The following is a 101,704-nucleotide window of genomic DNA, read 5'->3' as shown; positions in this document are numbered from 1 at the left end:
CAGATGGGTTATCCCTCTGTAGAGTCTAGGCCAGCCCTGATGTCAGGGCTGGGACAAGTTTACAGACAGAGAAATAGAGACTCAGGTGTAAAGAGCTTTTGCCTTGGGTCACACCAGACAGGGACCCTACACACACTGCCTCCTGCCAGCGGCCTGGACCTCTCATCCCCGAAGTGGACTCAAGAAGCCATGGTCCTTATGGCCTGGATTCTGGGTCCCTAGGGCCCCACATCCAGCCTGCAGTCCTAGGAGACAGTCGGCCAGCCTCTTCACAGAGGGCCAGCTGATCTGGTCATGAACTTCCCTCTAGTGACGAGATCAGGGGTACACAATAGTCCATTGTACCCAGGGCACACCTGAGCCAGGAGCATGAATCCAGGCAGGTGCAGGGAGGGAGGCCGATGCTAGATGAAGAGGAGGCGGGCATTACCCTGGAATCCCTCCGTGCTGTGAAAGCAGAGGAAAGTGGGAGCCTAGGTGCGTGACACACAGAGTCTGGGGGACGCCAGGCTCTCAGCTCTCGCAGGACACCGGGGTGGGAGTCATTCCCTTCACCTTCTGAGGCCATGAGGTAGTCTCTGAGACAGGACAGGGAGCTCGGGAGGGAAGGGCATCCCTCCACCCCTTTCAAACATCCCTTCTATCTCACCTCCCCTATCCCCTCCCTCTGCATCCAAGGCAAATCTTTTCTTCTGGCTGGACCCCCAGGTCCACCCAGGGGCGGGGTAATGGCCTCCTAGGATCAGGGTCAGGGAGGAGCTCATCACTGCCGGCGCACTGATGCGGAGTAGCTTGAGCTGACTCAAAGCGGACCAAAGTAGGGACACCCCCTACCTCTCACCCCCAACGCCCGCCTACCGGCAACCACCCCACCCCGCAGCCCACTCAGACCCTTCGGCCCTGACCACCCAGTAGGGCCGCGCCCACAGGAGAGTCAAGCCCAAATGCAAACTAAGCCCTCCTGCCCCTCCCAACCCAACAAAGTCTCTCATTTATTTTCCGAGCCTCAGTTTCTCCGTCTGTAAAAGGGGGTCGGTGTCCGGCCGTCTCGACCTGGGACCCTCTCCTCATCAGGCACAACACAGGTTGCGCGGTCCCCACCCAAGAAGCTCTTGTGAGATGCACGCCTGCGGGGGTCATCCCCCAGGTATAAGCGCCTGAGGCGCCGCAGGCTCCGGCGGGCCGGGGGCGGCGCACACGTGTGTGCGGAGCCCGAGTCCGCTCCGCGCGCGCGTACATCTACGCGGCCCCGGGAACGGGGGCGCAGGTGCAGCCGCAGCGGGGCGCGCGGAGCTGGGGGCACAGCGGGAGCGGCGCGGGGCGGGCTCACCTGAGCGTAGTAGAGCAGCCACAGCTCGTACAACCGCTCCGAGGCGGCCATGTCCCGGCCCGGCTCCGGCCCTGCTGCGCGCCACCTGCCGCCGCCGCCTCCTCCGCGCCGCCCGCCGGTTGCCCTCGGCCAGGCCCATGGGCGGAGGGCGTCACTCCGGGGCGGAGCGGCGCGGTACTACTCGGGGAAGTAGTACTGGCCCCCGCCGCGCTGAGCCACCCAAGTCCGCACGCTCCTCCTCCTCGCGGCCGGCCGCCGCCCGGCTTCCTGCACTTAGCTGCGGCTACCACCGCCCCGCCTCTCCCGGGACCGTGCAAAGGGCGGGGAGCCCGGAGGGAGGAGGAGCTTGAGGTCAGGGCGGTCTGGGAGGGCGCCCAGCAGTCCCGCCTTCAGCAGTGCGCACCCCCCACTGCGCCTCGGGAAGGGCCGGTCTGAGCCTCCTGGGTGTGGGTCGCGGTCAGGTATTCCAAACTTGCCCCCCTCACAGTGCGCAGGGCTGGAATTGCCTCCCTTCGTGCGAGAATGGGGTGTTCGTCTCCCCGGGCGGGGGTGGGGTGGGGTGGGTGGGCAGGGGCTGCGGACCGCGTTCAGATGGCCAGAGTCCTTCAACAAATGGTAACAACAACCAGCGGCCACTTGTAGAGTTTACCACGTGCCTGGTGCTGTTCTAAGCGCTTTAAGGGGGAGACCGACATGCCACGTTTTTGCTCCTACTGTTTGTGGAGCAGGATGGGGACATCAGAGAGCAGTGCCCTTCATCTGTCCTGCAGATCCCTGGGAAATTTAAGCAATCCTCACGGGTTCCCTCTTCCAAGAAGCCTCCTAGATGCTCCCGTAAAAGCATCCTCCACTCTAGGGCCCAGCACTGATCTTCACATCTTTTGTTTTCATTAACCTCAAGAGGTTAAAGGCAAGAGGATGTCTCATGAGTCTGTTTTACAGATGGAGAAACTGAAGCCCAGATGGGCCAAATGAGAATTACTTGGGTAGCTGGGGACAGTGTGGACAGGATGGGCAGGGATGGAGGCCTGACTGACTCTTTGCTGGCCCACTGTCATCATCACCCCCGGAACCTCTCCCTGCCCCCTCCCCTGGCCAGCCTGCCAGGGAGGTGAGGGGCCACCTGGTGTTGGGCAGGGGTCAGGCCCTATGTTGGAGTCAGGGAGAAGTTTGTGGAGCCCAGAAAGGTACTCTCAGGTAAAGGAACTGCAGTCTGGAGTCTCCCAGACCTTGAGTGGCCAAGAGAAAGACTCTTTCCCAGTCCCCATCCTTTTCTGTCCTCCTGACTTCTTGGGCAGCCGCTCCACTCTGGCCTTTTTTCCTGCCCTGTGCATCCTACCTCTGAGCTGACATTTCCTGAGCACCTGCTACCTGGTACTCCCTGGGACCCTGGTACAGGTTCTGACGATTTGCCCCTCTGGATGTGGGGGAACAGGGCACCAAAAGGCCCTGGCTAGTGAGGTTGAGGGTCATTTTGGAGGGGCTGGACAGACGTCTTGTGGCACAGGGGCCTCTGAAAGGAAGTGGGAGGAGTGGGCATCCACCTGCTACCAGCCTGGGAATGGAGACCCTAAGCAGGAGACAGCTTTGCTGGGAGACAAGTCATGGTATGTGTTGGGGGGAGGGAGGCATGGCCTCTAGGTGGCTTTGGGGAACTTGGCATCCTGTAGGAAGATCTTAACTTAAGCCAAAGTGGTCTCCGGGTTGTCAGGACATGCTGGTTAATGCAGGAAAGAAGACCCTGCCAGCTCCTGCTGGCGAGCAGTGTAACTCTTGCCTACCTGTTGCAATCAAGGCCAAATCAACTCTCAGTAGTTCTCAGGAACTAAGCTCGGGAGGTTCCTGGAGGCCCACTGGGCCCACTTTGGGAGTTTGTTCTTCTCCAAGTTAGGTAGTCTGACTCTGAGTACGTTGCTGCTCCGGGGGGGCTTGGAGGTGGGAGGGCATCACCCATGAGCCTGGAGGAAACGGCCATGCAGCCAAGCCCTGCACTGCACAGGCTTTATCTGAGCTGAGAGCGGATACAGAAGGGCCTAGGGGCCCATGAACAAGTGCATTCAGGAAGTCACTGACACCTGTAGAGGAAGGAAGGCGCAGATCTTTTATTAAACTGAGATCGGAGTGGAGGGTAGACTTCTTGAAGGCATTCGGGTCTTGAAGAATCTGGACAAGAGGACAGGGTTGGGTCAGTGCATTCCATGCAGCGGGTATGGAGTGAGGGGCGTGGTTGGCGTTTGCTTAGGCAAAAGCGGAGCAATCGACGCGCTCTATCCTCCTTCACTCAGGTCTGATTCCACTTGCCGCTTTCTCATTGATGGGCATTGGACGAATCGAGCCTTACGGCCTTTCTCTTTACAGTGCCCTCCCCCAGCAGGCGAGGCTAGTCGCGGGGAATAGTGGGGCGGGCCCTGCTATGGCAACTCAGTATTGATTGGCTTTCAGGACTTCCTGATCTCCCGTTCTCGTCACTGGATTGGCCGCCAGAGGTTCGTCTACTCCCCGGGCCTGCGCGATGCAGGACGAGAGAAGAGGAGGGTGGGCAACATGGCGGCTACTGCGGCTGGTGTGGGCCGGCTAGAGGAAGAGGCGTTGCGGCGAAAGGAACGGCTGAAAGCCCTAAGGGAAAAAACCGGGCGCAAGGTGAGGAATGTAGAGTGAGGACCGTGGCTGAGGTAGCCAGTATTCGGGTCCAGAACAGGGACGAGAGGGCAGGGGACTACTAGGAAAAGGCAGCTGCGGGTGACGCGCATGCCCGCGCGGGTGGTGCTTGCGCGGAGTCGGAGCCCGCCTACCAGGTGTAGTGGTTAGCTGCCTGGGACTCTTTTGGCGCTGGTTCCCCGTCGCCGCGCATGTGCGAGCGGGGCGGGGGGGCGGGGGCGCAGGTTCTTTCTGGTGTTTGTCTTTTGCGTCTCCAGGGCAGTTTCTAAGTTTTGGGTGCTCGTTGTATTAGGCGTAATTTTTTCGCTTTTGAGCGCCCTGAATTATCCCCTTTACCCCACGACCCAGGCGGCCTTCCAGCCTGGTGCAATTCGGTGAATGTGGCAGACCCTCCCTGTCCGGCACCGCACCTTGGGCCCGACAGTACGGGACGGTACTCTCGGGGCCCAGCTGTAATTTGAGTGCAGAAGTGCAAAAACAAAGACCCATTTCTAGGTCACGGTGCACCTCAGGGAAAGAGGAGGGCACTTCGTTGTTCCTACGCTACTTCTCTGGGGATGGACCTCCTAATCCTATTAGTTATCAAACTTGGAAGCATCTTTCTTGCTTTTGTTTGACACCAAAATGGTCCCATTCCATTTCCACCTCCTTGCTCTCTCCGAGTAATCAAGAGGAAGGAGAGCTCTGAAGTTCATTGCCTGTGTGCAAACCCTGGTCTTGTCACTTGGGGCTGTGGGACTTGGGACAAATTGCTTCATATCCATGAGCCTGTTTCTTCATGTCCGCAGTGGAGGATAAGAAGTCCTCTATATTAATTCTCGTTGGGTTATTTTGAGATCTGACAGGGTCCTCTGTATGAAAGAGCACTAGAGCCCACAGAGGGTGGAGCCTGTCCGTTCCGCTGTTGTTGGATGAGCAAAAACTGTTAATTCTGCAAAATATAAAGGCTAATAAATATCTAGGCCTTGGATGGATGAGGGAAAACGGACTCAGCTTTCTAACTTTAGAGAGTCAGGCTGGTCAGTGAGGCCCCTGTTTCCTTTCTGCATGGCCACCCTGTGGGAAAGTGAAAGGGGAAGTAATAGAGAGTGAAAGCTAGCCGGATTGGCCTTTTTTTTTTTTTTTTTTTTTTTAGATTTTATTTATTTATTTGACAGACAGAGATCACAAGTAGGCAGAAAGGCAGGCAGATAGGGAGAGGGGAGGGGTAAGCAGGCTCCGCCGAGCAGAGAGCCCAATGTGGGGTTCAATCCCCGGACCCTGGAATCATGACCTGAGCTGAAGGCAGAGGCATGAACCCACTGAGCCATCCAGGCGCCCCAAGTGAGCCACCCAGGCGCCCCCGGATTGGCTTCTGCTTTTGTTGGCATGTTGTTGGCCCTGTCAGAGGGTTCTGCCCCAAAACTGCCTGGCGGAGGGAGATTCATGCCTCAGCTTTTCAGTGGCTAGCCAGCCTGTGCTGTTGGCTGGGATTTGGGGCCCAGATTACTGTGACTAGGCTTGAGGTCAGAATACAACGGATAACATAGCATTCTTAGGGCCTGTTCTATGGGAAGGATGCCCAGGCCATCAGGAGAACTGGCCTTTAAAGCTGGATTCTCTCAAAGAGCTGAAAATATGGCCCGATGGTTATTTTTTCCCTTTTTTTAATTGTGGCAGAATGTATGTAACATAAAGTTTACCATTTGAAATATGTTCATAATGTTATAAAACCGTACCACTATGTCCAGAGCTTTATCACCATCCCAAATGTACACTCTGTACCCATTAATCAGTAACTCCCCACCCTAGCCCGGACAACCACCATTCTATTTGACTACTTTAGGTATCTTATATAAGTAGAATCATACAGTATTTGACTTTCTTTGACTGGCTTATTTCAACAAGCATAACTTTTTTTTTTTTTTTAAAGATTTTATTTATTTACTTGTCAGAGAAAGAGAGAGAGAGCACAAGCAGGGGGAGCAGCAGGTGCAGGCACAGGGAGAAGCAGCCTCCCTGATGAGCAAGGAGACTGATGTGGGGCTTAGTCCCAGGACCCTGGGATCAAGTCAGACGCTTAACTGACTAAGCCACCCAGGCGTCCCCAGCATAACATTTTTAAGGTTTATCCATGTTGTAGCATATGTGAAATTTCATTCCTTTTTAAAGCTGGATCATACTCCTTTGTACTATACCGTATTTTATCTGTTTGAGGTTGCTTCTAACTTTTGGCTGTTGTGAGCCGTGAATGTATAAATAAATATCTGTTTGAGTCTCTGTTTTCAGTTCTTTTGGGTGTGAACCCAGAAGTGGAAATTTTGGGTTATAGAGCAGTTCTGTGTTTAACCTTTGAAGGAACTGCCATGTTGTTTTCCACAGCAGCCATGGACATGGATTCCCGTTTTTCTGCATCCTTGGCAACACTTGGTATTTTCTGTTTTGTTGATTATAGCCATCCTATTGGGTGTGAAATGGTATCACATTGTAGTTTTGATGTGCATTTCCGTAGTGATCAGTGAATCATGTTAAGCATCTTCTCATGTGCCTATGGCCATTTGTATATCTTCTTTGGAGAAATGTCTGTTCATGTCCTTCCGCTGCTGCCGTTTTTCTTTTAAAGATATATTTATTTGGGAGAGAGAGAGTTTGTGCACACGAGTGGGAGGAGGGTCAGAGGGAGAGAATCTTCAAGCAAACTCTACGCAGAGTATGTGGGGCTAATCTGAGCTGAAACCAACCAAAAGTCCAATGCTTTACTGACTGAACCACCCAGGCACCCCTTCGCCCATTTTTTAATTGACTTTAGTTGTTGTTGAGTTGTAGGAGCTCTTAATATATTCTGACTATTAATCCCCTATCAAATATGGGATTTGCAGATGTTTTCTCCCAATTCCATGGTTGTCTTTTCACTTTCCCAGTAATGTCCTTTGATGCATAAAGTTCTTAATTTTGATAAAACACAATTTATTTTTTCTTTTGGTGCGTCTGCTTTTGGTGTCATGTTTGAGGAACCTTTATCAAACCTTGGATCCTGAAGCTTTTCCCCATGTTTTACCCTAAGAGTTTTATAGTTTTAGCTCTTATATTTAGGTATTTGATCCATTCTGAGTTAATTTTTATGTAGGTATAATGTAAATGTCTTATACAGTGTCTGGCATGTGAATATCCAGCTTTCCCAGTACCATTTGTTGAAATAACTGTCCTTTCCCTATTGAGTGGTCTTCCCTATTGAATGTCCTTTCCCTGTTGAATGGTCCTTTCCCTACTGAATTGTTGAAAATCATTTCACCATATCTATGAGAGTTTATTTCAGGACTCTGTATTTTTCTCTTGGTTTATATGTCTGTCATTATGCCACTGCCATACTGTTTTGATTACTATAGCTTGTTGTCAGTTCTGAAATCAGAAAGTTCTTAGTTCTCTTTCAAGATTGTTTTGGCTTTTGGGGATCCCCGAGATTCCATATGAATTTTAGAATGGATTTTTCTGTTTGTGCAAAGAACGCTTTTGAGATTTTGATATGGATTGTACTGAGTCTGTAAAAATTTGGGGGAGTATTGCCGTCCTAACAATATTAAGTTTTCTAGTCCATGAGCATGGGATGTCTTTCCATTTAAGTTGTTAATTCTTTTTTAAATTTATTTATTTGACAAGAGAGTGAGAAAAGGAGAGCACAGGTGGGGTAAGGGGCAGAGGGAGAAGCAGACTCCCCACTGAGCAGGGACCCTGATGCAGGGCTTGATCCCAGGACTCCAGGATCATGACCTGAGCCAAAGGCAGATGCTCAACCAACTGACCCACCCAGGTACCCCTTAAGTTGTTAATTTTCATTTAAGTATTTAAATTTTTTTAGCAGTGTTCTCTAGTTTTCAATGTACAAACCTTCAGCTCCTTGGTTAAAAATATTCCTAAGTATTTTATTCTTTTTGGTGCTGTTCTAAAGGAGATTGTTTTCTTAATTACCTGTTCAGATTGTACATTGCTAATACATACAGAATATTTGTATGATATTTGTACAAATATTTGTACAAATTGATATTTGTCTGTTGATTTACAAAATTGACATCCTGGAACTTTGCTGAATTTGTTAATTACTCTAACAGTTTTTTCATGGATATTTCTACATATAAGATCATATCATCTGTGAACAGATACAATTTTACTTCTCTTCCAATTTGGAAGTCTTTTATTTCCTTTTCTTGCCTGATTGCTCTGGCTAGAACTTTTGAGTATCATGTTGGCTAGAAGTTGTGAACGTAGTCATCCTTGTTATGTTCCTTATCATGGAAGAGCTTTCAGTGTTTCACCATTGAGTGTGACATTCACTGTGGGTTTTTTGAATATGACCTTTATCATGTTGAGGAAGTTTCCTTCTATTCCTAGCTTGTTGACTGTTTATATCGGATCACTCTCATAACAAAGAGAGTTGATTTTTGTCAAATGCTTTTTCTTCATCAATTGAGATGATCATGTGATTTACCCCCCCATCCTATTATTATATTGCATTAGTTGGTTTTTGTATGTTGAACCATTTTGCATTGGAGAGTAAATTCCCCTGGTCTTTGGTCCTTGATGGATTCAATTTGTTAGTATTAGAATTCACCAGTAAAGCTGTCTGGCCCAGGGCTTTTTTCTTTATTAGGAGGGTTTTGGGTTTTTTTTTTTTTTTAAGATTTTATTTATTTATTTGACAGACAGAGATCACAAATAGGCAGAGAGGCAGGCAGAGAGAGAGGAGGAAGCAGGCTCCCCGCTGAGCAGAGAGCCCGATGTGGGGCTCGATCCCAGGACCCTGGGATCATGACCTGAGCTGAAGGCAGAGGCTTTAACCCACTGAGCCACCCAGGTGCCCCATTAGAAGGGTTTTGATTACTTACTCAGTTTCCTTATTAGTTACAGATAAATTTAAATCTTCTATTTCTTCATGAGTCAGTTTAGGTACATTATGTGTTTCTAGGATTTTGCCCATTTCATTTAGATTTTCTAATTTGTTGGTGTATTGATTGCTACTTTAATTGGCTTTAATCTTCCCATTTCTGGCTTCAGAAAGCTCTTGGCCATGAACTCATTTCTAAAAAAATGTGCAACCGGAAATCACGTGGCTTCTATGTTGGAATTGAGAGTTCACTGGCCTTTGGAGTTTCCTTTCATTTTTTTTAAGGAAGAGTTATTGTGAAGCCACATTCTTGCTCCATTAAAAGCCTTCTCCTTTCCTGTTGCATCTTTCCTATTCAGGAGCTCCTGATTTTTCTACTTTCTCTAGTCCTTTTCTTACAAAGGGGAAGTTAGAATTTTTTGTTGACTTTTCAGTTTCCAGGCTGTGGTTATCAGTGGGTGGATCAGTGGCAGGTGATGAAGTGTTGTTTGGCTTGGTTGTAAGTGGGTTGTTGGAGCTGGTAATTCCTTCCTTCTGCGGACGTGTACCGGGTACGGCCTGGGCACCAGTCGTGAGGCACTAGAGGTATAGTGCTGAACAGAGCAGACAGAAGTCTCTGCCCTGAGCAGCTTGCAGTCAGCTGGGGAGACCGAGGGTCAGGCAACATAGGTAGTGTTAGATAGAGAAGGTGCAAGGAAAGGGAGGTGGGGAGTACCTAGTGCTCCTGATTTTCTCTGTAGCTCCTAACAATTTAATTTTCTTTATTAACAGTGTTTTCACATTTGACATAGAAATGATGCCAGCTGCCGGCTTTATCTTGTCTAGGTCTTGATGACAAACCTGAGAAGAAGGCAAGAGGAGGGTTAATTTAGGGGCGCCTGGGTGGCTCAGTCAGTTAAGCAGCTGCCTTCAGCTCAGGTCCTGATCCCAGGGTCCTGGGATCGAGCCCCACATTGGGCTCCCCAGGGAGCCTTCTTCTCCGTTTCCCACTGCCTGCTGCTCTGCCTACTTGTGCACGCGTGCGCTCTCTCTCTCTCTCTGTCAAATAAATAAATAAAATCTTCAAACAAAAAAGGAGGAGGGTTAGTTTATAGATGGAAGCACTGAGGCTAATAAATGTGAGGCGGTTTGCCTGAGGTCACATAGCTAGGAGGCACCCAAGTGCGTGTTAGCTTAGGAGAGGCCATGAGAACAGGTGGTGACTCTCTTTGTGTACTGACTTGGACTGGCTGCCCAGATGCAAGGTAGGGGAGAAACTGGAGGAACCAGTTGTATACTTTCTAATACTCTTTGGTTTTGTGAGTTACACGCTCAAGAACATAACAAAACATGAAACAACAGTGGTAAAAGAGGATAGGCCCCAAGTCCAGTCTGCCCTGATGTGCATGTCTTAATCCCCTGTGGATCCTGATCTGGTCCTCCTTTCCCCTGATGGGAATTTGATTTGCCACAATTTTGATTTGTTTTGTATCTTTCTTTTTTTTTTTTTTTTAAGATTTTATTTATCTATTTGACAGAGAGAGATCACAAGTAGACAGAGAGGCAGGCAGAGAGAGAGAGGGAAGCAGGCTCCCCGCTGAGCCGAGAGCCTGATGCGGGACTCTATCCCAGGACCCTGAGATCATGACCTGAGCCGAAGGCAGCGGCTTAACCCACTGAGCCACCCAGGCGCCCCTGTTTTGTATCTTTCAATGGTGAAATACACATAACATAAAATTTTCCATTTAAGCATTTGTCATTAGGATATTTACAGCGTTGCGCAACCATCACCAAGATTACCAAAACTGTTTCATCACACCAAACAGAAACTCTACCCCCACCAAGCGGCGGTTCCCTGTTAGCCTCACCCCAACCCCTTGCAACCACTAATCTGCTTTCTGTCTCTGTGAGTTTGCCCATTCCAAGTACCTCGTGTAAGTGGAGTCTTAACAATATTTGTCCTTTTGTGTTTGGCTTACTTCGCTTAGCAGCAGCATCCGTTTTCAGGGTTCATCCACATTCTAGCATGCAAGAGCCTTTTGTTCCTTTTTAAGGCTGAATAATATTCCATTGTAGGTATACACCATACGCAGTGGATTTTCATTCCTCTGTTAATGGACACCTTTTGGCTCTTGTCACTAATGCTGTCATTGGCATATTGGTATACTTGTCGACTTCACAAGTATTATTTGAGTCCCTGTTTTCAGTTCTTTTCAATATATACAGAAGGAATGGGATTGCTGGGTCAGATAGCCATTCTGTGTTTAATTTTTAGAGAAACCACCAAACTGTTTGCCACAGTGGGCGTACATTTTCCACTACCACCAGCAGTGCACGAGCGTTCCAGTTCCCTTACATCCTTGCCCCACAATTACTTTCCTTAAAAAAAAAAAAAAGAAAGAAAGAAAAATGATAAGATGGGTGTGCCTGGGTGGCCCAGTCGGTTAAGCGTCCAGCTCTTGATCTCCTTGCAGGTCTTGACCTCAGGGTGGTGAACGCAAACCCTGCATTGGAGCCCAGCATGGAGCCTACTTAGAAAAAAAAATTATAGGCTGTGAGGGCAATCTGGCTGTAGAATCTGTCACCTCATTGATCGCCAGGGTTGATTCGGCTGATCTGCGTGGCTAGGCGGGTGTCCCCTTCCTCCCTCACTGCTCCACCTGTGTCCTTAGACTCCAGATGCGTCCAAATGAGGCGCTAGATGGGGCGGTCTGCCTTTCTTTTAAAACAAAGTAAATCATAGCTGTCCTAGTAGGAGTGAAGTGGTCGCTCATTGGGGTTTTGATTTGTATTTCCCTGATGATAAGTACTTTTAAGCATCCAATCATGTGCTCATTTGCCATTTATATATGTTCTTTGGAGAAATATTTATTCATATTCTTTGCCCATTTTTCCATTGAGTCATTTATCTCTCTGTTCTTGAGTTGTGCTTGAATTCTTTATATATTCTGGATATTAAACAGCTACTAAGTAGGGGACTTCTGGGTATTTTTCCCCCATTCTGTGGGCTGTCTTCATTCTCTTGGTAGTGTCTTTTTGATGCACAAAGATTTTTAAATTTTGGTAAAGCCCAGGTTCTCTTTTTTCTTTTAAGAGTGCTTTTCGTGTCATATTTAATCTCTGCAATTCCTGAGGGATGTTTCTGTGAGGATCAGTGCCTGAGAGAAAGACAGTCAAAGGTCTTAAGTTTGAGTTACTTTTCCAGCCCAGTCATTTCTTGGGAGACCGAGGAGTGGTGAGGCTGGCAAGGAAGTAAAGCCGGCCTGCTGCGGGCAGACAGGGAGCAAAGAGGCCCCTCCCTCGGGTGGAAGGGGCCCCCTGCTTTTAGTTCCGTCATCTGATGTGAAGATGTGACCCCTGTAGGAGGGACTCCAGGGCCCAGCACTTTCTCAGCCCGCTCCTGCCGTGGGAGAGTCCCTGTCTGCCCCAAGGGGATGGCTCCTTGCCAGTCCCCTGGCACTCAGCGACATGTCCCTCACTGATACCTGCCACGCACATGGTTTTGCTGGAGGCATGGAAGAGCTCGTGCCTGGCATTGGCATCCATCCTGGGGCTAGCTTCCGCTCCTCCCCGCACCGCACTATGAGCTCAAAGTTGTGATCGTCTGGAGGAGCCCATCCTGACGTTGTGACAAACAGAGATGAGATCCGGGCCATGAGGCTTCCGCACATTATTCCTCAGTCAAGTTCGGTTGTAGCTGTGTGGCGGGCAGTCTTACAGAGCACTTCCTCGTCAGCGCACCTGACTGATACTGAGGGCGCAAGCCACGACATTCCGAGGGGCTGGGATGCCCAAGGTCGAGGAGTGTAAGTGACGTCGGGATTCCAGCACACATGACCCCTGGAGGAGGGGGATTCTCTGCAGGGTGCAGCAGGCCTGTGGGTCAGCCAGTCCTGGTGACAGGTGGGAAGAGCATGTAGACTATCAGACTGTGCTGCTGGCAGTCATTTCCTGGGAAAGCTAGGCTGGTCCTGGGGATGCTTCACGAGAAGGCAGAGCAGGCTTTGGGCTGACCTGTGGAGGATGGGACCGGGAAGCACATATTGAGGTAGCTGGAAAGGAGTGTTCCAGGGGTGCAGCTCAGAGGTGGGAATGTTCGGTGGGCCCAGAGGGGATGGTCAGATGCTCCAGTGGGTTTGACGGCAAGCAGTTGGCAGCGATTGGGGTAGGGATAAGGTCTGAAGGGGCTGCTGATTGCTCCGGTGGCCGAGTTCTGCAGGAGCCCGGCCTTGCTGCAGTGAGGGCAGCCACCTACACTTCTGTGTTGTTTCGGAACCTCATTTCTTGGTGCTCCTCCCCAAGTTCCAAGCTGGGTGAGTTGGGGAACCGTCCCAGGCTCTGTAGACAAAGCTCCGGGGCCTCTGTCTTCAGCGCCACCCAACAGGGCGGTGTGAGGCCATTTCGTCCTGCTCCGACCTCTTTCTCAGCAGCCAGATGGAGGCTCCTGAAGGTTGTTAACTTGGCCCAAACACTTGCCCTTGGCTGTCGGCTTTCGCCAGCATCTAGCCTGAATTGGGCTGCCTCCTGTCCCAGGGAGGGTGGTCATCCCCAGCCCCTCCGGGGCTGCACCGGGGCCCCGGAGCCGGCTCTGGCTGTCAGCTTGCAGGCTGTGCTGCAGTTCCTGCTTCCCACCTGGCTCTCAGGACAGGACAGTGCTGTGCAGTTCTCTGTGGAACCTGTGCTGCCCGGTACCACAGCCAGGAGCCACATGTGGCCCTTTAACCCTTGAAATGTGATGGACGTGATGTTTCATTTTATTCCGTTTTATTTAATTTGTATTTAAACAGCCACACTTGGCTGAAGGTTGCCTCATTGGACAGTGTAGTCTCTGGAGACCTCGCTCCCTCTCACCCAGTTCATACAACACTGTGTCTCTACCTGAGTTCTCATTTATCGAGAGCTGTGAAGGAGAGGGTAGGCGGAAACCCAGGTGACCCTGACCTCAGGCTTGGGGAGCCTAGGGCTTCGAAGCTAGAGCAGAGGGCTTCAAAGTAGTCAGTCTTTCTGGCTAGCATCTCCAGCAGATGCTTATTTCTGGCTTTCCATGTGTATATCCAGTAGGAGTTAAATGCTGACAGTTGTGATCCATACACTTGAGAAATGGACAGTCTGAAGAGTGGGGTCAGTGCCAAGGTGGAGCGCAGCTCATTGATAATCTTGGACTTGGGTGTACCGGGGAGGGTCTTGGCCAGTGCAGGCTGAGGGTGGAAGGGAAGCTGGAGGGAAGGGCTGGCCACTGTTGGGGGGACAAAGAGGAAGGGGCAGCGTGGTGTGGGGTGGTGGGGGTGGAGAAGAGCCCAGTGTTCTGGGGGAGGAGTCGAACTTGTCTGTGTCCTGCTTATCCCTGAGGACATTGCCTCTGGCCTGGCTGCGTGTGGCTCTGTCCCCAGGCCCAGCGGCCTGACGCCTAAGTCAGTGGAGGAGTCCCTGCCACCATGTCAACAGCCTCTTACAGATCGGCTTTCATAACATTTACATGGCACTTTGTGATGGGATCTCCTGATTTGCTCAATCCAGAAGCAGCCCTTCGAGGTAGGTTTAAAACAGTTTATACTCCGGCCCCAGGCACCTGGGTGGCTCAATGGGTTAAAGCCTCTGCCTTTGGCACAGGTCAGGGTCCTGGGGTCCTGGGATCGAGCCCCGCATCGGGCTCTCTGCTCAGTGGGGAGGCTGCTTCCCCACCCCTCCGCCTGCCTCTCTGCCTACTTATGATCTTTGTCAAGTAAATAAATAAAGTCTTTAAAAAAAATAAAACAGTTTATCCTTATTTAATAGGCCAGGAGGCCTGGGCTGAGGGACTGCTCGTGGCTGTGCTTGGGGATGTTCCCGACCCTAGATGGTTCCCTGAGCCCTGGGCCCTGTATCCCTCTCCACTTGTCACCCCCAGGTGCTTGGGGGAGAAGTAGCCCCCAGGACAGGGTCTTCTTCCCATCCACACACAAACTGCCATCAGGCTGCCTGAGCTGGGTGGCATAGTGGAGAGCTGCGCTTTGGAGTCCGATGGATCTGATTGAAATCTCAGCTCCATGCATCCCATCAGTGGGACCCAGGGTGGGTCTTTAAAACTCTTTAGCCTTGTCAAAAGGCTAAACTCCCTAGCCTTGTCTCTAAAATCAAGACTTGGCTTCCGACCTTATCAGTAGCTGGAAGAACAGAGAAAGATGTCTGTGAAGTGGCTAGTTCAAGGTCTTGCCCGTGGGCCTCTTATAAATACAGGTGTATGTCTTTTCTCACCCACCCTGTTGAAGCGAGGAAGTCTAGGTGGTCCTCCAGCCCTTCCCACTGGGTGACAGTGGGTGTAGCTGACGCTGTTTCCAAGGCAAGCAAAGAGAACATCTTGCGGGTCCCCTGGCTTTCCTCAGCCTAGGCGTGCTTCCTTGAAGGTGGAATTCACTTGGCGTACAAAGTGTTACATCAACAAAGAAGTGGATTTGCAGAGCCACATCCACGGTGGGGTGTGTGTTCCCCCTTTCTCCCCAAGACTGACCTTCTGTTCCTGAGCTCTGCTCAGACCCCTAGGTCTGGGAGCCAGTGAGAGGGAGAACCTTGTGGGTGGGAAGGTGGGGACTCCCAACGCAGACAGACACCTGTTGACGAACCAGTGTTGCAGCTTCTCTCTGAGTCATCCCTTCGGAGGCCTTGACTTGTTCATGTGTGAAATGAAGCTGTTGGATCAATCTGAGGTTCTCAGACCTACCTGTGCGTCAGGATCACCTGGGGCGACCTACGCATTCTTTTCTCTGGCTCCACCCCAGATCTCCTGTAGGGAGGAGGTAGGGAGCCTGGAAATGACGCAATTTTGGAAAGATTCGCAGATGATTCAGTTTCCTGCACGTCTCTGATCACTTCCCTGACATTCTCCCGTGACAGAAGGAAGTAGAACACCTCCTTTCCCTGGAGCATGAGGTGCTCATCCTCACTGCAGGACCTCCGCCACCACTCATCAAAGAAGTATTTATTGAGCACCAGCATGGTGTGCGGGGCCTGGGGATCCGGGCCTGGGGATCCGGATTGTGAATCAGACGGCCCCTCTGCTTCGAGAGGCTTCCATGGGAGGGGTGGGTAAAGAGTGTATACTAGTGAGCAGGGAAGAGAGTGTTGGGAACTTGGGAGTGCTGGGGTGTGTGTGTCTTTTGAAGGAGGGCTGGTGCAGCTGGCCTATGACAGGAAGGCTGCTCTGAGGGGGAGGCGGGAGATGGTGGCGGTTGCAGGGGAGGGTTGGGATGCCAGGTCTCGGGAAGAGCATTCTAAGCTGCGCAGAGCACTAGCTTGGCGTGTTTGAGGGGGAGAAGGAGTCCTTGCATGACAGGTGTCAGGTGAAGGTTCGGGAGTGGGGAGGGAATGGGAGTAGAGAGGCCCTGGCCGGCTGTGGCCACAGGGACAGGCTCTTGCTCTAGGGGAGCTGGGGAGCCACTGGAGGCCTGAGTGCTGGGTCTTGCCCTGAGTGTGTGTGGAGGCGGGAGGCTGCCACATTCGCTCAGTTGTGAGGCTGCGGCATTCAGGGTTATGGGACATCCCGGCAGGTGGACTGTGGGGGCAGGTGGGCTGGGGGGTGTGGCAGGGCCTGTTCCCAAATGAGAGGTGCAGGAGGAGTGGTTTTGAAGGGGAGCCAGGAGTCTGGTGAGGGCCGTGTTGGGCCTGGCTGTTGGCCATGTGAGTAGAGAGAGCCTGGCAGGCGGGCGTTGGGACTGCAAGGAGAGGCTTGTATGGGTAGAAGCTGAAGCCCTGGGGCCAGATGAGGTCCCCTGGGGCCAGGATTTAGACAGCAGAGAAGGAGGATGGGGGACATACAGTGCCCAGAGGTTCGCCCTACAGCATGCAGGAGGAAGGGGCACAGGAATCTGCGGGGAGGGAGACGGGGACTGAGAGAAGCTGGGTGAGGACTGGAGTGAGTTTGGGCCATGAGCTTGGTCCAGCTGTTTGCAGGCAGCGCGTGGGGAGGGAAAGGTGCTGGTGGGGTCCCAGCCACAGCCACCCTGTGACGTGGCCTTCGCACCACGTGGAGGCGTCACCAGCCCTCGCTTGTGAGACCCACTGATGTCAGGAGAGGCAGCCCGGCTGAGGCTGTGCTCTTGAGGCTTTGTTCTGTGGGGTGGGCAGCGTGGTGGAGCCGGTAGCCTGCTGCTCCCTTTCTGTTGGGTGTTCCGCCCCAGCCGCTTCCCTGCAGGTGGGCTGCTCCCGTCTGAGCTGGACGCCGCCCCGCATCAGGCAGCTTCACTCCGGGTTCCCTGCCCCGGGGCCTGTTGCAGAAGCGGCTTTGGCCACCCCGGCTCCATGGGCTCCAGGACCAGTAGGTAGATGAGCGTCTTCTTGCTCCTGGGCCTTAGGAGACATGGCCAGAAGTGACCCCGGTAACCCCTGCCTCCCAGGACGAAGATGAAGGGAGACGGTGTGTGTGGACGTGGAGAATGGGAAGTGGGGATGTGCAGTTATTTTTCCTGCTGTTCTCTGTTCTTTCTTCTTACCCCTGGGAAGGGGCCCCTTTATTTTACAGATGTGACAGTAGAGACCTAGACAGTGGCATCCAGGGCCTACCCCCTGGCCCGTGGACCTGGGTCCCCTCCCTGGAGCTGAGCTCTGGGGAGCCCCCACCTTCTGGGTCCCATGTGGCACTGGCTTCCCCTCGGAGCGGTGCCGGGAGGGCCTGGCAGTGGGCCGCCGTACGGAGAAGTGGACCTTTCCTTCAGCTGGTCTCAGATCCTGGGGAGAACCTACTGGGTGGCCAGGGGCGGGGGGGGCTCCTTCTGAGTTTTCCTCAGAGAGCAGGGCTTCTGGAGGCAGATACGTGCTGTTCTGGATCTCTCACCGTTTGGCTAGCCTGTGGTGGCCGAGGCAGCTGCGTGAAGCACGTCTGGACAGGAGGCCGCGAGACAGGGTCCTTCCTTCTTGCTCCGCTCCCTGCTCCCTGTTGAGGCCTCCTGTTCCCCTTTGAGTGACTGCCGTGACGTGACAAGATGTCACCAGGTGTTTGCAGGGCCGCATCGATTGGACACGGGATTGTAAAGTGAAGGAATCTTGACATTCAAGCTGGTTTTTAATCTACTAGCTTTTGAAACAGAAAAATTTTTGTGACCTTGATGGCGAATCCCTGGAGCCCGGAGGGCGGGAGGGCCTGTGCTTCCCTCCCGCAGCTGTCTTCTGGGTGTGCTTGGGGGTCCTGAGGTCATCCTCTCTTTGAGGACTGACTTCTTGCTGTCCTCGAGACAGAATTCGTCCTCTCTTTAGATTTTAGTAATGTATTTTTGGTTTCTACATGGGGTTAAATTCTGTTTTTAACAACTCTGTTGTGGCATTAAGAAAACTTCCCTTTTTATTTATTTTATTTTATTTTATTTTTTTTTAAGTGTTTTTTTTTTTTTTAAGATTTTATTTATTTGTCAGAGAGAGGGAGAGAGAGCGAGCACAGGCAGACAGAGTGGCAGGCAGAGGCAGAGGGAGAAGCAGGCTCCCTGCTGAGCAAGGAGCCTGATGTGGGACTCCATCCCAAGACGCTGGGATCATGACCTGAGCCGAAGGCAGCTGCTTAACCAACTGAGCCACCCAGGCGTCCCGAAAACTTCCCTTTTTAATATGTAGAGAAAAGTGGACAGGTCAGCCCAGTGACTTTTACTAAGCGAACACATGATGTCATCAGTCATTCAGATCAGGAAACTGTGACAGCATCCAGGCTCCCTGCCCAGGTGCTCGTGCTGCAGGAGTGATCACTTGGGACTTGTGACTCTGGAGGTCGGCTTCTTTCGACCTTTAGATAAGTGGGATCATATACTACATACTCTTCTGGGATCTGGGTTCTTCCATTCCTTATCATGTCTGTGAGCCATTGGGTGTGGCCATCAGTTCATTCTTCCTACTGCCCAGCACTGATTGTGTCAATATACAACATTGGGTCCGTCCCACTATAGAATTTCAGGCTGGAGCCATAATCCGCTATTTCCGGTCTCGTCCATGTGTTGGTGAACATGTGCTGGATATATCCCTAGGAGTAGAATCGGTAGGTCATAGGAGAGACGCTACCATACAGCCCTCCCAGTGGCTAGTAAACCAGTCCACACTCGCACCGGCTGTGAAGTTCCTCTTCCACGCTCCTGCCTTGGTTAGTCTTTTTCAAGTTGGCACTGCTGGTGGAGGGGTAGTGTATCCCTTTGTGGTGTAAATTTGCATTCCCTTCCTAACTGAGGCAGTTGAGTCTCTTGTCAGGTGTTTATATGAAGAACCTGCTCAGGCCTTTCTGCCTCCTGTCCATTTTTCTGGGTCGCCTGACACTTTTTCCTGTTCCTTTCTAGGTGTTCTTTGACACCTGGGTAAGTCCTCTCTTCAGTATACATATTGTATTTTTCTCTCCCTCTGGGCCTTGACTCTTCATGCTTTTTATGTAATCCAATTCATCAGGGATCCCCCCCCCCCCCCGAATATCTTCTGTGGCCTGCCTAGGGAAATAGTTGTGTGCTCCTAGGTCATGATGACATTCTCTTATATTATATTCTAGGGTTTTTTAAAACATTTTTTATTTAAATTTGATTAATTAACATATAATATATTATTGGTTTCAGAGGTACAGGCCTGTGATTCATCAGTCTTCTATTATACCCCGTGCTAATTATATAACGTGCCCTCCTTAATGTCCATCACCCAGTTACCCCATCCCACCACCCGCCTTCCCTCCAGCAACCCTCACTTCGTTCCCTGTGATTAAGAGCCTCTTAACAAGTTTCTCTCCCACTCTGGTTTTGTCTTATTTTATTTTTTCTAGTCTATAAGTTTTATTATCTTACCTTTCACCATTAGATTTCCAGTCCATCCAGAATTTTTTTTTAAATTTTTTTTTTTTTAAGATTTTATTTATTTATTTGACAGACAGAGATCACAAGCAGGCAGAGAGGCAGGCAGAGAGAGAGGAGGAAGCAGGGTCTCTGCTGAGCAGAGAGCCCGATGCGGGGCTCGATCCTGGGGCTCGATCCCAGGACCCTGGGACCATGACCTGAGCCGAAGGCAGAGGCTTTAACCCACTGAGCCACCCAGGCGCCCCCAGAATTTTTTTTTAAGATTTTATTTATTTATTTGAGAGAGGAAGAGAGAGAGCACAAGCATGGGGAGTGGCAGAGGGAGAGGGAGAGGAAGAAGCAGGCTCCCCGCTGAGCAGGGAGCCCAACTGGGGGCTCCATCCCAGGACCCTGGGATCATGACCTGAGCCCAAAGCAGATGCTTAACTGACTGTGCCACCCAGGCGCCCCCAGTCCATCCAGAATTTATTTTCGCATGGTGTGAGGTAGGCATCAAGATTCCTACCCCCCCACCCGCTGTGTGGATATCAGTGACTTTGCACTGTTCGTTATTTGGCACTTGTGTTTTAGAAAGAAGACTGTTTTCGCGTGAATGGTTGGCAGGCAGCCTCCTTGATAGTATTGCTGACCTCCCACGACATCTCCATGATCATTGGAATTATTATAAAAGTAGTAGTGGTAGTGGCTTTTTTTTACTTTCCTTTTTTTGGGATGTAACTCAGCCCCAGTACCGGCCAGCTCCTCCGTGGACAGGCAGCTCCTTACAGGCAGGGACAACTCTTACACTTACCTAACAGAGCATTCAGACATCTCCGAGTTCCCGTGGCAGTGGCCCTGTGCTGGGTGTTCTGTGTCCCAGCACCCTGAGCCCCCAGGCTTGCGTACCCCCTGGAGGACTTCCCTTGGGCTCATGGGGAAGGCGGGGACCTTCCACTCCGGCTCCTCCAGAGCCACTGGGCCCTGCCTGCCATCCAGGCCCCGGACCAACTGACCAGGGGTGTTCTGACCAGAAGTGCAAGGTGCCTCAAACAGTTGCTTCTAAGTCGCTTGTTTCAGCCTTGAGCCATATGTGGTGAACGGACCCCCGCAGACGTCTGGGCCAAGTTCAGGCTGATCTGTAGCACCAAGTGTTGTCATGCAGGTTCCGAATGCAGTTCATGTTTTTGTCTCAGGGGAAGATGTGACCCGTGTTTCACCTCAGGGTTGCGAGGACCGCTTCCCCAACCCACACCCACACACTTCCCCACATGTCCCTGACAGGGTCCCCGCCTGCCCTCAAGCCACCACCAGCGTGCGTGTAGGTACACACATGGCAGTGTCCCTGCTCACTTCGGTCCCCACACGCCACACGGCCACTCCTGCTACATGCACAGCCCCCAGTGCCCCCCCCCACTCACCCCTACACATGCCCGGGCCTCCCCAAAACACACGCACATAAGGCCCCGTACTCACAACCCTCCCATACCCTCCATACCCCCCACACCCACAGCAGTTGGGAGGGGCTGTCATTCTTAAGCCACTGCAGAGGTCCAGGAGACCCCACTGGAGAGCTCCATGTGGCTCAGTCCTGCTTCCTCTGGGCCCTTCCCTTAATCCCTGGCTCCCTGGCTTTCTCCGGGGTTGTTTTGGAGGGAAGCACCAGCTTGTTCTCTTGAAAGAATTCCAAGAGGAAAAACGGTCACTGTGGTAACGATGCCCTGTGGGGAGTAAAATCCACACTCCAGAGCTGTTTTGATTCAGGCTTCTAAAGAGCAGCTCTGTCTGCAGAAAATGTGAGTGGCTGGAGCCGAAGACGTTTGTCCTTTCAAGGACAGCCCCTCCCACCCACCTCCACACTGTGTTCTGGGCCAGGGACCACTAGATTTCTTGCAGGGTCATTGAATCCTGAAGAAAGTGCACCTGCGTTTTGCTACCCGGGCGAGGAAGCCATCAGATGAGACCAGAACTTTCCGGCCCTGAGTTTAGGAGCCCAGGACTGATCAGGAGTGGGAGAGCGTGCTGGGTTCTCGGGGCCAAGGAGCAGATGACCGAGCCTTTTGATCCCTTCTTGTGCACCGGCCAGCGTTACTCTTCTGTTGAGTGCCTGCTCTGTGCCAGGACCTGCAAAGGGCTTAGGGACTGAGGTCAGCAAGGGCGGACCGGGGCCCACTGGGGAGACTGGACCCGCGTTCCACCAGCTGTAATTGCAGCACAGTGCACTGCTGTACGCTGGGCGGCAGGGGGGTAGGGAGCCCAGAACGGCGAGCGTCCTGAGAGAGGGCCGGGGGTGCGTTTGCACACTGTAGTTCATGGTGCGCTGCATGGACAAGGAGGCTTCTGAACCTGCCGTGAATGCACTGACCCCACTTTATCTCCTTGGTTAGCTTCTGGCTCATGTCCCCACTCTGGCTCTGTGCCCAGACTGCACAGCTCTCAGGGCGGAGCCCAACTGGTCTGGGGTTCTGAACCTGATGGGCCTGGAGGAGGGACTGAGTGTAGGACATGGAAGGTGATGGTTCTTTGGAGGCGTGGGAGAAGAGGAGGGGCAGGGGCTAAGCACGCGGGGGGGGGGGGGGAGCCCCCTGCTCGCCCAGGCCACACCCTGTGGCTAGGCTTTTCTGACTTGGACTCACATTCTCTCTGTGCATATAGGGTCCACCTGAGGGCAGGAGCTGGCCTGTCCCCTGTGGGACGCTGGTGGCCCCTTGGGGTGACCGCAGGGAAGGGAAGAGGTGTGCTCGCGGGGATCTGCTCTGTGACCCTTTTTGGCCGTGGGGTGGGGGGAGTGAGCATGGCTTGGGGGGGTGGGATGTCATGGGCCTCACGCTGAGGCCACAGACCTCACACTGGGCTCCTCTCCCATCACCATCTTCACCGTGGTTGGTGCCTACCTGCCTGTTGAGGACCTACTTTGTGCCGGCCACAGCACAGGGCTCCTCACGCCGCTCCCACACTGGCTTGTCAGCTCCCTGTGGCTGATGAGAGGGAGACCCCGTGAAGCTCACTATGGCCCAGGTCTGCCTCACCACACAGCCCAGCATGCTGGTCGCCCAGGTCCACTGCAGGACGGGGGGCTGCTTCCTTGTGCACTTCTTCTCAGCCCTTCAGCCTGGCTCGGGGTTTAAAAAAGTGCACGTGGCTTCTCGAGGAGATATGTGTAGGTGAGGATTAAAAGACCTTGTTTAAGCAGTATTTCCTCCCACAAATAAATGTGCCAGTTCTGGCTTGTAGTTTAAATTTGGTTTCAATTAGGATTTTATCACTTGTAGATCACACCAGAGAGGAGACAGCTGTCTTACCTTTACTTGTCCCCAGACTGTGACACTCTGAGAAGCAGCTGATCGGAGGTTAAAATAGCTTCTCTTCTCCTTTTCTGCTCTGTGATCCTCGGGCTTGCCTGGGATTGATGCCCCAAACATTTGCTTTTCCAGCCTGGGTGCCGGTGTTGGGATTCTGTACGTGGCATGCTTGACCCCACTTTGGGGTGGAGGGATGGGGAGACGGACCCCAGGGCGCATGAGCGGTTGGCCTTTGTGGTGGACCTGGCGGGGATGCCAGGGCCAAGTACACAGAACAGTTGACACCCTGTGCCCGGCTTCTCTGTTTGCAAAGTGGGCATCAGAACCTTTGCTCTGCTTGCGTCCCAGGGTCTCCCTGTGAATCCCATGAGCTGTGGGACCTAAGACGGCTTTGAGCTCTGAACACACCCACATACTCTGCTGTTAGGTTACTGCTCTAAAAGGTCAGTTGTAGCCCGGGTACTTAGTTGCAAGCAACAGAAATCTATTTTGGCTGGTTGGTTTGTTGCTTGGTTGGTTGGTTAGTTTGTCTGTTTAAAAAAAGGAGAACCGTGGTGCCTGGGTGGCTGAGTGATTAGCATCCAACTCTTGAGTTCGGCTTGTGTCATGATCTCAGGGTCATGAGATCGAACCCCATGCCGGGCTCTGCACTAAGCATGGAGCCTGCTTCAGATTCTCTTCTGTCCATCCCTCTCCTCCCCCTCTCTAAAAATAAGAGAGAGCGAGCGAGCGCCAGCCTTGGAGGTATGCACAGAAAGAAGCCCCACATTTCTCAGAAGTGGTTCAGTGAGGAGGCCTTACTGCCTCCAGGCCTGACACTCTGCAGTCTGCAGCGTGCTCCTGGATTCTGGCCCCCCACGTGCATCCCCCCCCCCCCCCCGCCCCCAGCCTGCTGGCCTCCCTGCCACACCCCGCAGGGAAAGCCAGTGTGGGGTACTTCAGCTGGCTCTTCCTTCCCCAAGCCTCAGTCAGAGCGTCCTAAGTAAGGGTGGGGTGCAGGCCCCCCGTGGCCCACAGAGTGCTGGGCCCTCAGGACCGACGAGCTTGAAGTCAGGAGACCTAAGGTCTGGCACTAGCTCTTCCCCTTCTCTCCCTGCACACTTTCCCTGGACCTCCTGCTGCCCTCAGGACGTTTCCCTTATGTGAGCACTTTCCCTGTGTTTCTTCCCGTCCTCTGCCTGCGCTGTGTCCAGAGCCCTCCCTGGTCACCACAGGAGCCCTCAGGCAGCTTGGCGTGGCCTCATCCAGGTCCCTTCCTCCCCTGGGTCAGCCTCGGTAAGGGGAGGGATGTGGTCTGACTCAGCCTCAGTTGGACCGTGTGGTGGAAGCGTGACCCCGGGGCAGGCAGGCTCTGAGAACATTCAGGCTTCCAGGTCTTGGCCTGCAAGATTCTGATTTGGTAACTTCTATTTATACCATGTTCCGTGGGCCACTGGATCTAGTTCATCTCGTCCCAGATGTTATCGGAGGCCTTTGCAGCCCTGACAATTTGTGGTTTTCTTTCTTTTCTCATTTGGTAAGAATGGACGAGGTGGCGCTTCTCTGGCTCTTGTACAGAACACACACCCAAACCTTCTTTGAAAGAGTTTTGGAAGCATGATGCAATCAGAAAACCTCTCAGTGCTGACCTATCTCTTATCAGCTGTGGGCCATTGAGAATGTCCCTTAGTGGTTCAGAACGTCATTGTGCTGCTGGGACAAAAATACCAGGCTCCCCCCCACCGCATGAGGCTGGGGGTGGGGAGGGGCCCTGTGGGCGTGAGAGGGAAGGGTGCCGGCTGCTTTCCGTGAGCACCTCCTTCCGTGAGCACCACGGGCGGGCGGGGAGTGGGGGGTGGTGGAGGGGCGGGGTGCGGGGAGTTGTCCCTCTACGCAGACTCAAAACAGCTGCCATCTGCCGTCCCGGGACTGAGAAAGTGACCCATATCCCACTCGTTTCTCCCTGGCTTCCACCGGTGACCCTTGCCCTTCCCATCCTGGCCCTTTCCTCATGCTCTTTACAAATAACACTCTAGTCCCCTTGTTGCCCGCTCCCTGTCTCTCCTCCGGGTTTTGCCAGCTTCTCAGAGGTGTGGGTGAAGTCGGTGGCACCTGGGGCAAACCTTCCCATGCGGGCTCCGCCTTCCCTCTCTGCGGGACACAGGGCTCAGGCTCCCTCCACCTGCTCCTCCCCGTGACTCTAGCCCCACTACCCTGCCCCCTCTGCCCTCCCTGGACAGGCCACACTTTTTCCAGGTGAGTAAGGTTTTATCTCGTCAGCCTTTAGTCACCGGCCATTCCCATAGCACCCAGGAAGCCACGGTGCTTCCTTGGGGTGTGGTGACTGTCAGTTCACCTGTCTTCTTCCCCTCTCATCTGCCCTGAGCCCTGAGGGCCACGGTCATGGCTTCATCACTGTTCTGTCCTCCTGGTGACGATATTTGAATGAAGAATGAAGCAACTGGACAGACACATGTGGATTTGAGAGTTGCTGGGCTGAGATTTTTCTCAGGGAGCAGCCGACTTGCCTTTCCTTAAAAGTCTGTAGTCTGCAGCCAGACCCAGCGAGATGAACTTGACTGGGTGTGCAATCTATCGAGACCGTGAAGTCTCCGAAATCAGTTGTTCGGGTACGAACTAGCGGCGCTTTGACACCTGCCCACATGGCAAAGGGCTGCACACCTTGTCGATCACAAGCTTGGAGGAAGCCAGCGGCATCATGTGGATAACGGGAGCCCTGATGTGGTCCTGTTGGCGGCTGTCAGGGAACGTACTGTGGACCCAGCACAGGTGTGAACCGGCACTTGGGCCTGGTGTGAACGGGCGTGTGGGCCTGGTGTGGGGGAGGACAGGGGTGTGATTTTCAGGGGCACTCCCTGGGGTATTCAGGCCCTTGCTTGCTGTTTCCCATGGATGCAGGCATGGTGAACACACTATAGATAGGTTCCCTCTTCCCTCCTGGGCTCAGGCTGAGAATCCTGTCCACCATCCAGGGTTCACGTGCAGAGGATGGATCTGGTGAGGGTCATGACACCAGCCGCGTGTCCTCAGGACCAGAGACTCTGGGTGGCTGTTCCATTCCCCAGAACCGGCCAGCTGGGCCCCCGTGTGGTGCTTCCTGACTCCAGCTGTCCGCATTGAGGCCATGGGAGAGGGGTTCCGGGCCAGCCCCCCCAGCGCCACACGGGGCTGTCTCCTACCAGGGCAGGGAGTTTCTGAGCTTCCTGGGCCTTACTGTTGGCCTTTGTGACTCGCTTGCTCTTGCTCCAGCTGTGAGCCTTACCATGGTGAGGAAGCCCTGGTGGTTGCGAGTTCTGCTTTGTGGCAGAGAGGCGCTTTCCCCCTCAAAAAAACGGGAAATGGTGGGGCAGGGTAAGAGAGTGGGGAGGTAACCTCATTGTTCACCATCAGTTCGTTTCCTAACTGAAATTTCTGTCCCAAACAGGGGAGCCGTCTGGCCTGCTTGGAGGGCATTTGGCCTCCAGTGCCGCTGCTGGTTTGGCTGCTGGGCCGAGTCCCGCGCTGCAGAGAGGGGCACGTGCAGGCCTGTCTCTCCTCCCACCGCCCCACAGCTTGCTGGTCCTTTCGGTTTTGAGTGTTTTTAAGCTCGAGAAAGGTCACTAAACATTGCCTGGGCTGTGTCAGGCCACGAGGACTAGCCGTGGCTTCCTGCTTTCTCGTGGAGCCAGGTGAAGGTCAGGAGAGGCTGTTTAGGGCGTGAGTAGTCAAGATAGTGAGCCACAGGCAGCTGGGTTCCTCTGCCTGCTTTTGTTCTTAGATCATTTTGTTATTAAATCATTTTGACAGCAGAATGAAAGGAAATGGAAGAAATACTACCCACAGTCATGTGTGAGCCCGTGAAGGCTTGGGCCACGTATGTGTCATGTTGCCACCATTCAGCTCATGGCTGTGTGCGTGGGCTCCGCGCCTCTCATGGTCCTTAGTGTCCTGTGTCGTGGTGTCGTTTCCGTGACCGCACAGGCCAGGTGCACAAGTGGGTCGGACTCACCTCGAAGTTCCAGTTCTCCCTGTTAGGAGAAGCACAGCTGTGAACACCTCTCCATGCATCGTTCTGTTTCTCCTTGTGTTTGTGTGGGTTTGCAGTTCCTGCCCCGGGAATGGTCATATCAGGCTCCTGATGGTTTGGTCATGTCTCTCTGAAATGGCACCAGAAGAGATGTGAGGGGGTGTGATGCTGACGCTGACGGGCCGTTAGACACCAGTGAGATGCCCTGTGTGTTTGAGGTGGGCGTGGGAGTGTGGCTGGAGCAGAGGGCTGGCTTCTACAGCGAGCAGCCTGGGCTTGACGCCCACCCTGCCCTTTGGACTCTGGCAGCCCAAGCTGTGTGACTGGGTGGGCTACTTTCTTGCTCTAGACTTCCGTTTTTCTAACGTGTGAAAGAAGGAAAGCAGTGCTGACCTTATTCGATTTTTAAAAAACTTTATTTGATTTGAAAGAGAATGTGAGCATGAGCGAGGAGGAACAGAGGGAGAGGGGGAAACAGAGTCCCCGCTGAGCAGGGAGCCCGATGCGAGACACGGGGCTCCAGGACTCTGGGATCACGATCTGAGCCAAAGGCAGACGCTTGACCGACTGGGCCACCCTGGTGCCCCTAGATTTTTATGATCGCTAGTTAAGTAATGATTACTTCAATTAATTGGATAAGCAATTGCCTGGCCTACTATTACGGGGGCTGTTATTATAAGAAATACAGCAGAGCTGGGATGAACAACAGTGGGGGCTGGCCCTCCCCAGGGCTCCCCTTCTACTGGGAAGTCTTCTGAGTTGACGGCACTACCACGCCCCTGAGAAGTGGGCATGGTTGAGATTTTTGCCCTCAGTCTACAGGAGAGAAACAGGTGCAGGTGCTTGCCGGGGAATGGTGGGTGGCACGGAATAGATAACTCAGTGGGGAACATGCAGATGATGTGGTAGAAAGAACTGTGTGTGTGGCTGCAGGGAACTGGACGGGCTTCTGTCTGCTGGGTCCTCAAACCGGTGGGAAGGCTAGGGCTCTGACATGCACAGACCTGAGTTAGGTGTCCCTGAGCCTCAGTCCTTGTGTCCAGGAGGCAGGCCTCATGATGCCTGATGGATGCTGTCATTGGGAGGAGAGTCTTGTCTGTCAGGGGAAGAAGTAGACGTGTGTCCTGCCTCCCCTGGGTTACCCCTTCTCTCCTTTGCTGGTAATGTAGCTGCTGTTGGCTGCCAGGTGCTGGGGGACCGATGGACAGGCCTCTCAGAGCCTCCAGTCGAGGAGGACAGACAGATGACAACAGAATCTCACGTGGGCATGTCCAGGTGAAATTGAACGCCTGGGACAGTTCTTGATGGAGAGGCTGCCCGGGAAGAAAGCCCTTCTGCGGAACATGGGGGTGACCTTCCGGCCAGAGGGCCGGCCGCCTCCGTGTGGGGTAGTGGTGTGTGCAGAATGAAAGCTTCAGTGGGGAAGCCTTGCACACACGGTCCCCATGCTTCCAAGCTGGGACCCTTGTCCCTTCCCCTCCCAGGGAATCGACAGGTCACTCTTAATTTTGAATTTCAGTTTTAAAAATTGCATGTTTGTCATCTACAGAAACTTAGCAAAGATAAAGAAGCACTGTTGGAAACGGATGATGCCTTCCGTTCCCAGGCTGCTACCTTGTACAGTGTGAGGCAGGGAGCATTTTCTCTGCGGGCCGGACTGACCGTAGTCTGTCCTTTGCTTCCCAGCCTGGATCTGGGCCCTGGGCCCTGGGTCCTGGGTCCCTGTTAGGTCTGTTTTGGTTCCTGGAACTCAACTGGCTGTCCACTTTGTTTGTTTGTTTGTTTGTTTGTGGGGGTTCAAGGCAGAGCAGGGGGTCGGGAGCTGAAAACAGACCAGCTTGTTCCCCAGGGTTGTGTGGCGAGGGGCGGGGTTCAGGTCAGGCCCCCAGGATGCCAGCAGGCTGTCTCCCATCCTGGGTGTCACACAGGGCCCTGCACCTGAAGGTTGGACCCAGGTTCTCTACCCTCAGTGTCCCCATGGAAGTAGCACTACCTGCTCCCCAGGGGAGGGAACAGAGAGGTCCTGTGGTTTGCCCTGGGCGCCAGCTCTGGTAAGCTGCAGTCTGCGCCAGGTCTGTGCCGGCTGGGCCTGCTCCTGGCTGTGCTCGGCCCACAGCATCCTCTACAGGGAGGGTCCTGTGGAGCTTGGAGCCTTGCTGGCAGCCCAGAAGAACCGGTCCAGGCCGGCTGTGTGTGAGGGAAAGCGGGGGCACTGGTCCCTGCCCTGAGCTCCGCATGACCTTTCAGGGGCTTCTTTTCCTGCTGGAGATTGGGGTTTGGGGGACGACCACAGGGGCCCTCCCCAGCCTCTGTACTTCCCGGGGCTGCTTGTTCCATCTGCTGCCCTCCCCTTCCCCCCTACTCCTAAAGGTGCAGGACAGGTGGCACTCCCCAGATAACCTCCCGAGCCGCCCAAAGAACACCCCCCCACCACCCTTATGCCACCGCCATGCTGCTGAGCCCTTCCCTTTCCTCCTCCGGGATGCTACCCTTTGAGGATCTGAAGCTCTGTGGATTCGTACTCCAGGAAAATGAGCCTTTCACACCTGGCCTGTGTGTGTGTGTGTGTGTGTGTGTGTGTGTGTGTGACTGTTGACCTCTGGGAGCCCATCCATGGACCCAGGCTAAAAGTACCCCCCACCCCAGGTGTGTGAACACTAAATGCCCTCTCGTTCTGTTCTTTTTCCTGCTCAGGACCTGATACAGGGTCCCTAGCAGGGAGCCAGTCAATATTGGTTAACCAGTAATCTGCTGGCGGGCTTGTCTGCCGCGGGCTTTGAACACAGCCCAGGTCCCAGTTGTGCTTGTGGCAAGAATAGCACAGACTTGGCTTAGGGCCAGCCCCTGCAACTCCTCTGCCCCATCCTGGGGCCAGGCCGGGTAATGGGGCCTTGGTGGTGGGGCTGGCCCCACTTCGGAGGAGCGGGCCCTCTTCTCTGCTGCTGGGGACACCTGGCTGGACCCCGGCCTGTGTCTGCCCCGGCCTCCACCAGAGCCTGGTCCGCCCAATAGCTGTTGCGCCCTTGCTCTCTGTCACCTTTGTGGCCACAGGCACCTTCTTCTTCCTGTGAGTCCCTGTAAGAACCTGGGGGTAGTTGTCGGACTCCTCCCTGTCCCCCAGAGCCCTCAGGCACCCCCTCGTTCTGTCGCAGCACCACCGGCCGGGTTCCGGCCCTTATCTGCAGGCCTTATCTCCAGCGTGGGCCCACAGGAGAGCAGTGACTCTCTGCTCTCAGATGTCGGTCCCCACCCTCCCTGCTGGACTCTCCGAATCGGGTTCTGGGTGCCGTGCTGACTGCAGAGTCAGAAGATCTGTCCCCCAGCACAGAGGGTCAGACCCGTTGTCTGACGTCTCTGTGAAGCAAATGTTGCTGCCCAGCTTGTCTGCTCTCAGGACTCATGAAAGTGAAAGCTTCTCCTGACCTGTCAGATGCAGGCAGTCTGGGCCTGCAGCCCCGCGGTTTCTCCACAGCCCTGCCCTTCCTGCCCTGGCCCCACTCCCCCTGCCCTTCAGGGGCTGCGGCCTTGTCCACTCGGGCTGCAGGCTCTTCTTCCCCCCTGGCCAGTCCACCCTTGTGGCAGTGTGGAGATACAAGTGTGACAGTAGAAGAGGAAACCAAGGCCAGACAGGTTAAGTAACTTGCCCAGGGTCACACGGCAGGCGGAAATGGAGCTGGGCTTTGTCAGGCAGGGTCCGGCCCAGAGCCTGTGAGCTCCACCACTGCACCAGCTGTAGGTGGGGTCCGACTTGTGGGTACAGGCAGGTAAGGCAGGGACCTGCCCTTGAGGGACTCCCCACCTGCTGAGCAGAGCGGACATACAGGCCAGGTAGTCCCTGCGGCAAACCAAGTTCTGGGGACCCCGAGTCAGGGGGCCCTGCAGGGATTCTTGCTTGCCCAGAGACTCAGAGCCTCCCTCCCACCCTTTCCACTGTCTCAGGGCAGTGGAGGACTGGGCAGTGGCATTCAGCCCCGGGCTTATCACCGCTTCTTCAGGGTGAGTCAGACTCTGGGTGCCTGCCCTGCCCCTGAGTGCCCTCGGAGCACAGCACCTGTCGTCACCGCACTGACAGGAAGTCCCTCCACCCGACGGAGGGCTGCTCTGGCTCTGAGGACGGGCGCAGGGTGAGATTGTGCAACCTGCCAGGTTGGCCCTCAGCGGCATCAGTCCCTTCCTGTCCCCCTCGCCCCCTTCCTGTGCCTATCTCGCCCTGACTTTTCCCCACCCTGGGCCCAAATCAACCGGAAAGGCTCTAGCTGGGGCTGGTTTCCCCTCTTAAGGGACTAGGTTTGGGGCCTTACTCTTGCTTAGACTGTTGAGCAGAAGGGCCTCACCATGAACAGCTCCCCAGGCATCCCCAGAGCTAATGAGGCCTGTTGGCCTGGCCATCGGAAAGGGTTTCTGTACCTGCGAGTACTGTCGGGTCTCCAGCTTCTTCAGTTACGGGCTCATGATAGGGGGATCTAGATCACAGATTGGAGTGTCTCTCTATGAACCCTTTCCTGCTTCCTTCTTTCTCTTCTGGAAAGAAGAACCCTAGGCAGCACCTCCTCTTGGGATGAGGGAGGGGCTCGTTCCTTGTCCCCTCAGCTCGAGAGCTCCTCCTTCAGCGCTGCTGCTGCTGGCAGTTCCCAGCCCTCATTTACTCTGAACCAGCAGCTGCTGGGACAGGTGCAGCCCAGGAGTGGACCGTCTCACCTGGCTTCTGGTCTCCCCATCGTCTCCCATGACTCCCCTTCCAGGCTGCCACAGAGCCCTTTGAGAGTGTTGGCCTTGGCCCAGCTAAGTCCACCCACAGCCCTGGAGGAAGGCCTTGTCAGCCCCCTCCAGCCTTGACCTCCCCCAGTTCTGGCTGAGCCAGCCATGTAGGATGGCCCTGCAGGTCTGGACAGTGCCCTTACTCTGCCCTCATGGCTTTCCCAGGCAGTTACCATTCTTCAGCTGCTTGGTAACCTCCCATTGGACATGCAGAGCTGAGTTTTAGGGTTACCTCCTTCTCTGACAACACCTATCCCTTGCCAGTTCCCTAGGTATACAAACATGGAATAAAGTCTTCCTTACCAGGCAGAGTTATGGTTTCTGAGTCTGTTCCTTTGAGTAGAATTGAGACCCTTGAGAATAGCATTCTTGTTTCCTTTATTTTTGTGCCCAGGGCTGCTGACCCAGCACACAAAGGGGAGCAGTTACAAGGAAAGAGGGACTCCAGTCTTTGCCTGGATGGGGATGACAGAAGGGGGAGAGACAGCAACTTCCCTTCTCCCCCCACTTTTCTGCATTTCTGGTGGTTGACTGAGTTTCTGTTGGGGTTCAGGCAGCAAATGTGGATTGAGGTGCTCCTCCCATTCCCTGCAGCGGTACTCAGTTCATGACAGCTTCTTCTGGGAAGGGACTTGGGAAGCAGACACATTGTTAAAACACCAAGTCTAGAAGGTCCCAGAATTGATGAACCTCCAACTGTTATTTTTTTAAGTAAGCTCTGCACCCAAAGTGGGACTTGAACTCATGACCCTGAGATTAGGAGTTGCGTGCTCTGCTGACTGAGCCAGCCAGGTGCTCCTCCAGCTGGTCTAAGAGAGAAAGAAAAAAGGCAGAGAGGTTGTCAGCATCAATGGATAGCATTACAGATCCTACAGACATTGAAGAGAATAAATAAGAGAGTATTATAAGCCGTTTTATGCCAATCCATTCAGTAACTTGGGTGAAATGGACACTCCTTGAAACATGCAAATTAATGAGACTGACACGGGAAGAAATAGAAAATCTATAGAGCCCCATACCTAAACTCTCACGAAGAAAACTTTGGGCCAAGATGGCTTCACTGAAGTCTTATCAGAGATTTAAGGAAGAAGTAATACCGATCTTGCACAACCCTTATTTTATTTGCAGAAATATGGTTTCTGGCAGAAGGATTTCAAACAGTATGAAACAGCTCCGTTGGTCTCTGTTTGGGGCAGGTCTGTTCTGAGGCCCCTTAAGTCTTGCATCAGAGACCCCTTCCCCCTGCAGGCTGTGGGAGGCATTTCCAGGAACAGGCAAGAGGACCCTAGTCCAGGATGTGGCTTTCCTGCTCTCTGCTACCACTGTTTCCAAGAGTTTGGCTCTTCTGGAGTTGGTAGAAAGAGTAGTTAAATTAGCAGACGGTTGATGACGGTTGTCTAGTCCAGCCCAGCAGGAGCTCCAGGAGATGCCCCCATAACTGAGGAAGATATGAAGGACTTGAGGGAGGCCTGGATAGGAACAGGAATGACTACCTGACCGGTCCCAGAGGAGTGACTCGCATATTGTCGGGGAACCTCAGGAGGCTGCCTGGAGGAGGTGGCTTTTGAGCTGACCTCCAGAATTGGTCAGAGGGTGGGTTCTCTTAGGGATTATGAGAGTGGGCATGTCAGGATTTGAGAAACAGTGGCTGTAGGGGCAGGGTAGTCTGGACAGGGGCGAGTGTGAGTGGGCTATAGGGCTAGTGTTGGGGCCTTATGAGGCTGCTCCTGGAGGAAAATGGCTGTTGTCCTGAGAGCCTGGGGAGCCAGCGAGAACTTGGAGCAGAGGAGTGGTGTGATACGACCCGCATCTGGGACACAAATGGGAAAGTGGAGACAGACTTCGGGGAGGTGGAAGAGGAAAAGCAGGGAAGTGCCCCAGGAAGCTGTGTTCAACGGCGGCGTAGTGGGGCAGCAGACTGGCAGCCTGGCATGGTTGGGAGGCAAGGGGAGAGACAGCTGTGGGCTGGGTTGCACGGGTGCCTCTGGCGGCAGCTTGGGAGAAGGCAAGGACCAGAGAACAGAGACTGGGAAGGAGGGAGAAAGGTGGGAGATTTGGGGAAGGGTGTGTGTGGGGGGGAGGGGTTCAGCAGTGAGTCAGATTTCATTTTCTTGGGGTGGATGGGGTGTCTCCAGATATTGGGGGGATGCTGTGTCCCTCAGGCCCCGCCTGCCCTCAGAGGGTGTGCGCCACGGCCTGAACCTGGACTTGGGCTGGCTGCAGCCAGTCAGAGTCAGGGCTGAACCAGAGCTGAACCTGACCGGCTGGGGAGCAGGGGAGAGGTGGCTGGGGTCAGATATTTTTAGAAACTGAGTGCCGCTCTTCCACTATCTCTCATTTGTCTCGGTGGTGAGAACACAGGGCCAGGGTCAGAAAGACTTTGATCCAGACCTGCAGCCGCCAGGGACAGGCTCTGTGTCCTCAGGCCAGTCTTTTCCCTTTCCCTGATGGCCATGCACCAGGCTCCCCGTGTGTTGAACTGAAGACTTGGGAGACAGCCCTGGGGGCCCTTTGAGTCTCTCAGCGCTGGGGTGGCCCGTGAGGGTGGTCTCCACCTCCTGCCACTATCCCAGGTAGTAAATGCCCTGCCTGGGGACGGAGGCCAGGATCACCCAGAAGCTGTTTCCCTGCTCACGAACGCTCTCTGTCCCGAGTTGCTGTGGAGCGTGAAGACGGGAGTGCGCCTCGAGCTCGCATTTCTGCGGCCTTTTGCAGGTTACCCTGCTCCTGCCCCACACGCGCCTCTGTTCTTCCTCTAGCAGCCCAGGCCAGGGTCGTCCTTAACCTCACGCTGCGGGCAGTTAATGGTGCAGCCCACCCACTGGACAGCTGGGCATTTTTAAAAAATGTCACAGAGATGGGTGCATGTTTTCTCATTCATTAATGAATAACCAGCCTGCGCCAGGGCACTCGAGTATCTCTGGGACTCCAGGACTGTGGTGGCCGCGGTGGCTGCCGAGAAGGGGGCACAGTGTTTGCCGAGGACTGGTTCCCGGAGGCCGGTCCTGTTGTCCCCACCCTCCTCTGCCAGCTGGTCCAGGTTAACAGAGCCCCATGGAAAGACGCCTTCCATTGGGTTTGCCCACCAGCCCACGCGGGGGAAAGCTGAGCCTTTTCTCTCTGCCCTTCTGTCTCTGTCCTTACTCACCAGGGGGAGGCAGGCGGTTGGGGAGTCTGCTCATGGGCAGTTGGAAAGGAACTTTTTTTTTTTTGACTGTTCAGGCTTACGGCTTGCTTAATCTGCTGGCATTTCATAATGGAGAGGGGTGCGTGCACCCGTTGGAAGGTCCCGCCCAGGCCCCCTCAGCACTGGAGGCCACACAGAGAACCCTAGCTTGTTTCTCATTGAAGAATTTGTACTCTGGGGGCACCTGGGTGGCTCAGTCAGTTAAGCGTCTGCTTTTTACTCAGGTCATGATCCCAGGGTCCTGGGATCGAGCCCCACATCAGGCTCCCTGCCAGTGGGAAGCCTGCTTCTCCCTCTCTCTCTGCCCGCCTCTCTTCCTACTTGTGCGCGCTCGCTTTCCCTCTGTCAAATAAATAAATAAAATCTTAAAAAATGAAAATTTGTACTCTGTCCTCCCTTCCCTGTTCGGCCATCGCCATCCGAGAGCCTCTCTGTCCGGGGCTTGCTTGTCCAGCAAAGTGGCCAGGCTCTTAGGAAAGGTCCTTCTGCCAACAGCTCCCCCAGCCTTTCCTCTGGCTCCTAGTGCCTTACTTAGGACACTGGCCAGAGCCCTCTGTGACCGGCCCCACCTGCGTCGCCAGCCTGACCAGCATTCACCTTCACCAAGGCCTGCTTCTCCGGCCACCTGGGTGTTCTGCACAGCACACCCTCCTGTGCTGCGGCTGCACCCCTGTCCAGGAAGCCTGTCCTACTCCAGTCACCCCCACATTCTGTCCATCCCTCCCCACCCCACCCTGCAGAACCACGTGGACCTCTCATGTGGTCACTCGTTCCTGCTTCTTCGTCCCTGAGACTAGGCTGCTAGACTAGGTTGAAAGAGCTTTTGCTTATCTTGATCCATGCACATCATAAAAGCATTTCTCTGGGCCAAAAGCCTCCAGGCTGGTTTCCGGGCTCTCCTTCCCTGTAAGCGTGAGGCCTAGGAACGGTGGGGTCTGGTTGTTCTCAGGTCTCCATGGCGATCACTGTTGGGAAGGGATTCATGGAGCAGATGCCGCTGTCAGGGAGGCAGCTGTCCGTGGCACGAGCAAAGTTCAGGGAGAGTTAGCACAGCACACGTAGATGTTTCACTTAAAATTTATATGTCTGTTCTAGCTCTTTCCTTTTCTAAATTTTTATTTAAGTTCCATTTAGGTAACATATATTGTATTATTAGTTGCAGGGGTAGAATTTAGTGATTCATCAGTTGCCTAAAACACCCAGTGCACATTACATCCCATGCCATCCTTAATGCCCCTCACCCAGATACCCCGTCCCCACCCAACCTCCCCTCCAGCAGCCTTCAGTTCGTTTCCTAGAGCTAAGAGTGTCTCATGGTGGGGTGCCTGGGTGGTTCAGTTGGTTAAGCAACTGCCTTCAGTTCAGGTCATGATCCTGGGGTCCTGGGATCGAGCCCCACATCAGGCTCCCTCCTCCTTCGGGGAGCCTGCTTCTCCCTGTCCCTCTGCCAGCTGCTCCCCTTGCTTGTGCTCTCTGTCAAATAAATAAATATTGTTTTTTGGGGGGGCGCCTGGGTGGCTCAGTGGTTTGAGGCCTCTGCCTTTGGCTAGGGTCATGATCCCAGGGTCCTGGGATCGAGCCCCGCGTTGGACTCTCTGCTCAGCGGGGAACCTGCTTACTCCTCTCTCCCTGCCTGCCTCTCTGCCTATTTGTGATCTCTGCCTGTCAAATAAAAAATAAATACAATATTTTTAAAAATATATATTCTTTTTTTTAAAGTTTCTTATGGTGTGTCTCCCTCTCTGATTTTATCTTATTTTATTTCTTCTTTCCTGTCTACTATGTTCATCTATTTTGTTTCTTAAATTCCACATAGGAGTGAAATCATGGTATTTGTCTTTTTCTATTGGGCTTATTTTTCTTAGCATAATACTCTCTAGTTCCATCTAGTTCCATTTAGCAAATGGTAAAAATTTTTTTTAGTTCCTTTCTCCCCCTCCTTTTTTTGGTAACCTCTGCACCCAACATGAAGTCTATACCCCAAGATCAGGAGTTGTGTGCTCCTCCAGCTGAGCCTCCCAGGCACCCCTCTAGCTCTTGCTTACATCAAAGCGGCCTCTTTATGGCAGTGCCTTACTGATGTCTCAGAACACTGTTCCAGAGGGATGGGCAAAGGCACGCTGCTGCCAGTAATGAAGTACACGGTGACACCACCCTCCCCAACTGGAGGGCCAGTCCTGGCAGGCACGGGGACCCCGGAGTGCCCCAGCACGTGCACTGAGAACACGGTCATGCATTCGAGCACAGACATGGGTGCACACCCTGCATGTCCGTTTGTGCCCAGGGCCAGTCTCATCTTATGGAGTCAGGGAGAAAGCCCAGGGAGTCACTTGTTTCTGTAGCTGGAGCTGCATGGTGCTGTCCTCTGTTGTGGCCCCTGGTGTTCCCAGAGAATGAGTACACTATGTCAGGTTTGAGACTTACCAAGAGACGGGGCGGGGCGGGGGGAGGGGCAAGAGGAAGGCAAAAAAAAAAAAAAAAGCCAAAACAACAACAAAAAAAGAAGATATTTTCCCCATAAAACCTTGAAACTAGTTCTCCTTCCCTCCATCCCCTGAATACACGGCAGGAGTCTTATTCTAAGCCTGGTTCTAGTTGGAGTTAGTTACCCCTTAAGGTAAGGAAATAGTTGTTCCTGGAGGAACACCAGTCTGCTGGCCTGGAAGGGAGCCCTGGAGGCCCTGGAGGCCCTGGAGGCCCAAGCTCTTGCCCCACCCTGGTCACTGGTGACTGCCTTTCTCAGCTCGGCGGGCAGCTCCATCCAGACCCACGGGCGGGGCGGGGCGGGGGGGATTGCCAACCACCTGCATTTCTCACCACTCAAACCTAGCTCCTCCTGCATGTGTTCTGTGGGGGTCACCATGTGCCCAGTCCAGGCTGGGGTCACCGGTTGCTAAGTTTTGTGGGTGGTGGGTAGGGGCAGGGGAGGAGTTGAAGGCTGGGCAGTGAGGCTCCGGTGCTGTGTGCCACTCGGGAGCGGTCGGGGGCTGCGACATCAAGCTGCTCCTTGCCAGGGTCAGAGGCTGCCGAGCCTCTCCGGAGCACAGGGCAGAGCTCCCAGTCCCATTCTTCCCCAGCTCCCTGGGCGTCAAGGACAGGGGAAGAGCGCCCATCTGAGCAAGTGGTTTTCTCCCTTCTTTTGCAGGACAAGGATGACGGGGAGCCCAAAACCAAGCAGCTCAGAGAAGGGGAGGAGGAAGGCGAGAAGCACAGGTGAGGCCCGTGTGCAGCTCATGTCATCCACCTCGTTGCTGACAGTCTCTACCCCCGTGCCCTGTGCCCCCCACTCCCAACCCCCCACCCCCGCCGCCCCTCGGCTGCCTTGTGCAGGTCTGAAAAGCTCGCCCTTCCCCCCCCAGGTCGGAGGCTTTGCTCCCTTTCCCCCACTGGCCAGCTGGCTTTTACGTGGCCACCCGCAGATTCTTCCCAACCCTTGTTAAGGTTTATCCTGGCGTGTTCCCCAGCACCTGCAGAATCAGGTCCAAACCGTGCCTGGCGTGTTCGCTTTGCCGGGGCTACCCGGCCTCATCCAGCCCCTTCCCGTTCCCTGTGACCCCTCCGGCCCTTCGGCGTCTCCTGAAGGTGCCCTCTGCGTGTGCTGTTCTCCTAGCCTGGGTTCCTTGTCCTCCCCTTCCTCTTCCCTCCACCTTCCACGGGTCATTTTTCCCGTGGAGTTCAGCTCGGGGGCTGCTTTGCCTCAGAAGTACCTGTGAAACATTGGCAAACCCGCGGTGTGGGGCGGGCAGGAGCTGGTTGGTCTTCATGAGCTGGGGAGAGCCTTCCTGCCCGCCCAGCACTTCCATGCCGGAGTTCCAGGCTCTCGCGCCCTCCCTCCCACGCCCAGCCTTGAACTCAGGCCACAAGGCCGGCGGGGGAGCTGTGCTTGGGATCAGACTTGGTCTCTGAATGGACAGGTCACCTTGGTGTCCTCTGTCCTGAGCAGTTTCCTCAAGGCCCAGGGCTTGAAGGCGTCTGCTTGTGTCGGGTAGTGGATATTGATGTCTGAAGAAAACTTCCCCGGGCAGGCTGTGCTTTGAGGGGGGATAGCTGGAGAGGGGGGACCCTCCCCGGAGGAGGGAGCAGGACTTCCTGATGCCACGGCCTTATGTTGACCTTACCAGTGTGAGGGGAATCTCCCTGGGGGCGGGCCCCTCATCTGGAGCTGATCTCAAACCAGACGGGGCGTCTTCATCCTCCAGGGTGCGTGTGTGTGTGCTTGTGCGTGTGTGTGTGCGTGTGTGTGCACCTGTGTGACTTGCACATTTACAGAGGGGGTTCACACCGCCCTCACAGGCAGCCCCAGGGGGTCCTTGCCCCCTCGCTTGTTCATCAGAGATGGGAACGGCTCTGTGCCGAGAGGTGGGTGGTGCTGGGACCCCGCCACCTTAGGTGCTGGACTCAGTGCTTCCCTGTTGGGTCTGACCCCTCCACCAGCACCTCAGGGGGCCCTCACTGGTGCCCAAGATGATGGCTGCGTCCTTGCTCTTTTGCCAGGTGACCTCACATGTGTGGTTTGGGGGTGCATACCTGAACGGTTTCCCCTGTTCTGTGGGACCTGCTGGGGGAACCTCTGGTTTTCTGCTGGTTTGTTCTTACTTAGGTTCTCAGTCGATCGCTGGCTAGAGCCTAGAGTCCTGATTTCTGGGCTGTCTTTGCTTTGCTGGGACGTCAGTGCTCTCATCCCCTCCTCCTAGAGGAGAAAGAGAAGGGTCAGTGGTGAGCAGGGTCATACGGTAGAACAGGTGATTGTTGAGTCGTGGGATTGAATCTCGAACATGGTGTCGATGGAGAGAAGAGCAGGCTTTGGCATTGAGAACAGACAGGGCAGGAGCATTCGTATGAAATTCAGAAACCCACACGATAATAGAGGTGTTACTCGTTCCACAAGTCCTGACTTGATTGCTTCCCTGATTTGGCCTGGGAGGTGGCTGTGGACAAAACAACGCCCCTGCCCTCATGGGGCACATGTTCTCTGGAGAGGGATAGACTGGGAAGAGGGCAGTGGAGTGGAAGCCACGGGAATGGGGCCATGCCCGTGGACGTGCACCTGCTCCCACCTTCAGGTTAGCTGCTGGGAAGCTGGGAGGAAACCGGATTAGGGAAAGGCTTTCACCAGCCACAATACACCATTCCTTTAACAAAAAGGCAGGCAGGGGGCGGGGGCAGGAACAAACCTGTCTCAAAAAACGGCAGTGTTGCTTTTGTTGAGGAAGAGAGCACAAGTGTGGTGTTATTCTCTATTTCTGTGTGCCTGAGAGATTTCATCACAAAAACAGTGTGAAAAGAGAGAGCCGCAGGGCCCCAGGTTCCTGTGCGAAAGCTCTGGGTAAGAGAGCCCTGGTTCACCTTCTAGGCCTTAGTGAGTCATTTGTGGCAAAGCCTGAGACCCCTCTGAAATCCTTTCTTGAGCCTGCAGGGGCTGGGCAGGTGAGGGCCGGTAGGGGAGGCAGGAAGACCCGCTCAGAGCTGCCCACAGACCAGACCTGTGGGACACTGAATTGAGTTCTACTTCCATCCTGTTCTCCCACTTTTCTGACGCCGCCGTCTATAAGGCAGGGTGTGTGGGGGACAGGTCTGGCCCGGGCATCAGGAGCATGGCTTCTGTGTTGGTCCCTCTGCTGCTCAGTCACTGCCTTGTCAGGAAGCCCCGCCTGAGCCAGGCGTGGAGCTGTGCCTGAATTTGTAGCCCCCCAGGAAAAGGGGACTCTCTTGACTTGAACAGGCTTAGAGCAAAGGGGCCACCCAGGTTATTCGGGAGGGCAGGGCAGGGGAGAGCTTTAGTAGTCCCTGTACCAAATGGCCAGACCCCTGTGGGTTTAAGCCCAGACTGCAGGGTCTGGGGTGTAGCCTTGGGCTTTCCAGGAAGAGCCTGAGGCGGTAGAATCTGGGTCTGTCCTAGGCAAGAGGGGACCTTTCTCCTCATCGGTACCCAAAATCTGGAAAGGGACTCCCAGCAGGATGCTTATGGCTTGGGAGCACACTCCACAGAGCCCCTAAGCCCCAGCCCCTGCCATGGCCCTCTCTGCCAGTGGGGAGAAGGGGCCGCCTTCCAGCTCCACCGAGGACGGGGGTGGGGGGAGGGATGATCTCAGAGGCCAGTTAGCAGTGAGCATCTTTGCTTCCTTGGCTCCTGGGAAGTAAGAACAGTCTGTTTTGGTCCAGGTCGGCCCTCTCTGAGCCCAGGTGCCAGATGGGCACCTCTGTGGGCACCAGCCCTTCTGAAGTGTCCTGAGAGGAACGCAGGGCCCACTGTGGGCTGCCTTCAGCCAGGGGCAGCAGGACAAGGCCTTACGGAGAACATTCCTCTTGCATTGGGTCTGGAGTCTTAGTGGGTAGGACTTGGGCAGAGAAGGCTCAGAGGCATGAGCTGCAGGGTGGAAGGGTGAGTGGGGTAACCTCTTACTGGGGAGGCAGGACAGACACCCTCTGACCCATGGCTTGGAAAGCCCAGCGCAGGCTTCGTACAGGTCCCTAGAGCAGGGAGGGAGGGTTAACCTGGTGGCCCTGTAGGTGCTGCACAGGCTTATGGGGGCTGCCCATGTCTCTGGCTGGTGATGAACTTCCAGATGGACTTCCCGGACGTTCGTCATGTGCTTCTGGTTACTCAGACACGACTGAGCAAAGTAAGAAAAGTTGAGACCGTTCTCAGCAGCGGGGCCCCAAAACTGTAGAAACCAGGCAGATGGAGGGAGCTTGGGGCTTGGGAGCAGCTCCGGGTGGGAGGCCCGGCCCGCCAGGTACTAGCCTTGTGGCCCTGGCCAGTCCCGTTGCTTTAATGAGCCTCACCCGAGTATCTCCGGCAGAAAGAGGGGGAGCACAATAGCACTCGCTTCTCTGATGAGCGCAACAAATACCATCACTTTCTGTCTGGCTTATGCTGGGCTCTGGGCAGAAAGAAGTCACTTTGAGGCTCTCCTGAGAGAACTGAGGGACTCCAGACGCGTGGAGAAGACAGAACTTTCACACAGGCTGTGGTCATTTGGCAAATGCGGCAGTGGTTGGGGAGACAGCAAGGGGGGTGGATGAGAGAAGAAGTAAGGCTGAGAAATGAATCGTTCAGGTCCTGCATGGGACACCCCCTCCAGCCCCCAATACAGGTGAGCTTCAGCGAAGCCGTGTGTGCCATCATTTAGCAGGTGCGGTGTGGGGCTGGGGCAGGAGGCCAAGGAAACCGGAGCACCCAGCAGGATTGGAGGCGGGCACCCCAGGGACCTCACTCCTTGCCTGCCAGACTAGAGAATCACCCCTCTTCCTCTCTGCCTGGGCTCCTGCCTGTTTGCCTAAGGACACTTCTCAGAATCTTAGGCTCTTCCGGTTCCTTTGCCTTTCCTTATAAACTAGAATTGGCTCGATATTATCTATTTTTTAAAAAGCTTGCTAGGATTTTGATTGGAATTGCATGGAATCTCTAGATCCATTATGTCTTCTTAAAATCTGTATGACTCTCTCCAGGATAAATCCTGCCCTGTCCCCATACAAGCAAATCCCCACTGGGGTGGGGAGTCAGTCCCTTGAAGGTAGACCAGCCCAAGCCAGGCCCTGTGGGAAGGGAAACCGTGTTTGCCTTCCCAGAAGGCCTCTGCTTGTTGTCTGGGCTGGAACCGCTCTCTTCCAGCCACCGTCCCTGTAGCTGACTCTGAGGGGTGTCCCAGACTCCTCTCTCTCTCTTTTTTTAAAAAATATTTTATTTATTTATTTGACAGATCACAAGCAGGCAGAGAGAGGGGAGGAAGCAGGCTCCCTGCTGAGCAGAGCCTGATGCGGGGCTCGATTCCAGGACCCTGGGATCATGACCTGAGCTGAAGGCAGAGGCTTAACCCGCTGAGCCACCCAGGCGCCCCTGAGACTCCTGTCTTAACACAGCCCCTTGCTTATGGCCTTGGTAAGACAGGACCTGGCAGCCCTGGAAAACTGGCCCACCGAGAGGGGCTTTTCTGTTTTTTTTAAAGCCTTGGTCACTTCCTCCTGAGGGCAAGTCAGCTGATCCGTGTGCCACAGTTGGGTGTCTGGGGGGAGGGTTTTAGCGGAGAGTCACAGCCACACTGGCATCGGGGAGGAGGGAGAGGTGCTGCACACCCTAGCGGGCCCGGGGCAGGAGAGCGGGTCTTGTTGCATGCCTGAACAAGCAAGCCTCAAACCCTCAGCCCCCCGCCACCAGCTCCTCCCTCCTCCTCCGGATCAAGGTGTGCCCCCAGCTGGAACAGTCCCCACACAGGGACAGTTGCTCACTCCGGACTGGCTCACAGGCTGCTACCACAGAAACTGGGCCCCAAGCCCTCATTCTTCAGGATGGAAAACCAGTTCTGCAGCTCCGTGTGGAGAGAGGTCCCACCCCGGCTGAGGCCCGGCCCGGGCCTGGCCCAGTGCCCGAGCCCTGCAGGCTGGCAAGTGTCAGGCCTTCTCGTCTGCGAGCTGGGTCTCTGGGACAGTGTCTTGTGCTTGCACAGCCATGATGTCACCTTTATCCCACTCTCGTGGTGATCTCGGGGAGGCTGTCACCCACTCCTCCTGAGTCACCTCCATGTGCTCTGGGCCCGGTCCGTTGCAGTGGGATGGACTCTGGCTCCGTGGGTCACCCTGCTTCTCCTGGCCCTGCCACTCCGGAGTAGGCCCTGGGTCGAGGGACAGTGAATCAGGAAGAGGACTGGTGTAAGAAGGAGGTGTTCACCATTCGAGCAGGCCAGTCGCTTCCCTTCCATGCAGCGGAACCCGGGAGGGTGGCTGGGTCCTTTCTGCCTGGGAAGAAGCCCTGATCTTGTCGGTCGTGATCATCAGGGCTTCCCAAGCCCTTCCCATGAAATCCCCCTCCCTCCTCCAGGAGCAGGTGTGTTCCGACTGCGAGGTGAAGAAACCTCACTTCATGCAGGTGAAGCGACTTGCCCACGATCTCCCAGCTGAGCGGAAGGGGTCCAGCACTGGAAGTCATCCCCAGCCCCTCTGCCTGCAAGCTCCCAGGGCCCTGCCTGTTCTGTTCTGCCACCTTCACCCTCCTCGCCTCTCCCAGATACGGAGGCACCGGGGGCCTTTGGCCCGTGTGCGCTCGTGGCTCGTGGCTGGGGCCAGTGGGGTGGGCATTAGGGAGGCTGGGCAGCGGTGTGGTGAGAAGAGGTTTCAATCGGGGCTTACAGCTCGGGGCAGCCCCATGGGGTTGAGCACCATCTACCTCCCCAGCGTGGCCTGTGGGACAGGTGGGGCCCAGGAGGGTGGGAGGCGGTGGGCTGTGCAGGCTCCCGGCCCCCCCGGCCCCCACCGCCATCTGTCCCCAGACAGCCGGTGTGGCCAGTTCAGGACTCATCCTGTGTGCCCTTTGGGATTTGGCTTGGCTGCCCAGACCTTTGCTGTCTCCTCTCTTAAGATCTGAATTGATACTTAAAGTACTGAAATTACAGGTTCCTGCTGTTTGTTACCTTTTTCCACACACTGTGTTCTGATCATCTTTTGATAAATACACTTCTTCAAACTCAGTGGCTGCTTATGATTTTTGGAGGGAGTACTGCTCCTCGTTTCTTCTTCAGTCCTTGCTTTTCAGTACATCATCTGTTTCTAGTACTTCAGATGCCCGTCAGCGGTGCGTTTTCAGGTGGGGTGGGTACGGAGCCCAGTCTGGAAGTCTAGGGAACGTGGCCTGGGCCCTGCAGAGTCTTGGGTGGCAGTGGGTCTGGACCACACGAGCCAGATTTGGCAGCTCAAACTGGGCAGAGGGGCCTGAATTAACTTGTACTTGGCCCTGAGCATGGCCTTGGCCAGCTGCTGGCTGTTCTGAACCATCAGGGACTGGACACCTGGTACCCTTGGTGGGCCTGAGGGCTGACACAGTGGGGTGAACTTGAGTGGGGCTTCTCACCCCTGCCCAGCCCTGGTGCTTTTGGCTGCCCTGTTTTTAAGACCAGGCCCGACTGCCTTTCTGTTCTAGATTTCTAAAGCCCCTTTTTCTAACGCCTGTGACCCACTGTAATGTCAGGGGCTGAGGGAGGGTCCTGGAGGCTGGGATCTGGGGAGGGAGGAGGGGTTTCAAGAATGGTGCTGTGGGCCACGCTCCAGAGAGGGAGAAGATGCGGGAATGGCCAGCATGATTTTTTTCCCTTCACGAACACAGAGGGCCCGGAGCGCAGGCTGACCCAGCTGCCGACCTGGGCAGCACTCCTGGGCCTGCTGTCAGCTGGCCTTTCCTCTTCCACGTAACTGCAGGTCCCTAAGGAACTTGGTGAGGGAGGCTGGGGTCTGCCTTGAGGCCAGACACCTGGGCTGGGATTCTGGCTCTGGCTTCTCCCGCCCTCTGTGGCTCTTGGGCACATCCATGAGTCTCTCTGTGGACTGTTTTCCACATCTGGGAAGTATCGGTAACCACCTGACGTTGAAGGGCACTCCTGAGAGGCAGCACTGGAGGGTGTTCCTGTGGAGAAGGAAGCATCGTCCCATCCATCTTGCCCTGCGCTTTGGGGTGGGGGCTGGACATCAAGGGCAGGTGGATACGGGAGCTCCCACCCCTTTCCCTGAAGCCCTCGGACGAATCTTTGGCCAGGGGTCACATGAGAGGCTTTGTCCGTGGGATGTGGCCTTGTCCGGCACATGGTCTGTTCTTGTGCCACACTTTCTCTGTCAGTAGGACGGGAGGCCTGGGGCAGGTTGGCTGGCGGCGGGGGGGGGGGGGGGGGGGGGGTGGCCTTTGACTGCCCTCTGTCTGTACCTGTCCCCATAGTGTGGCCAGCTTTGCCCTTTGGGAGGACAGCTGGAGTACAGTGTCTTCTGCCCATGAGTGGGGAAGCCGCTGGGCTCTTTAAAAGTTTCATTTGCTATCAGGCCAACCATCAAGTTTCCCGAATTAAACTGCTGAGCAACCACCAAACAAGAAATCGCTACAGTCCATCTGTTTCCAGTGTCCGTGTTCCATACCCACCTTGTACTTTACTTCTAGGGACGTTTCCGGATGTTCTGATGACACTGTCCTGATCTGGACCACTCCCCCCGCCCCCTGCTCCCATTGTGGCCACTGTCTGGATGGGGTGCTTGCATTGTCCTCTGGGGGACTCCGCCAGAAGAGAGCCCAGAAGTGTCGGCCTGGGGTTGTTACAGATGATGCTACCAGAAGCATTTCTGTGTGGAACATTCGGTTTTGTTTGATCCTGTTTTGGTCCTATTTCTATGGTATAATTTCCCCAGAGCAGGCTTATCAGGTCATGGGGTTTGAACACTCTAATCTGTCTGGAAGGAAGTGACCACCAGCCTCCGGAGCACTTGTGAACCGTTTGGGACAGTTGCTTGTCACCTTGTTTTCATGGGCCTCAGGGGTCTGGACTCTGGTAGCCACAAACCAGGCCTTGTCTACATTAGACATGGGGGTGAGCGTGCTTGTGCAGAGCCCAAAGCACACAGAAGGTTGTTGGGTGTGTGTGTGTGTGTGTGTGTGTCCATCCGTCCCTGGAAGAGGCCCATGGCTCCGGACCCCGGATGTGCAAGCTGAAAGCCGTTTGTGGTCAGAGCTACTGTCTTCAGCCAGGGCTGGCCTCCAGGACCTCCCAGGCCTGTCTTGGGCTTGATCTGCCCTGTGTTCAGCTACTGGGAGGAGAGCTTTAAGACCCTCCCCACCTTTCTCTGGTTCTGGAGGAGCCTGTGTTGTCATGAGAGACCTAGATAGCTGGGTGGGGTGGGCTGTGTTCTGAGGGCCCAGGGCAGGGGCTGAGGGCAAAGGGGTGAGACAAGGGTCTGGTGTCCCCGAGTGTAAGGCTGGGAGCACGGATAAGGGCAAAGTAGGCGAGGGCTAAGAACCCTCCATGAGCAGTAGGCTTTCTCTGAGACCTGCTTGCCAGTGAAAGGGTTGGACCTTCCAGATCATCTGGAAACCTCCTTTAACGTGGACATTCTAGAACTCTCCTCCTGGGCAGAGTTTCATATTTTACAGAGAATACCAACTTTCTCCTCCCCCTTCTCTTGAGGGACATGTGTGGGAGGCGATTTCCCCAGAATCTCCCTGGCCAGCCCACACCCGGGGTCCCCGCAGCTGGCCTTGAGGGAGACCTCACAATGGTCACTGATCCTGCTCAGGCTCTTGCTAGGTCTCCTCAGATACCCAGGGAGGGAGTGGAGGAGAGAAGATGGAAACAGGTATTTCCCCTGTTTAAGGAGACTTCGTAGGATGTGAACGTGGGTATCACGTTTGTTTGCTTTGCTTACAAACACAGCAGAAGGCCCTGAGGAGTTGGCTGCTCTGGCCTGGCCACATTCCTGCCCTTTGTGAATCTCCTGGGCACAAATTCTCTGCTTCACAAGCACTATAAGGCCCAGAGAGCCCCCAGGCCACCAACCACGTGCCCTCCCTGAATTCCTCTGTGGAGTGGAGATAAATGTGAGTTGTCAGTGGAGCGCTGGAGCTGACTTTCTGGGAGCTTGTAGGACAGGGTGTGTGGGACAGCCGTGAAAGGGCCATGTGCATGGGGTGTGCGGGCTGCTGCAGAGAGGGGAGGGCCTTGGAGGGCCAAGGGGAAGCACAGGAGAGGAGTCGTCTGCTGTGTCTTGGGGTGGATGGCCATCTTTGGGCTGCTCAGTATGCCATCTGATTGAGTTAGGTCTTGAAGCCCAGGGGCAGGAAAGTGTAGCAGACCGGGCTGGCAGTGATCCAGGAGACATTTGATTGGAAAGTAGGCTGTGGGGCCAATGGGGAATGAGGTCAGGACTGTGTGAAGAGGCTGAGCCTTGTTTAGGGGACACAGGGGGCACTGGATCAGAGAGGGTGAAAATGGGGGTACCCAGATGGCTTCTGTGTCTGTGCCCGCTCTGTAGAAGAGAGAGGTTCAGCTCAGACGATGGCTGCCCACATGGAGGGACCTGGGGGTGGCCCAGGGCATTTGCACCAGGCTGTCTCAGTCAGTAGAGTGTCTGACTCTTGATCTCAGGGTCATGAGTTCAAGTCCCACGTTGGATATGGAGCCTAATTTAAAAAAAAAAAAGTCCATACCATTTCTCATGCAGCCAGTCGTCCCCAATGCTGCATTTTTGATCCCAGGAGTCATTATGAGTATTTTGTGCAGTGTCAGTATTCTTTTAGATTTCCCTGCATATTTACTCTGTCTCATGCATTTCATTTCTTCTGCAATTCCTTCTACATTCCTTCTGCAGCTGACTGAAGGAAATGGTTTTACTTCAGTTAAAAGCATTCCCCTTAGTATTTCTTGACAGATTCCCTGACGGCCAATTTTGCTAGTTTTTCTTTGAAGGCTTTTTTTTTTTTTTTTTTTAAGATTTATTGTTTATCTGAGAGAGAGCACGCAAGCACCGAGGAGGGTAGAGGGAGAGGGTAAGAGAATCCCAAGCAGATTTCCCACTGAATGTAGAGCCTGATGGCAGGCTCGATCCCACCACCCTGAGATCATGACCTGAGCCAAAGTCAGGAGTCAGATACTTACCTGACTGAGCCACCCAGGTGCCCCTTTTTGAAGGCTGGTTTATCTCGATTTATCACTCTGGTGCAACATTCTCATGACTCCTGGCCTTGGCCATGTATCACTCCATTGTTTTACGGTTTCCATTGTTTCTGTCGAGAAGTCAGCTGTTCGTCTTAAGTTTTCCTTTGAAGGCCACGTGTCTACCTAATTTAAGAATTTATCTTTGGCATTGAGTAGTTTGATAATGATTTGCCTGACTGTGCTCTTTTTGGAGTTCCCAGTGTTTCTTTCATCTGTGTGTGGCTCGGCTCAATGTTTTCCACTTGTTTTGTGAAATTTTCAGTTATTATCTCTTTAAATATTGCTCCTGGGATTCTCGTTACATGTTATGTTAGCTCTTTCTGCCACATCATATGAATCTGTCCTGTTCTTTTTCATATTTCCCAACGTTTTTTCCTATATGCCTTGGTCTGGATATTTTCTGACTTACCTTGTGGTTCCCTAATCCCCCCTTTCGTTGTTCTAAGCTCTAGTGGAACCCATTTATTGAGCTCTTTTAGCTTTGGTTAGATTTCCAGTTGTAGAATTCCCATTTGATTAATTTTTACAATTTCACATTCTCTGCTGCAGTTCTCCATTGTGTGAGAGGCCTTCCCAATCTTTCATTAATTTGTTTTGTATTTCATTTCTAGTGAAATGAATGAAATGAATCTCCTTTGGGTGTATTTCTGGCATCTTTATTTATTTTTTTTTTCCCATGACTTTGGTGGAATCCTGGATGTTGTATATGAAAAGTCCTGGGGATAATTTGGGGGTTCTGAATCATTTATTTTCTTCCAGAGAAAATGTATTCCAGCTTCTGGCAGGTGATTTGGTTATGGATGCCCTCACTCACCCTCTCAGGACTTAGGAAGAGGCTTCCTTCCTCACACTGATGCAAACTTCTGTCTCTTCAGCCCATGGGTTGGCGGGAAGCTCTGCTTGGGGTCTCCGCTTTTTAGCCTCTGCATGTAAGTAGGTGCTTTAAGGGAGAAGAGGTGCCCAGGGTCAGCCTCACCTGTTGCACTGCCCCTCCACCCTGTGATCGCAGCCCTTCCAATCCTGGTTGCCCAGATACTTGTCCAAGGCTAACAAATGGAATTTTTTTTTTAAGATTTTATATATTTATTTGACACAGAGAGATCATAAATCGGCAGAGAGAGAAGGGGAAGTAGTCACCCTGCTGAGCAGCAAGCCCAATGTGGGGCTTGATCCCAGGACTGTGAGATCATGACCTGAGCTGAAGGCAGAATCTTAACCCACCCAGGCCACCCAGGCGCCCCTGTTGTTGCTGCTTAAAGATTTTATTTATTTATTTGAGAGGGAGAGCATGAGCAGGGGGAGGGGCAAAGGGAGAGCAGGCTCCCCACTGAGCAAGGATCCCGATATGGGACTCGATCCCAGGACTCTGGGATCATGACCTGAGCTGAAGGCAGACGCTTAACGGACCAAGCTACTCAGGCGCCCTTGTTGTCAGGTTTTTCAAGTTGTTTGCAGAGGCAGACGGTTAAACCTTGGTCCCATGTTGGAAAGACCAGGCCCTGAGCAGAACCCATTGCCCCCATGACCTGCCCCAGAGGCTCTTGTCCCATGTCAGTGATAGGCATAGGGGAGGGCTAGTTAACTGGGGATTAGTGAGAGGCAGTCTCTTCATTAGGTCTTACAGAGTCAAGCAAGGAGGGCTCGGACCTAGCTTGAACAGCTGTGCAGTATCAAGTTTACTGTTTACTGATGTGGAAACTGAGGCCCAGATGGGACAGTCCCACAGTGACCCATGTGTCCGTGACTCCTGGACCCGTACTCAGCTCCAGGGGTGCGGGGGCAGCAGGCAGCGGGGCTGCTGCGGGACATGGGGGTGCTGGGTGGCCAGCCCCCTGGCCGTGCTGCTCTTTCCTGTTGTTCTGCCTCTCCCTGTCCCCCTGCCATGTCCTCCCCGTTCCAGTGTCTTCCAAAGCCTGAGCAGCGAGGGGGCCAGGGTGTGGGCACTCGCTTTTGCCGTGAGCCCGGGCACAGTTCCCAGTGGCCTCCCCTCTTGCCTGCTGATTTCTCACACGGCCCTGGAGCTGGTTTCTGAGAGTGATAGGGGTTTTCTTTCTCACTAACCCCTGCAGTCATCTGCCCACACCCAGTTTCTCTTCCGCTTCTCTCCCCACCCTGTTGTGAACGAAAGTACCTGCACCAAATCACTCATGGCTTTCTCTCCTGGTGCCTCCGTGGCATTTGCCAGTGGGCCCAAGGGAGCCATTGGTGGGTAGAGGACAGGGTGGGTTTCCCCGCTCCATAGAGGAGGCGGCCTGTGGGAGTGGGTGGCAGGATTTCTGCATGCAGGCCGTGCCGGCGCTGCCTCTTGGGGCCCTGGCAGAGAAGGGCACCGGGGGGGGGCGCTGGTGAATTAGGGGGTGATTGGCATCAGAGAGCTCCCCAACTCAGACCACTGCCGCTTGCTCAGTGTATGGCCACAGACACCTGCTGCCTTGGCTCTAGAAAAGCTTGCTGCCCAGGGACGTGAGTGGCGTTTTTGCCCGGTATAGGCAGTGTTCCGTAGGTGATGGACAGTGGGAGCTCTCCTGCTGGAGAAATAGGCCCTATCCTGGAGGTCTAGGACTTCAGAGGGGCCAGCAGTCCTTGAGGGGCTCAGAAGAGGTAGTGAAGAAGGAGGAGCCCCAGCCCAGGCTTCTCTGGCTGGTGTGTCAGGGTCACTTCTGCTTCCTCAGGGCTGAAATGGTCTGGCCAACAGTCTTTGGTTTTTATTAAGCAGCAGCCCCCAGGAACTGCTCTGCCACCCTGTGGGCTTGGCCAGGGCCACTTCTGCTGCAGGCAAGCTTCTGGGAGGGGGCGTGGGGTGGACGAGCTGCTGAGCCAGGGCGGCCCCAGCAAGTCCGTGGTGTGGCCCACCCTGCCCGAGGGGACTGGCCAGGCAGGCCCACTTTGTGATCCTGGCCCTCTTCCCCCCTGTGGCTCCTCTGCTGTCACAGAGCTCTTGGGGTCTTTCCAGGAGCACTTTAAGGAGCTCTTGCGGCCTTGGGGCTGGGCTGTTCTCCTGGCTGTCCTGGTGGGCCTGGCTCTTCAGCCTCACACACCGTTGTTCCTGTCCTCCGCCCTGGCTGCCTGCCCCGAGCACAGGTGCACCCTTGCCACCAAGACCTGAGTTCTGCTCCAGCGGCTCCCGACCTCAGAGGCTCTGAGGAGGAGGCTGGGTTTGGAGAACCCGGTGACCACCGGGCTTTGTCCCTTAGGAGAAACTCAGTCCAGGAGCTCCGGCCCTGACTCCAAGTCACGCTGCAGCCACTGCCGTGGGACCTCATGATAGTAGTGCAGCCTCTTGGACCTGCAGGTCCCCTAACTGTCAAATGGAGCTCCTCCGGGACAGGTGGCCTGTGAATGCTCTCCAAGGCTCCTCAGCCCCAGCTCTGGGCGAGGGCAGAGTGGCCCGCCCAGCTGCTACCTGGCAGGGGATGGGACTGAGTTTCAGAGACGGGGGCCTGTCCCCATGAGTCTTCTGTTCCTGTGCTTTCCCTCTTCACCAGGCTTTCTCCCGAGAGACTCCAGCATGTGTGGCTTCCTCACGGTTTGATTCCTGTGAGGAATCTGATTCCTCAGGGTCTGATTCACAGCCTTGGAGGTGACCGAGGTGGCCACGCCCTCCGCTGCATCGCCTGTTGTCTGCTCTCATAGGGAACTCAGGCTGCGGAACTATGTCCCTGAGGATGAGGACCTGAAGAGGAGGCGGGTGCCCCCGGCCAAGCCAGTCGCAGGTAGGTGGGCTGCGTCACTCCACCTCTGCTCTGAGACGCCCCTGGATGCCTCCGCCTCGGCAGATGTCGTGCTCCCTTGGGAAATAACCAGCAGCGCCAGGGCTGAAGTCGGGCTTCTAGGAGCCTCCGGCCCCATCTCACGGCTATGGGGCATAACCCATGATGAACGACAGCAGAGGCACTCAGGGCACCCGAGGGCCTTCCGGGGACCTGCGAGGGAAGAGGCCACGTCCCCTGGGAGGACCTCTCTGGGCTGAGGGATGGAAGTGGCCCTGGGGCCCTGGGGGGGAGGGTCCTGTGGGCGCCTGGGGGTTCGAGTGAGACCCCGAAGAAGAGCAGCGTGTTCAGGCGCTCAGAGGGCTGTGGGCAGACACCCGCCGGGCGCAGAGAAGGGGAGAGGCGTTCATGCTGGCAGGCGAGGGTCCGGCCCCGAGGCGGCCCGTCTCCCGCGGTGTAGGGAGCGGCTCAGTAGCAGGAGCTTGTGGGAAGGCTGCACACTGGAGATGCTGGGCACCTCCTACCCAGGGGGTCCCTGGCCCTATGTTTAGCCTTTGTGTTACCAGTTTTGAATTCTCCAAGTTATAAATGAGTAATGGTTTATCTTGAAAATAGTGAAGTGTTGCCCCTTCAGTCACAGCCCAGTCTGGTTCCCCATGTTGTTTGCCCCGAGATTCACATGCTTTCCGGGTGATTTGCTTCATGGTATGGGCCGCACCGTGATGGGGACAGTAAGGCCGGACAAGGGAGGGGGCGGGGAGTGGTCCCATGCCACTGGGTCAGCACCTGTGTCTGGGGGGATGTAAGGTAGGGCTGAGGGGCCAGGAGGCAGCACATGGCCACAGTGATGGGGGTCAGAGGAAGCTCCTGGAGCCCAGACTTGTCGTTAGCGCTCCTGGTCTCTGTCCCCACGGAGGTAAGGCCCTCCTGGTCTCATCACCCATAGGCCCTGTGCGTGGTCAGCCACGGGGCGTAGCTGGGAGGTGTGTGAGGACAGCTGTTCCCCAGGTCACACACATCCAAGTGGGATGGAAAGAAAAGACACCTGGATCCCGGCCAGTCCAGGGCCCAGAGGACACCCTCAGAACCCAGGAGCCCCTTTAGACTATGGGAAAGCTGGTCTCCTGGTTCTTCACAAAACCGTCTGTGGAAATACGCAGGCAGTGCTCGCATTTCCCAGCAGGGGAGAGTACCAGCCTTGCGTCCTGGCTGGAGGTCTGCCCCGGCTGGAGGTCTGCGCGCTGTCTCTTCTGGCGGTCCAGTCCCGTGGCCCCTCCTTCACCCCAGGATTGCTTTCATCCTGGGAACCCCAAGCCCTTCCTCCGGGGCTGCCTTTGCAGTCTTAGTCTCTGGAGGTTGGGAGCCCCGTGAGAGGGCCAAGAAAGCCCAGGGTCTCCACGGGTGGGTCCCTGTCCCCCCGGGCTGCAGGGTGCGCCCCATCGAATGGCGGCACCTTTCCGACCGGCCTGTGTGGTTGTCTTGCACCCTCTAGTGGAAGAGAAGGTGAAGGAGCAGCTGGAGGCCGCCAAGCCCGAGCCCATCATTGAGGAAGTGGTGAGCGTCCTGAGTCCTCCGGGAGCCCGCTGGGGGGCCTTCACTGCTCCCTCTCGCTGCCCCATGCTCCTCTCTTCTGCTTTGTCTCTGCTGTCTTTCCACTTCGGCGTTCCCTTTCCGCCCCACTCTCCCTGACCCTCTCCTCCCTCCCGCCCTTGTTTCCCGCTTTCTACCCCTGTGCCCTGGGGCTGGGCCCCTCCAGTCCTGACATGCGTCTGCTTCCTCCCCAGGACCTGGCCAACCTCGCGCCCCGAAAGCCTGACTGGTGAGCGCTGCCACGTAGGACTAGCGTGGACTGACTGGCCACTTGTGCCGGGCACGGCCCTCCGGCTGGGCCTCTCCCGCCCTCAAAGCAGGGAGATGGACAGGGTGGACACGCAGCTACATGAGCTAACAACTGCCGCAGAACCTCCTGGCAGGACATAAAGGGAGCGTGGGAGAGAGGCCTGTGGGGCGACACCTGGAGGGCAGGAAGGGGCCCGGGGAGAGGGAGCAGCAGCCGTCCCCTCCAGAAGTCCCTTCTGCAAGGGCGAGGATCCAGCCCACCTCAGACAGTTGCATTTGAGCAAGGCCAGCCGTGGCCCTCACGGAGCCACATGATGGAGGCAAAGTGATGGGAAGGGCAGACGTCAATTTCTGTCCCAGTTTGCCACCGCCTGTCCCGTTCTGCTAGGGCCTCAGTTTCCTCTCCTGTGAAAGGGGACTGTGTGTCCTTCCCCAGTGCCCCTGTGACCAGGCTGATACAGAGGGTGAGAGAGGGCTGTGTGGCCTGGGCTTGTTTTGCTTGGCCTTGGGCCGCATCCCTGGCATCCGCAATCCTGTGACAGACACGGCCCCACTGAAGGTGTTCTCATTTGTTGAAACAAAAGCATGGGGCGTGCATCCTAGGAATCCCAGAGTGGGGAAAATAGGCTGTGTGCGCACTTCTGGAAGCCCCTGCTGGCGAGAGTGAGCATGTGGCTGGAGGAGGAGCAGGACCCACAGTGAGACCAAACCCTGAGCAACCATCCACCCTTGCACACCTTGACTCGGGCCCATGGTCGGTGGGTCTGCAACACCAGCTGCTGCCTCAGTGGGCCAGGGCCTGTTGGCCGATGCCGGGTTTGGAGAGTGCAGAGAGGGAGAGGGTTAGGTCCTGGCTGCCTTGCCAGGGTGGTCTCCTCAGGCAGCTGAGTGTGATTCCTACCACCACAGGGGCTTTGGGAGGGGAGGGTCCCAAGGCCACACCAAGCCAGCTCTCACCTTCCGGCCTCCTCGCACCTGCCTGCTACAGGGACCTCAAGAGAGACGTAGCTAAAAAGCTGGAGAAGCTAGAAAAGCGGACGCAGAGGGCCATTGCCGAGCTGATCCGTAAGTACAGGGCCTAGCAAGGTGGGATCCCTGCCCTCTGGGTGGTGGCCCAAGCACAGGGCCCCTCCCCACTGCTTCTGTCTATCACCCATCCAGGTGAGAGGCTAAAAGGCCAGGAGGACAGCCTCGCCTCTGCAGTGGACGCTACGACGGAGCAAGAGGCCTGCGACTCCGACTGAGGCACGCCTTATGCCCCCACCCCCACCATCATGCCTGTCCTGTGGGCGGGTGGCCTTGGGCAAGGGTGGGGGCTGGGCTTGCTGTTACCTCCCATTTGGCTCCAGAACTACACTGCCCCACCAGCCAGAAACCCTTGCTTGGGGTGAGGTCAGCTCCTTGTCTCCTGAGTGGCCCTCACCATGCCTAGAGGGACAGAGCCAACAGCAACCCCATGGGCTTGCTGTGTCTGTACATATTTGTGTAATTAGAAATTTCTTTTATCCCTAGAAATAGAAGCATGCAGACCCATGTGTGTGGCAGAAACCTATTATATAATTTTGGGGTCCCTGGGGTACTGTGGGTTTGGGCCCCAAGACAGGGCGGCTGTGAGCTGAAGCTTCACACGAGGAAGTCCTGTGTCGGACCAGGCATGTCGAGGCTGGAGGAGCGCAGAAGGCCCAGACCCCACCTTTTGAGTCTGGGTCCTGGTCCAGTCAGGAGGTCATGTCAAAACCTGTGGTGACAGGGAGAGTCTGAGAGGCTTCTCTAAGCCCTCCCACAGGCCTGGGCCTTGCTGGAGTGTGTGGCCAGCCTGGAGAGGCTCCCACTCTGTGTCGGTCCTCTGTGGCTCCCCTCACAGTGTGAGAGAGAAGGGAGAGGCTGGGCATGTGGAGGGGGTATGCTGGGTCCTGGCAAGCCTCCCTCCCAGGTGGAGCCAGATTCAAGGCTCCTGGCACTGTTGTGTCTCACTCTGACAACCCCCAGCGGTTCCTGTTCCTGTGTCACCGTCAGAGCTAGACTGTGGCTTCCTTGGGACGGGGCCCCTGCACCGGGGGGTGGGGGGTGGCTCCTAGAGACTAGGGTATTAGAGCCTGGTTTTGGGGGTGGTCTTGGGCCCTAGGTCCCCAGGGTCCTGGCATTGGGACCATGAGCCTCGTCTGTGGACCTGACTATCCGGAGTGACTGGCCACAGTGCTGAGTCCAGGTCCCCATGGCCAACTAGAGTTTCATCTCCAAAGTGATAACACGCTTGAGCTGCCTGCAGGGTTTCCCCTCGTTTGTCCCACCCCCAGTCAATGTCCTCCCAGTGCATCCTGCCCTCTGCTGAGTTGGAGGAACATTGGCCTGACTCTGGTGGACAGTGCCAAAGACCCAGGTCACAGAACTGAAGTGAGTGCATGTGCCCCGACACCAGCACGTTCATACAATGAAGCAGATTCTTTCATCTAAAAACTACTCTGAGGAGGTAACCTGTACAGGAAGGGAGCAGGTCTGATGGAGGGCCAAAGCAGTAGGTGGCTCGGTGAGCAGCGGACAGGCCCAGGACTCTGGTTCCCAAGCAAGCCGGGGTCACACCTGCCCATGGGCGGCATGGCTGGAGCCAGACTCCCTCTGCCTCATGGCATCTGGGACCGGCCTTCCCTTCCTGGGAATAAAGGACGAGAAGGTGCCTCCAGGCCTAGGACTGTTGTACAAGCAGGGTGCTGGTCTGTGGCAGCGTATGCCTCAGACTCCCAGCGAGGCTCCCACTCTCTTGATGGTGCTGGGACTAGCATGTGGCCGGCCCCACAGAGTGGGAACCCTGAGAGCTGAGGAAAGGTTTGCTTCTGCATTTACAGCTCTGTATGACTACAGAAAATCGGCATGCACGGAGAGGGCAAAACCAACACCATCACGCATGACGGGTGCATGAACAAAAGTTACAGAATATGTGAGGAGACCGGTGCCTTGAAGAAGGGGTACCACCCCACCAGGTGGAAGAGTTGATCCCCAAGGAACTGATACCATGACCTCCTTACAGACTTTAAAATGAATGTTGGTTTTCTCGCCGGAGATAAAAGAGGCACCCAGCTTCCCTAACTCAGGAACTTAGGTAGGAGGAAGATCTGGGTGGTAATCTTGGAAACAAAGAAAGTCTATTAAAATAAATGACACACACAGACACACACGCATACGTACGCGCGCACACACACACACACACACCATAAGCAACTCACTGGAGGAGCTAAGTAATAACAATCGGAGGAGGGATTAATCAGTTTAAAGTTAGGCGGAAGCCCTAGAAGGCGGCAGTGAGAGCAGGTAGCTTGGCAAGTGGACATAACTGCCAGGTGTCTGTGAGCGGATGGGAGATCGGGAAAAGAAAACCAGAGAAAGAAGGAATGGCTGACCGCTTCTGTCTCTGGCATCCTGGGACTGCAGTGGCCCGAACTGATCCTCCCTTTGCAAACAGCTAAAAATACTAGGTAAATAAATAGTTACAACAAATACTTTTAAAGGCCTCAGTGACCAGACAAGAAAGTAGAAAACACTCAAGCAAGAGGGTAGGAGAAGCAGCAGAATGCTTAAGTCTGACCTCTGACTTGAAGGTATGTGACAAGCGAGGTGAAACAGCATTGGTTTTTGGGGTGCTCGGTGCCTGGGGCCAAGACAACTCACTACCTGTGCATAATGAGGGGCCTGGTACGAGAACCCTCCAGAAGGCTGGGGCTGCAAAGGGCAGAGCCCTCTGTGAACTAATAATAGATCCGCTCCCTTGGCATCCCAGAGGAAAACTGATTCTTGGCACTGACTGGAATGAAGAAAGGTCTCCTTTGAGAACTGAGCCGGCCCCCACATGGGTTTGCATGTGAGAAACCTCAAGCCAAGAAACAGATCGATAACCTAAAATGAGAAGCTAAGAGATACGGAGGATAGAGTGAGAAGAGCTACATAACATGTGATTAGAGTTCCAGGAGAGAAAAAAGGCAAAAAGGAGGCGGATGTTATATATATATACACACCTATATGTGTATATATATATATATTTATATTTATTTTAATGGCTGGAAACAACTCTTCAAAATCACCAATCCAAGGAGGTCAGCATATCTCAAGCAAGGCAACAAAAGGAAATCAACACTCGAGAGAAGTCATATCTCGGTATGGATGGTGATTAATTAGGTATAGTCACTTTTTGACTACTCATGACCCAAACACATTTGTGCATTTTTTGTATGTTTATTACACCTTAGTAAGCAAGTTCACATAAAACTTTTTCATATCTTAATCATCAATTCCTGCTTCGAATTCCATACAAAACTCAGTGGCCTAAAACAGACCTTTAGTATTGGACCGTTTCTGCGGGTCAGGAATGCAGGAGTGGCTTACCTGGGCAGTTGTAGTTTGGGGTCTCTGAGATCGTGGTCAAGATGTTCCCAGGCTGCAGTCATCTGAAAGCTTGGCCAGGGCTGGAGGCTGTGCTTCCAGGATGCTGTCCACTGCCAGGAAGGCTCATAGAAGCCCGGTGTACACGGAGCCCTTGCCACATGGCTCTCTCCATAAGGCTTTTGTGAGTGTTTGTGTGTGTGTGTGTGCGTGTGTGCGCACACACGCTGTGGCAGCCGGCTTTCCCCAGAATGATCAAGCCAAGACAGAAAGTAGGGGGAAAGTAGGGCCTTTTATGACCTGGGCTTGGAAATGATACTCTGCCACGCTATATTGTTAGAAGCAAGTCACTACATCCAATGACTTGGGAAATTAAGTCCAGCCTACACTCAAAGGAGAATTCGGTTCTACATCGGGAAGGGAGGTCTAAGAATTTGTGGGCGTATTTCAAAACCACTGCATACCTAGAGAGTTAAGTGCAATAAGTTGGTAAAACAAAAAGGGCAAGAAAAGATGTTAAAATTAGAAAAGATAACATTACCCTTTAAGGAGCAAGACAGCAGATGTCTCAGCCGCAGCCGGTGGTAACTAGAGGGATACCTGCCTGTATTAGCGTTAACTAGACGAAAGAAAGTTGTCAACCTACAGTTCTATACCCAGAGAAAATACCTTACAAGGTATTTTTAGACAAACCCAGAGATTTTGTCACCAGCAGACTCACATGGAAAGAAAGTCTGTTTTGGGGGTAATGAAAATACTGCACAATGGATTGCAGTGGGTGGTTTCACAAATCAATGGATATGCTAAAAGCTGTTGAATTTGTACACTTTGAGTGGGCAAAGTGTAGGCGATGTATATTCTCACTAAAGCTGTTCTTAAAAAATGAAATAAATAAGCATTCTCCTTTTTTAATTTTAATTTTTATTCTTTTTTAATTTATTTATTTGACAGATTACGAGCAGGCAGAGAGAGAGGGGAAAGCAGGCTCCCCACTGAGCAGAGAGCCCGATGTGGGGCTCGATCCCAGGACCCTGAGACCACAACCCGAGCCGAAGGCAGAGGCTCAACCCACTGAGCCACCCAGGCGCCCCAGCATTCTCCTTAAAAAAAAAAAAAAATTCTATAGGATGTCTTGAGATTGGAGTGAGACACGATCCCAGATGGAAAATCTGTTATAAGTAGGAATGAAGAGAAATAAAGTGGAAATCTAAATAGGTGTCAACCTTAGGAAATGAGAATGTTCTATGGGGTGAAAGAAAGACCAGGCCTACTAGAGTATGTGACAGTAGTGGTATTTACACACTCCTGCCCGAGGTGAGATGTGGTAGGGATTATAACCCTCCACGGAGCTCAGCTCACTCGGGAAGAGAGAAAAGACTCCATCTAGACCCTAGACCCTGCTCTACAGGCAGGCGGACATTTCTAGGATCGCCCTAATAGAATAGAAATGGTGTACCACTTCCAAAGCAGTTAAGGGGGGAAAAAAGAAAAAAATAATTACCCAAAAGAAGTTCAAGAGCGAAAAAGAAAAACGTAGGACAAGTATATGAATCCAAGTACATCATTAATTATAGTCAATGTTTCAAACCACCTTTTTTTAAAAGTCTGATGCTATTTTTATTTATTTATTTGTAAAAGTTTTATTCGACAGAGACAGTGAGAGGGAACACAAGTGGGAGGGTGGGGGAGCGAGAAGCAGACTCCGCACAGAGCGGGGAGCTCGATTCCAGAACCCCAGGATCATGACCTGAGCCAAAGGCAGACACTTAATGACTGAGCCACCCAGGCGCCCCTCACCCACATACTTTTTAATTTTTTAAAATTTTAACTTATGTGACAGAGATCACAAGTAGGCAGAGGCTACTGTGGTGGGGGGTGGGGGTAGGGATCTGGTAAGCAGGATCCCTGCTGAGCAGAGAGCCCCATGTGGGCTCAGTCCCAGGACCCTGAGATGATGACCCGAGCCGAGCACAGGCTTAACCCACTGAGCCACCCAGGCGCCCCCATACACTTACATCTTTAAGGAGAGAAATCTCCAGCATTCACAACCTGTATTACTTGTGAAGTGTCAAGTGGGATTTTTTTTTAAATGGCCCTATCTGCTGTTTCACTACAGGGGTCCGGGTTAGCGCATTGAGGGTAAAGAGAAAAACCATCCAAGCTACATGGGAAAAAATCCCAACAGCCTACGAATGAATAAGTTCCATTTTCATCAGTAGTGGATTCTACAAGACATTTTCCCCAAATGCCGAGGAAACAGAAATGTCAGTCAATCATCAGGTCCAGACGTTTTCTTTCGGGCTTCTGATACCCAGTATTGGCTATGCACAGATCTTTGCCAGAGGAACTAGCAGGGAAAGTTCCGGAGCAAGAGGAGCCGTGGTGGGAGCCCGGAGAGGGGTGGAAGAATCCGGGCTGCATTTGGCACAAACAGTATCTCAGAAAAGGAGGGCTTTATTGTTCCTCGTGTCATATCCATGGCGATACAGTGGCTCCAGGGACACAGGTCCCTTTTGTCTCCCCAGCTGCTGTCCTTAGCACCCTGAGGAGCCTATGCACCCCCAGGTGGGAGGTATCGGCAGGAGGGGGAAGGGCAAGGGGCAAGCCAGCTGGGGGAACCGTGGCTTCAAGCCCAGTCAGTCCCCCAGGCTTGCCTTCACATCTGATCAGCCATGACTGGGTCACATCCCGCCCTCTCTGCAGACATGTGGGGAGTAAGGGTACGAGAAAGGGAGAAGGGTAGAAAGTCCTGGGAAGGCAACCAGTGGTGCCTGCCACAGGATGCAGGAAGAAGTGGTGAGCAGAGAAACTGGTAAACATTGCAAAAATCAATAATTGACTAACCTCTAGCAAGACTGACAAGGACAAAGTTACGAATATTAGGAATGCAATAAGGCTGCACCACAGACCTCAGAAAGACAGAAAGGGGAGACAGTAGATATCCACATCAATTTGAAAAGTTGATGAAATGGACCAATTCCTTGAAAAACATGAACTACCACAATTCACAGAAGATGAAATAGATAATCTGCATAGCTGTAATTACTAAGGATATTGGATTCGTGATTTTAAAAGTTTATTAATGTCCTCTCCACACCCAACCTGGGGCCGGAAGGCATGACCCCAAGATGAAGAGTCCCATGCTGTACCGACTGAGTCAGCCAGGCGCCCCCTGAAATCATGATTCTCAACCCCCTGCCATCAAGGTGGAGATGCTGGGGGAGGACAGATACATAGATCAATGGGAAAGAGTAAGGAACTCAAGTTGCCCCAAATAAGAACAGAAGACTTCCTTCCTTCCTTCCTCTTTCTTTCTTTCTTTCTTTCTTTCTTTCTTTCTTTCTTTCTTTCTTTCTTTCTTTCTTTCTTTCTTTCTTTCTTTCAAGAGTGAGAACGTGAGAGTGGCGGAAGGAGAAACACTCCCCGCTGAGCTGGGAGCCCAATATAGGGCTTGATCCTGGACTCCCGTCATGACCTGAACCAAAGGCAGACACTTGATCGACTGAGCCACCCAGGCGCCCCATGCAAACTCATTTTTTTTTTTAGATCATTTATTCATTTATTTGTCAGAGAGAGAGTGTGTGTGCACAAGTAGGCAGAGTGGCAGGCAGAGGCGGAGAGAGAAGCAGGCTCCCCGCCCAGTAAGGAGCCCAGTGCAGGACTTGATCCCAGGACCCTGTGATCACAACCTGAGCCAAAGGCAGCGGCCCAACCGACTGAGCCACCCAAGTGTCCTATGGCAACTTATTTTTGACAAAGATGCAGAACGAGCTCATGGGAGGCAAGATAGGCTTCAGCAGATGATGCTGGAATGATTGGATCTCCCAAGGCCAAAAAGAGAAGCCCAGCCTAAAGCCCAGCCAGACAATATACAAAAATTAAAGTGGATCATAGGTTTACATGTAAAGTGTAAACTTACAAGAACCTTATTTAAGAGAAAATCTTCAGGATCTAGGAGAACTTGGTGAAGAGTTCTTAGACATGAGACACAGAAACACATCGCCAAAGAAAGAAAGAAAGAAATTTGACTTAACCAAAATGAAAACTCTGTTAATAGAGAATGAAAAGCTACAGACGACATTGTAAACCCTATATCTGATAAAGGACTCAAATCTAGACTATAAAGAACTTTCACAACAGGAGGGAGGGAAGGAAACGAGAGAGGAAGGGAAGAAGGACTCAATTAGAAAATGGGCAAGACAGACATTTCGCTGAACAGGGTATATAAGTGGCAAACCCTTGAGAGATGTTTAGCATCACTGGCCATTATGGAAATGCAAGTAAAGACCATGATAAGACATCATTATACACCAGTTAGGACACTGTAAATAAAAAATAATGATAATACCAAATGCTGGCAAGGATGTAGAGAAGCTACCCAGCAACCACAAGAAAGACTACACAAATGTTCATAACTGCATTCTTTATGATCGCTAAAAAGTAGAAAAAAAGCAATGTCACGTGTGTTATCGCTTATCAAATACTAGATCATTTGAATTCGCTGTCCAGGATACATCAGTTAAAACAAATGAGCCCCGGATCTCTAGTTTAATGGAGGTTTCCAAGTCATCCTCATAAGATCATGGTCTTCATAAAATTTCCCATCCTTCATTTTGGAATTAAAATATTACACAAAAGGGGGCACCTGGATGGCTCAGTGGGTTAAAGCCTCTGCCTTCGGTTCAGGTCATGATCCCAGGGTCCTGGGATCGAGCCCCGCATCGGGCTCACTGCTCAGTGGGGAGCCTGCTTCCCCCCCCCCTGCCTACTTGTGATCTTTGCCAAATAAATAAATAAAATCTTTTAAAAAATATATTACACATAAAGGGGCACCTGGGTGGCTCAGTTGTTTAAGTGTCTGCCTTTGACTCAAGTCACGATCCTAGTGTCCTGGGATCGAGCCCTGCGTTGGGCTCCCTGATCAGCAAGGAGCCTGCTTTTCCCACTTCCCCTGCTTGTGCTCTTGCTTGCTCGTTTGCTCTCAAATAAATAATAATAATAATAATAATAAAAACTTTAAAAAACGTTCCACAAAAACAGGTGAAGTAAGTATGGTAATAAATTTTTGATATATGGGAAACAGTGTACGAGACCATTCCTTCTCTTGGCCCTGTACTTTGGAGAGTAATGGACTGGAAAATTAAGTTCCTTGAGGACATCTGGCCTCCGGGTCATCTCTGGAGAGGTGTCAAGCCTGGGTTGATCAGCAACAGCCCTTCCCTAGCAGAGGAAAGGACAGAGCCTACTAGCCCAGAGACCCAGGCTTGGCGCCTGTGGGTAAAAGGGGCAGCAAGAGGGCGGGGAGGAGGTTGTACCTGGGATTGCAGGGCTAGGCCCCCAGGGGCTGAGACAAGGTCTATATCACAGTAAGGACCTGGGGATTTGGGGTCAGATGCACAGCCCCTAAAGTTACAAGGGGAAATTCTGTCTAGCCCAGCAGGCTGCAGTCAGGAGTGTGAAGGCACCCAGTTTGAGCAAGTCTAGTCCTCTGGAGTTGGCCTGTCCTCCGGGCCACGTCCCTGTTGGGGTCCATGCTGCTGCTCACCACCTTTGGGGCTCTAGTGCGAGATGCCTGCTCACCTTCATTCAGGTGGCACCTCCACAGGGGTCAGAGCCATGTCCAGGGTCAGGTGCAAGCCTGCCCACCCCTAGAGGAGCTGGGGATTCGGATCTGCTCCGTGAGTACCTGCTCATGCTGGGCATTGTTCTAGGGGCTGATGATGCGGCTGGGAATCTGATGATCTCTTGGCCTCCCAGAGCTGACCTCCTGGGGGCGCGAGGTGAGCCCCTCCCTCAGACCAGCCCGAAAGCCCTTGCTTCCCCGAGAGCCATCGGGCTGGGCATTACACTGGGGCGTGGTGAGTGGTGGGACCTGGGGCTGCATGGACTAGGCTAGGGCGCCTTATTTCCCCAATTCTTCCCATGGCCGCTGGGGGGCAGCAGAAGACTCCGACCAGGGCCCTGGAAGGGATTGTGGGTCCGTGCAGCCTGTTTGCTTGCTGCTCCAGTGGGTCTTCTGTAATGCTCATCACCCCACCCGACAAATCCAGTCTGTTCTTCCCCATGGGGCCTATCTGACATCAGAGCTGCTTGCAAGAGTGGTGCTCCGTCTGCATGAAACCCAGAACAGTGGGGATGGTGTCCTAGGAGAGCCGCAGCTCTTCTCCCTTCTCTGCTGGCCTGCCGGGTTCCAGGCAGCAGTGGTTCCAGAGTGCGTGGGCCCACAGCTCTGAAGGGGGCAGCCCCAGCCCCATCAGGTCACAGGCAGCTCATCCCTCGTGCGGGAGGGTCCGCACCTGTGTGAGGCATCTGTGGACAGTATACCCAGGGTTGCGGACCCTCTGTAATCTGCTTGGGAAAGGGACTCTCCTGGAAGATCAGGGCCCCTTGGCCCCTCAGCCAGACCTCACATGGCACCCTCGAAGCTTGTCCTGAGCATCTCTCGTTTGGAGCCAAGCTCCCAAGATGCCGGTTGTCCCAGGGGCCATCCAGGTGGCATAGGGGTCTCGCCCACCTGCCGGGCCTGGATGGGCATTCGTGAGCATTCCACAGAGCGGGAGTGAGTGTGCATGCCGGGTCCTTCCCTCCCTGGCTGCTTCCCTCCCTGGCTCAGGCCTGGCCTTGGCCTCTGGCAGCTGTGGGCTGGGAAGGGGTGTCCAGGCAGAGCTTCCCGGCCAGCCTGCCCCTTCTCTATGTATTTACTGGTTTTCTCTAAATGTTCCCATTACTCAGGCCTCTGGTCGGCACTGAGACAGAAATAAATCCCACAAGGCAGCCCAGCCAGAAGCCGGGAATCCAATTCCCCATCAAAGGCCGGAAGAGGCCCCTGTGCAGAACACGCCAGACCACAGGGGCCCACACACTCCACATGGCCATGGATAAGGCCACGCACACCCCCCACGCACACACACGTGTGCACCCACGCGCGCTCCCACATACGTCCACAGGCACTGGGCCTTACACCCACCCCTGCATGAGCAGGCCGCCCCACGTCCCACACACACTCAGACTGGCCTCCTGCACACATACGCCATCCCAAGTACACAGCCCCTGGTGTGGACTCCGTCTGTGCACACGTTCCCTGACAGCTTGGCTTACACGCCGTTGTGACCACACACTCTGGGGTCACAAACTCAGTCGTCCCTAAGGTGCTGGTCGGCGAGAGGAGCGGTGAGGGGGTGGGAGGATGGGCAGCCCCCGTGAGCTCTGGAGGAGAGTAGCCTCATGGGAACGCGGCCCAGGGCTGCCAGGGCTTCTGAATTTTTAAGAGAAACTGGAAAGCTGAATTTTTATGTGAAATATCCTGATTTTTAAATGTTGGCTCAAGATGTTGAAAATACTGTAAGGGCCAAGCCAAACACGTCCCTGGGCCAAATTCCACCCACAGGCGGCGTTTTCAGACCACAGGTCCACACAGACACACACATGCACACACACAAATAGACACACACATATACACAGCCATACAAACAAATACCAACAGGCACACTGATACACAATACAGTCGCACACATAGACACGCAAACGGACATCCACATCTGTACACACACACACACAGACACAGGTATTTACACGGGTAGAACCACCAATGACAGTGCAGCGGACACAACACACACGTATTTGAAAAGACACACACAGAAATATACATGCATAAATACAAATAAATACACAGACACAAATATGCATACATAATACAAATAAACAGACACACCTAGCGGCTCCACAACATCCCTCTGTCTCACTGAGATGGGCGAGCTTGGTGGGGGCACGAGGCCTGCCACCTGCTGGGGAGAGGGTCCCCAGGAGAGGGTCTCTGGGCGTGGGCTGCTGGGAGAGCAGAGCCGAGGGGAGTGGGAGGAGCAGAGAAGGGGAAGAGTTTGCAGCCACAGGTCCTGGAGCTCTGGGAAGAGAGGTTGGGGTGACCACAAGCCCGCCCTCCCCTGCCCTGAACCCCATCTTCTCAGCCCGGCCTGGCCCCCTCCTCCTCCCCACAGGGAAGCAAAGCCAGCAGGAGCCCATGGGGGCTGCTCATCTGCCCCCTCACCACCTGCGCCCAGTGGATCCTTCTGAGACTGTGACCTGAAGCCTTTAGGACGGTAGGATGATTGAAAAACCTCTTTATCCCCACTGCTGGGGCGGCAGGGGGCCTAAACAGAAGGTGCATAATTAATGTAGCTGTCTTCCCTCCCCTCACCCACAGATTTGGAAAGCTGAGGCCAACATGAAAGGTGGGAACCTGGTCTTCTGCCTCCTCTGTTTCCCAGACCTGGGCTCCTCTCCTCAGCGCTTGGACAGGGAATCGCTGCCCAGAATCCATGCCCGCCACCTCTCAGCCCCCACAGCCTGCATGACTGTGATACTGAAGAAGGAGGGAACCTGTCACTGAGCATGTCCTGGCCTTGTGTCCCAGGGGTCCACTGAGGAGCAGGATGGGATACTGAGCCCACAGAGGCCAGGAGACCGGGGCAGGGGCCTGACATCAGAAGAGAAGCTGAGGCTCAGAGAGGGAAGGCAGCTAGCCCAGTGTCACACAGCACACCCCGGGAGCCAGCCACGGTCCAGGCTCCTGCTTGGCTCCAGAGTCCCCTCTTCTGGCCCAGCCAAGGCTTGTTGCCGTTGGCCATGGGAGCCTCAGGCTGGAATCATTCTCCTGAAATTGGCTAAGGAAGCATGAGGGACAAGCCGCTGGACCCAGCCCAGCCTGTGTGCCGGAGTCTCGCAGCAAGGCCCACAGATCCTGCCCCTCTGATGGAACCCCCAGCCGGCCAGACCTCTTCTAACAGCCAAGGCAGAACCTGGACCCTCTCAGGCCCCTGGGCAGGGTCATGACCCCTCACACACCACCAGAGGAGGGCTGTGTCTCCCTTAAGGTCCCCTAGGGCAGGGTCATGTCCCTTCTGAACTTCCAGATCACTCAGTCCCCTTTCCCCCGTGTCTGTGCTGCTCCCTCCCACCTCGCCAGCATTAGGGCAGGAGGCTGTGGGGCCGTCACAGCCTGCCCACTCTGGGTGGGTGTGTGGGGCCCGGCTCCGTCTTTGTTCTCGGCTTGCAGGTTGATGGTGGCCAGGGCCATCTCTCTGATGCCGCTGGACGCCCGGAGGCCCTGTTCTGAGCTGAGAACTAGGCTCTTATCCAGCCTGGGGGCCTGGCCTCGGGTTCCAGGCACCACCAGCAGAGTATGTTCCTTCCAAGGGTCTTCAGAAGTCCCTCTCCCGGTCTGGGTGTGGGCAAGACCGGCCAGAGAGGGCAGAGCCTGTTCACATGCCCAAGGCAGGTGGGAGCTGAGGCCCGCCTTACTGACCCCACTTGGGATTCAGGGCAGCCCATGAGGTTCCAGACACCCTGGCCAAGGAGGCTGAGGAGCTGGGGTCTCTCGGTGCCCTCCGCCCTGCCTGCCTGCGCCCAGCTCGGCTGGTGTTTACGTGTTCCCTGTGGCTTGGCTGGGCTGGGAGGCCTTGAAGGGAGAAGTGACCACCTGGTTTTAGCCTCTGCTCAAGGCAAACAGGGTCCTGACTCCCTGCCAGGCCCCCTGAGGGCTCCCACTTCCTCTGCCAACACCTGGATGGCGCAGGTGCTGCTCGGAGCCTCTCGGAGTGGGCAGGCCGGCCCTGGCCTGGGGGCTCCAGGTCGAAGGCCAGAGGGCCCTGGCATAGGGCCTTGGACTGGTGTAAGGTCCAGTCCTGCCTGGACATCCTAGAAAGGGGGAGGCCTGGCCCTGTCCTAGGGGGTATTAGTCTGAGGGGTGAGCACAGCCCTATCCTGGGATGGAGGTCCCTGGTCTGTGGGATGAGGCTCAACCCTGCCCTGAGGGAACCCAGTTTGAGAGGAGACACTCGACTCTGTCCTGGGGCCTCATAGACTGAGGGAAAAGACATAGCCCTGTCCTAGGGGTACCCAGTCTGGGTGTTTCAAGGTGAGCTGGCCTCATGGACTCTCCTTCAGAAGCCTCCTGAGAAGGAGTCTGGGTGAGAAAATGGGGCCCTGGGGCTTAGCCAGCTAGAGGCCTCGAGGACTGCCCTTGGGGTGGGTGGGATGAGTTTTCCAGAGGTCCCGTAGATTTGAGGCCTGAAAAGGGGCATCACACAGACACCCCCGGGATGGGGATGGGGGATGTCTTTTCTGCCTGGGTCTCCTTCTCCCAGCCAGTGCTTCATGCAAGGTCCTTCCTTCCTGCTACCTGCTTCCCACAAGGCTGCCTCTCCCCTGAGGCCTGAGTAACCACCTTCCGCCTCTCCAATGACATGGGGACTCTTCTAAATGTGGCTCAAATGCAGCTCTCCTGTACGGTTTCCAGTAGCTTCCAGCATTCACGGGAGTCCTCGGTGCTCAAACTGGCTCAGTGGCCCTGCGGGTCCTGGCCCACATCTCTCCCAGCGTTCCAAGCACATCAGGCCCCGTGGACCCCCCACGCGTGCACCAGGCCTTTGGGCCATCTTTGCCCTACCTGCCATCTGGAAGGGCCGGCAGGGCTGGGCCCGAGGCTGCTCCGAGTCTGTCTACACCACCCACCGCCTGAGTTTGCGGTCCCGGCCTGACGACCCCTCGCCCAGTCCCCAGTCGGGTGGGGGTGCTGTTCGAGGTGGGGGGCACTTTCCAGATGCCGAGTCCACAGAGAACAAAATGGTTAGCGCTGGAGATGAGGGAAGGAAGGGCCAGGCAGGGTCACTAGCTGGTACGGGCCCAGGGGCAAGGCTGGCCTCAGGCTTGAGAAGGAAGCTTGTTCTGGTCAGAGCGTGGGGTGGTTCCCAGCACCGTCGGGCCGGTTCCCAGCATCAGGTGAGGAGAGCCTGTGTTGCCCTAGGGCCCAAGACTGGGGTGGGAGGGGGCAAGGAATGCAGCGGGCGGGTGTTGGAGAGGGGCGCTTAGTGGCGATCTCGGACCCCGCCCCGTGAGCAGGTGTGCTGAGTCCTGCAGGCTCCAAAGCCCAGCTTCGCCACAGTTCCTGGCCCGAGCACAGACCTCAGCCCATGTCTCACTTGATGGCCTCAGCACGCCCCCTGCCCTCTCAGTCTGGTGGCCAGAGGCCTATCAGATCCAAGGTGGGGGCTGGGGATCCTATGTGGAGGTGGTCCCTGAGTGCCCCAGCCCGAAGGGACACAGCATGGCCACCAGACAGGAAGGAAGGGGCCTGGAACAGGGCCAGGGATCCAGGGACTTGCTGTTCGTCCTTGGCGAACAGTGAGGGGGTAACAGGTGAAGAGTCAGCCGAGGAGCCAGGGCTCCCCCCGCCCCACCACTGCTGCCCCGGGGCCTCGGCAGGAGCATCAGAGGCGGCAGCTGGAGCTGGTGGCAGGGAGAGGCTGCGGCCCAGCTCCCGCATGGCTCTGCGGGGCGCCTGTGTGACCCCAGCAAATGGGGGCCACTCTTGGGCTCTCCCAGGTCTTTCCTGCTGGACTGTGCCCGGGTCCAGGGACTGGTCTGTGGCCCCTGGAGCACCTCCAGAGGTAAAACCCAAGAACGTCTCCATGGCTCCCGCCCCCCCCCCCCCAAGCCCCAGCTCAGACCACAGGAAGCTGCACACGGCTTCCTTTTCCCTTTTCTTTCTTTTTCTTTTTTCTTTTTTTGTTTTCTTTTTTTCCTCTTTTGTCTTCCCAGCCCTAGCCCTGAGCAGGCAACCGTCCAACCAGCCATCTCTTGGTCCGTCTGTCAGCCCTTATGCCCACGGGTCCAACCCTGGCTCGGTCCCCGATCACATGACCGTCTCCCACTCCTCCTGCAGTAGGGCTGGTGGCCGCTCCGGCGCCGAGGCCTCCTCGTCCAGCCCCGAGCAGGAGCCATTGAGAAACCCGTCGTCCTTGGGAGCAGCCGCGGCAGGTGGTGTGGCTTGGAGGATCGGGGCCCCTGGCTTGGTGTGGCCGGGGAGTGGGGGGTGGCCGTTGGTGGTGGTGGCGGCAGCAGGCAGCAGGCGGGGGCTGAGGGGCAGGCCGAGTCCCGTGCGGGGGCCTACGTTGGTCACACTCGTGTGAGACACCATCGGGCCGTAGCTGTAGCTGCTGCTCCCGCTGCGGGCCTTACGCTTGAAGTCCAGTGCCAGCGTCCAGCGGCTCCAGGATTTCTTGATCTCAGCCTGTACCTGCGATGGCCCAGAGGAGGCAGAGCGTCAGGTAGACCCCTCCGCCCCACGTCTCCCCTCCCCAGCCCCAGCCGTGCCTGCATCCCTGCCCCTACGACACTCTGCACCGAGTGGAACCAGAGGCGTGGGGTGTTACTGGAAAATTCCAATGCCAAGCAAAATCCTGTCATCCTCAGAACACGGTGCCTCCCTGCAGGCAACTGACACACCCCGAGTCCACAAGGCTCAAATGGCCCCAGGGGTGGCTGAGTCGTTTGCTCCGGATTACGGAGCATTCAACCCGTGGGGCTGGGAACACGCAGGCTCTTGCCAGAGAGTGAGGAGCCCGCAAATCCTAGCACATCCTGAATCATCTGGAAAGACTCTCTGCCTTCAGAATGTCCTCAGGGCTGTTCTCAGAGGAGCAGAGGAACCGGACAGGAGAATGAAAGGACCGGATTTGGGGAACCCTGGCCGTTCTGCGTCCCCCCACCTTGTCCCAGGGCTGCTCCCCCTCCCACACTTACCTCGCCATTGCAGAAACAGTATATGATGGCGACAAAAAATCCCTACGGACAGAGGTACATGGGGTCAGGACCCAGAGGCTGCACCTGCTGCCCCAGCCCAGCTCCCCGCCGCGCCCTCCCCCCGCCCGCCGCCCCCGCCAGGCATTGGCCAGGCCTGCGCACCTGGAAGGAGTTGAAGAGCATCTCGTAGTGCATCTGGACTTGCCAGAGCGTCCCTGAGACCTCGGTGTACGGCGTGGCCATGAACACGATGTAGTGGACGCCGAAGAGCGGCATGAGCACCAGCGTGGACTTGAGCAGCTTCCTGGGCCAGCAGGGGCAGGCGGCTCAGCGACAAGCCGCCGCTCCCCGGGAGGCACCGTGCTATCCACACCCACCTGCCCGCCCCCAGCTCTCAGGCTCCAGGAGCCTCGAAGGGGCCTGCGGCCCTGGCCAGAGCAGAGAACGACCCAGCTAACCTGGGACAAAGTGTTCATAAGGGCCCTTGGGGCCTGCACCTGCTGGTGCCTCCAGGGACACTCCTCCCCAGCCTTCCCTCTTCACCCCACAGCCCTTTCCTCAGAGCTCAGCGGAGCTGCCGTCCTCTCGAAGCCGCCCGCTGCCCACCTGTCCCCTGGACTCGCTATAATCAGCTCTTCGAGGAGGGGTCTGGGTTTGCCCCCCACGTCCCCTGCAGACCCCAGCCCTGAACAGCCCAGGTTGGCTCTGGGTTGGCCCCAGAGACTGGGGCAGATCCCATGACTGCTGGGTGAAGCCGGCCAGGGAGTCAGGAGCCGGGTGCTTCCCTCGACACAGGCTCATTCTTGGGGCCTCTGTCTTTATTTTAGTGCACGGTGCTGGGGTGTGATGACCCCGGTGTCCCGAGGAGCCTCGGGCCCGGTGGGCGCAGCTCACCGGTACTGCTGCCGCGTGTCACACCGGCCGGCATTGGTCTCCCGCAGCTTGGTGGCGAGCACCCGGACGATGTTGATAAAGAGGATGAAGTTGAGCTGTGGGAGGGAAGGCTGCGTCTCGAGGTGCACCATAGCAGGTTGGGGGGCGAGGGTCCAGGGACCTGAGGCCCCGCCCAGGCTTCCCCCCACCGACTGGGCAATACAGGGCTGTGGCGCTCCAACTCTGGGGTCCAGGGAAGCCCGTGTAGTCCCCATCAGGGGCTGGTCACCGGCACCTGCGGTGCTGCCCCCACAGCCCTGCAGCTGCCCCTGCTCACCACGATGGAGGCCAGGATGGGCACCTGAATGATCCACTTCTTGTTCCCGGAGCTCAAGTCCCAGCACCTGGTGGAGGCCGAGGCATCAGCTCCCACCCCCGTGCTCCTGCCCCGGGCCTGCCCACAGAGTGGCCCCAGAGCAGGTCTGCTCTGACAGCAGCTGGCAGGGATGAAGGAGAGGGGGTGTTGGGTGTGGCCAGGCCCAAGGTCCCCCTAAAACGTTACTTTTGAAGCAGCCTCCTCTGACCCTGAGAGGGCATCTGGCTGAAGGCCGGACAGAAAACCGAAGCTGGGTCCATTCAGGCCCAGAGCACAGGAAGCCCCTTCCCATGCTTCATGGAGGAAGAGGGTGCCAGGCATATTTCTGACCTGTACCAGAACCCCGAGGCCCCCCTCTCCGCCTGGACCTACCCGGTGTTGGCCAGGGTGGCTCTCACGCTGACCCACACAGCCACGAAGATGGCAGGCAGACCTGTGGGCGCAGAGCAGGTGGTGTATGAGGGACCGCAGGCGGCGCCCACGGTGTTTCTCCCCTCAGCACACCCTGCCAGGCCCATTCTTCTCATCCTTAATGACCCCCGGATGATCCCATCACTGTCCCTGACCCCCCTCACCCTGGGCTCAAGGGCTGCTTGGTGACACAGCCACACGCGGGTGTGGGATGCTCTGCTCCTCCCGCAGCCTCTTCTTGGGGCTCCTACACTCAGGACCCAGTTCAGCCCTCCGCCCTCATCTGGGTTCGGCATCTCCTGCCCACGCGTGCAGACCCGCTGGAGGACCTCACTAACTTCCCCATGCCCAATCCATTCCTCCCTTCCCTTTAGGCTCTGCTCTGGGAGTTCCTATGGGGAAGGGGCCTCGTATCAGCACTTTTCTATCCCAGCAGCCCCCCCCCCCCAAACAACACACACACACCCAATTTGAAAGGTCCTAGCCCCATGGATGAGGCTATGTGACAATGACAGCTGTCGTTCAGTCTGAGTGAAAGCCACAGGGGAACCTCAGTGTTCCCAGGCCCAAGTCAGCTCAGATGACACATGGTACCTCTGAGTGAGTTCTGCCTCTAGAAGGGAGCCTGGGTTCCCACTCTCCACCCCCTCACGCTTTGTTCTGGGTCGGGTGCACCACTGGGAGGGGCAGGGTGCGACCCGTGTTTATGGTGGGAAAAAGAGCTGTGACCTTGTTGTGTCACCAAGTTCTGTTGCTCCAGATCTGTGTGTTTCCTGCCCACCCTGACACCCTCTAGCTCCAGAGTCCAGGTCAGTTCCTGGGACCAGGACCAGGTCTCCCCCACAACCCCAGGGCTTGCTGTGGGGGAGGTCAAGGTCAGAGTGTGTGCCAAGGGGCTGTGGCTGTTGACCCGAGAGCTTCTGGGTGCTGAGTGCAGGGAGGGCTTCAGCCGCTGGGCCTACCCCTCCGCAGTCTGGCCAGTTGCCCCGGAGCCCAGCCAAGCTCTGGAGCTGCCAACAATAATGGACAATTATCGGTAACTCAATCCTAGAGCCCGTGGGGGAGGAGTGCAGAGCCCCAGCAACCCATTCTGCGGAGGGGCTGCTGAAGCCCTGACAGGGCCGAGAGTCTGGCCTGGGGCTCTGTGTCATGGCTCCTGCAGGCCGGGTGGCAGTGGTGTGGACAGCTCCACGTGGTGAGGGGGCTGGTAGGGAAACAGGGCTCATGGAGCAGGGAGTATCCCAGACCTCAACTCCAGCCCTAGCGTGACCTCCGACTCACCATCCCACTCTGATCCTGAGCTGAATCCTGGCCTGGGAACACTCCCTACCTCTCCTGGCTGAGCCCCAGCGCCAGGTGAATCTGTCTCCAGGTGAGCCCCAACCCCAGGCTGAGCCCAGGGGCGAATGCTGACCGTGGCCAAGCCCTGGCACCTGAGCCGGGGACAGGGTCAGACTCAGAGAAGGAGGTGGGCAGGCCACCCACTGGCTGCCCCACGTCTAGGTCGGGAGAGGCCGTGTGGGTGCCTCACCCTTAGTGCCCCTTTGACCCTGCTGCCCATGGTCCCACCCTTGCCTGTGCCTCTGCCCGCCTCGCCCTCGTACCCCAGCCGAAGACCGTGAAGCCCCACAAGTACTTCTTCTCTGAGAAGAAGGCCATGAAGATGAGGCTATGCAGGTACAGCCCCTCCACAAGAATCCAGTAGTAGTTGGTGGCCAGGAAGTAAAGGAAGAAGGTCACAGCTACCCTGCAGCCCGCCTAGGAGAGCAGCTGGTGTCAGCCAGAAGGCCGGCCTGCATCTGGGGAAGTGGGGCGATGGGCTGGGGGATGGCTGGGGGCTGACTGGTCCCGTGGGGAGGCAGGGCCGGGCTCTGGTCAGGAGCAGAGCTGAGGAGCCCGAGGCAGGGGGAGGATGTTGCCAGGGGCAAGAAGGCACTGGGTTGGGGGGGAGCGGTTGGGGCTACTGGGCTGAGACAGGAGTGCTAGTGCAAGTGCCGGGAGGGCAACAGTCACAAAGCCCTTGGCGGCAGGGCTGGGGAGCTGGGCGGAGAAGGGGTGCGAGGGACCCGAGAGACCCAGTGAGGTGGCCTCCAGCGGCTGGACGTCGGTGATAGCATGAGGCCGGCAGGGGGCGGGGGCGGAGCTGGAGGGGGCGGAGCGGCGGGGGGGGCGGAGCTGGAGGGGGCGGGGCGGCGCGGGGCGGCGCGGGGTTGGCCGCCGGCCGCGGGAGGGGGACACTCACGTAGCCGGCGGCGGCTGCGGCGGGCGGCGGGGGCGCCTGGGCGATGGCGCGCAGCTCTTCCTCGGTGAGGCGCTCGGCCTCATCGAGCGTGGCGCCCGAGTAGAGCACCGCGTCCTTGACGAAGATGCTCACGGCGCGAAGCATGAAGGACAGGAATAGGTGCATGTGGATGTAGTTGCGCGTGCAGTGCAGCCGCCTGCGGGGCGCGCGACAACACCGTGGGTGAGGGCCCGGGGACATGCGGAGGGTGGTCGGGACACCAGGCTGTGCGCGGCGCGGGGTCGGGGACGGGGAAGGTAGGGACGCCCCGCCCCGCCGTGGGGTGCGCTGAGGGGAGGGCTGGCATCCCCTTGGCCCCGCCCCCCGACCCGGCCCCGCCCCCTGGCCCTGCCCACCTGAAGTAGGCCAGGATGAGCACCGCCACGGTGAGGGAGGCCAGCGACACTGAGTAGCCCACGGTGTAGATCATGCCCAGGCGGTCAAACACCTCCTGTGCCGGTGGGGACACGCCATCAGACCCTGGGACTCCGGTTAAGGATCAGAGGCCAGGTTGAGGTGATGGGAGGCGTCAGGCCTAGCTCAGAGGCCACCAGTGGGGTGGGGTGGGGTAACCTCATCCAGATCAGGGTGGGGAAGGGAAAAACTCGCACCCGTTCACGAGTCTCATTGGTCAGGAACTTGACACACTCGCTGTAGTTGGCCCATGTCCGGTTATGCCCAGGCACCAGTTCCCAGCTGCCATTGCGGTCACAGCGACGGTAGGCATGGCCTGCAGGCCCATGGGGAGGGTCAGGGCAGGCAGAGAGATCTGGAGTCCTGAGCTCCAAGTCCTGGCACCCCTGTAGTCCCCACCCTACTCCAGCCTGCCTTACCTTTGTGATTGAAGTCATAAATGTAGTCGGGACAGGGAACGGCCACCACCTCACCTGGTGCCCCCAGCGGCCAGCAAAGGATGTGGTCCCACTCGGGCAGGCAGGGGCGCCCTGTGCCCACAGAGACAGACAAGGTGGGGGACACCAGTCAAGTCCATGGTTAGTGACCCAGAAGAATGAACACACCTGTGGTCGCTGGCTCCCTCAGGGACAGGTGTACCCCAGGACTGGAGAACTCAGGCCTGGAGTGTTCTGGAGAGAATGTATTGAGCCTTACTATCTACTGTGTCTTGCATAGAATTGAATCCCTGGCCTCACAGAATTCACCCACAGTCCCTGTATGTGGGTACTGGCACTGGCCCTATTTTCTAGATTGGATGGTAGAGGCCCAGAGAGGCATGTGATTTGCTGGGGTCGTATAGCCCAGGGCCCTGCCCTCCTCAGGTGACTCAGCCCCTGGCCAGGCCTCTCTCTTTTTCCTCTGCTCTTGGTCCCACCTCCAGGTGTCCCTGGAGAAGAGCAAGTGCCCAGACTCACTCCCTCAGCTGAGAATGCTCTCCATGGGACCCTTGCCCAGGATCCGGGGCAGGAGGCAGGAGGTCCAGCTTCCAGTCTGAAGAGCTGCTGACCTCACCCAGGTGTCTACCTTCCTCACTTCTAGTTTCTTCACTGGGTAGCCAGGATTGACTAGATCAGCCCATGCTTCCACCACCATCCCAGACCACCCTAAGCACCTGCTATGAGACTCCAGTGGTCACTCGTAGGGGGAGGTATAATGCCCCAAATCGAAGTGGTAATTGTGGGATTTAAGACAGGGTGACATATCCTACTTGGGGACTCCAGCCTTACAGCAGAGATACTAAGTGACCTTGGAGGGTCCCCAGCCTCCGAATCTTCTGCCTTCCACTCCCCCGCCCCCTGCTCCCTACGTTCTCTCTGCAGGGCTCCAACCACAGGACTCTCCAGCCATCCTGGAAGGCTGCCTTGATGGCTGGACCCACCCCAGCTTGGTGAAAGGCTCTCTGTCCTGGGCACCATATTCCCAGCCCCGCCTGGCTAGGCCCACAATTCCCTCTGGTCCCTGGGGAGCCACAGGGTGACCACAGCCTCCCAGATGTGGCCCATCTGGAATCTGCTGCCCACCCAGCCGGTTCAAACCGGCCCTGTGGCTGCAGCCTGGGCTCTGCGTTTGTCTCTCCTTACCTTCCTGAGGGACAACACAGCCCTGCATCTCCCTCCCACTCTTCTCTTGTCCCCTCCTCGTCCCACTGTCTCAGCCCTGCTGCCCCGTGTCTATAGCCCACCACCCTATGTGTTTGGGTGCACCCTCTTCTGACACACCAAGGCCCGGTCTCAGTTTATGCCTCCCGGTCCCCTCTCTGTCTCTCCCTGTTTTTGCACCTCTCCCTGTCTCTCTGTCTCCCTGTCTCTCTGTCATCTCTCTCCATGGGATGGGCCATAGCCCTGGGTCCGCCCATGGGGGTAGCGCGGGACAAGTTCTCTGTCCAAATCTCCTGGGGATCTGGCCCCGTCCAGCTGCCAGCCCCCTGCGCATGATACCTTGTGGGCTCTGTGTCCTCCCAGCCTCTCCCCTGCTTTCCTGGAGAGGGGGCAACAACCTCTTCCTTCCCACAAGAGCTGAAGAGCATGAGTTCACACAGAGGCCAGAGCGGCGGGGTGAGTGGGTCCCAGCCGGTCTCAGATGGATGCCCAGGAGGAAGCACAGACGTACCTCGGTGCCTGCTGCCAGTGGGCACCTCCTTGTCCTCCTCAGACTCAGGGTAGAGCTTCCCAGATGTCTTCTCCTTCTTAGGCTTCCCTGACGTGGAGGCAGGTACCCATCCTTTGTGTGATTCCATTATGTCAGCTGGGGAAATCAGGGTAGTCATGGCTGTCAACGGTGCTGTGGCAGGAGACCCAGGGTACCCTCCCGCCTCCGAGGCACCCCGTTTCTATGGTGGGGTTGATCCCTGTAGCCCAGGCTGTTGGGAGAGCTGACAAGTGAGAAAGTGCTTCACAACTGTAAAGGTCTTGTTGGGTGCAGAAGTAGGCAGAGAGCACGAAGACTGTCTACAGGAGATCAACTGGGTGCAGGTATGGGACCAGCTAGTGGGCTGAATGGTAAGTGTGGGCAAGACATGGACAGAGGCAACGTGCTCCGACCCAGGCGTCAGAGCCAGAGCCTGTGCAGGAGGCCAGGGCCCCGCCAGGGGGCGCAGCACAGAATTGGACAGTAGGGGTGATGTTAGCAGAGGTTCAACAGTGAAAATGAAGCCTGGCCGCAGCACCGGCACCGTGCAGCTCAGGAAGCTGATGGTGTGGACGACATGAGCAAGTGTGTGCAGGTGTCAAGGGTGTTCAGGCAATTCTACCTACCTGTTCCCTGCCCTCGGATACTTGAGCTAGGAGTTCCCAGAGTCCACAGAGGGACCCTGGAGGCTCTCTGTCTGAGTTGGGCTCGCCTTTCTCTCCATTAGAGAGCTGTTCCATGTCTCTACCTCGCTGAAAGTCTTCCTTGTTATCTGACTTGTGTCCCTTTAGTGACAGCCCGAGCAGGGCCCGGGCCGTCCCAGGTCAGGGTTTGTGGCAACAAAGCAAAGTTGAGTGCAGACACCTCAGTTGGGCTAGAATGGCTGTGCCTGTTATCCTGTCTGACCCTGGGACATTAGTAGGGAAGGGGGCAGCGGGACGAGGTAGAGCAGGAAGAGAGGGGCTCTATGAGGATGGGGCGTAGGGGGCGGAGATGCCTCTGGGCTTCCACAACTAGGAAGAGCACTGGGTTCAAGACCCAGAGTTCAGGGGCCCACCTGACCACCAGACCCTGATGTGACTGGGTATGGGAATCAAAGAGCCACCAGCGAGGCCAGTGGAGACAGGGCGGGGACTGCAGAGACCATGCGAATGCCTGTGACTATGAGCAAAGTCCGTGTGCTACAGAGTATGTCACTGTGTGCCCTTGGGTCCTCAGCATTCTAGGGGCCAGCTCCAGACAGGAAACTGCTCTCCTCGGCCAGTCGGCGGCGCCTGGGCCTCTTCCAGGTCGATGAGACTAATCAGACAGGCGGCAGAGGCCTGGATGAGTGCTAATGAGCTCCCATCTCCGCTTCCAGGAAGTGGACTCAAGGAAGAGACCAGCTGGAGATGGGGCAAGAGCTGGGAAGGCAGGGGCCCCTCCCACCTTGACCTTGGCAGGGGTCCCTGATGATGCTGCGCTGGTGTGCAGAAGCCCACCCGACCCCAGGTCAAATGCAGTCTCCTGGACAGTGACCATGACTCAGAGTCATAGATACCATCCCTACCCCTCTATCCTCCTCCCCGTCCAGTCCCAGTCCTCCGACCTTGGGACACCTCAGCCTTGTCCTCAGACCAGGTGGCCTTCTTCAAAGATCTACTTATTCTTCTGGACCTGCCTTGGATACCTCCTCCTCCAAGAAGCGGTCCCAGTGTACCCCTCTCAGGGCTCCTGATTCAGTTGTGTCTTGCCAGATCTAAGCCCTCTGGGGCTGATTCGGACTGTGGCTGCCTTCCTACTGCCCTGATCCCACCCTGGGAGGGAAGGCTCTGCATTTCAGCCTGCTGACTTTGATCACAAGTCATCCCCCTTTTAAGTGGAAGCCCCCTCTCCTGGTGCCGGTTGGTTCTGCATCCTAGGCTCCCACCCTCATTGGGCCCCTCCCCTCCCTCTCTTGACCTCGCCCCCAGACCCTCCTCCTCTGGCCCCGCCCCACCCGGCTCCGCCCCCACCTGGCCTCTGCAGGACTTCTTTGAGCCGCTTCTGGCACTGGGCCTGGGCGCGGTGCAGCAGGAAGATCTGCTCCTCTTTGGTCATGACGTCATCTGCATCCACCTACCAAGTTGAACGTCAGACTGCAGGCAGGCCTTTCCAGAGCACTGGCAGGTCCCACAACCATCCCAGCCTCCCTGACGGATTCCCCCCTTTCCAAAGACTCCTGAGTCTAGAATTTGGGAACTCTGCCTTGTGTTGCTCCCATTTTACAGATGAGAAGCTGCGGCTCCGAAGGGTAGAGACTGTCCCACCAGGAGGATAAAAGAGGGAGGGGGGATGTCCCCTGCCTGCCCGCTAGTAACCCTGCGGGCTACTATTCTCTGTCCAGTCTGTTCCCCAAGGGTACATGGGAAAGGGATGGAATGTCCCAGGATGGCTCTTCACAGGATCCTGTCTGTTGGGGACCTGGTGGGGAGAGGGGGCGGATAAAGAGTGGTGAACTCCGGGGAAATAAACCAGGCCTGGATTCTTTCAAGCCCTAGTACCCTGGGGGACCTTGGATGTCACCAATTTCCATCCTGGCCCTCTCCCCAGTCACTGCTTTCCCCAGTGAATGGTGAGTGCCTCGGCTGCTCCCACCCTTGCATTCCCAAGAGCTAGAGGTCCGAGGAATTGCTGGCGAGTGGTCTGGTTGGGCAGGCACTACTGTGCCGGCTGTGAGTGGGAGTCACCCACATCTCACTGCTTATCTGGAAGCTCCTTCCCCTGAAGCCGACCCTGCGTTCTGATGGTGCCAACAGGCCTTCGCTCCTGCTGTGCCCCTCGGAACGTCCTTCCTTCTCTTCCTTCCAATCTGCACATGCCGCGCACTGCCCGACACCCACCGGGATACACTGGCGTCATTTTGACGAAGAGAACAAGAACATCATGGGCGTCGGGGGAAGGGGGGGGGTCTCACCCTGAACATGTGTTCCCCTGACTTAGATTTCCAAGTGGGTCAGCGTAAAGGCAGGATCCTGCCCTGGGGACAGCTCCGTGTGACCAAGGCTAGCCACTTCCATGAGTGGGACCTACAGAGACTACTACATCTCTCACATCCTCCTCCCCCTTAAGTGAGACTGAGTCCCCTCAGCCCCATCCCCCCGGGGCTGGGCCATGTCTGTCCCCTTAGATCCCTCAGTCCCACGGCAGAGCCTGGCCCCCTCAGAGCCTCAACAGGCAGAGCTGCCGCCCCTCAGCCGTCCCAGGACCCGTCCCCTGTCTGAGTGGGGCGTTGCAGGGCGGAAAGCCAGGGGAGGAAGGAGGCTGGGGAAGGGGCGGGTTGGCTGGGCCGGGCGGGTCAGGGAGCCTGGCTGCAGGGAGAAGTTAATTGACCGCGTCTCTCAGTGGCAGCAACGAGGGCTTCCAGGGCCAAGGAGTCTCCAATTGGCTCCTCCAGGCTAGGCTTCCGCTGGTTTCACTTAGCGGAGGAGCGTGCGCGTCTGTGCGCGTGCACGTCGTCCAGAGGCCCGCGCTCACCATCTGGCCGCAGGTGCGCGCTCGACCCGGGGCGCTGTCTCTGTGCGTCGTCACGTGGGGACTGTCCAGCATGTACTTGGGGGACGTGAGCCTCAAGTGTCTGGGAACACGCGTGTGTACCTGGGGTTCTGGGCAAAGGTCGACGTGTGTGTGCGTCTGCCAGTGTGTCCTGCAGCTGTCCCTAGCAGGCGTGTCTGTCGGTGGTCCGTGGCTGCGTGTCTCTGGAGTCTGAGTTGCACCCTGAGATCTCGGCTGGCTCAGTGGCTATGGACCCCCACCCCATCCCAGGAAGGACTGGAGCAGATTCCCATGTGCTCTATTCTCCCCCAGCTACGGCAGATTGGGGCAGAAGTAGCCTCACTGGATGGGGTTCGTGGGGCAAGAACTGGACCTGCCCTAATCCAAGGGGCTCTGGCATTGAGGATAGGCTGCTGAGGAGTCTGGTCCCCAGTGTAGCTGCCCTGCTCACTTGGACCCATGATCACTCCCCTTCGCTACCATTTCCACCATTACAGCGAGTACCTCCATCAATAACCACCACCCGCCATCACCACCACCACGGTCATGACCTCGACCAACCACACCAAACACAACCATCACCATCCCCTATCACCACCACCACCTGCACCAGCACCATTCCCACCATGAGTACTAACTACCATTACCAGCATTATAACCAGCATCACCACCATCCCAACCATCACCACCACCCGTGCTGTTGCTGCCGTGACTCACCCCCACCACAGGTATCACCACCCCCTGGATCACCACTACCACCAGCGCCATCAAAGGCAACATTAACACCATCACTGCTGTCACCATTACTGCCAGCAGCCCCATACCCACTGTTGGTACCACCTCTGGCATCCTCTGATCCTTACTCCCTCACCACGGCCCCGTCCCCACCCCTTCTCCTGCCCACCTCCATCTCTGTCAAGACAAACAGATACTACACCATATTTTTTCCAGTTGATGGAAAGCTCCTGAGTGACTGAGGCTTCTACCAGTCTCCAAAGACTGGCACACCAGCCCTCCCAGTAGACAGACTGGTCCACCGATGTGGCTGAAGGCAGGCAGTCATGGGTTGAAAATGGCCCATTTGACAGATGGACAGAGGGACAGGTGTGCTAGCTGAGTGATGACCAGGAACTAACACACACACTCAGCATCCGCCTGCCGCTGTTGGGTTTATCTCTCTGGAGCCAAGAGGAGGTACCCACTGTTCTCTGGAGTCTGGTATCCATGGTGGGGCTGGAAATGCCCAGGGGAAGGGAAGGGATGTGCCTCCAGCACCCCCATGGCCCCCAAAATCTTCCATTCCTCCAAAGGGACGGAGGCCCCATCTCTGGCCTCCCTGGACTTGTAGGACCCACTTCTCTGTCCCCCAGTGATGGCACACTGCAGCAAGAGGAGTCTAAACCAGAGTCCAGCAAGCACCTACCCAAGGAAAGGAGGGAAGCTCTGCACCAAGCTCATTCCCACTTGCCTTGAAGGGCAGCTCCCCTGCCTGCAAGGTCCCCCTTTGCCACCCCCCTCCAGCTGCACCCTGTCCTCACCTAGCAGATTCTGCTAGCCAGCACTGGAGCTTGAGGCCCATCGCCACCACTGACTGGCTCTGTGTCTAGGAAAGTTGCTTAACCCTTGTGATCAGGATGATCCAAAGGCTGTTGGTGAGGTTCAGTGAGAGCCTGGGCATGGGTGGGGGCGGCGCAGAGCTGGTGGCTATAACTGTTCCCGTTAGCGGCTGTGGCAGCATCAGATCATGGCTCTCCTACTCTGGTTATGGGCACCCCTCCTTCTGGGCACTGACGGTGGCCCCAGGCCGCAGACCTAGAGTGGCAGGGGGAGAGTGGGTAGATCACCAAGTCCAGGGGGCCACAATGAAGGGTGGAGGGTGGGGAGCAGGGAGTACAGGAGGGCCTACTGGGTGAAGTGTGCCCGATGAACTTTTGGGAAGATCCAACCTAGACTCCCAGTAAGAGTCCAGGTCACTGCCAGGCCCCCTGGGCTTGGGGGCCAAGAGAGCTCTCGATCTGTCTCTGCCCTGACTGGGGGGGTCCCGTGTCCTGGGGTTGAAAGGGGGAAGTGCAGGCAGCTGATCCTCCTCCTGGCCTGGTGACTCTGTCTGCTGCTCCCTCTCCCCACTGTGCCCCTCTTCCCCTTCCTTGGCAGAGTCCAGGTCTCTCTGGCCCAGCTCCTGGTGCTAAGAACTCAGGCTTGCATCAGTTTACATCCAGAGGGCCCGTGGATCTTGGGTTTTGGGGGCAAGGGCTGAGGGACCCAGGGCTGGATCACGGCCTGGGGTCACCCACCACTCATGGGGCCACCCAGCCTGGCACCAGCTGTTCCAAATCCCCCCTACATCCCTCCTATGGTCTTGGGTTAGGGCTCGGCTTCAGTGCTCCTCGCTGCAGCATGCTCCCCATGTTGAACCCCCCAACCCAGAGCCTCCCTGTGAGCTCAAGCGTGCACGGTGTGCTGTTTGTGAACGTGCAGGGGGTGGGGCGATGTCCTGACCTCAGGCCCGAGTGGGGAGAATAGGGACGGGGGTAGCCTGGGAGCAATGAGCCGGTGTCTGGGGGTTCCAGGCAGAGTGCGGGTGAAGGCTGGAAGCCAGTCTGTTATTTACAAACATAGAAGCTGCTGTCCCAGGGAGAGAGTAGTGTGTGGTCAAGAGGCCCGGATGTGTTTCTCATTTCTTGAGTTCAGAAGCTCAGACAAAGAGAAAAGCCATCTGCTCACTACCCCTCCCCTGCGGGGGCAAGTAGCTCTTTCGACCTCGGCCTGCAGGGAAGCCCCACGGAGGATGGTGTCGTCGGAGTTGGGGGTGGGAGCGGTGTTGGCAGTGGGGGTGAGGACAGGGGGGAGGCAGCATGAAGGCTGCCGATGGTGATGGAGGTGTGATGGAGACAGTGGTGGTGGAGAGAGCCAGTTCCACGCCACTGACCAGAGGAGGGCCACTCCTCTCAGTTTTTCTCCTAACTGCCAAATTCCACACATTTGCTGTCTGTGATCCCAGACATGCCTACATTCTCCTCCGGGCAAAACTCAGAAGGAAATACAAGGGCTACTTCTTCAGCGGCCGACACCTCTGCCTTTGGGAAAGGGGCTTCTTCCACTAGATGCCGTTGGCCTCGAGATGCCCTCTTGGGTCATCTCATCCGTCCCTCTTCCTGGGTTCCTCCTGGTCCCCTGGGGGAAGGCGGCTGTGGGCTTCCCACTCACCTCCAGAGAAAGCGGACCTGCCTGGTCTCCAGCCATCCCTTCTGCCTGTGGGTGCCAGCCACTGACCCCAGCACTTTATCCCCATCTCCTTGAACTTCCACCACATCCCCACCTTACGAATGGGAACACTGAGGCTCAGAGTCACAGTTAAAGAGAGGCAGCAGCCCAGGAGAAAAGACACAGCCCCAGGGACCCCCCTGGTGCCAGCCTCAGTCCCAGCATTCCTGAGTCCTCCTGAACCCTCCTGAACCCCATCAGGCAGTCGCCTCCCAGCAGAGCCTGGGAAGCCGGCTGCACAGGGGGAATTCAGGTGTGGGGGCAGACAGAATGGGTATGGCATGGCGATGCTGGAGGTGGTGGCATCTGGTGCTCAGTTCTAAAGGGACAGGGGACAGTGGTGCCTTGGGGTTAGCAGCTAGGGGAGGTGTACCTCCAAAAAAGGCAGAAGGGGTAAACCTCAGCTCACAGGGGACCCCCTCGTGACCTCCTGGCCTTCCTGCACCTCTTCTCCAGGTTCCACTGCTGGGACCTGGGCGGGCACCCCTCGTCGTCTCCCGTGCCAGCTGGCTAGGGACCTCTCCCCGCCCCTTGCTGCCCTCTGTCTGTCCGGCTGGCCCGAGCAGGCTGGGACGGGCTCCCTGCCGGGGACACTCCTGCCCCGCCACCGCTGACAAGTGCTGACTTTTCCTCCCCCTCTCCAGGCCTTCCTGAACAGGCTGCCTGTGTTCAGGGCTGGGAGGGGCTGGGGGGGAGGCACTAGTGACGCCTCTCATCTTGGCCAGCGTGGACGCCTTCAGGGCAGGGATGGAGCCTAGGATGGCGGAGTTAGCTGCTGGACCCACTGGATCTTCACGGGCCGCCTCTACCTGGCCTGCAGGACCAAGGTCCGCAAGGATAGGATGGCTTAACCCACCCGTATGCCTGGTCAGCAGAGTAAGATCCCGCCGGGTCTCACCGTCGCACATGGCCGGTCCCGGAGTTGGGGTTCTTTAGGGCTTGGACGTTTCCAAGTGTCTTTGAGAATCTGAGGTGAAACCCTGTTCTCTTTCCCAGTCACGCTGCATTTTGCAAACCACTTCAGGGGGTCTGCAAACGCCCCACGCCACGCTTTCTCAATCCTAGGGACTCTCTCCCTGAAAGAGCTGCCTTCCTGGTGTGGTGGCTGGACCAGGGAGTGTCCCCAGAAGGCCCACAACAGGAATCTGGGGGAGGCCGCTTGACGCCTCATTAAAACATTCCGAAGAAAACCCAAGTTCCCGGGAGGGCTCGGCCCCCCTCCTCCCGCTCTGTCCACAGGCCGTTCCCAGAGCTGGGGTGTGTGTGGGGGTGTTTAAGGGCAGGTGATAAAAAAACCTTCAACAAATCAATACAAAAATGACAAATAACCCACAGAAAGATAAGTAACGACTCTGGACCAGCTCTTAGAAGAGGGACAATAGGCCAATGGAAAGTCAAAAGCTCACCGGTAATTGGCAAGAGACACCATTTTTCGCCTGTCAGAATGGCAAAGGTGGCACTACCCCATGAGACAGGGGTGTCGGGGGAGATCCTCCTGCTCACTGCTGGCATTGTGAGTCGCAACCCACACAGACGGGCTTTCTAGAGGGCAGTGCGGCCGTGTCCAGTAAAATGAAAAACGTGATGTGCTTCAGACCCAGCAATGACAGAATCTAGAAATACCCTACAGGGAAACTGTCACACAGGGGCACAAGATGGCATTTCCAGGAGCTTCCTCACCACCATCTGGAATCACACGCGCACACACAAAAAAGGATGCAGGAAAGATCTAAAGGCACCTTTGTAGATTTTGGAATACTATGAGCCATTAAAGAAAACAGATCTATATTTACTGACAAGAAGATCTCCAGGATACACTTTTGAGTTAAAAAAAAAAAACACACGGCAGAGCCTTACCTACAGACAGATGCCATTCATTTAAAGACACACAGAAAACAACAGAAAAGACTGTCTGCTCTATATGGACACAAAAATCTTTGGGAAGATTTGGTATCTTTTGGAAGTAAACAGAAAAAGTTCTGGGAGGCTATCCCCATCCAGAGTGTTAAAAGTGGTTTTTTCTATGGGGCACCTGGGTGGCTCAGTGGGTTAAAGCCTCTGCCTCCGGCTCAGGTCATGATCTCAGGGTCCTGGGATCCAGCCCCACATCGGGCTCTCTGCTTGGCAGGGAGCCTGCTTCCTCCTCTCTCTGCCTGCCTCTCTGCCTACTTGTGATCTGTCTCTGCCAAAGAAATAAATAAAATCTTAAAAAAAAAATAAAGTGGTTTTTTTCTAGAGGCGCACTGGGACTTGGGAGTCATCAAGGATGAATTCCGTTTAATCTGTATTATATGACTCTTTTATGAGAAAGAACATATTCAAGTATTAGTTCAATTAAACACAAGAAAATAAAAGTAAAACAACAGAAGGATTTTATGAAAGAAAGAAACAAAGAAACAAAGGAAGGAAGAAACAAAGAAACAAAGAAAGAAAGAAAAAAAAGAAAAGGAAGCAAAATTTTGAAAACTCCACAGTGGGACATGGAGCTCTCCTGTCAGCACAATTCCTCACCTCGTTTTGGAGGAAGAAACTCAGTGTGAGAGTGAGAAGACCCGGGTTCAAGTCCCTCCTCTGCCACAGGAACCTCAGGGCCTTTTCCCATAAAACGGGTGGGTGAAAAGACATATTGAGAAAACATTTATGACGGTTTCTAGCTCAGAATCGGAGGACAGTCATTGTTCAATACGTGGTGGTTCTTTCTGGTCTTTAAAAGAGGTCCGGTGGCCACACTGGCCCCGGAGCAGGGGAGGGGCCCCCTATACTCTTAGCCACCGCAGTCCTTTCTGAGTCGGACCCGAGGTCACATCTCTACGCTCAAGGCCCACCCCCCCATGCAGACCTGCTTCTTCTCCCACTGCAGTTTCTCCTTTACATGTACGTGCGCTGGGGGCGTCCTTAGGATGAGGCACCTCCAAGGATAAGATCACCCGTTTGCCCCCTACTCATAATCTGTGCATCCATCCCCTCCTTCAAAATTTACTCCTCCTGACCCCCAGCCCACAGCTACTATTCCCCGTAACACAAGATGGACTGGCTAGCTGAGTGTGGCCACAGCCGGGGTCCTCCCAGCGGGACACTCTTTGGTCCCGAACCCTGAGGTCTCAGGAGATGTGAGCCTGCTCCTGGGGCTGCTGGGCAGGCAGCACACAGGTCTGGTGACAGGGGCTATTGGCTGAGTTTGGTGGGGTCGGTGGGCATCAGCACAGATCTGGGTGTGAACGGCAGCCCCTGGGTTCAAAAGCGGAAACTGGCGGCTGTCAGTCTCCCGCGGGTTCCTCTTGAGCCCGGGGAGCCCACAGGGTATGGGGTGATCCTCAGGCCACATCCTCTAGCTGTAAACCCAGGGAAGGTCCAGTGTACACATGGCCTGAAAATCTAGACACTGACACCCCAGCAAGGTCTCAGGGCAGACCCCGCCGTGGTATCCCTCCCCCAGCCCGGCCTTCATACCTAAACCATGGAGGGATACTTTGCACGTGCCTCAGCTTCCCCAGAAGTCAGTGCGGGGCCCTGGTGGTGGTGGTGGGGGCCCATGATCCCCTCCTCATGGAGACACAGAGCTTAGCACTAGACCGGCATGCAGTACAAAATGACCATAGGAATTGTGTGCTCCAGATTACTTTAAAAACGGGAACGGTAGCAAAACCTTTTTTAGAGGGTTGTGGGGAAGATGAAACTAATACTGTAAAGTGCTTGGGACAGTGTCTGGCAAGTAGAAAGCACTAAAAAAGCATTTATTAAATAAAAATAAACAATAGACCTGGGGGCACATGTGTTCACAAATGCACGCGTGCACGCGCACACACACACGTACGCACGACTATGCTCCTGCAAGTCACGTGAGGACCCAATGCTTTGGACACGTGTGTCCACAGGGGACACACGCTTACACGGACCTACGCAGAGTCCCGGCGAGCCCCGCTCTGACACACAGACAGCTCTCAGCACACTCATGCCCATTGTCCTTCCTGTCTCTCCCAGAGTGGCCCAAGGGGCGGGTGGGGAAATGGCTCCAGGTCCTTGCATGTACATTTGCATGAGTCTCTGAGCCTCAGTTTCCCCATCTACAAGTCTTCGTAGGGGGTGAGGTCTTTGGCTTCAGGGAGCCAGAGTCGCGAGGGCACGGGCACCAGGGAATGGGGCATGCTGAGGTTCCGGAGGAGAAGAGAGCCTCACTCAGGGGATTCTTAGGCAAAAGTTCTTGCTGTTTCTTACAGATAGGGAAACCAAGGTGGATAGCCCCGGGTCCTATGGGCCTTAGAGCTGGAGGAATCCCAGAACTCCTGCCTTCCCGCCTCAGGTTCTGCCTGGGGTGGAGGGGGTGGAGTTGATCAGGAGAAGGGGGCTGCCTGGCTGCCTGCTTGTTTCTCTAGAAGGCAGAAGCCCCCACCTGGGAGCTACTGGGGAGGAAGCAGGGGCCTTGAGGTCGGACACACAGGCAGACAGCCTCCTCAGCCACGGGCTAGTCCCCTGGGACGGGGCTGCTCTGCGGTCTGATTGACTCCCCAGGTCCCGGCCCCCAGTTTCTGGTCCAGGAGGAGAAGGATGCTGTCCTCCGTACCTCCAGCTCTTGGCCTCTGCCAGTGCCTACTTTTCTCTGCTATTCTCGGTCTGTCTACTCCTGCTCTGAGAAGCTCTCATCTCCACCCGCCTTTGTCTCTTTTCTCTCTCTTGCCTTATCTCCTGATCTGCCTCTTCTTCTCCCTCTGGTTTCCCCTCTTGGCTCTGCTCTCAGGAGGGTATACATGGGGGTCCCTCACTCACCAGAGTCCCCCTCCAGCATGTTTCTCCTGGAGGAGTGTTCTATGAGGTCAGTTCCCTTCAGGAGACCTCCATCCTTCTTCCATGCCACACCACAGCCGCCTCCCTGGGCAAGGGCGTCCACATGTTTGCACGCATGTGATCGTGAGAGCTGGAGGGAACCCCTAAATCCTATCCCCTGCCTGGGTGATTCTGAGCTCAGACCCACAGCCCTGTGTCCTGGGTGGCAAACAAAACTTGCAGAAGACACAAGCCCAGGAACAAAGTCTGTGGGACCCTACATCAGGGCCAAAGCCCAGGCTACTGCTAGATCACACTGTCATCCCTAAAGAGGACACAGCCAGAGTAGCGGTGCTCACAGAAGCAGAAGATAGAGGAACCCCAACCACAGATTTCCAGACCTGGATTCCGAACCCAGGCTTCAGAGCTAAGAGGACCATAGGCATCAGGAACCGAGTCCAGACACCCCAGAGACAGCAGGCACCCAAGCTCTCCTGTTGGAGGCGACGCTCGTCCAAAGTTCGAATTACTCAGGGAACCTAGACTCTCTGCCCTGGACCCACCCCAGGGACCACAGAGCAAGCCCGCAGCCTGTCCTGGAGTGCGGGCGAGGGACTTACCAGCGCGTATGCGGAGCTGAGCACGGGGCAGCAGAGCAGGAGCGCCAGGCCGGGCGCGATCCGGACGGCCCCCATCGCCACCGCCTAGGGCCCCGTCCCTCGGGGCAGCCGCCGCCGCCGGCCCTGGTGGTGGTGGTGGTGGGGTACAGAGCTGCGTCAGGCCGGGCTGCCCCGCCCACGCCCGGGCCTAGGGGACCCCGGAGGCCAGGCGGCCCGAGGCCCCGGGGCCCGGCGCGGGGCCCATGCGCCAAGGGCTAGCGAGCGAGGGAGCGCAAAGGAGAAAGAGAGGGAGGGAGGAAGGGAGGCAGCCGGGGGCCGGGCGGGCGGCGGGCGGGCGCCGAGCGCTGCGGAGCTGCCCGTCTGCCTCGGAGCGGAGAAATCACATCCATATGGCCGGGCCCCCCGCCCCCGGCCCGCCCCCCGCCCCCCCCCCCCACCGCGCCGCCTTTTCTGTCTTTTTCTTTTTTTCTTTTGGGGAACTGGGAGCTGCGGCTTCGCCCCACGCCCAGTGGGGGAGGGGTCGGGGGAGGGGTTGGGGTCGCGGTCTGCGGGGGGCGAACCGGGCTGTTATTTTTAGCTTCGCGGCTAGCTCAAGGAGGGGAGGGGGGGCGGGGCGGGGCGGGGGGCGCGTTTTGAGCCGCTCGGGGCGTGCAGCTTAGGGACGCCGATCCCAACTTTGCAACGACACTGAGCCCTTCGGTGCTCGGGCCGCCAGCTCTCTGCCCCTCAGCCCCCTCGGACCCATCCTGCCCGCGGCAGCTTTCCGAATCCTCTCCCCATCCTGGGCCGGAGCCCCGCCTGCGCCCGCGCGGCTGAAGCACGCCTGAGGCCGGGACGCTCTGCCTGTCGGCCTGTCTGTCAGTCCGTCTCCAGCTCCCCCAGCCTTGGCCTCCGTTCTTCCAGCAGCCCCGAGCTCCGTTTCGGTCACTCCCTCGCTCCCTCCCTCCCCTCCCCCTTCTCTCTCTCTACGAAAACATTTGCAAGTTTCCAAAAAAGCCACGGAGCCGAGCGGCGCGGGGCTGGCGGCTCCACCGGGCTCCGAGGAGGCGCCGCCGACTGACACCGAGACGGACCAGCCCGCCCGCCCCGGCGAGGCCGGGAGTCACCCCTACCCAACGCCGCCGCCACCCCTCGCCGGGGCGCCGGCCCCCCGACCCCGACTTACTCCGAGCGCGCCGCCGCGGCCCCCGCTTAGCCATGGATGTCGGGGACCCCCCGACAGCCTCCCCAGGACAGCGCCCCGTCCGCGGCCCCGGGGGCACTTCATGGGGCTCTCGGGATCCCCTCTGGCCGGCTTGGCCTCCAGCGCCCCCCGCCCGGCCGCCGCTCGGAGCCGCCGCCCGCCGCGCGCGTCCCTCGCCTCGGCGTCTGCCGCTCCCCCTCCCCCCGCGGCCGGGCGCCTCTTCCCTCCCCCGCGCCCTCCCTGGGCCTCTCCCGCCCCCGCACCCCCCCCCCCCCCGCGCCGCCTCCGCCACGGGTGTGCGGAGCGGCCGAACGGAGCCCGCTGCCCCTGCCCCGGGACGTTTCTCTAGAGGCCGCGCCCCGGGTCGCCAGCGGCGGGATGTGAGTGTGTAGGGGACGGGGCCAAGGGAGCTCTGACATCGGGGCCCGGGAACGGAGCCCGGGACGCTGCCGCCGCTCCATTCTCTTCTCCGGCAAGCACAGACGTTATTTTTTCTGATCGGCCTGCCGGGGCGGGTGAACAGGGGCCTTCAGCCGCGAAGCAGGACCTCTTCACTGGAGGTACCCCGCGCGCCCCCGGCCGCGGCGCTGTCTGTGCGCCCGCGCGACTCCCGCTCGGGCTGGACCGGGGTCCCTGGGGAGGCTGCTGGGCCGCCAGCCCCGCTCCCGGCTCGGCCGCCACCGCCCTCCTGCCCCGCCCCGCCCTTGCCTGGACCCCCAGCCTCGGGAACTCCCGAATGGGTAGGTCCGCAGTGCTCTGGACCCGCCCCCGCCCCTGCCCGCGAGGGCTCACGTCCCTCTCCCACCCTCCCGAGTCTCCCCCCGGGTCGGGGTCTCTCAGAGTCTTCGACCCTTCCAGACGCCTGCCCGGTCTCCCCAGCTCCGCCCCGGAGTCCGCCGCTCCAAGTCGCCAGACCCGGGGCTCAGCGGGGACCCCCGCTCCCGAGGCCCGCCTCCTTCTCCACCCCTTCACAGCCCCAAACAGTCCCCGCGGGCTCCGGTCCACCGGCGACCCTCAAGTTGGAGGAGGAACGGGAGGAGCCTTTGGGGGCAGGGGCGGGGTGGGGCGGGGTTACGTGCTCCTGCTCGGGAGGGGACGCTGTAGCGCTTAGAGGAAGGGGTCTGAGACCCCAAGTTCGCCACCTTTCAGGATCACGCAGAGAAGCTGAGATGCTGGGAAGGCCTGGGATGCCTGGAGCAGAGGGCTTTAAGGGATGGTCAGGAGGCAGCTAATGTGGCTCTTGGGGCCCTTGGAGATATTATCTGGGCTAAGTGGCAGTCCCTGCTCACCCACTTACCGGTTGTGTATCCTGGGCAGGACGACTTCCTGCTGTCTGGGCCTCAGTTTCCTCATCTGTAAATCGGGGACTTGACCAGCTGATTCAAAGGGCGCTTTTAACTTTACTGTTTTAGTGCTGCGGAGTGTGGGTGTCCAGACCCATGCTGAGCTCTGTGGGCTCCCCAGACTCAGCCTGTGGAAATTGAGCCCCTCACAGCCCCCAAACCAGCCCCTACCCCATCTCAGGGATGGTCCCTACCCTTCATGTGAATGGATCTGCAAGCCTAAGGCCTAAGGCCACTGGAATCCAGCTCTAGCCAGCTTCTCTGGCAGCCCACTTTCCTCTAGGCCCAAACCCACCCATCTCCCATACACAGTTGTCTGCTTCCCTAGGAGTCTGTGGCCATATCCTCCTCTGGGCCCCACTACTTTCAAGTTTCTTGCCCAGGTGATTAAGGACGATGCTGTCTGAGGCAGTTTCCTCCAGAGGTGATGCTCCCCAACAGGTACTGTCCTCTCGACTCCCGGCCTGCTCCCCACCCTCACTCCCCTGCCCTTGCCTTTGGAGTTTACTCTGCTGGGATCATGGTTCTCTGCCTGGTGTGAAGAACATCCCTCCCTCTTTTTTTGTGTGTGACCCCATCTCTTCCACTACTTGGGGGGGGCTGTGATTTGGGGGCTACCCACTGTGGTGTGTGAATTACTTGGGAACAGGGACAGAGGATCAGGTACGCAGAGAACATCTGTGGTTCTTCAGTGTTACATTTTGATGGTCTCTGTTTTATGTCTCTGTTTCCAAGCCGTTCTACTCTGTTTTATGGCTTTATGACTGATCACCCCTGCCCTGTGGTGATAGGAAAAGAACATTCACAGAGTCACTGGGGCAACTGGGGTAAAACTGGGAACTGATGTATGGAGTCCTCAGATCTGATACCAGAAAGCTTGAGATTGGGAAACCAACAGTATTTGTAGTGGGGAGGACCGGGGCGGGGGGTTGTGGGTAGGGCTGCAGAGAGGGGTCCAGTGGGCTGTGGGGCCCTTAAGGGTGTTCTTCTAGCTGTTACTCATGTGCCTCACCCCAGAGGTCCCTGCCGGATATTCCAGAACTGTTGGCTGAGGCGGATACCCTAAAGCACCTCCTGGCCCCTGGTTAAAGTGCCACCATGGGGATTGGGTGTCACACATTAACTGGTAGCACCCCAGTGCCTGGCAGAGGCAGCCAGCCCTTTTTGTCAGCCAAGCCCCAGGGCCCCAAGGGTCAGTTTCTGGTCAGTTTCAGGGACATTTGAAAAGGTCTGATTGGAGGGAGCGAGTCCCCTATGGGGACACCCATCTCTAATGGGGACCTAGGAGGAAGAGCCAAGATCCCTGGAGCTCAGAGCTGGAGAAGGATCTGGGCTCTGGCCCAGTGGCCCTAAACTGGACTCTGCTGCTGTGAGTAGGGGTCTGGCCAAGCTATACAGACTCTAGAGCTGGGGTGGACCCCAGACTCAAAAAGGAAAGACAGAGGCTCAGCTCTCAGCCCTGCAGCCTGGCCTCAGACCCTCAGAAAACCCCTTGTCCCGTTCTGGGGGTTCTCTGGAAAAACTGGCCTGTAAACCCTCAACAGTTCATCTCCCAACCTTAGCCCCAAAGTCAGCTTGAATCCCCATCTCAATCCTAATCCCATCCTGAGCTCCCCCCACCCATGTGGAGCCTTTATCCCAGTCTGACCTCTAATCCCTGGCTGAACCCTGACCCCAGGCTGAGCCTCCACCAAGCCTTAATCCCAGGCCTCTCTCTGGTTCCAGGCCCCTTTGGAAGCTTTTCAAGGCAAGGGGCTGGTAGAGGAGGGGATGGCCAGGCCATCAGTGAACCAAGGTGCCACTTTTATAGCCATTTCGGCTGCTCATAAACACCCCCCACCCGGATGAGTCACTGGAGGCTCCCACAGCAGCTGGTCGGGCAGCCCCCTCCCCTTGCAGCAGGAAGCCTGGTTTTCTCACCTCTCAGGAAGGCCAAGAGAGGGAAGCTGGGGGCACAGGGGGCCGGGAGGCTCTGTCGGAGGCAGGGAGCACTCCGGGGGCACCTGGAGGTTTGGGCTTCCTGTCACAGACTCCCTCCTACAGTAACGCCAGAACCACAGACATCCCCATGCAGGCATTCCTTGTGGGCCCCACAGCGTCACACAGGTACACACACACACACACACACACACACACACACTGGGGTACCATGGCCTTGCCTTGCCCCTCCCGGCTGCCCTCGCGTCCCAGGCTTGCCTTGGACCCCACTCACCTAGAGCCCACAAGGTCTTCCAAGCAGGGCCTGGAGACTCAGAGCAGGCTCAGGTTGGCCATGGAGAGGCCATGGATGGTTCTAGCAGCTTCTGGGGCTCAGGCCTAAGCAAGGATGTTGCTGCTAGGGACAGGAAAAGGCCTGAGTGAGAGCTTTTGGTTGAAAAGAATAATTAGTTATTTTTTACCAAGCCCTGCACCAGCCCAGGACTTTGTCCCAGACCCCTAGTGGGGGAGAAGAGGCAGGTCCAAGTGTTCAGTGCCCTGAGCTGGGCCCTCCCCCACCTCCATGGGTATGCTTGACAGGTGCCCAGGCCAGCTTGGCTCCTCCAGTGGGGGTGTGCCTCAGTGGTCCTCTCCTGGCCTCACCAAGCCTGTCTCCAGCTAACTCTCCTTTATCTATTCCTGTGTCCCTGTCTGCCCCTCCTGGCTTTTCCATGTCTCAGAAATTTCAGGCCCCATGAGGTATAACACAACTACTGTGAGTGATATCATTCATGTTTGGGACACCTGAAGAAATCAGATGGAGGCTCAGGGTAGCTCATACCCGGATCATAGGTGGAAAAACTGAGACCCGAGAAGGCCTCCCCTCTCAGTCCTGGGTACTAAGCGTTCCCAGGGCGGGGACATGTGGGGACACTCATTCCAGCCAGCCCCTGTCCTAACCCTGCAGCACCAAGGCCACTCTGTATCTGACTCCTTGCCCACTGGAATGTGGGCCCTTGGCGTGAAGCCAGCCAGTCACACCGGGCTCAGGGTCCGCATATGAAATTACAGGTCCCGGAGGCAGAGGGCTGTGGCCAGGATGACCTGCCTTCCTCCATGGTTCTGTGGAATGGGCTGCAACAGAACCAGGGTTGGGTCCAGACACCAAGAGTGAGGACGCAGACAGAGGGAAGAGGCCTGCGAGGTCCTGGCACCTCACCCCAGCACCTGGAGACCCTGGCTGGAGGCTGCCCTTCCGCCGGAGCCCAGCCCGAGCCGGTTTGGGTCTGGAAGTCCCAGGCTCAGCCTGACGAGGTGTAATGATTCACGTGGCAGCTGCCGCTCAGCACATTCCAGTCGGAGCCCCCAGTGCCCGGCACGTGAGGCGGCGGGCCCCAAACCAACCCCCAGCAGCCAGGGCACGTTCCTAGGGCGTCCATCCCTTGGGGGCGACCCTTCCCCAGGTCTTCCAGGCTCCTGGGGAGGGCGACATACTTTACAGTTTCCAAAGTACTTTCTAGTACATTCCCAGGCTGGAGAGGGAGGTAGAGAGCCTGTCCTCCAGGTGGGGAATATGAGGCTAAGGGAGTAGACTGGGCTGGCTGGGGAGGATGGGGTACAGGGGAGTGGGGGCCTGGAGTGAGGCTATGACAAACAAGCATTTATGGGGTTCCTGCCCCCTCCCATGCTGGGCTGCTCCCATGTGTGCAGCTCCAAGGGGGGGGGGCTGAGCAGATAGGCCATTCTGTGACCAGTGCCAGTGGGGGGACTAGATTTCAGCTTGGCAAGTCAGTGGGCAATAATGCCCAAGGGGAAGGGACTCCTCTGCCCTCTCTCCAGCTTGTTACTTGCTGACCCTCCACTCTCGAAGCCTCTCCCTCCTCTGAGCCCCCACATGCTCCCTTGGGAGCCCTCACTGGCTGGGGGAAGTGGGAGGCTGGGGACTGTTCTGCCCTGACCTGTGGGGTCCCCTTCCTGCTCATGGCCTTGGTTTCCTGATCTGCCATTACCAGATGGGCAGTTCAAGGTTTGAAGGGACTCCGACAAGGGTCCAGGTCCTTGGGGCTTGGAGGCAGACATGTGACCCTGAAAACCTGAAGTCCTCTCTGGACCCCGACCCTGCGGGCTGCCGACGTGGGCCAGGCTGTGTTCCTGCAGTGAGCCCCAGCCCAGGGCTCTGAGGGGCGAGTCTGGCCCTCAGCTCCGGGGACAGGAAGTTGTATTTTGGTCCTGGGTCCTGGGGAAGGAGGCAGGGGGAGAATGGCCGCTCAGACCCAGTCATGTTTACTCGGGCCCGGCCCCCTCTGAGCTCAACAGGCCCATTCATTGGGAGCCCCATAAACCCTTCGGGGCTCCCTGAGGTTCAGAGCGCCTGGACGCCAGATCTGGCTGCTGCCCCCAGACCTGATGGGGAGGGGGGTGAGGTGGAGATGGTCTCAGTTGTGCCTCAGTTTCCTGACCTCTCCGTTGTTGGAGTCATGGTTGTGGCCTGTGAACACGACACAGCAGTTGAGAAAATCGAGGGGGGCTTCATGGCTGTGTCCCATCACACCAGGCTTCTGAGGGAAGCTCCTCAAATCCCATGGCCTTCAAGGCAAGCCCGAGACCCCACACCTGGCCCTTGGGTGAGTGTGGATGTGCATCTCGCTGTGGTGGATGGAGTCCCTTGTTCTCTCCAGCATACGTGCCATCTTCAGGCTTCCCACTCTGCTTAACCAGAGGAGTGTCAGGTATCTGGAAGGGAGGCAGCGGTCGCTTTTGCTCAGTGGGAAGAACCATGGCTTGGGGGACTGAGTGCTCCCCAGCTCCCTGGTGACTTTGGAATGGTCCCTTCTTCACTCCAGGCTTACCAGCCCCCACCCCCACCCCATCCCACCTATGTTGGCTGGGGTTGGTGTGGACATGCTCCCAAACTCTCCTGAGCCCTATGGTTCCCATGCTGAGCAGCTGAGTGGGGAGCTGGTGGTGGGGAGGGGCGGGTAGGAGCAAACCCTCCCAGCCCAGATGCCTCTCGACAGCGTCCCCGCTCGCCTGGGCAACCTGACCGACCTCTCGGGACCCTGGTGGGGGAGCGAGAACGGAGTCTCCTTTCCCAGACGCCTTCCGGGTGGGGTGTGACTTCCCGCTCTCGTGGTTGTAAAATCCCCCGAAGCCTGGTGGGTCCCTGGAGGGGGGGGGGTGTCTGTGCCTCGGAATACCCCCTCCCAGGCGTGTTTGACACGTGTTTCCGCCTCTCCCAGCATGGGCTCCCGCTGCTGCTATTTATAACTTTTAAGAGCTCCTGCCGACTGCAAAGTTTTCTTAAACTCAAAATATCACCGAGGTCCTGGGCACGCGTTCCAGAGGCCGGCTGGGCCCTGCGGTTTGAAGGGACAGGGGGCCAGGAAGGAAGAAGCAGAGGGAAGCTCAGACACTGGGTTCTGGCTGGGGGCTATGGTGGGGAGACCTAGGGCCGGGGACCCCTAGGTCGTGATGCTGGGCCCTTCGTGGATTAGAGGGATGGTCTACGTGGGTGGTCCTTGGTCAGGCTGGGCCATCTGAGGACGGCTGGGCCATCTCTCTGGGCCTCAGTTTCCTCCCATGCCTCAGAGGACACCAGCCCGGTGAAGCAATGAGCTGGCAATGACGCTGGGAACATCTCGGGCTGGGACCAGGACTGTGTCTGTCCAGCTCTCCAGCGCCCGGCACAGAGCCTGGCCCAGAGGCGCCGTGGACGTTGGCTGAACTGGCCAGAAACGGGAAGCACTTGGGGAAGTTTATAAAACTGTGTGTGGGAGAGTGATGTCCAGAGAGGGGCAATGGCGTGCCAGAGGTCACCAAGCTCATTCAGACCACGTACCCAGGTTTTCCCAACACCCAGGGGCCGGTTGGCCTTGAAAGAGGCTGAAGGGCCCCGACTGGGGACCCGTGGGTTTCCACCTTGGAGGAGGTTCCAGATGACAGGAGAGTGGCTGTGCATAAATCGGAGACCTTCCCAGAGCTGGAGGGGCCCTGGCAGCTGGTTGGGACCAGGGAGGGCTGCCCAAAGTCACGTAGTACGGATGTAGCCCCTGACTGGCTTGGGCCGCCTCTCCGTGTCTGGGGCTCCTCAGCAGCCTCAGAAGTCCATGAAAAGCTCAAACCCCAGCCCCAGAGTCAAGCTGCAGGTGACTGGAGCCCAGATCTCCAAGGGGAGACTGAAGCCTGGGAGGCGGCGGGTGAGGGGTGGTTGCTGTGGGGAAGGTGCACCCTAGTCCTCCAGCGCAGGCCAACCACGCTGCCCCTGTGGCTGCTGTCCTCATGGGGGTGATGGGGGTGGGAAGAATGGCACGTCCTTTTTCTGGACCTCAAGGTCAGGCACTCGGAGCCGGAGGTGGCCAGGGCTCTTGGCAGCCGCAATCAATGATTTCTCTCCGCGCGGTCGCTGACCCCAGACTACTGCAGCTGTTAGAGGGCCGGAGGACTCGGCTAGGGCAGGAGTGTGCAGATGGGGTGGGCTGCGCTTATGGCCCCCCAAGCCAGGGGTCCAGAACTCCCGAAGGCAGGGGTGGGGCTTGCTGTCAGGCCAGGCTCCTGGGGCTAAAGAAAGCCCCCAGCTCTTCCTTGCTTCTCTGCAGCCTTGGATGAGCCCTGTGTCCCACAGAATTTCCCCTGATTGTTCCCTTGTTGACCTGGCTCTGAGCTCCAAGCTCCAGCAGTCAGACCCCAGCCTTCTGCAAGGCCCTGAGACCTGGGCTGGGGGCAAAGGTTGGTGCAGGCAGGGGATGGAGGAGACTCAGGCCCAAGCCTGCCTCCTTCTGACTGTGCTGGGGGCACTGCGTGCCTTCCAAGCTGACCCAAGACCCCGCCCCATTGGGCAAGTGGGTGCCCCGAGGTCTCTGGAGGGGAAGGGGCTCCAGGAGTCAGTGATGAGATGGGAGGGGTGATAGATAACCCCAGGCCCAGCACGTCATGATCTGCTATCGATGGTGATGCTTTGAGGTCCTCTAACGTTCCGACCATCTCTCTAAAGTGGCTTCCCCATTAGCACTGGCTTGGAAACCTCAGGCGGCTCCCTGCAGCCGAGGGGCTCCGGTCCAGCGCTGCAGAGAGCCGGGGGCCTGGCGTTGCCCCTCTCCACATGCTCCGGCCCCTGTGCTGGAACGTCTCGGGGCCGGTTTGAGGGGTCACTCCGCATTTTGGGGCATCTGTGAGTCTTTCATTCTGCTGTGTTCCACCTCTTCACCCCCAGCCCTCAAGGCCACCCCGATGAAGACTTGCCTGTCCCTCAGCCACCCCTCTTTCCCTTTGCCTCCACCCCTGCCTGCTCTGGGGTCCCGGATCTGGGAAAGGAATGGGTCGGGAGACTTCCAGAGAGTCCTTTCCCACGAGAGCCGAGCTCTGACCCCCGTGCTTATCTGGCTGGAGTGCGCCAAGAATAACACAGATGCTAAGGCTTGCGAGCCCCAAACCTGGGGACGCTGACCTCCCCAGGCCCAGCTGCTGTGCTCTGGCCTCTATTTTCCCTCTGTGAACAGGGTAGGGGGTGGAGGATGGCCCTCCAGGGGGCCAGGGAGGAGGCAGGGAAATGGTCCCAAACACCTGCGCACATACATTCACACTCACACTCATGTGTACTCACATAAGCTCCCGGCCCTCCCCCGGTGGGCCTGCTGTGGTTCCCTGATTTCTCTGGTCTCTACTCCCTCCCACGGCTCCTAATTCCCACCCTGGGCTCTTTCCGTACCAGCTAGTGACCTCGGAGTTGTGATGTGCTAGGTGTGTGTGTATTCACGCAAAGGCATGTGAATGTGTGTACCTATGCGTGCAAAGGGCACATGTGTGCAAGTGTGTAGATGTGTGTGTGCAGGCATGCATATGTGTGTATAAACATTTGTGCAAAGGCGTCTATATTGCATGAGGATTTATGTTTAAAGGTGTGGGCATGGGCCTGTGGTCGCTCTCGGTGCAAGCACCCACGGGCCGGGCATGTGTGCGTGTGCGCGTACACACACATCACCGTGATTCCTGTTGGCCCCAGCGTTGGTGAGAAGAGACCAGATGGTGAGGGGCGTGTCCAGGCCCCAGTGCGTATCTCCAGACAGACACAGATACATAGCAGGACCAGGTTAGCCTGACTCTGGCATTTTTGAGCGTGCGTGCGTGTGTGTGTGTGTGTGTGTGTGTGTGTGTGCGCTGTTTTAGAAGGGGTAGGCGGGTAGATACATAAATATCCACACAGGCAGGTAGTGGAATTGACCCTGACTATTCCTGGCTGGGGGCTTGGGCCATTTTTAATGCATTCCACACCCTGGGCCACAGAGGGTGCTTGTGTGGCCACTGGAGGCAAGGACACAGCTGGTGCTGGGTGGAGCGGGGTGGGGACAGCCCCGGGTCTCATGGGGCCACCACAGTAAGGGGACAGGGAGGGAGGCCCTCCTGGGCACCGTGGCCTCTTCTGCCATCACCACCATCACCACCTTGTCACCTTCCTGCCCCCACCTCCCTCACTGCCATCCCTGTCCCCTGCCCTGTCCGCATTCCAGCCGCTGCCCCCTCTCCTGTGGCTGCCCAGGCCCACCTGTCTTCCTGCCTCCGGGTCTGGTGCCCCCTTCTTGTGCACTTTGGGCTGCTGGAGGGCAGGGCTGAATCTGCCTCCTCCTCGGCTCAGAGCTGAGGGTCAGAGCCGGAGGGCCGTGTTGTGCACACACCTTGTCTGGGCTCTGGGAGCCTGCGTCCAGAGGCTTCCGTTGTCTCTGGCTGGCCTCGAGACCCTCCCTCCCTGGTCTCTGAATCTGTCTCCATCTCTGTCTCCGTGTCTCATCTCTGGTCGGTCGTGGTCCCTGTCTCCATTTTGCCATGCGGGCCTGGGGGGTGAGGGTGTTGGGGGGTGGCCGGCGGGGGTAGGGGGGGGAGCCCGTTCCTCCTCCAGCCAGCGGGGACTGTTTGCCTGAGACAGTTGGTCCATCCAGTCAAACAACCGCCCAATTCAGACTCCTCGTCTGACTGACGGGTTTTTTTTTCCCCTGCTAAATTTACTCTCCTTTTTGACTGAATTGGCCATTCAACAGAGGTTGTGTCCACATACCCCTACCTCGCCCCGTGCCAACAGATGAACATTCTCCCAGATAGCCGTGCACCCAGAACCTGGCGTCCCTGCACATGCACACACACACACGTGCTCACAGCCTCACGGGACACACGTGAGCACACGGGACGGCGCACGTCTTCACATAAATTCACACCCCCTGCCACCGTGACAGGGTCCCTCCTCCCTCAGACCTATTCTGGGGAACCCTCGGGGAGATGGGCCCGGGGCCAGAGCCCCCCCGCCCCACAGCCCGGGCCGGCCACGACCCCTCTCCTCCGAGGCCAGCTCGGGCCCCAGCCTCCCTCCTCCACCCTCGGCCAGTCTTGGTGGAGCTTCTGGTCACCTCGGGCCACCGCGGAGCCCCTGCAAGCCTCAGAAGCAGCTCCCAGACCCTGATCCTAAAAGGGGACTCTTTTTTTTTTTTCCAAGGACAATAAATATTTGCTCTTTGGGAAACGGCTGGTGGGAGTGTACAAGGTTTGGCCCAGTGGCGGGAATGTCCAAGGTAGTTCAGGGAGGCCGCAGTCCCCCAGGCCAGGCCATGCTGGGGAGGAACTGGGCGGCACCTCGGCCCGTTCCCTCGGACCCCTGCCTCGGGCCCCGTTTTCTCCATTCTCTGGTTCAGCACATTGGCATCCCTCTTCCTGTCCTCCCAACCGAGACCCCTCAATGCCCAAACTCACCCCTTGAGAGCCTTTCGGCAACTGTCACCCTTGTCCGCCCCCACCCCTTTGCCC

The 101,704-nt window shown here is 56.4% G+C and overlaps 2 protein-coding genes across 8 annotated transcripts; one reads left to right on the top strand and one right to left on the bottom strand.

The window, feature by feature from the left end:
• Positions 1–2,919: 2,919 nt before the first annotated feature.
• Positions 2,920–59,133, top strand: CCDC12 (coiled-coil domain containing 12). 4 transcript variants are annotated; one of them, XM_032317884.1, is made up of 9 exons: positions 3,514–3,615; positions 3,773–3,970; positions 37,981–38,048; positions 51,929–52,008; positions 53,498–53,559; positions 53,790–53,824; positions 54,833–54,909; positions 55,006–55,089; positions 56,688–59,133. In XM_032317884.1, the coding sequence occupies exons 1-8, from the start codon at positions 3,529–3,531 to the stop codon at positions 55,086–55,088; spliced, it is 690 nt and encodes a 229-aa protein (XP_032173775.1). In that variant the 5' UTR covers positions 3,514–3,528; the 3' UTR covers position 55,089; positions 56,688–59,133. The 4 variants fall into 4 exon arrangements, with proteins under 4 accessions (XP_032173792.1, XP_032173775.1, XP_032173784.1 ...); XM_032317901.1 differs by lacking the exon at positions 3,514–3,615 and adding an exon at positions 2,920–2,937 and having other exon boundaries at positions 55,006–59,133; XM_032317893.1 differs by having other exon boundaries at positions 3,514–3,537; positions 55,006–59,133.
• A 10,606-nt stretch (positions 59,134–69,739) lies between these two features.
• PTH1R (parathyroid hormone 1 receptor) lies at positions 69,740–94,385 on the bottom strand. 4 transcript variants are annotated; one of them, XM_032317837.1, is made up of 16 exons: positions 94,215–94,385; positions 91,957–92,012; positions 89,477–89,599; positions 79,313–79,415; positions 77,301–77,435; positions 75,569–75,679; positions 75,347–75,465; positions 75,092–75,186; positions 74,697–74,892; positions 74,059–74,212; positions 72,416–72,476; positions 72,005–72,071; positions 71,689–71,783; positions 70,957–71,098; positions 70,795–70,836; positions 69,740–70,288 (listed from the first exon to the last, which is right to left on the bottom strand). In XM_032317837.1, exons 3-16 carry the CDS (start codon positions 89,549–89,551, stop codon positions 69,905–69,907), a joined length of 1,779 nt encoding a protein of 592 aa, XP_032173728.1. In that variant the 5' UTR covers positions 89,552–89,599; positions 91,957–92,012; positions 94,215–94,385; the 3' UTR covers positions 69,740–69,904. The 4 variants fall into 4 exon arrangements, with proteins under 4 accessions (XP_032173728.1, XP_032173734.1, XP_032173743.1 ...); XM_032317843.1 differs by lacking the exon at positions 91,957–92,012; XM_032317852.1 differs by lacking the exons at positions 91,957–92,012; positions 94,215–94,385 and adding an exon at positions 90,642–90,872.
• Between the last annotated feature and the right edge of the window lie 7,319 nt (positions 94,386–101,704).

Source organism: Mustela erminea, chromosome 1 (assembly GCF_009829155.1).
Source record: "Mustela erminea isolate mMusErm1 chromosome 1, mMusErm1.Pri, whole genome shotgun sequence".
Lineage (NCBI taxonomy): Eukaryota > Metazoa > Chordata > Mammalia > Carnivora > Mustelidae > Mustela > Mustela erminea.
This window is presented reverse-complemented; position numbering and strand designations above follow the sequence as displayed.

Coding starts and splice junctions, on each gene's coding strand:
- PTH1R (XM_032317837.1), bottom strand. CDS start 89,551: ATGGGGGCCGTCCGGATCGCGCCCGGCCTGGCGCTCCTGCTCTGCTGC. Junction 77,436..79,312: donor AGAAGTCCTGCAGAGGCCAG/GTGGGGGCGGAG, acceptor TGATTTCCCCAG/CTGACATAATGGAATCACAC. Junction 70,837..70,956: donor TGCTCTTCAACTCCTTCCAG/GTGCGCAGGCCT, acceptor CTCTGTCCGTAG/GGATTTTTTGTCGCCATCAT.
- CCDC12 (XM_032317884.1), top strand. CDS start 3,529: ATGCAGCGGGTATGGAGTGAGGGGCGTGGTTGGCGTTTGCTTAGGCAA. Junction 53,825..54,832: donor GCGCCCCGAAAGCCTGACTG/GTGAGCGCTGCC, acceptor TGCCTGCTACAG/GGACCTCAAGAGAGACGTAG. Junction 54,910..55,005: donor GGCCATTGCCGAGCTGATCC/GTAAGTACAGGG, acceptor TCACCCATCCAG/GTGAGAGGCTAAAAGGCCAG.